The sequence below is a fragment of the Onychostruthus taczanowskii genome, unplaced genomic scaffold (assembly GCF_017590055.1).
Source record: "Onychostruthus taczanowskii isolate IOZ18803 unplaced genomic scaffold, ASM1759005v1 scaffold5, whole genome shotgun sequence".
NCBI classification, from domain to species: domain Eukaryota; kingdom Metazoa; phylum Chordata; class Aves; order Passeriformes; family Passeridae; genus Onychostruthus; species Onychostruthus taczanowskii.
In genome coordinates, this window is record NW_024502568.1 from 4,401,448 (window position 1) to 4,538,763 (window position 137,316).

The 137,316-nt window shown below is 38.3% G+C and overlaps 2 protein-coding genes across 3 annotated transcripts; one reads left to right on the forward strand and one right to left on the reverse strand.

Moving 5' to 3' along the window:
* The first annotated feature begins 10,801 nt into the window (after window positions 1-10,801).
* Window positions 10,802-20,859, forward strand: ZNF518A (zinc finger protein 518A). 2 transcript variants are annotated; one of them, XM_041415826.1, is made up of 3 exons: window positions 10,802-10,939; window positions 12,698-12,816; window positions 15,183-20,859. In XM_041415826.1, exon 3 carries the CDS (start codon window positions 15,302-15,304, stop codon window positions 19,943-19,945), a length of 4,644 nt encoding a protein of 1,547 aa, XP_041271760.1. In that variant the 5' UTR covers window positions 10,802-10,939; window positions 12,698-12,816; window positions 15,183-15,301; the 3' UTR covers window positions 19,946-20,859. The 2 variants fall into 2 exon arrangements, with proteins under 2 accessions (XP_041271760.1, XP_041271761.1); XM_041415827.1 differs by lacking the exon at window positions 10,802-10,939 and adding an exon at window positions 11,135-11,646.
* Window positions 20,860-25,902: 5,043 nt separating this feature from the next.
* BLNK (B cell linker) lies at window positions 25,903-112,645 on the reverse strand. Its single transcript, XM_041415543.1, has 25 exons — window positions 112,538-112,645; window positions 110,659-110,721; window positions 86,947-86,993; window positions 55,044-55,109; window positions 49,767-49,823; window positions 47,687-47,736; window positions 46,736-46,776; window positions 45,751-45,907; window positions 44,453-44,622; window positions 43,900-43,981; window positions 43,066-43,146; window positions 41,582-41,607; window positions 41,024-41,052; window positions 40,586-40,681; window positions 39,786-39,828; window positions 36,636-36,663; window positions 36,269-36,341; window positions 35,662-35,692; window positions 34,646-34,688; window positions 33,908-33,986; window positions 33,449-33,480; window positions 30,526-30,605; window positions 28,232-28,315; window positions 27,048-27,203; window positions 25,903-26,561 (listed from the first exon to the last, which is right to left on the reverse strand). Exons 1-25 carry the CDS (start codon window positions 112,643-112,645, stop codon window positions 26,442-26,444), a joined length of 1,842 nt encoding a protein of 613 aa, XP_041271477.1. The 3' UTR covers window positions 25,903-26,441.
* Window positions 112,646-137,316: the final 24,671 nt, after the last annotated feature.

Here is a 137,316-nt window from a genome sequence, read left to right on the forward strand (position 1 = left end):
TAAACTCACACTTTCTAAAAATAAAAAAAAAATCTCATCTAATAATAAAACAGATTTTTCTTGAGATGGATGAAATAAAATGTGTTAATAAGTCTTAGTCCTGTTACTCTTCAAAATTTTTAGGATTGCAACATATCGACTCAGTTATGTCATCAGTTTGTAGGGTCAGTCTCCTACATAAACTCTTCCCAGTGTCTCAGGCTTGCCCCTCCATTTGTTCACAATACCCATTCCAGTTGTGTCTCCATCCTCAGGCTCCTAATCAGTAAGCTTACCTCTGTTTCACACATTTCTCAATGTAGATTTCTTGTCTAAGAAATTTGTCAGCCACAATGTCCCATCACACAAAGCTCTATTGTACCTGAGGGTTGTGGTTCCCCTCCTGCATTCCTCAACAATCACCAGTCTTAGTTTGCCACCAGTAGCTCCTAACAAAATCCAAGGGGCTTTTGACAGTCCTTCCTCTTCTTTTGCAACTTTCTCAACTCACCCTTGGTCCTAAACCTGCTTCTAGCTTGACACCTACTTCTCAAAAAAATTCACACAATCTTTGTTTTCATTTAACCTTCATTTTACAAAGTTAAACAAGATATCAAATAGCAGTATCAGTGTAAGAGGGAAATGTTATAATTAATTATGAAGAAAATTAAAGTGAAAAAAAATTAGAAGGCTTTTTGCTATCCATGGAGTGAAGTTCTGTAAGATCCTTTGAGAAAGAAGGGAAAAGAGGTATGCTCAAATATTTTAATCTGTAGTTGCAAGGAAGTTTAATTCTGCCCAGGAATAACTATCTTAGAAATTTCAGCTATTAATCTCTAATAAAATCCCACTGACCATTGTAAAAATAGATATTGCACAAACTTATGGATTTTAAGTCCTTGCAGGACTACTGATCAGGAAGTCAACACAATTATCCTTGATTTTTTTTTGCTTTGTTCAGACTCACAGAATCACTGAAATGGTGAGGTTGGAAGAGAGCCCTGGAGATCATCTAGTCCAAAGACTTTGTTATGCTGAAGTTCTTGAGAATCCTGCCCATTTCTCCAGCCTGTCCAGGTGTCTCTGAATGGCAGCAAAACGAGTGGTGTATTAACCATTCTCCCCAAGTATGGCTGGCAAACCTGCGGAGGGGGCACTCTGCCCCATCATCAAAGCCTTTAATCAGGAGGTTACACAATACTGGACCCCATATTGTGCCCCTGAGGATTATGTGGGACTCTTATCATTTTATTGCCAAAGTGACTGGGTCTTTCTTCACCATTCCTTTCTTCACCATTCCATTTTTTGCTTTCTTTTTCCTTTTTTTAAATTTTATTTTCTTTTTTTCCCTTCTTTCTAATTTAATAATAGAACAAAGATTGACAGAAGAAAATTTAGGCTCAGTTCAGCAAAACAACCTAGTTGCATGAAAGGACTTTGGGATACACCTGGCAAGAGGAATTTCCTTGATGATATAAAGCCACTGACATAGGATAATTGGCAGCTATGTTTGGGGTAAATGTGGCCAAAATGGTACTTCACCTAAGGGATTATGAACTCTTGGACTTGTCTTTTCCAGTTGCATAAAACTGATCTGATATTAAAGGACTGCAGAGTTCATCATGGATGCAGCTAAGAGTCTGGGCCTATAAATCTAATCTTTCTAATCAGTTAATCTGATAAATGTCCTTTCTGAAAGTGCAGAAGAATGCTGGTTGGAAGAGAAGAATTGGAATTCTTTTAAAGCCTAATTGCCTCATGATCACCATTATTTTAATGTATGATACAGCCAACAATTGGCCAGGATATGTAGTTCATAGGGCACCTCTTAATATTAGTTTATTCCTGCCAGGAAAGGGAAAGAAGGTCCTTGGCTGTATTTATGTGCATAGTACTCCACAATAATAATGCAAGCCTTCTCGCCATTATTGTAACAATGCTAATTGGGAGGACTTCAGCAGACGTGTCTGGTATTCTCTGAGGGACAGCTGCTATCCAATTTCCAGCAGACTTTGCTGAGAAACATGAAGGTCAAGTAACTTCCCCAAGGTTAAACCATAAATGGCTCAGCTGGGATTAGGACCCAGATCGGCCTTGCTCCTAATCTTTTGCCTAATTAATCACTGTAGTCTCTTTCTGCAAATACTCAACAGGTTCATCTTTGTAGTTTTACCAACAAAAAGTTCTGGGCAAACTCACTTAATTTGGGGGAATAGATTTCATGAGAAGAGAAATAATGAAATAGCATTAGCAAAGCTAACACATAACTGAAATGGAAAACAATTTGGTCTGGATTTTGCTTCTGGGAGATGTTATTGTAATGACTGTGTTGTGCTTCTCTTCTTGATCTCTTATGTTTCAAAACTGTGCACATCCAACCACTCTCCCTTATCAGCTGTCAGTACGTAGGCTGTTGAGAGCATGATATTTGCTGAAGTTTTTGGACTCTGCATTTATTTATCTTTACTGTAACTCAAGGAAATTGGCTGACTGCAAATGCAGAAGCACTAACAAGGTGGTTGTCACATGGTTTATTTATCCTTTTGTAAAACTCTCTGTGATGCAAATACTGCAGCATTTTGGATACAAAACTGTTACAATGCAGTTGTTTTACTCATCTCTTGTGTGGGATGGAGTAGTCTAAGAGGAAAATCAGCAACCACAGTTTTTAGGTATTTTCTCTGATTTTCTCCAACTGAAACCCATAGTCAGTATTATGGAGCATCAAACAGTTTATAAGTGCCAGCCGGTTTTAATTAAAAGCTTAGTTTCTCCAACACAAAGACACTTCATTACAAACCAATGAACATGTTCACACCAGCAGTCTGCCTGTTTCTGTAAATAGGAATGGGTAGAATGTACAAGTCTGGAGAACTGCTTGGAAAGCCTTGTGGGGCACAGAACTAAAATAATAGCCAACACATGGATTAAGGAGCCAGAAAAAAAAAAAAAGGCTTTATTTAGCCTGTTGCTAAACTACATCATCACAGTGTAACTGATCTCCTGCCATTAGGCAGTGAAACCCAAAGCCACTGAGCACAATTAAAAGGCAACCTGACACCTGTAGTCTCCAATAAACCTTCTGAAATAGGTAGGAAAAGAATATGCAGCTTATCAAGAGGGCTGAGGATGGTATATGAACCTACTTCAAATTTAGTCCAGTACTAAAGGCCTGAACTCTTACATAAAGAGAGTTCAATCTCGATCTCCACTCTTCAAAAGTTACTACTTGTTATTAGTAATCTCAGCAAAAGTGCATCAGATGAATGAATATGGAAGTGGGATTTATTTGCAGTGCAATTACAGATGATTAAATGCAATTACATAGTTGTAGGGCTATGCAGAGAAACTCTCTTGTGCTGCTGCCTTTGTCAGACCAGCAGTGCAGCAGGGGATCTGCTAGCCTAAGATTCAAGATGCAAGGTGACACAAATTTAAGAATTGAAAACTATATTAAACCAGAAGATTGCTAGATTTTAGTTTTAGAATAATAATTTAAAATCAATTTGAAACCCTGTAGGGAGCCAATGAAACAGATCAAACCTGGATAAACTGGGAAAGATTTCGGCCAATATCTAACTTGCTACCATGATGACACATTTTCAAAGCAACTCCTAGAAGATCCAGATAAAATTCAACATGTGGTGATATAACAAAGGTACAAAAAAGCACAAAGGTATGTGAGGAAAAGAAAGGAATTTAGTTTCCCATTGTGTTCAAAGTTGCTATGTATTTTATTAGGAGAGGTTTATCAGCAGTGACTGGAATGGAAGTTATTGTTCAAGCAGCAGAGGATAAACAAGTCCTGTCCTATTATGCATGGAGATAATTCTGCAATTTCCACAGAATTCAACAGGAAGCAAACAGTCATGCCTGAATGTGGTTTACTTCTCCAGTTTTAATTTGGTGTGAAGAGTATGTATCTCCGGTTAAAATGCAGAAAGTCCTGTCAATACTCATGAGAAAAGTGTGTTGTATGATAAATGTCATGTAGTTCTTGAAAAGAAACTCAAGAATTTCCTAACTGATATCAAAGAATGTACAAAGCTATTGGTCAGAAAAACAAATTAATCTTATAAGAACTAATTATTTAGGAGTGCACACCTTCACTCCCACTGATGGATACACTGAAGCAGAGAGGGTAAACAGCCTAACCTGAAGTGTGCAGGTGTGGACATGTGCATCTAGATGGTAAAAACTCATCAGAGGGCTTTACTGACATAACTATTTTTCATAACTATTAGAAATGCAAAAATGGGTGTTATGAAATATATAATGCCATATCTTATGTTATGGCACACAACAACTTGTTGGTTTAGATATTTCTGTTTATCTGCACCTTCCAAAAGGGAAATGAGTACCCGCCTTGCTAAAGAACGCCAGCCCAGTGTCCAGGATGTATTTTGCAATGCTGCATGAGGACAGTATGTGCAATGGTGTGTGGTTTCTAGTTTGTTTGCTACCAAGACTAAAATCTTCCCCATTTTCAGAAAGGCATGAGATTAATCTCACTTTCTTAGCATTTATGTGCATTAACATTATTGCAGTTTGCCATTCTCTCTTGTTTCCGGGCAATCATGATCCAGCTCACTGCTCACATGTCACTTGACTGCCAATAAAAAGTGTTGGGGTCATGACTACCTGACAATGAGGAAGATGCTCATGTCACTCAAGATATCCTGCTTGCTCAGCTGCCACTGAAAATTGTGAAGTCAAGGTATCTCCCACAGTCAACGCAGACACCTCTTTATTAGTCATCTGGCCACAACTAGTTTTCCAAAGGGTAATGGCCTCACCTCTGAGAGGCTGGTATAGCCTGTCTTAGTACATACGAAATAGGGCCAGGTACTCTGGGAAGCTTAATATGTTTTAGTTGTAATTGTGCTCTAGAACCTTAATCTCGAGTGTTACTTCCTGTCTAAAATCCTGATCCAATTTCCAGCTTTCTAGATCTAGATCTTGTCCTAGTTCCTCCTACTGAGTGCTAGATCCTAATCTGCCTTTCATCTGTTCAGCCCTGGTTCCTAGATCTTGCCTCTTTCTTTTCCAGCTCCAGTTTCTGCTTTAAATTAGCTTGCCTGAACTTGCTGCAGTGTGGACTGCCCATGATGCTGAAGACGCCTGCAAACACTGAGACTAAAATTATAATAAGCCAAATGGGATCTTCACTTAACCATGCAAGCCTTAGCTTTCACGAGATAAAACATTTTCCAAGGACAGTGACAGTGACAGTCTAATCAAGAAATAAGATCTGTAGAAATGCTAGTTCAAGCTGCTCATGAAGGTGAATCACATCTTTCAGCAGATTATCAGTAATTGATTTACATGTGGTAGAACCATAAATAAAATTATAAACTTTAAAAAAATTCTTTACACATTTCTAAGAGTACTTCTTCCTTTTGCTGTTTGGCAACACTTCGCCATTCACAAATTATAATAATGAAAAAGTCTCTTACCCATTTCACATATTGTGAAGGTGGAGAGATGCTTTTTTCACAAGTTTCCAAAGAAGATTCTATAAGTACCTAAGAATGTTTTCTTAATTGTACAACAGACCCCTTGTATGCAAGTGATCAGAAATTGTACTTGAAAAATCTATGCTGAGAATCTATGTTATGTTAGATTGAATGCTGTCGTTTTCGTTTGATCTTTTATTCCTGAAGTTGTAACAATTATGGTTCAGATAGCTCCAAGACTGATTTCTGCCATGAAATCTACAAAGAAAACTGAGTTGTTGACTTCCTTCATTGTTGCAATATTCCTTTAGATGTGCAGGTGGAGACATGAAAAGATTCATAGATGTTCTGATAATAATTTCATTGACATGAAAACATTCATAGATGTTCTGATATTAATAATAACACCTTTAGCTGTCACCATTAAAGCTGCTATGTTTATAAGATAATATATGCAGAAAAGGAAGCCTTAACATTATGTTTTCCTGCCGTTTTGCTCTAAACAAAAGTAGGCTATTTATCATAAGAAATACAGAGTCAAAATTACAGTGACATATGTCACTGACAGTGACATATAGGCAACCATACATTCTCAATACTTCATTGTCAAAACCAATAATGTAGTGTATTAGAAACTACTTCAAAAGCCAATTTTCTTATTTTCTCTGTGTATTGATGTTTCATCTTAGAAATATGAAGCTTCTCTTACAGCCCTACAGCTTACTTATATAAGCATTGCTTGAAGTACACTGTACTATGTGAAAGAAATGAGCCCTGCCTAGCCGATGTATTATTTATTTAAGTGACAAGCACAGTTTGGAGATTTTTGTAAGCAGATCAGTATAAAATACTAGACTTGAAGAATGAACTCAAAGGCCCCACTGAAAGGCTTTTATGTAAGAATTCACCAGTAAAACATTTAATACAGAAAGTCAAGTTAGCACCTCTCAAGAGTGAAGTGTCACGGAACAGAAAAGAATGGATGTATTTTCTTTGAACCCTCCATTTGTACTGTGCTGTTTACCTGTAAGATTACACTTTCTATTTATAGTCATTACAAGAAATTGAAACAACCACCTAGCAGTAAGATTACTCGACTCAGACTTACTGTTACTATCACAACAGATATTTTCTAACTCCTGTGAACCTGATATCCTTAAAAAGAAATAGAATCTTAATTCTTTCTTGCTTATCATTCAAAGACTGTCCTGCTGTGCAGTCTGCCTACCAGGCTAAGTAAGACCTGTCAATTCCTAAACATAATTTTCCTACAGCTGAGTATGTTTAGCCCCAGGTTCCTTACTCCATGAATTTCCAGCCTCTGATACCTGTAATATTGCCCCCCCCCAATTGTACCATGAAGACAGGCATATTTTTTTAATACATTTTTCACTGACATATTCAGAACTTGCTGTCTTCTGGAGAAACAGATAATCATAGCAGCTGTTCTGCTGACACTGAGTAGAAGCTCTAGCTGCCAAGCAGTACATAAGAAAATGGTTTATAATCTCATTACATACAAGCCAAGAAAGAAATAGAAATTAATTATATTTTATAAAATATGTATTTAATATATTTATTAAATGCTGACATAGAAGAATGCATGAAATTTAGTTTTATTTACTGTCACTAAAAGCCACAAAGTGATTCAGAATTTTATCTGCTATAATTATGGAATTATTTAGTCCACACCATAAGAAAACTATCAGAAACAGGAACTCTTCCAGAAAACCCATACAGCCAGTACATGAGCACTCATAATTTCAAACCACTGGAGAAAAACCAAAATGAATTTGCATCTGTAACAACAGACTTGTGGAGGTTTCTGCATTCCAACTCTTCTTTATGAAATATGTGCAAAAGACTGTCAATTTGTCTCAAAATGTCAGTAGAAAAGATTATAGAACAAATGAACAGCAGCAAAGCCAGTATGATCACAGCTAGGAGTTTTAGTGCCATAAAGAATGAGGCAGCTGCGTGACTATGTCTGAGATGGATTTTTTTACTTAAAATTGATGTTTTAAGTGAAAGAATAGAAGAAGGCATATGGGACACAGATTTTTTACAGGATTTATGAGTTGAATGAAAGAGCTATTTACTATTAACTCTTATGTCCTTACAGAGCAAAGTGATAGAAACACTAAGAAAACCATAGAATACATGAATATCTTGATTTATTATATAGATTTTGTAAGCTTCATTAGTTTAAATTCATGTTAGATTGAATAAAAAGTATGAGAGAACCAAGATAAAAATTTTCATATACCAAGAAACTTTGTGAAATCTGGCTATCACACATACCAACACTGAATAATTGCAAATGTGAAAATCCAGCTGAAAAAATGTTCTCACCTTAAGCCAGGTATTTCCTTTTATTTATTTTTTTTTGTAACTCAAATACAGAACATGCTAGCAGCAACATTTTATTATTTCTAACTGAGGCAGAAGCTTTCCCCTTTGAGACTGGATTCAGTGATTTCAGGCAAATGCATGAGTAAGGTTTTCCTAAGAAAATTAGATCATAGAATAATTTGGTTATTCATGGCTGGTGTTTGCCTTAGCACATACTTTTGAAAACACTTTTTTTTCCCCTTCAGTGTTTCTGAGGAAATATATCCATCAGTCCCAATTATTTGGTGTGAAATGATTTCTGATAGTCCAGCAGATTATGAAATAAATTGTTCCAAACCATCCTGCCATCCTAACCATAAATAAGTTGAATATCTAAAGAAAATCAGGGATGTAGTATTGCTGTGTGTGAAACACCCATACTAGAACAGACCATTACATTTTCACTTTTAAAGCATCACAAATATAGAACTAATAGCAACAACAATAAAAATCACATCATAAAGGCTACTTATTTGCACCTAATTGCCCTACCAAGTTATAACAGAATAATGCTAATGAGATGTAGTGGGAAGACCTGCCATTGTTTCTAGTTCAGATGCACAGAGTTATGTGATATAATGCACACTGGGACAGTACAAATACCCTTAAAGCTTCCAAAATACTACACAGCTTACATATTTTTTTGAACACAATAGCCAATGCTCAAAACCCAACTAAAACCAAAAACCAACAAACCCAAAACCCACCAAATCCAAAACTGACTGCAGATGTCAGAGCAATTTTTTTTGGTGAAAAGTAAAAACTGTAGTGGGATATTGTGTTTTACAGAACACAGACTGTCTTGTGTCTGAACATAATTTTCACAGGATGTCCCAAAGAAAAGTGGACCAAATTCAATTTAGCTTCTGAAAAAGAGTGGAAGACTAGAATATTAAATCTCATGTCACAATTAATGCCACATAAAGTTCAACTGCCAGCATCAGGATAATTTTTCTTGGGAAGACTTTGGTCTTCCTTGGATTCCCTTGATGGCTTTCAGTTTAGTTTCTGCTCTGAGCTTGGTAAAAAGGCTATTTTTGTCTTCTTTGGTTCTCTCTTCAGTAGTAAGGCAGTTTCTTAGGTTGTCGTTTATAAGGGGTTCCTGGTATTCCTGCACATGGGAAGGTTGTAGACTATTGTTACTACTGAGAAAACCGTTGGGAGGATTTTTGCAGATGCTTATGTTCATGACTAATGAGCTCTTTCATGAATTTTGGGAGAAGCTGCTATATAATGTCAACGTTTTTGTGGGGTTGCCCATCGCTGTAGCTTTTCCTTGGATTGCCAAGTTTTTCCCCAGATATTCCTACACAGATTCTAATCACAGTAGAATTTTAATAAATGGTGTGTTCTGATGTAATCATTTTTGATTCCTGAGTAATGAAGAATCTCAATGGTTATGATAAATTAGGCATAGCCTTTCTTCTTCCTTTCTTTTGTCCTGTTGGTGTTGTTCCACACGAGGTTTTTTCTGTCTTGTGCTTGGCACTCATATGTATTCTAAATCTGAATTACAAAGTAACAAAACACAGATAAAATATTTGTTCCCATTTACATGTAAATTCATTGGGATTAATAATTGACAATATGATGTATATTTTAATTTAACATCTGGAATACACCAATTTGATGCTGTAGCTGCTTGTTAGACTAATGATTTTCATGGATCGTTCTTTTCTGTTATCTTTTCCGACTTTAGGGTTTCAGTCAGAACTATGCTGTTTTTCTTTCTTTTTCTTCAGTTGTACTTAAGTTTTCAGATATGAAAACACTATGGATATGTACAATACCTCCTTTTTACTTTGAAACATGTAATGAATCAGAAACCAGAAGAATACTTTTCTCTGCTTGCTTTTGGCACAGATTGATTCATTTGGATGTAAAATGATATGATTTTTTTCCTTGAAGATATTTTTTAGGGCCAAGGAACCCACCCCAAAATGGCTTCTATAAATTTTCTTTTACAGTCTGGGACACAAGGGAAATAAGTGATGTCAATTGGAAGAAGAAATTAAAAATATGTTCATGTTTAACCTACCCTTAGTATACACACGCACACTCAAAGACATCAACACTCCTCCTTGTTCTCATATTTAATCATGAGTAAATATTGCACTGATTAAACTTTGTTACAACGACTAAGATGTCACAAGATTTGCGGAGAAATGTTTAGCTGAATTGCTTGGCTAAATTGTTCATTAGATAGGTTTCCCAAAGGAAAAAGCTCAAGCTCTCTCCTCTTTGCTTTTGATTTTTGATCACTGTTTCTTAAGTGGAGAAAGGATTTCCTTTGCAATGACCTCTTCATTCACAATTCATCTTTACAGTCTGTTTCTGTCACGGGCATTTGCCCTTTTCTGGCCACGGTGCAGCTCCATTTCCTGCTCCCCACTGTGGGTGACCTTACTCTGCCTGCTCCTCCATGTGCCTTAAAACCTGGCACTAACAGAAGAGCTCTCCTGCCAGCAAAAACTGTTGATGCCACCCCTCAGCAGAAATAATAATGTGTCTAACAAGAGAAGCACTTTGTAGTGATTATCAGTTTTAATGTTATTTTGAGCATGTTAAATTAACCGATCTAATGCACATATATTCTCCTGAATGCTGTAACTGCTGACATCTCCTACACACAGCCCTTTATATAGTGTGTCTGCTGTTGTGTCTGTGCAGGTCAGGGAACCCACGAGCGCGGCACGATCATCCCGGGCCAGGCCTTTGCCCGGGAGTGTTTCGTGAGGGGCAGCGGCTCTCCCTGCCACTGCCATTGGCCCAAACACGCCCTTGGGTACAGGGAAGCGCACGGCCACTGAAGGTAAGGCCCGGTGCGGCCGGGCCGTTCCCACGGCCGTGCCATGTGCCCAAGGCCACATCCAAGGAGGAGAAAGGAGCAGGAGAAGCAGGACGAGCAGGACGAAGCCAGGCGAACCTGCCGGGACCGCCCCTCCCCTTCCCCCCCACCCTTGGGCCTCGTCGGCCGCCGTCCGCCCATCCCTCAGGTGAACGCGTATCCCTCCGCCGCGGCCGCCCCTCGGACGGGCTCGCACCCGGCAGTGCCCGGATGGAAACTGTGATGGCGGCCGGCAGCGCGTCGCCGGACGGTGGCGGTACTCGAGGTAACTCCGCGGGGGGCGTCGGGCGGGGAGCGGGGAGGCCCTGCGCGGGGCGGGAGGGACGGCCCGGCGCGGCTCGGAGCGGGCAGGGGGCGCGAGCGGCCGCGGCGGGGCGGAACGGTACGGGACGGTGCCCCGTGGTGAGGGTGAGACATTAAATAGTCCGCGCTCGGCGGCGGCGGGAGGCTCGCGGGGCAGCCGGCACTGGCGGCGGGCGGGACCGCGGGGCGCGCCCGGGGCGGCGGGGCTGGGCAGAAATGGCCTCGTGTGCAGCCGCCGGTCCGGCCGTGGGACCGTATCCCTCCGCCGCGCTGCGCGCCGACAGTTGCGGCCGCCCCGGGGCCGTGCGGGCGGGGGCGGCGCTGCCGCGGGGCTCCCGAGGAGGAGCCGGCCAGCGACGCGCCTCGCTCGTCCCTAGCCCGATGTCGCCGGCGCCCGCTGCTGTGCCCGCGGTCAGGCGGAGCTCCCGAGCTGCCGCCGCCTCGTCGGCCGCCCCGCGCTTTGTCCCGGCGCTCGGCGGCCGCCGCAGCCCCTGGCCGGCTCCCGCGGCAGCGCTGCTCCCCGGCAGCCCCGGCGGGCGGGGGCAGTGTCAGCCCGCCGCTGGGCTGGCGCTGGCCCTGCGTCGCCGCCGCGTTCCGCTGCCGTGTTTGTACATGGCAGGTTCGCCCTGTGGCACGGGCAGTCTGTGTGTGAGCTCTGAGAGTGCTTCGGTGATTTTTTTTACTTTTTTAAAATTTTATTTATTTATTTTTTTAAATTTAGTAAAGCAGCGTTGTGCTGCTCGGGTTGTGTCCGACTGCTCCAGCTCTATGGGTTTTTTAAGATCAAGTTTTGTGAGTTCCTGCATGTGGCCAGGTCTGGGGAGAGATTAAGGCACCGCTCTAAATTTGCAGGCACACAGAATGGCACTGGACATGGGATATACTTCAGTATTATTTCATTTATTTATTTGATAAAATTTAAATGAGTCTAAATTTCTTCAGAAAACTTGAAGATACTGCCTGCTGGATACCTGTTCTGAATGTAGTTCGAAATGGAAAAACTATACAAGTTACCTAATTTAGCAGTGTCTAACTCCTATCTGTAATTTCTCTCTAGATCAAAGTATATAGCTTAAACTTTTTATCTGTACTTTTTTTAAAGGCAGTATGAACACATTGCAGCATTTTGGGGGAAGAAAATTGTGGCTCAGAGCCTCAAGGGGTTACTTATGCTTGTCCTTAGTGGTTTGGGCATTTTTTGAGTGAGAGCTAACTGTGGCACATGCTTATATATTTTCAATGTTTGTACTCATTTTATCTGCGTTTAAATCTACTTATTTGTTTCAGATAGTGTGAATGTAGTATGTTGCTAACAACTTTATAGAAACTTATAATTAGGTCTTTGCCATTAAAATTTTTGCTTGAGAAAAGATAAATGCCTTTTGAGTTCAAGTTAAATTCTGATGGACAGAGATAGCAGTCACTTCTTTCTGTGCTGTTTTTAAGTTATCATGTGTTTATGCTCCCCACTTTGAATGCCTGAGGTGTAGTGGCAAAACTAAGGTAAAATAGGCATTGTTATATTGTGTATATATACAGTATTAGTATTGGTATTGCATTTGATGGTGTTCTGTGGGAGAAAAGTTGGTACGTATTTTTGTCTTCGATGTATTAAAACTCTGCATAATGTAAATTTGTGAGGGATTTGTGCTTTTCAGCTTATTCTTTCAGTTATTGCTTGTATTTACGCCACTTAGAATACCTTTCCTTTTGTTTCCAGAACTTTTTCTAGTATTTCTCCTGACTGTGGCCTTGTCTGAGTCTTGCAATCTTACCTCTTCTTTGTGTGTGGAAAATATCCAGCTGTGGAAGAATTGAAGTCAAGTATTTTCTTAACATGTAAGTCAGACTTTGAAAATATACCTTTAGAGATCCCTGGGATAAAAGAAAGCCCTTTTTTTTTAGTGGTTGTTTCAAGTAAATATTTTTATTTGTCATGCTGCAGAAGCTTGTTGATTGTTACATGCTACCCAAAAATAATAAAATTTACGTTATAAGGTTAGTTAATTAAAGGGTATCTTAGATCCCGACTCTCTGCCAAATGTAAATGTTGCCCAGATGAGGACCACATTGGCTTGGTATTGAAATCCTGAGCCTTGTCCTCTGCAGCACTTTAGCCACTTCTTATTTCTCTAGTTTTGATTGTAAGCATATTTCAGGTTTCAGTGTCTGGCAGTATAACCTTTTAACCTGAAGGATGGGCAGCTACCGTCAGGATGATGTGTTGCATCATGCAAGCTGTAATCTTTGTGTTGCACCTGTGTACTAAAAAAGTTGTTCAAGCAAACAAATCCAAATAATTTTTAGTTTCTTATTCTTTCTGAGGAAGTTCAGCTTGCTTCTATTCAAATAAAGGATATGCCATTGGCAAGAGAGTGCATGTTAATGCAGTACTCTTTTGCTGGAGATGGAATATAAATGCACATGAGTTGTTCTCAGGGCTCAAAGCTGGGTAAAATCCCACATATTAATCTTCTCTGTGGAAGATGGGAAGTGTGTAATTGAGTTAAAAGAAAAACAAAAATCCTGTATCCAAAGTGTTTCTATTTGGAGAGATTCTGAGGAGGGAGTGTATGGCTCTGTGATTTGTTGTTTTGGGGTGGGTTTTTTTTTGTTTTTTTTTTTTTGGATGTCACATGTGTAGTTGAAGTCTTGGAGGTCTCATATCTGGAGAACACAGTTAAGTGAATGTACTTGAAATTAGAGTCTGTGTATAGTGTCAAAGTCTGTTCTGTTTATTATTTTTAAGAATTGTGCAGAAGTGCTAGTATCTTCTCTAGAGGAAGGCATTAAAGCGTGTGCTCAAAAAAAAGTGGTTTGCTTTTCTTGCTACATGGTACAAGAACATGGACTTGAAAATTTTTCAGTCTCCATTTTTTTTGTAAGGTATTTACATGTCTAATGCTAGATACTTCCTTCTTCCAGGACTGTGGGAAAAGATTTGAATGATCTTAGGGCTAATGCTTGTGATGGCTTGGAGATCTAGACGCAGCCCTTGCACTGCACTTACTCACAGTGAGGGTGTGATCATTCTTTCAGGTCGAATGTGAATAGATCCGATGATCTAAGGAGTTGCAAGTCTGTGTTGCTTCAGGGTAAGCCCCGGAGTAGGGGAGAGAAATGTGCTAATCAGACTTCAGCTATCAATTAACTAACTTTTGTTAGGAAAGAAGAGAGTGACTTTGTGACTTGTACTGCGGAAAAAGTTTTTTAGTAGAAGGTGTTCCACTAGTGAAGAAACAGTTCTTCATTTCCAGTGTTGCTTTTCAGAATTTAAGTTAATTTTGCTGCTGTTCCAATTCTCCTGATTCTGTGTCGACATTCTGTGCAGGAGTGTTGTTCAGGCGTGGACTTGAGCTGCTGTACATTGTTGATGCAGCCTGTTATGGAAACACTGGCATGAAATCTGTAGTGAGACAGTGATGCTGACCATAACTGTTTGAGCCTTTTAATCCATAGAAGGCTAGTGCTGTCAGTCATGCACTGAAAATATTGATGTGTACCCAGGAACATGAAATGAGAAACCTGAGAACTTCTATCTGTTGACTGATTCAGACTTGTGTGGTACTGAAGGTAGGCATGTGAAAAATTCATTGTAGGTCAGTATGATTGGTTTTTTGGTGTTGGTAAAGGTCATGTCTCCATTAGTGAAGTAGATATTTTGTCAGATTCTGATTTTACTTTCTTTTCTTTTTAAGCGCAATAGTAACTAATAGAGTAGCACACTTGAGTAACAAAAATGTCAAATGCTGTAGATTTTGACTTCTTTTTAGTACTTTAGTTAGTGGCATGTCACAAAGGAGTGGTTTTATTTGCATGATATCCCAGATGAGTAATAAACACAGGCTTCATTTATAAAAAGTAGATCTTCGGATTTCTTTATGTTTACAGGGTGGGAGAAACCCAAAAGTTGATGACATGTATCTTTCAGTAGGTGTTCTTTAAAACATATTTTTCAAGTTTTTTTTTTTTTTTGAAAAAAGCACCAAGCAACAAATCAACAAACACCCCCAACACAAACAATCAAAGGTTATAGTGTAATAGTTTTTTTTTTTGCTCATCCTTTTTTTTTCCGCCCCTTGAGTAATATTATAAAGATTAACAGCTTCAGAGATTGACATACATTTGTTAGTGAATTGTAATAGGTGTTCTAATTGCATTAGTTTGAAAAGTAATTAATTGTTTTGTTTGTTTTTTAATTTCAGGAGAATGAAATGGAGAAGTTGTAGAGCTTTGAGAGTAACTTGGCACAGTTGTCTCATTTGCTGCTGGAAGTAAGACTAAATCTCAAGAATTCATGTAAAGAAAAGTAGAACCTAAAATCATGTCATCTGAACAGGAACACTTTTTTTGTGACAAAAAGCAAATCAGTTTCTTAAAACACAATGCTATGAAGAATTTTTCTACAGACGTTACTTTGAAAAAAGACCTGGTGAGTGATCCTTCAAGTATGACCATTCAACCAGCAATTTTAGATGTCAATCTCGCTTATGGACTAAAAAACGTGAAGATTGAATTGCCCAGGGTGAACATTCCAAATGAAGTATTAATGAAACATGAAGTTGATAGGTTTAGAAAACTCTTTCAGTGTAAGCAGCAAACTGCTAGGAAATCCTTACATCTAGAGAAAATAAGCGGAAGCAATCTCAGTTGTTCAGAAAGAAGCCACTTGCAAGTTAAACCAGAAGTGCAATTTGAAGAAGGGTTGAAAACTGCAGCAAAGATACTGAATTTCACTTGTACGAAGTGCAAAGATAACATTAGATACAGCCCAAATGACCTGCAGAAACATTTTCAGCTGTTACACTATGGTGAGTTGCCTCTGTATCCTTGTGAGATGTGCAGCTTCTCAGCTAATGACTTTCAGTCGTTTAAACAGCACAGACGCATCCATCGTAGCACTTTAGTAAAATGTGAGCTCTGTAATGATGAGCAGATATATACTTTGTTGGCTTTGACAAAACACTTCTTATCAAAGCATTGTGTAAATGGACACTTTCAGTGTGAAAAATGTGGGTTTTCTACCCATGATGTGGGTACGTTCGTTCAGCACATTCACAAACACAAGGAGATTCCCTATAAATGTGGAAAATGCCATCAAGAAAACTTTACGGAAGAGGAGCTCCAAAATCATCTCCTTGTTCATACCAGTGTGTTTTCTTTTGGTTGTCCTTATTGCAGCTACAGCACATCCAGGAAAGATTATCTTTTAAAACACATCATAGCTTTACACAGAGACCACTTAATTGCAAAAGAAAAACTGGAAAAGGATAAATATGAAAAAAGAATAGTAAAGACTCCAACAGGACTGAAACTTGTATTAAGAAGGTATAAAATGGGAGCATCAAAAAAAACATTCTGGAGACGGAAGAAGATAAGCAGTGGAAGTGACAGTGCTGGAGAAGAAAATACAGAAGTGCTAAGAAGTGTGAATAAAATTCAGCCAAATGCTGAGGAGCTGAACCAGTGTATGAGAGACGTGGAAACAAATGAAGAGGAAGATCAAGTTAAATACACGGAAAAGCGTCATTTCATGGGTGGAATGCTCTCTGCTAATACTGCACAATACAATAAGGCAGATGATGGGACAAGTTATGGCCTGGGATTATTGAAAAGTGCTGTTCATGGGCCAACAGTACTGATGGTTAAAAACAATAAAATATCTGTACCAGCAAATTACAGTGCTAAATTTATGGGCTTTAAAATGGTAGATGGAAAACAACATATTGTTATAAAATTACTACCTACAAGTAAGCAAAATGAACATCTGTTGGGTCAGAAAGTTGATCCTGTTAAAGATGGTTCTGCAACTCCTTTGCTACAGACTGCTGATCCCTGTGGCTTGTCTTCAGGTGCTATGCCACATGTAACCGATCAGTCAACTTTAAAGAACAACTGTGTTCGTCCATTAACCTCCCCTCCGTTTTCTTGTCCTGCTCCTCATTCAGGAAAAACAAAAATGGAAAAGCAAAATAACTCCATATTGTATGGTAGGAGAGTTTCTGAAACTGTAGCACCTTCTAATATAGCTGAAGGAAGAAGTCCAAATTGTTTATCAATGAAGCTGGGCTCAACTGTACCTCCACATGAAGAGGTAACAAAAGTTGGAACTCAAACTAGTATCTCATGGGGAAGCTTTCGTCCTTCAAGTCATCCTCAGGTATTATCACCCGCTATTACAAATAACCTTCATTATGACCGTATGAAAATGCCCTACTTTCCTGAACTGAAAATGCAAAATGGTGGCCTGAGTAATAGCAATGGAACTAATAATCTCTATTATTCAACCTCAGTGGATTCACCTAATGAAGGGTTGTTGTCTTTTCACAACTATTCCAAAATGGACTCTTTGGATAATCCATGTAGCATTTGGACGTCAACAGATGACAGGTACAAAGAATTTAGCAGAAGAGGTTCTTTTCAAAACAGTAGAAATGAACCTCCATCTCCACATTCAGAGTCAATGAAAGGTTTGAAAGCAGAGAAAATTGTGTCAGCCCAATCGAATATTAATAAAACTTACAAACACATAAACACTAAGAATAACTCTGTGTCTTTTAAAAGCCAATCTGAATGTGGTGTTAACAGCAACTGTTTTACAGAGGACAAGCATAATGGCCGACAGTATTTGGACACTAACAGAGAGCAAGGCTTTCAGAATGTAGCTGAGAAATTCCAGGAAAATGCCTCTGGTGGTGTTAACTCTTTCTTAATGCCTAAAATCACATCTGTTTTCTCATTACAAAGTGAGCAGGCAGCTAATTATTTATCGCCTGAGATAAACCAATTACTGCAAGATGTGTTAAAAGTAAAAACAGCTTCTCAGCAGGAGTTCCACAGCAAGACTAACTGTGTCAAACTTCGTTCTGATAAGCTGCTTTCTGGTCCTGAGACCAGGAATGCAGCCTGCGTGCGTTTAAAAAGCTCTGCAGCTGCGTGTGGTTTTCAGAGGCCTCCTCCTAATGTACACTTCCCTTTATGTAAGAGAGAGTTCAACACAAGATGTAGCACAAATGAAGGTACATGTTATGGGAGAGAAATACAGACACCCAAAACATCACTTGATTCACAGGACGTGGACAAATTATCCAGAACTCCGGGTGTCGGTACGTTGCTAGAAACTTCTACAGATGAGTTTACACAGCAGTTAGTAAAAGAAAAAGTACTGTCTGCAGCTCAAAATCCTAGCAGCTTTTCACCAGTTTTGCCTGTTCTTCAGGAACAAAAGAAAGCCCTTTTTGTTCAGTCCCTTCCGTCACGATTTTTCGTTCCTTTCCACCTTTCTAACCAGTCTAGGCAGCAGGTGGTGTCAGGAAAATCTCTTCCATCAACCAGTTCATCAGATGGGCATGTTACTAAAGGTGTACCTGCATCTTGTGTTTCAAATAAAGGACCTGGAATGATTTTGACTTTTAGTGGGACAGTTGGAACAGTTGCAAATGCCGCTAATGGTAGTTCTCAGGTTTTAGGGGGAATTGCTTCCAGAGAATATGGGAAAATACCAGCTTCAGAAGTGAAGGGGAAAAATGGCAGTTTTAGAAATGTAAGAAGTTCCTGTAATGGGGAAGTATGTGGTACAGTAAATGACTCATTGAATAGTATGCCATTCAAAGCACCTCTTGTAGTTACAAACTCATCAGAGTTGTCTGTGAAGGCAAATGCTTCTGTGAAGGTGTTACCAGAGCACCAGGATGCTGTCTTTGGTTCCTTGGAGTCAGTAAAACAGCAGGAAATTAAACAGGAACAACATGTTTATGCACTTTCGCCTGATGGACAGCAGGGAGTTTTTCTGAAGTGTTTGACACCAAACAAGCCTGTAGTTCATAAACCAATTTTTTTTCAGGATAATGCTCATCAGAATTGTCAACCAAAGAAAACTGGAGCCATGCAACAACAGCCTTTGCTGAAAATTAAGACTCCTACTTCAGATACACTGTCTGATAACACTCAGTCAGTAAGCAACTTGGTGCCCTCACTTCAGGTGGATAACTTGCAGTCCCTTACTCCTGCACTAGCACAGAAACAAACTAATCTTAGTTTTAACGATGCCTTAAATTTTCCAGGTGGGTTAATGCCAGCAAATGCCTCTTTGGCAAGCTCTAATCCAGCATGTCATGTTCCTCCTGTAGAACCTGTTTGTTCTGCTGGATCTGCGGGGACACGGTTGCAGAAATGTTCTATTGAGAGTATGCAAGTAATAGCTGCTAACAAGAGGAATAACTCTGGTTGTCAGAAGTCCACATGGAGCACCCAAAACAGAACTGCAAAAGTAAAACCTAGTTTAAAACAAGCTGGATCTAAAAGTTCAGGAACTGTGGGTGGGCAAAGAAACAAGAATTTCAAACGTAAAAGGAAGGCTAGTTGTGCAGAACCTCCTAGAAAGAAAGCAGTGTTGCACAGAAGGTGTAAACAAAAGAATCAGACTGCAATTGTTAGTGAATCAGGTAGCCCTTACAAACCAAGGGCATCAAAAAAAACTGTGAGGACTTTGAAATTACTCCCTTTTAATTCTAACCAGCTTATAAAATGCCCTCGGAGAAATCAACCAGTTGTTGTGCTTAATCATCCTGATGCAGATGTTCCAGAAGTTGTAAATGTAATGAAAACTATTGCTAAATTTAAGGGACATGTTCTTAAGGTTTTATTGTCAAAAAGAACTGTTGATGCTCTTCTGCAGCCAGACTTCTGCAATCCTTCAGATGTAACTACTGATAATTTTTCTCAAAAAAGATACAGGACAATAAAACCCCTTAACCCTGTAAAAGAAAGATTTGTCTTAAAATTGACGCTGAAAAAGACTAGCAAAAACAATTACCAGATTGTGAAAACTACCTCTAATAATACCTTGAAAGCTAAGTTTAGCTGCTGGTTTTGTGGTAGAATATTTGACAATCAGGATAATTGGGTAGGACATGGACAGAGGCATCTGATGGAGGCGACTCGAGATTGGAATTCATTAATGAAATGAGGAGCAGTGAAGAAAATAGTCATTAAAGTTAAAAAAAAAAAACCCAGTTGGATTAGAATACACAGGTCATTCTGTTTTGTATGTCAGTATTGTAACTGAGGTTGAAAAAGGATGCAAAGTGCTTGTGTTTTAAAATTTCCTATTGCCATCAGATTTGAGAAAGATCAAAGAACATTGTGGTTTAAATAACTTGTAACTAACTGCAAATACAATTCCATAAAAATATATATTATTTTTATTACTGCTATCATGTGCTATATTTTTATTCTATAGAACGAGTCTTCAGGGCCTTTGTTCTGTACATACTTAAAATCCCTAAATCTGTAAATATTTTTATACTTTTCAGTTACTTGGTATAATTCTTGCACAGAAATTACACCCTTTTCCCCAGTTTTTCAGTTCTGTGCATGCACTACTAAAACCAATTTTAAAATATTTTCAAATACACACAGCTGTTATCCTGGGATTTTTGTTACTTTCACTTATTAGCTCTTGATTTTATTTTTCAGGGATTGAACACTATTATTAGCAAGTGCCTCAAAGATGTGAAGCAGTTTACATTATGTTGACTGTGTAACCATGGGTCCGTATAGGGCCATTCCCCCACAGTTTCATTTAAACAAAGCCATATGTGAATGCTTTAAGCTATTTTGCTATGCACATGACACTTGTACTATTTCTGTGCAGTTTGTCTACTTTCTTAGTGAAGTATTTTTCATATAAATTAATAAAACATGTTATGATTGTGTTAATACGGTGAGTCAGAATGAAATTGATTGAAAATATACAGTATATATATTCATAATGTATATGGTGTTTAAGAATGGTGAACATTCCTAATCTGTATTGATTTTGTTACTATTAAATTTGCTATAACTTGTGTTTACAGCATATGACTTTGAGCATTTATAGAAAATGTTTCTATTTTGTTATGTCTGCCACAAACTCTACAGGGATGGTCAGGATATGGGGAGGTGCAGAGCACCATTTTAGGCTTGTAATTGCATCATAACTTTATTTCAGGTGGATGTAATTTGTCCCCATAATGACTTAATGTTTTCTACTATTGCTTATTCAGATGTACTGCCTCTTGGGGCACCAGGGGTTTGGCAAAAGCAAGGCTCGAGTTACCCTTCCCTTATTTTACCATCCAGAAGGGTAATGTTCTTAGGGGTCTGCTTGCTTTCTGCTTTCAGTTTTAGATATAATGAAGACAGACTATGCATTACAGTTTTTAATCCTTATATGAGGGCATGTAAGCAAAAGACCTCTTAACCATAGTGTCTGAGGGTATGCAGATTAGAGTCCTTATTATCCACAGTAATTATGTCTCGAGGCTTTGTCCTCCAGATTCTCAATGAACCTTTGTAGGCTAGAAGTTTCAGTCTTACGTGGGATTGCTCTTACCATATGGCTGGCACCTTTTGCCCAAGTATGAAGGTGTAAGCCAGCTTCCCAAAGTATTGATGGAAAAGCTGTCAAAATTGAATAGTAGGCGTGGAGAGGACTGGGGCATTTAAGTTGTGGGGTTTAGATTGTAAGGAAGCCTCAGCAATTTTCTGTTACTGGTTCCTTAAGGAGCAAATGAAGATTGCTTGCTGCCAGTGAAACAGTAAGAAGTCATGGCTGTCACAGGCATGTCACCACTAATCTGAATTCAACTTAGATTTTAAAAAGTGTTAAAATTACCTAAAAACAATTGCTTCAGTGATTAGATAAATTTTTCTTTCTTGATATGTGTGTTGGCAGGAAGATGTACACTAGCCTTGCAGCTGGTGAGTTATGTATGGAAGACAACTGAAGCAGTCAAGGCAGCGTAGTTTGGGTGAATTAATACACAGTTGGTATGTGTTGTGTATGTAACTGGATCATTTTGTGCTGCACAGTGGGCTTGAGCTCTGATGTTACTTTAGCTGGAAACTTTGAAGAAGACCAGTGTAGTGGTGAGGAAGCAGGTTGGAAAGAAACAGCGTTAGGAAAGGATAAAAACATGTTAAGCTAGAAGGATCTATTGTTTGCCTCAGCTTGCTCTTCTGTAAACTTTGAAATTGAACCTGTGAATTTTTGACATTGCCTTTGCCTTCTTTGCAAAAAATATATGTGAAGTTTGTTTCTAAACCTACTTGGTGCAATTTCAGCAAGGATGACCAGTTTTTATTAACAATTACTTAGCACTGAGGTGGAAGTTCTGCTGTAGCATTAGGGGGTTTTCTCTGTATTGATGAATCATGAGAGTGACAAGTGTCACTGAAATTTTTTTCAGCTTGTTTGTTTTTGTATGAATTGACCTTAAATGGTACTGTGAAAGCATTGTAAAGCTAGGAAATGTTGAAGTAAGGTTGCTTTGTATGATCTTAATTAATTGGCACATGTCACTTTTTGCATGGACGTCCATCTCATTCAGTGCAGAGAATTTTTGCTTCCTCCTGGGCAGCGATTCAGTGTTTTGTTTCCCCACCCTTAATTAGGTCCTCGTATTATTTAGTGCAGCTTGCTCAAGTACTGTTCTAAATATACAGTTTTATTCTTATGGCCTTTTTCATTGTTGTTGGAGGTCCTTAGAGTTCAGCATTTCTGCAGATCAGGTTTCAGAAAATCTCAAGTGGGCCTTCACTGAAATTGAGATCACAATTAATTACCATCAGGAGAAAATTTGGTTGAAGCGATCTGACCTCTGTTGCAGTAGATGGTGTGGTAGAAGATGCAGGGAAAATATGTTCAGTTCTTCAGTTCAGCTACTCTAACTGTATGAAGCCACCTTTTTACTGGCTGACTCCTGCAATGTTGGTGCATTCCTCAGCATTTTCAGTAAATGGGGAAAGGTATCCTACAAATATCCTACAAACCACAGTTTTTTGTTATACAGCTACAATTTATCCCTGAAGTATTGCATGAACCAGGTGAAACACATAAATCCATATGGAAAAATGTTGATTGTATATTTAATGCTTGTACTGTAATGGATGTAGCATGGTGTGATAAGGTTGCACAGGTAACTTGAAGTGTCTTGACTTTGAGTGCTTGACTATGCAACCGCAACATTTTAAAATAGTTTGTAACATTGCAAATAGCAAGATAAATCTTAAATTGATTATATTGTTTTGGGACATACAAAAGAGGTGCAAGCACATGGTCATCAACCCTTTGTATGATCTTGAAGAGGCCTAAAATCTATTCCATTATGTGTTCTTGGCAAGATGTGTATTCATCAGTAAGTCATGGTGCCCTTCCTCAGTAATTCCAGTGTTTTAACAAAAATTTGTTACAGAGTGGTTGTTATGTGACACACTTTTTTTCTTAACAACGCTTCCTAAAAATCTGTTTTTGCTGCTGATGCTTCTGATTGAAGGAAGAATGTAGTTTTGTACCTTGTGTCTCTGAACACTTGGATTTTTGAGAATGCAAGTTCTTACTCCTTTCATGGAGCAACATTGTCAGGATATGCAGTACTCATTGTACTCTCTGTATCAGGTAGGCAGACACCACTTCTCCTTTGTGCATTAAATATGACACTTTGCCCTCAGTTCTCAGACAAAAGAATTCATTTTTAGTTCTAGGTTTATGGGTTGCTTGTGTGTATTTTTTTGGTGTGAGGTTTTGGTTTTTTTTTGTTTATTGTTTTGTTTTGTTTTAGCTATTCAGTGAATGATAAATTATATGGAAGGGAAATTAGCTAACAATATCACAATATCAAAGAAATAAGAGGGAAGAGGTGTGTTGCTGTGTCTGTCAGGTCAGACTTGCTATACCTGATACCTGGAGCACACACGTGGTGGCATTAAGATGACTGCTGGCACTGCAACAGCCACACCAAGTCACCATTTCCTGCATTCTGTAATGGCTTTTCAGCCCACAGCACTGGGATTTTTAACTCAACAGGCTTCATCCTGCGACTATTTTATATCCAGAACGTAGGAAATGGTAACTTGGTACAGTCCTACACCTGAAACTTAAACCTTCTCCAGATAAAACTGTTTCAAAATACATCTGCACCATAGTCCTGCCAAACTATAACAGATCTAGCTTGGGTATGGAAAGCAGAGTAACCAGTCTGCTGCCTTTGTTCCTGTACAAAACAACAGCTATAGTAAAGTCAGTGATAACATGCTGGTGTGTTTGTGTGTGTGTTTCGGGGGAGGGGGGGGGGATTTGTCCCCCCAACGAGCCTTATTTTGTGCCCAAGAAGTTCTCATTTCAGGCTGACTGGATTATTTTGTGGAAGGTTATGTTACTTACCTGCTCCCTGCCTTGTTTTGTTGTCAAAACTATAAGGTAGCCCTATAATCATGTAGAACATGGATAAAAAGTAAAGTAAGGTTTGAGGATGAAGGTAAGTGGCCCCTTTCTCTAGAACATATTTATTATTTTTAGGTCAGCCTTATATGTAGTATAAGTATATATAATATACAGTATTATATGGAGTGCTGAGCACTCACAGCTGAAGGGCAGGAGCAGCAGTGCTTTAAAGTGCTCAGTGCTAATTACCTTAAAAAAGTGATACCTCGTCTCTTGTATGAAAGATACACATGTGAATTTCCCTTGTTCACACTATTTTTTTCCCTCCAGTTCTAGAATGATGGAGATACTGCATACTTAACTTGGAAAGAATGTTTGAAGAATCTAGAGATTTTGAGGAGCAGCAGAAAGGTTAGCAGACAGACAGTTAGTACCAAGTTTAAATACTGTGCAGTACATGAGTGAAAGGCAAGGACTACATGAATGCAAAGGAAGTTAAATACTCAGTGACTACTTTTCCAGAGTACTTCCATTGTGAGTATTGCTTGAAATAGCTTCTAAAGTGATGCTTAAAGTAGCTAAATAATATAGCACACATATAGAAAGAGTAAATAAAACTTGCAGAGACTACTGTTAATTTTTACACCTTGACTTGGCAATCTTAACGGTCTAAACATTTCAGTAGTATTAAACGTAGTATTAATATAAAACTAATACCAATGAGCAATATACTGAACACGGCCCTTATGTAGCACTGTGATGGTTTGTCATAGATAGGATTGTGTAGTCTGTATGCCTTGTTTCTTACTTGCAGTGTGTTATCCATTACATTTGGGTAAGTGTTGCCTGTGCTGCAGAGGGAAGAAGCTGACCTGCCTCAAGGTATGTAGGCAGCCATGTGCTGAGCATCCTGTTGGCACACAGTTCTTACTAGAAGACAGGTGCGTGACTTTTAGAAGTAACTGATCAAAAGCAGAAGAAAGTGTTTGCAGAATTCAGCCACCCTATGGCCCTAAGTGACTTGCTGAGACTTTGCAGGTCTTGACTCAGTCTTGCCTTTAATGCCTTGAATATAATCTTAGAGAACACTACCTAATTTGGAACAAAAAGAACAAACTAAGTATGTATAAAGTGTCAGTTTTGGAAAATACTTTTAAGATGGAGTCTTCAGGTCCAGTGAAATCAAACACTGCTAGAACTAGTTAACAATCACTCCTAAAAATTTTTCATTGATGCAATTTATACATTCCTCAAATTAATTTTTGCCACTTGAATATTTGTGGAAGTTTACTTTGTTCACAATATTATAGTAAGTATAGAACAGGCTATCATATAAAAAAGTGGGGTTTTTTTCCTGTGTCTCCATAAAACAGTAATTCAGCAGGAAGTGAGTAATTAGTTTAGCAATGATGCAGTGCACCTGGGTCATCAGCAGTAGGCAATTTGAAGACAAAAGATTTGAGAGTCATTAAGCCAAATTATGTGTGTGTGTAATATATGAGATAAACTTGTAAAAAGTGATACTTTTTCATAACATTGTGAAGGAGCACATAAAAATATATACATTAAAATGTCAACAATAGTGAACTGATGCTTTCTTGCTGGAAGGGTGCCAGAAATGCAATCCAGCAAAGTCTCCATACAGTACTGAGTTTACAGTATTTTTAAATTTTATTTTTACATTTGAAAATACAAACAAATATATCAGTGGAACAAAAATATCAGTGAAACAGGGTGAAGCTGAGGGAAAGTACAACACATGTCCATAAATCTAAAACATTCAGGTGGATTTATTGCCACTAATCAAAGTACAGTCCTATTTTCAACTTGAGTACAGTGGTACATTAGGTCAAGTTGCTCTAATTTCTGGGGCTGTGCACTTTACAAATAAATTGCTGAAAGCAGTGATATGTGGTAAACATAAATTGAAAGAATAGATCACTGTAGGTATTCTCATTTTTCAAATGAAAATATCCTTCAAGAAATCTATCTTCCAACAGCAGTCAGAGGACCTTCCTGTAACTTTGGATACCCATGTTGTCACAGATGACAGTGTATCTGCTTTGGCTTCTTGTGTTAAACTTCTCTGAAAAAAGTGACGTGGGGTTGAACTCTATGAAATGCATTTCTCACTACTCTGTAGGGGCTCTTGAAGAGTGTTTCCCATCATTTTGGATTTTCTTCTTTTAATAGCTTGTCCACGTCTCGGTATGTTGAAAGAAATTATTAAAGAGGTCTTTATTTCAGCAGTTCAGTTCGATTAAGAAATTCTTACAATATATTTCAGTTTTGTTGAGTCTTTTGTGTTGTTTTGGCTGTCAATTAGAACCAGGGAGGTGCGCTGATGATTCTCTACTATTTCAGCAACACTGTCGAAGCGCTGGATAAAGAAAAAAATAATTAGTGCTGGCTTCCTTTAATGCCGTAATATTGACAGTAACCACTGCATCTTTTTATCTTTGCTTCAATTCTCATTTTTAGTAGTGTTGTGGGGTTTTGTTTTTTGAGCATGGCTGTTCTTCCTTTGCAATTTTCCAAGAAACGTAACTAGAGTTTTAGATAGAAGGTAAATGGAGGACCATAAACAGTCAAAAAATTATCTAGCAGCTGCAGCTCTTATCCTTTCAACTTTATTTAAACACCTCTATGAGTATGTTTAGAATTTGATCAGTGGTTTTGGTTACCATGTACAGGAGCTGTTCTAACACTGGTTTCTCTAGCTTGACAGATTGGTCATTATAAAGGGTATATTTTTATCTTCATACATGAAGAATCTTTGTGGTCATAGCGCAATATACCTTAGTCCTTACTTATTAAAGGTATATAATTAAAAACTGTAAGGAAAAATACCCCCACATCATCTCACCTCTTCACCACTTTTTTCTCTGCCCAGTGCATATTGCCTTGTTGATTCAATAAATCTTATAGGAATGTTGTACACTCTTCTGTTGTAAAACACAACCAGTGTATATGGTTGCCGTGAGTCCTGCCCAGAACTCTTCCTTATTAGAAAAGATCCATCCTAAAGAGAGAAAAGTAGTCAGTGTATTAGGCTCATTTCTTTCCAACAACTTAGTCTGGTTTTGGCTTAATATTTTGATTTATATTATTATTAAACCCTTTTCTCCCATTAGAAAAATAACAGCAGCAGATGAGAAATAGTATGTATTCCTGCTAACAGTAGCTTGCAAAGGAATCAGCTTTGCTGCTGCCTGTTCTCTCTCTCAACCAGAGAGAAAATGAAGAAATAAATACACAGTGGCAGCCATCTGTTGTGATCCACAGATTGTTAGGGAATAGTTCCTATCAGTGGCAGTAGGTAGGGAAGAAAGCAGGGAGAGGTGAAGACACCATTTCTCCAGAGCTGTAAAAGAGCTCACCCAGTCAAGCACCCACAGTCCTGACCAGGTAGCCCTGTGCTCACTAACTCACAGTAGCCTTCACCTGGTGATAGCCCCCAGGCTCTGCCCCTTATCCTTCTATGTGGACTTAGGCAAGAGTGGAATGTACTTGATGCTGAGGATGCAACTCTACATGCTCCTCTTCCCTCCTGTGACACTAGATTTTGTACAAAGAATAGCTGAGAAAATTCAAATTCTCCAAACACCTAAATGCACAGTGTTGCTATTTCAAAATGCGTAACACCACCAGCCTTTCCAAATAGCTGTTTTCACATGAGCCACTGGACAGTGGTGGAGACCACTTAAAAGCCACTGGGCTTTGCATTTCTTTTAAGGGGGTGTGCATGAGCTGTAAGATCTCCCTCAGCTCTCTAGTCTCTAACAGCTTTCTCTGCAGTGCTTTGAGTTGCACTAATGCAACTTGGTGTTGCAATGAAAGCCAGCATTAACTAATGTCACCACAATAAATCCAGGTTTGACAGTACTTGCAGGGCACCTGTTCAGAAGGTAACTGATGCTCTTTGAATACTTCTTTGTCTTTTACAACTGATGCTCTTTGAATACTTCTTTTGTCTTTTAAACATATTTTTATTTGAAGCTTTGGGGTTTTTTTTTTCCATAAAACAGACATTCTTTAAAAGTGACCTACCTTGTTTGATCGGTACAATGCATCCTCTGCCATTTTCCTATCACAGGTAGCAGCATACCATGCTTTACTGTGAACACCAGCATCCTAAAAAGAGAGGAACAGTGTTTCACCTGTAACAATAATAATAATAGTAATAAAGAATATAGCCTGTAGGGGAGTTACTGCTAAACAGTGACAGCTATGAAGAACTAAAACGCAGAAAACTGAAGAGTTTAAAAAAGTCTTTGCCACGAGTTCACAGTTTTAGTTGAGTAGAGGTGGGGCAAAGAAAAACTGGGAGTGTCAAAACAGTGGTAACAGATTTGTGATAGAAGGCTGATAAATGACAAAAGAGATGCCCTGACCAAAGCAGTCAGGCTCAACTGTAGGATCGTTCTAAAGACAAAAGCTATTCCAGTAGAATTTAAAGAGGAGTAAATGTTGAGAAATGTTAAGGAATAACGCTCTTTGTGAACACAGTCATGATTGTCTCCACATGGACAGCATGATGGTTGGCTAAGTTTTGGTCCAGCTTTACAGTAACAAGCTTAATGATAAAATTAATTTTCACACAAGCTTTGTCACCTCTGTACAAATTATAACTGAGCTGGTCTAGCTGACTTACTGCTGCCAGAAAGAGAGTGTCTTGGCTTCTCCTTTGTGCTCATTTTGTTGCTCTGATCCCATGGTGAGATAATTCACTTTATTAAACTTGGAGAAAAAAAACAAAAAAACTTTCCTTTTTTGTTTTGCCTTTTTTTGTGTTTGACTGCCAAGCTGATTTTCTGTCAGTTTAATGACTTGGCTCAACCCACTGCAGGATCAAGAAGGAACACCATAGAAGCTGGGAGGGGAGCTGACACTGAAGAGAGAGCAGAGCCTCAATTTTAGGGGCACTGCACTCAATTCTTAGACTGGCTCAAGCCACAACATATAATTTTACCTTCAAAAATTTTCCATTTATTTCTCCAGTCACACTATTCATTGGAAAAAGAAAGGCTGAGAGGAATTGCAGATATGAAAGGTACTTGTCCACGCAGAGAATAAGTCCAGTGTACATCTCTTTGTTCAACAAAAGAAGGAATCAATGGCCCCCAGACCTTTCTTCTACCACAGTCTGTGGCCTACAATGTAGAAGCAGAGAGCTGCTGCCAAAATTTGGATGGGAACCAAGCAAAGAATCAATGTAATGGGAATGAATGACATCTGTGAGCACCTGTATTGTGCAGGATGCTACAGCAAATGATACCACTGTATACAATTGCTGGGAAAATAACACTAACAGCTAATTTTTTTAAACAAAATGGATCTTTTATTAAGTTCTGTTTCTGCCCACGGCTGTTACATAAAAATTGCAAATGTAATTGCTACAACCTGTTATGTAGAGTGTTCTGGATTGCTTATTTGAAAGTAATTTTTATAATAAATATCTAGTATTACATACAGTTAAAATTTTTCCAGAACTTCAAATCCTTTTGTTCTTCAATGTTGTATTATCTTTGTCATGTCAGACTTTAGAACACTTACTGTTACTGGATGTGCACGATAGAGCCTTTGGTTTACACTCAACAGAACTATTTTTACCTTGTTTGTGACTACCAGATTTATAAGAACAGCTTTTTGCATTTTATAGTCTCCCTTCATCCAAAATGAGAATAAGGGGAATAGCACTGAAATGAAAATAACCTTCCATTTGCTTAGATCATTCAAAGCTTAATGTTGCAACGAAACACATAAAAAAAAGAATTGGCCATAAAACTAACAGAATTAACTGTAATGAGATCTGTTTAAAGGAACAGAAAGGAGCTGGACTTGGGAGAGACTAAAACACGTAGGGGAGGCATTGCAGCATCATTGTATTTGCTTACTGCACCTTTTTTTTCCTGCACACAATTTGTACAGCTATAAGTTAGAAAAAAGGACATGATTAAAAACTCTTTATAGCAATCAATATCAAAGACTAGACTTAAGTACATCACCACAGATTTCCTAGTTTCAATGATGTTGAAAGTATGAACTGGAGAGTCAGGAAGACATGAAACTAAAGCTTTCTGTGATTGGTAGGGTGACAAGATTTAATGTAATACTATTTACATATTTTTCTACAGTTTGTTAAACCTCTCCTATGCTATGTGTTCTGAGCATGTTTTAATGAAAGCTAACATTCAGATTATTTGTGCTACAAAAAAGCCTCACTGCAAAAGGGGGCATAGAAGCCCTCCAGGAGTGTAATTTTCTATTACTATTGGTGGAAATATTATTTTATAATAAAGGATAAGGAGATTTCTGTAATATGAATTTAGCTAATATTATACCTGGTCCACAGAACTTGAAATAGATGAGGTGCTGCTGGGAGGGGAAGCACCCAAAGAACGGTTTGCAGCTTCCGGCACTTCTAGGAAAGAGGAAGAACAACACGTATAAGTTTTCAAAGCATGTTTGTTATGATGTAAGAAATTGAATTGTTACAAGGGACCTGTCTAAGTGCTGGGACACTTGCCTGCCCAAAGGGCAGCTAGCCTTGCTTGTGAAGGAAAACCAGGCTGGATAACAATTTGCTTATTAGCCAGAACTAGACTCAGAGTACAGGAAAAACCTCTTCCACCATCAAAGTGAATGAATGTAGCAATAGGTAAGAAAATGCAGGAACTTGATGCAAGTAATTCTCAGTCCACTGTGAGAAGCAGTCTTACAGGTGAGCAAGTCAGGAAAATGAATTTATTTCAGAGATAATTTTTCACCAATTTAGACTGCCTGAATTGTTTGTATACATGTGCAAGAAGTCCAGGCAGAAAAAAGAAGCAGAATTAATAGAAAACTTTATGATGCTTAATTGGAATAACAAAGCATAGTTGAAAATAGTTACTAGGGCTAAAATACAGATGTAAGAGTTTAAGAAATCAGAAGTGAAATGTTCAAGTAGTGTTGCCTAGTAATTATATGATGAAAGAAGTATGGATTATTGCTTTCTGGTAAAAAAGAATTTGGCCCAACAGTGTTGGTGCCTGCTACAGGTACTTGTGAACACAGCTGGATGCAAATCAATATACTAGAGAAGATCATTGTAGAAAGTTGAGTGATACTCATTTTGTTATTATTGGAGGTTTTTTTTTCCTGTGTGCTTTACTTATTAAGGAAAACAAATGCTACCCTTTCTGGATATGGTGCTCTGCAGACTTCATTGTTAAATCTTCACCAATAAATTTGTGATTTAGATATTGGTTTAGAAAGCAATAGAATGTTATAGAGAAGACCACAACTAAAAAATGCAGTTGGACTGGAGACAAAGACAATTGTGTGAAGTACTTCTTTTGTAGTAAAGATGCAATTGTCTGGAAACTGCATCCCAAGTGGAGGGGAGACATTGTAGGGAGCAGTTTCAGCTCTCAATGAATTAATAATCACCTGAAGAAGGCTATTCAATATTATGGATTTTGGTTTTTCTGTCAAATTTTGACTGACTGGCTGTTAAAGCTACATCTGAGAGCAGACTGTAGGAATAAAGCAAGAATTGACAGAAGTCAGACAGATTACTGACGAAAGGATAAGTAATGAAAGATGCCTTGGCCGTGTGTAAAAAAGAAAAGAGGGTGGGGCTTTATTCAGTAAGAATTTTATTGATTTTAAAGATAATCTAGTTACTAAACAAATAGTAGTTCTGGCACAGAAACTGAAATTCCCACAATCAAATTGGTAGCAGAGCTTAAATAACTTTAGTACAATTGAACTGATGGGCCCAGATGATCTTTACCTATGAAATTTAAAAAACTGGCACATGAAATTCAGGGGTGGTAACAGTTATTTTACGTAATTTTCAAGTCAGGATGGTACCAAATGATTAAAGAATACCAAACATAATTGCTATGCCTAAAGTGAAAAAGTGACTTGAGCATCTACAGGGCTTTTTGCCTGACTCCACAGAACACAAGGCCCTAGGAGAGAATTTGAAGGAAGTAACATCAAGATTTGGAAGTAAAGGTACAACAAGAAAGAGAAAATCTGAATCTTAGCCAAGTAGATAAAATGTTACAGCTCTTTCATAGAATAACAGAGCTCTGCAAAGAGGGGATGTGGCAGTGTACTTAATCTGGACTTCAGAAGAGCTTTTGACACTGTGCCATATGGGAAGTGAGTACTTTTAATGATGAAGGTGGAAGTTGGCTCTAGGCTTGTATCCAAAGAGGAGATGGCAGGTTATGCTGAAGGAACATCAGTGATTATGGGAGCAGTGGTGTGTATTATAAAGTTGTTATTGGACCTGGCACTGAGTAAGATTATGCAGAATAAAGTTTACTAATCAGAGCACCATTCAGCACCAGATGGTCTTGAAGAATAGTTACAGTTCCAGAAGTTGTAAGAATTTATGCTTCAAGTTGAAGCACATCAGTTGTGTGATGGGAGCAGACTGGAGTGCACCAGTCAAGAGCATTAATGTGAACCTTATATTAATGTGAACTTCCTCAGCACAGGAGATATAATTGCAACATGCATCAAGCAAATGTTTCCAGGAAAGAGTTACACTAATAACAGCATGTCAGTTTAAGCTACACCAAATGTAGATTTATGTGCCATTCTCACCATCTGTTTACAATGTGAAGGATATGTTCAGACTGAAGATGTACAGTAAAGAGTTTACAGGAAGGTCAGACAAGTGTCTGCTAACAAGCAACTAGAAAAATGTTGAATCTAATTTACACTTCTATATAAAGAGGATTTATATACATATTATCTAATTCGTTTTTAGCTGTGAACTGAACAAAGTCCATTTTGGAAAGCACTACTTAGAAAACAGCATTAGCAATTGCTATTATAAAAGTACCTTCTTTTTTCCTTCTGTAGAAAAAGAATAAATTGAATGTAATAATAATCTGTCTGTCTTGTAGGCAACAGAAGCCTGGAGCAGCCCAGAAATGTCATATTTAGGATTCTTCTGTGACAAGGAAGATTGATGGAATCTTTATTAAGATGGGAAATGACCCAAATTGCCTTTGCTAGAGATTTCCAGTATTCATAAATATAAATGAAGCACCCACTTTCCATCAATAACCCTGAGATACTCCCTTAATTTTACTAGCTGAGCTAAGATCTTGGATACTTGACCTCCTCTTTGAACACATTACAGATACACTAATTCCAAACTGATTAATATGCAAGGTATTTTGAAATAATTTTAATTCAAATATTGATTTGAAATTACAAGTTAATCACATTTTAATTAAAAAACTGAATTATACTTACTCGGCAGAATTGAGGGCTTTTGTAGCAGAGGCCTGAAATAAATGTCAAGAGATTACAGAAAGGTCTGAGAGGATGTACTCAGTCCTGATAATATGAAAACTGAAAATATGCAGTGGTAGAATGTGTTCCATCTCACCTATTTGTTCATTGAGAAACATGGGTCTGATACAGGTATTTCAAAAAAGTGATATCCCACTAGTAGGAATTTAAACATGTGTTTTAAATCTCCATCACCTTATTACAGATTATGTCCCCTCATGCTTTTTGGTGATGGTTATGGTATTTGTATGCATTCATTTGCCATGTTTTATTTTTTTGCTACTGTGAGGTACTGTGAGGCTTCAAGAGTCTCAGCTCTGAGAAAGCAACAAGGAGGCTCCAGTGAAAAGAGTGCTCCCCTTTGAGCCTCTCACAGCTGGTGCACTGCAATATTCCCCAGAGGATGGAAAGGGATCTTACTTTTGGGCACCACTTGGAAGAGGTGGAAGTGGAAGTTCCTGGCTGGAATTGCGCCGTCGTTCTGGTGCCATGGGTTTTTCTGTGGTTTGGGAAAACAAACAGTAGAGTCAAGATTCCTTCAGAAATAAGTTATCCCAGGTTAGGGAGTCCCCATAGGTGAAGGAGGCTTTTTTTACTATAAATTTGGGTTTTTTTCTGACACGGCAGCTTGCCATTGCGCTGCTGTTAACTAGTTCTAGGCAAATACCTGTGCTATGGATGCCTGCAGGGCTCGTGGGACTCTGTGACACGGGGGAGGGCAGCCAGCCCGCAGTGAGGCAGCAGCTCCTGCCTCACACAGACACGGGCACAGGCACAGCCAGGATGGGATGGATTCCCTGCCCCTGCCAGGGACTGCTGCTGGCCAGGAGTCACTCCCTGAGGGACGGTTCTGGCTGAGTTCAGAGCCCGTCCCTCCCTTCCCCTTCTCCGCTGCCCGGGCTCCATGGCACACTGCTGGTCCATTACTGTGCTGCATTACCCTGCCAGTAACCTCGGCAGCTCTGCTGCGACTGCTCTCAGAGAACAATGATGCTCACTGCAACTAAGGCTGCCCAGATCCAGTTTGAAACTGCTAAAACCAAACACCCCTCCAAAACCTACAGTAACTTGAATGTGGTGCTGTTTGTTTCACGTTTTTAGTAAAAAAAAAACCAAACAGATAAATGTCAACTTTTCACATTAGTGGCTATAGTTTACCTTCATTTGCAGTTAAGGTCTCTCTGGAAGGTAAACACGGTTTCTGCAGTGAAAGAGAAGGGCAACCAAGTATTAACTGGCACTTGTACAGCAAACGTTTATCATTTAGACTTTTTATGAAACAGTTTAGAATTGACAACATCCTGGAAGAATTAGGAGGCAGGAATGTAACCATTCTGTGAAGAATCTCTAGTTGTATGACCTTGAAGTTTGGGATTTTGCAAAGGAGATTTGGAAAGAATCCCAGCTTGTGGGTATAAATAGATGGAGAAAAACTAAAATCTAGATGGTTCATTCTTGTCTCAGGTGCTAAAATCAGAAGTCTTTCCCAAATACTTGAAAATGAAAATTGGATTTTCACCCGTACTGAACTATGCATACAAATATCTGAACACATTTTCTTCTGTTTACTGGAAGTTAAACTGTCAGTTTAGCTCACAGTAAAACTGGAACCAATCTTCCACTTTTAAATTTTTTTTTTGCTTTCATTTTGAAACAATGATAATAAACTGCCAGTTGTGAAACATTTTTTGAATTAATTTCTTTGAGAATTTCAACCAGTCCTCTTACTTTCTGCCACAAGAAGTTTTGGGGTATTTTTCGAATTACTGAAAAACTTCACACAAATTCTGGTAAAAACCTGCATATTTCTTGAGCTATCACTTTCAATGAAGTCATGTGCTCCATAGGCAGCTCTGTACATTCTGGGAGTATTTCTGAATTGTGTGTATTTCCATCTATTTCTCATTTATTCAGTTCATGCACTGTGTTTATTGTTACATCCCGGGGCATTGAATTCAAACATTGCTTTGATCAAAATATTTTTCTGCTTGAGGAGAAAGATCACTGCTCTTCATTCATGTAATAGCACCCAAATATTTCCTGTCTTTATAACTCTTCCCCCTAGTATTTTTTGCATTTATCTTGTAACCAAACACATGATAAAATTAAGTTTTACAATATATTAAAATTATAATAAAATTTTTGGGTGGTTATGCAATTACAAATCAACTTACTGGTGAAATTACTGCATTAGAAGCTTTCTTGCTGAAGTATGGAGGAAAAAGAAAAATAAAGAATATGGTTACTTAGCAGATATATGGATTCATTTAGCAACTAAGCATCAGTTTCACTGGTTCTCAGGGTATTTCTGTCTAAGATGGGATTAACTGGATACTCGTAGCAGTTACAAACAAAGAAGAATGAAAAAGGAATAAGGGTATTATCAGATGCACTGTGGGCACTCACTAAAGGTACTTACACAAGGAAGCTACAACTCTGCCCAATACTTAACATGACTTGGGAGGGCAGGAGAACTTGGTGAAAGCTTTCTGCACCTCCAGGCTTGCATGTGCTAGTGCTGCAGTACGGGAGTAAATCAGACAAGGCAGCCAGCATCTGCCACCAGTGGCAGGCAGCGAAGGGCAAGGCCACTTGGCACACAACCAGTATTCCTCCAGAAAAAGCAAAATAACAGCTTGCCTTTACCAAGTCAGGGTATCTTTCACGAACAGGAATAAATATTATTCCTGAATTCTAATTGCTACAGGCAAGGAGTTAGCTCCTAATACACCTATTAAACCCATCTCCAGCAAAGAAGTGCTTTTATAATTTTTTACTCACAGGCCCCTTGGTAATGGAGATGGAGCTGCTCCAGTGGTAAATCTGGATTCTTGTGTGTTATTGAACCTTTGACCTAGAGATGTAAACAATATATTTAGTATGCAATGTGAGCTGTATCTGAACCGTGGATTTTCCTCATTGCCATTTTAGTGTTAATATAATAAAGGTAAAAAATATCCATTGCTTTAATTTTTTTCTTAGCATGTTTTCAGTCTGATTATAGAGTAGAACAGTTCAGTAACACTTCTTGCTTATTGCTGACTGTAGAGATAAAATTTACACTGACACACTAACGGCATGCTATATTCTCCTACCTGGTGGCATATCAGTCCCTCTCATATTGCTGTGTTTGCATCTGAATACTTACTTTCATCAGTATTGTTTGCTTCATGGTCCTGTAATGGAAAAATAGGTTAGATTTGATATGAAGGAATTAAAAAAGGAATTGCTGTGTTCTGTTTTTATTTCTTCATTACCAGAAGGACACAGAGGTAATGGAGCAGAGAAGGGCAACAAGGCTGGTGAAAGGACTGAAGCACAAGTCTTATGTGGAATGGCTGAGGGAGCTGGGCATGTTTAGCCTGGAGAAAAGGAGGCTCAGGGGTGTTGCTATAGGACACAAGACAACACGACGCAGACACACTGCTGTTCTCAGGCCAGGAAGAGAGAGATTTATTTTCTGACTCCTACTTTTATAGATTTCCAAAAGTATCATAGGATTGGAGGGTGAAAGTGCCACCTCTCCAGGGACACTGGACAATCGAGCAGTCCCTCAAGTTTCTCCTCCTCCATAGAGGAATGCAAAACAATAAGTTGTTTATAGAAAGTGTGTGAGAAAGTTTTAGACAAGAATGCAAACATCAGAAGGCTTAGAAAAATCTTAAGAAAGCAAGGCGACACAGGGGCTCTCTACAAGTACCTGAAAGGATGGTTATCAGTCTTTTCTCCCAGGTAACAAGAGACAGAGGAAGAGGAAATGGCCTTATGCTACACCAGGAGAGGTTTAGATTAGATGTTAGAAAAAATGTTTTCACTGAAAGGGTGGTCAGGCATGGAATGGGCTGCCCAGGGAAGTGGTGGAATCACCATCCTTTTTGGTTTTCAAAAGCCATGTGTATGTGGCACTTACAGACATGGTTTAGTGGTGAACACGGTGGCTGGACTAACAGTTGGAACTTGATTTTAGAGATCTTTGTCAGCCTGAATAATTCTTTGATTATTAAATGAGAACTGCATGAATAATCAACATGGTTTTGGTATCTGTAGTAATTTTTAAAGAAATATTTGTTCAGAAGTCATATAGTATCCAGAAGACTTTTGTGATGTCATTTGAAAAATTTTAAGCAACCATAAAATTTCAAACTTTCTAATAATCTTGAGATTTCATGTAGTAAGTATTGAGAAAATTTGGCCTTAGTTTTGCACTGAGTTAGTTTTGATCCATGTTTAATTTCTGAGCTGAAAGACTAAAAATACATCTTCCACTGAATCGAGGAAACTGAGTAGACTCTCTTGTCACCATGCTAGAATTGAAGCAATCCAACTAATATCCTGGATTCTTTGGGAGATGCTTAATTTTGGCTCCCATTTCTTGACTTTTAGGGAATCAAGACTCCCATCTGGTAAGTATCTTTCAAAGAAGCACCAGTTATTAATTTGTCTGTCTTTTTCTACCCAGCTAATGGTTTTTTACTAGTGACAAATGCATCCATTCTCTGGCTGGAGAGGTGTAATCCATCACCCAGCAGTTGGGGAAATGAGACATGGCAAAATTTTTCTCCCAGTCAGCTCAGGCCTTTGAGAGGAACAAGGGTTACAGTTCTGTGCACATGATCAGTGCTGGTTAGTGCTGACAGCAGACTGAATGGGAGCAGTTAACAGATGTTTCAGTTTTTCTTTGGGCTTTGTCAATGTAGCCAGGGATGGAAAGGAACAAGAGAGCACTGGACAAACACCATGCTCGTTACCATGTGTTCCTTTAAGACTGTAAAGGCTGCCACTTACAAGACAAGCAAAGACCCCAAAATTTGGACTGCACTGGGTAACTCTTTCCTAGGCTGACTCTTGTGACAAACTGGTGAACTGCAACCACCCAGGAGCTGAATACACCCGTGGTACAGAAGAGTGTTTGTCTGGGACCTTCATCTTGAAGCTGTAACTCAGTGTGTTGGCTCCAGCTAAATGACAGTCTCTTTTTATTCTCTGCAAAGCTAGGATGATATCCATCTCAAATGCAAGCTTTGAAAATGCATTAATGGAGAGGTTTCAGCTGCAATATGGGACTCAAGTCTGTTGTGAAGCAGGAGTATTCTTAGTGCTGATCAGATTGTGGAATTTCTGTCCAACATTCTCCCTTGAGACACAAGATTTTTTTCTTATCTCGTATTGGTAAAAAAAAACTGAGAAATCAAACTATTTCATAAAAGAGAAATCCCAAATTTGGCACTTTTTAGGATTTGCTCAGACACAGGACACAGATCTAAATGGGAAGAACTTTGTGATGAGGTGGAAGGGAAATTAAAATGCTGTTGTACATACAAACTGCTCGGTACATCTAGAAATTTAAAGACTGATATAAGGTGCCCATATACCACCTGCACTGTTACCATAACATCTAATTCTATTATATGAACCCAATTTCCTGGTTTTAAGTGTCTAACTTCTCTGTATAGTTATTGGTAGATTGATTATTTCCTAGGGACAATTCAGAGCACAGGGCTGGGACAGGGACTGAGCATGCAGCTTTTGGCACAGATGCTGACACAGTTAACATGTTACTCTGTTCTGGATAGTTGGCTACTCATGAAGACCCTCTCAAACTGGCACAGCTGTGAGTAGAGCTATGGTGCAGATCAATTAATGGAGCTAATCTGGTTAAAAAAGAATCTTTTATTATTTGCTTTTGCTCATTTCTGCAGCTGGACACGTTTCCAAATAGTTTGCTTAAAAAAAAAGGCCCAGCACAGTGGAAGGGACAGACAGGATAAGAGCAGAGGGAGGCAGAGGGAGAAGAAGACTGGCTGAAACACAGCCTTAGGACCCAAGGCTTGTAATTAGTCCTTCAAGAACTGTATTTTCTAGTGATACTGGTTAGTCACACTACCCAGTCTGACATTTTAGAAGGTTTCCATTTTCAGAAAGCATTAATCATTCACCATCTGAGAAGAATGAGGCTCAAGGAAAAGTGCTTCAGATTGGACAGAATCATCCTCTGCTACTACTGAAGTACAACTGGTATTTTTTAGTACAAGAAATTATTTTTGTGACTGAAACATATATCCCTTATATTCCGTATTTCCCAAAAAACATTTGAACTTTTTCTTGGATCAACAGAGATGTCCAGTGCTCTTCTGCCCAAAGGATTAATAGCAACAATCACAACAGCAGATGAATCTGACATCTGGTCATCTGTTTCTGTTATTTAATCCAGATAATAAATAGATAATCCACCTACTTATATATGAAACACAGGACTAAGTTCAACATGTTCTTTTAGAGTGGCCCATTAGCTACTCACTGGTTTTGGATGAAGACGACTTCTGGGGAGAGGCAAAATATTTCTGAAAAATACACACAGTAAGTTATGATGAATTTTTATTGGCTCAGATAGGCTTTTTAGGATCTAGAGGGAAGGAGGTCTGCAGTAAATGGATTTGATTTCAGCTCTGCACAGCTACAGTGCTTGTGGTGATGCTGTGCCCTTGGTGTGGAACTACTCTAGAACAGCTCCTGTCCTAGATCTGGGGTCACCTGTGACTGCACAGGACCTCACCAAACACCCTCACACACAGAGTATTGTGGATGCCTCCTTCTGGGGGCACGTAACATACCCTGTAAGACAATGACCTAGAGAGGAGGCAGGGCTTCTGATGCAGCTTTCTATGCTTCTGGGGACACAGGAGTGAAGTAGGCTGCACACTCAGGTACGATTTTTCCCTTTTCTGCCGGAGACTTGGGATATAAACCATGGATTTACTGAGCCCAGTTTCTTCACATGGCATCTTGTACAGCTGCAAAAACATCTAATTTGCAAAGGTGCAGAGGTGGCTAAAAGGACCTTAAACTGGCTGGCAGAGATATTTTATCCCTGTACTGGATCCTGTAAGGGAGATTTCAGAAAATCCTATCCATATGGCAAATTGCCTTGAGCACAGAAGTTCACAAAGCAGTGAGAGCTTTTGGTTCTCACCTTGTCCTAGCATCCCCAGCTATTTGAGTGGCCTGACAATTGTTTACTGTCTGAAATCTACACATTAGAGAGAAGAATTTTTTTTCTCTGCTAATATTTCCTATTGATCTAAGCTGCTGTTAACTTACCTGGAATTATCCTGCTTAGGTGACTCTCTGGTCATGCTGTGCATGTGGGAGTGCTCTGTATTCTGTGCAGGCATAAACATGAGTGGCTTGGTGAACCTAGTAATGAAACATGAATTAAGAAAGGAAAATTACATTTAACAACAGTAAATACAAACAAAACCTCTCTTTCTTCTCCCCTACCCCCTCAAAATTCTAATAAGTAACCTTAAGAGTATTTCTTTTTACTATGTACTACATTTGGGTTATTGAAATTAACATAAAAATCATTGATAATATTTGTGCAGATAATCTGAAGAGATATTTTACTCTATGTATTTATTACTTCTGTTACTGTATTTCTTCTAGAGAAAGAATTACCAGACACGTAGTATCTAAATGAGAAAAAATATTTTTCTGACAGTTTTAAATAATGCACAAACATTCACAGCAATGGGTTACCTGGTTACTGGTGGTGGTGATGGTTTCTCCTGTAAGAGAAAATGCACTGAATTGTTTTTTGGTCACTTTTTAATTCCATAAAATAGATTTGTATGATCCTATTTATGTTACCATATCAAGATATTATTTTTGCATTGTGATACAGATTTCTACTAGAGCTCTGTCTGGTAATCTACATTAGGATGGGAGAGGCAAGAACTCAACATCAGTAAATCTGCTTTGGCCATATGTTATGTCAGTACCAGCAAATGGGAAAAAAATTACTGTGTCAGAACTGTCATTGCTCCTCTGCTGCAGTTCTGCCTCTGTAAAGCATTCCCTTAGGCTGCTGCTTCACAGATTGGATCACTATCACAGAGGACTGGGAAACTTGCCCCTTCCCATTTACTCTTTTGAAATGGTTTGCCAGCTTTTCTGAAAAGGGAGTGTCAGAAAGCTTTAAGTGCAGGAAGAGATATGTTCCCAGTTTTCCCTTTTGAAAGACTGATAATCTTTTCTCAAAGTCACATTTGTACCCTGCCTGAGGGCAATGGGAGTCATACTGTAGAAAGGCCTCACCTCTTCTTCAGGAACCTCGTAGACTTCTACAGGACAGGGAAGAAATAAAAAGCACTCTTTAGTGTAGCAAAAACATACTGCATGTTAGCATAAAAGCTGATCTGAATTTCTACCAGTCATACTTGTGACTCTGGAAAAATAACTTTGAGAATCTGCTCAGAATTTGAATCTGCCACCAAAACCCTGGAGCAGCAACACCCCCAACACCCCCTGTCTTCTAGGGGGAACTTCAGGTGAAGTCACAGGAATTCTGATATACAGTGACTGTATTAATCAAGATTACTCCCATCACAAAACCTTTTTGTTGTTCTGTTTCTCTTCTCATTCCCTCCCTGCTGCAAGCAAGATGAACGCTTGTGTTGTGCAAACCTGGGTCAGTTTGGAAAAAATTGTTTATCACACCTGCAGCAGCATTTAGCCTTTCCTTGACTCATGGAGGAAGAAATCAGGCCAGTCATAAATACAAGCTGGCTCCTTTGCGTGGCCAACATCCCTCCCTGAGTTCTGACCCACAAGTATATTTGAATTCATAGACCTTGAAAGAAAAAAACACCACCATCTTTATCTATGCCCAGTTTCTTCGATGCAAACAGAATCCCATTTCAGTAAATTTCATGTCAGGTTTCATCACTTTACTGCACTCAAGTGTCCCGGCTCCCACCAGGGGGAGATGTTTTATTCTTTAGTAACATCTGTCAGGAACTGGTTGTTGCTCGACGCTGATTTACAGAAAGGCTGAGACTGAAAAGGGCATTTTAAAGTATCTGGAAAATAATTCACGAAATCTTAAGCAATTCATAACAAATGTTAGTTTACGACTTGTAGTTTGTGACTTTAAAGCTAAACACATTGCTAATGAATATGCAAAGCTTTTTAAAGAACTGTGTCATGTCTGGAAAGGTTACATCCAAGCAATTAATGAGAATGAGGATGCAAAACAAGTCTAAGTTGGAAGAGAGAGATTAAACAAGAATATCTGAATTTACAAAAACAAGTAGGATTCCTCTTATTTGCTTCTGCTTTTGTTTCTTTTTCCAAATAAACTGCTCTTTATAGAATCTTAATGGGAACACTGTTACAAAAGACCATGCAAGACATTGGCCTGTACAGAATTTCTATATGGTTAAGTCTAATGATCTCAAAGTATTGGGTCTTGATTCCTATGGTGAAATGGGATTACTGACATACTGAGTCCTATAATTCTTTTTGCTGTATTGATCCATTTGTGTTCCTCTACTAGAGCAAAAGACTAAAAATAAATTAATTTGGGGCAAATAACTTGTTCTAGTTTTATTCATGCTTAAAATGGATTTACTGTTCAAGCTAGACAAAGCAACTGCTACAACACAGAAAAGCTAAAGGGGAACATATTTTTGTTTTACTTCAGTATGTCATAGGGTTAGTGGTGTGAATACATCGGGCATAATTTAATATTCCACAGTCTTATATTATTGTATTCTAACAGCAATGCAAGCTTCACATACCTTGCATAATAGAAGGAAGAGAAGGCTTTGGAGAAATAGGGGGGGCTGGCTTTGTTGTCTTCATAAATCTGTTCACAGGTGCTATAAACATATTTTATTAATGTACATATATATATTTGTGCATGTGTGTATATATACACATATATTTATATATTTGCACACATCTGTTTACAAACTAATAATGTAACATTTATACAATAAGAATGAATATTAAGTAGTCCAAATGACAACCTTTTGTGTGACCTTGAATAAATCAACTGAGTCAGAAAGCAGCTCTCATTTTTTAAAAGAGAAGGATTATTCAGTATTTCAGCCTTTCTGAAGAGGTTTGATATTGTCAGTGATGTCAGAGCAGAACTACATGCTCTTCTCTGTTTACTTTCCACCTTTGGAGTGTAGTAGTTTCATTCTCTAGCTAAATATATATATATAAGTGAGACTAAAAAAATAAGTAAAGTCTGTCTTTATCTACTAAATATCTAAAAATGCTTGTTCTTCTCCTGAAGCACTTCAGCAAACAGAATTTTAATGCTATTGGCTCCTTTGGTTGAGAAGGCAGGTCATATGTCATGAGAAGCCTCCTGGTTGTACAAGGGCTGAACTTTGAAATAGCTGAGAGAGGCAGAAATTAAACATGTCTTCCAATAAAGTTAAAAATAATTTTCCTTGGCCTTGTCATAAGCCAAAGGAGCCAATTGCCTTTTCACAGGCTGTGATCTCTTTAATAGCTACATTTCCACTCTTTGAACCCTAGAAACAGACATTAATTTTGCCCTTTTTTTCCCCCCACAATTATTCCTAATAAAGCAATAAGTATAAATGACTAAAACTCACATCTTGTAGGTAGTGACACGCTGCCTTCTGTGGGTTCAATATAGTTATCATCATCATTGTCCACTGGCACAATGTAGTTATCCTATGAGAAATGCAGGACACAAATCTCTCAGTTAAACCTCCATTATGTCATCAAAGTGTTTGGATTGAAGTCCTGGCAGCAGTTTACAATAGTTGCTATTTCACAGTGACTCCTATTTCAGACATTTATCATCCTATGTGGAAGGCAGTCCCAAAGATTGAAAATCCTTTACAGAATTATTCCACTGGTGCATGGAAGCCCTCCCTTCCCTCTGGTCCTGGAGTAGCCTTTGAGGTTTCTCTCTCCCTACTGCCTGCAGCTTGTTACAGATGATCAGGAGCCATTCCATGGTCTGAAGAGCCTCCTTGATACTCAAAGCAGGCAGATATCCCCTAGGAGTCAGTGTGGCACTTGCATGTCACTATTAGTGATGTACAAAATGATTTCTACTACAAAGGCTAAGAAAGAGACCAGACCATGGCATTGCTATGACATTTACACAGTTATAACAAATGTATCTGTAAACTTTACCTCATCATCACTGCACTCCTTAGGCTTAGGTGGCACTTTTGGTTTTGCAGCAGGAGATGGCAATGGCATGGATGGCACACATGGTTTCTTTGGTCTGGACATGGCTGGACTGGGTGTACTTGGGAGAGGTTTGTTGATGGGAGGAAGCGTCTGGTGACTGGTGCGATTGTCTTTTAATTTGGTAGAAAACAACAATTTGAGTAAAAATTACACATTAGTCTCTGCACTTTCTCCTACTGCTTGTGCAAAAGTCCTTGCTGTGGCTGCAGCACAGGTCGAATGGCAGACCTGAGCACAGCTGGACCTGATGTTGAGATCTGTGTGTAACAGGTCCCGTTTCCTTGCCCAGGGCAGCAGCCCAGCCCTCTGTATCAGGTGCAGCGGGCGCCTAGACACTGGCTGCTGTACGAACAACTCTTCAGCTCCCTGGGGAAAAGGTGTAGTGCATATGAGACATGAGAAAAACGACACTGGGTGGGACTGGAACATCAATTACGCCAGGTTCTCTGGGGTGTCAGGTCCTTCCCTTTTCAAAGAACACACAGGTCAAGGGCTGATAAACTTCTATGAGTACACATGTGGTATTTTAACACTTTGATGAATATTCCACAACCAGTAACAGCGTGGTATCATACAAAAATGAAAGCAGGCATCATGCCAATGTTTCTTTTCTCCATGTCTCTCAGATCTTCATCTAACTGAAGCTGACTTTCATTCACTTCAATGCAACCTATTCACGGTTGAAAAGAATCGAATTAGAAAGAAAAAAATCCCTTTACACTGGACTGATGTAAATAAAATCTTGATCCTGTCCCGTTTTTCAGGATATTTATCACCCTTAGTATCAATTTTGAAGGAGTGAATATTTGGGCTACTGTTTTACTGCTTTGGGAATAATGACTGGAGAAACAGAGAAGTTTAAGAAGGGACCTGTCTAGTCTGATGTGCCTCATCTTCAATAGTAATTGCTGCATCAATATATGTGGATTAATTTGGAGCCCCAAGTTAACAGTATCTCCCACACCTCTGCTTGAATTCTGTCATTAGTAGATGTCTATCACAGCCTCTAGGACACATTGTATTAAAATTATAAACATCACTACTGGCAATGCTAACCTGTTTCATACTGTAATAAAAAAAAACCCAAAAAACCATACCCCTGAATGCTTAACATCTGAGTATGAAAATTAGAAGCAAACTCTCGAAGAAAGGACAGATTAGTGCATTGGGGCCTCTCTCTTCTGGTACTGATCAAAAAGCAATTATCAAGGTGACATAGTTAACTATTCCTTAACTACCTGCATATTCACCCCTAGAAACAGGGAATGAAGAGGGAATCTTCTTTTTCTCCTTCTCACTTGGAGGTGGCTCATAGCTGTCATCAGGATTCTCTTCACTGGGGACCACATACATCTCAGAGTCAGAGTGGTCATCTGGATTTTCATAATCACTGTCCTAGAAAGACACAACTCCTCATTTCTCATCTCATAGCATTCTATAGCAGAAAATTACAAAACTGTACCCTTGAACAAACATATCATATTCCTTTTTAGTGCTTCCTCTTGCAAAGAGGCACTCCTGCCTCCTCCCAGGAGCTCCCTGTCTTCTTGCTATCTCCAAGGAGTCCTTCTACCTCAAGAGCTTGGTCTTCAAATTACGGACCAATAGCTTGTTTCCTTCCCCAGGACAGTTCCTTTCTAGGTCCAGCCAGATGGATCTTGGTGTGTGTTGTCACTTCCTCTCCCTTTCCAGTTAAAAGGGTATTCAAGATCTGACTCCAGAAGGAAACTGGTCACTTCAGGCTGACAACTGCACCATTACTTTACACATCTGACAGCCATGAATTGCTTCATTCTAATGTTTTCTAAAATCTTAGCAGAAGTTTTCATTTTTAGTAAGAAGTGGCTTTCCTCTCCTCATCCCTCCCACCCTTCCTGCCCCAAGTAAAACCTTCTTCTGATTTCTGAAATTATTGTTCAGTTTAGGAAGTTCCTCAAATTGATGCCGTGTGCTTACTTATCCAAAAACCTTAGCGTTCGTGGCTACCACTGACTGTGCTTCTGAAAGTACTTCGAAGTTGAGTGTAAAAAAATTGAGGCAGCTAAAAATCAGTGGCTACTTGTGAATTAAACTGATGTAAAAAATAACACAACATTCCAACTTTGTTTGGCTCAGTATTTAGTTCAACCACAAGTAGATGATTTTAAAAGAAACTTTTATTATTATTTCTTGTGCTAACTTGTTGCCACAGTAACCTCCTACTAGCCCAAAATATGTACTTACAAAATCATCTGACCATTGTTCCTCTTCATTGTCTGCGTGTTCTAAACCAAACATTAGAGTTATTTAAGGAGATGTAATAGTAAATATAAATGTTTGTTTTAGATTGGTTTTTCAATCTATAGTTATCATATTTGGTTAAAAAAGAGTGAGCAAAATTTCCAAACAGTTCTGAGCAACACATCTATTTGGACAGAATAGTAAATTAAATGCCTTTTTGCTCATTTTTGACAACTTATTTCAGAACTGTTGGAAAAGCATTAGAAAATGACAAACTGTGCATGGTCTGAACAGCAGAGCATGCAATTTACCCACAATGCATCTAATTTTTAAGTAGGGATGACAATTTCTAGATAATGGAACTTTTGCTGACCTCTGGGCCCTGGTTAAAGCTGGTTAAGTGTTTATATTAAACAGGGAGCAGTTACCTGATAAGTTCCAAACTCTGTCCTGCTTTCTTCTAGTCTTATCTTAACAAGATGGCTGTTAACTTGTAAGAACGGCCATGAACTAGTTTGTGTGCTGTATGATAAGCAAGTAAAGGTCTACCTTCAAGATAATTTATGATGTCATCATTACATTAATAGTATTAAGACTTTAAATCTATAATGATGCATTTGTTAAATTTCTTCTGTATTTACTTTCACAGTTTCTGTAAGGAGGGGCTGCATGCAAATTCTCCTACATTTTTACAGCAGCCTAGATACAGAACTCCGATTAAGACTGATTTTGAAAGAGTGGTTACTTGCTACTCTTCATGCTGGCACAATTAAGCATTTTTTTTCTTGCCTTTCATTTCAGAGGTGTGAACTACCTTCAGAGTTGTTGATAATGGTATCTTGTTCTCTCATTAAAAACAAATTATGAGGAACTATATAGCTGAAATACTGTTAGGCATATAGATAGCAAATTAGCACAGACATGCAGTTTAAATTTACATTAATACAGCCTTACCTGAAGCATAATCCCTTTGTGGCAGACTTGGCGGTGGCTTTTTTTTAAGGCTGTAAATTATAATTATTACATTTATGATCTCATAAGTAACATTCACTAGAAAGGAGTATTAGCCAGACACATAAAAAAAGCTGATAACTAAAGATACCTGCAGCTAAAGAAATACAGATTACCATCACAGATGCTTAGCAAATAGCTGTAGAAGAATGCTTTCAAAAGCTAGAAACTGATAAAATAATAAAACAGAATCTCAGAATTTGATATATTTTTTTTCACTAAGAACATATGTTGAAAGGACAGCTTCCTCGCTCACCCCACGTCTTCTTCATTTCCAGAAAGAGATAAGATAGGGGGCAGAAATAAATGATGATCTATCAGAAGATGAAAATCTGTTCAGGTTCACAGAGGCTTTGTTAAGACTATGGCATAAGAAAGTGGTGTAGCACTCTCCATTTGTATTTTTAGAACTAAATAATTTTGCATGCACTTTATTTTATGGTTAATATTTAAATGTATACCAGGTCTCTCAGTGAAATATTCTACTTTTTATTATTTTATGATGTTATGTCCCTTTTTTGGTAAAAACTGTTACAATGGCATCAGATATCAAGTGAATCAAAAGATGATGGATTTGTAGAAATACTGAAAGGATCTTTTTGGCTATACACGTAGGTTCATAAGTGTGTGCATGTATATATATCTAGCAAGCAGAAGTACACATATGAGTAAACACACACACATATATTTGTGTGGGTGTATTCATGTATACTTCTCCTTATTAACTTGCAGCTGTCCAAAGGATACATTGAATTATAGTCAGTTTAATTATTTCACTACCCTGTAATGAAAGAGAAGAATTTGGGTTTAAAGTCAAGATGAACAATGCATGTGTGGCATCACAGGCCAGACTGGTGCCTCTGCAGAGGGAAAAAACAACAACCCTTTGTTTTTTGTAGCCAAATAAAACATTAAGATAATTAATGACATTAAAATTATTCTTTAAAGTGACTTTTGAACATTGTCTGCTTCTTTGTAGCACTGATGGGATCTTACCATGGACCTGAAGCTTTGTCTACTAAACTGATGACTTCACTCATTCGTCAGTCAGGCCCTAACAAATTCATTTGCAAAAATAAGCAAATAATTTAAAAAACCCCACATCCCCAAAGAATTTTAAATGTTTTTTTTTTTTGGGATCTCTGAGCAGTAGTGTTTTCAAATGTTGCTTTACCACAGGAATTTGACTCTCAATATTTAGACTTAGGTCCTATTTAGGCTTGCTGCCTAGGTATCATTGTTCAGGTACCACTTGTTACTCAGGGTGGTGGCAGGCTGGCACTACCACATCAACTTACAAATTTTCCTGTCTGTTTTGAGAAATGCTTTGGCTACTTCTGAGTTGAATTAAAGGAATTCTGTTGCTCAAACAGTCACCAAAAACACTCCATGCATGAATCAATGAATAAATGGTGCGGGCATTGCTAAAACTCAAAAAAACCCACCAACTCCCCAAACTAAGCAAAAACCAAACCAGGAAGATTATTTTTGCAATGTTAGCCTGCTTTGTTCATGGCTAACAACACTGATGATGGATAGCTGTCTCCTAGTTTTAACCTCCTGAAGCATAATATAACTTAGTGTACAAACAGTAAATTAAAAAGCATTCTCAACAGCTCTGCTCTGGTCTTCTGTCCAAGTTAGCACAGCCATGTTAGAAAGAAAATCCCAGGGCCACTGCCAGGGCTCAAGTCTTAGGAAGGACAAGTCTTAGGAAGGGCAGACCAAGATCTCTTCATGTATTTTACAATACATCTGCCATGAGTTGTTTGGAGACTTGGGAAATAGTGGAACTGAGGCAACAGTGAGAGGCTGTCTAGGTCACGGTATGAAGTACATGGCTTAAGCAATATCACACATTTCTAAGCTGCTAAGCTTCCACACTTGGTACCAGGCCCTGTAAATCCTGGCAGTGACCCTGGCAGAAAATGTAAATACGTTATAACGAAAGCACACGAGGTAAGAACAGAGGTCTGTGTCTAAGCAGCCTATCATGCCATGGTGCAGCTATGGAATAGCATACCGATCCCAAGTATCTTTCCCAGTTTTGCAAATTAAGGCCACTTGTTCATTTTGGAACCTGAATATCAATAGAAAAAAAAGAAATAATGTTTCTGTCACAGAGCTGAAACAGTTCACAGCCACATCTACATTTGCTAGAATCTTTTCAAATATGTTATTTATTCTAAAATTCAAATCCACTTAAAAATAAGTTTTCACAGTACTGGTATAATTTTCTAAGTGCCAGAACTGGAATCCAGGCTCTTTTGAACTCAGCTGGAGCTTCACTTTACAGGAGCCTGAGCTCTACCCAATGTGCAAACCACACCACAAGCTCAAAAGACACAACCCTACTTCAAGGCGTGGTTCCCCAGCTACTGCAGACTCTGACCTCATTGTCCACACAGATCCTTGCAGAATGGCAATTGACTCTGCCTTGCTCCCTGAAGTTAATGAGAAGGGACTGGAAGAACCAAAAGCCATCCAACTGACCATGCATATTTAAATGTATTTAACCATAGTACATATACTGGAGCTTCAACAAATAACCAGGTAGCACTTGAGACATTTCATATAATGCATTATAGATGCTTCTCACACATGAATAGAATGCAGGGTAGAGAAATTCAGAACAACTTTTAAGAGAACAAATGATTCCATTTTAAAGCAATGTATTCCAAAATTTCCCCCTATAATATGCTGAGCTTGACCCAACAAAATATTTAGGCATGTATTTATCTTTTCTGACATATATGGTCCTGTAGGAGCTGTAAATATTAATTACTTGGAATTTGTAGCACATTTTTGTTTTCCTGCATTTGAAAATAAACTGCAGCAGAGGTTTGGGTATTTTGCTCTAGCAACACTTGTTTTTACAGGCTACACCCAGAAAAACAATGAAACATACATATTAGTAGACCTTTACACGCAGCACTTAAATTTTCCCACAGGTGCATTTCCCTACTAGTGTTTTTGCTCAGTCCCCCAGCATTTAAGGTATGCCTGAAAACTCCTATTTTCAAAAGTCAATTGCTTTCTTGTATTGTTAAGTCTGTAAAAAGTCCACTCCTTTGTTAGGAACCATTTTAATATAATAGTTTTTACAAAAATTATATTGGTATCTTGTCTGACCTGAGTATTTATAGTATGTATTAGGTTTACATGCACTAGAACATCACACTTGTGATTACACAATAAATTAACTGAACTTTGCCAGAAACATTTTCAGAGGTCCAAAAGGTGTGATGCAAAACAAACTTTTCCTGAACTGTGTATTCCTAGTGGAAGAGTTTGTTATACACTTGGAATTATACAGCGATTGTACAAGATAAAATTAAAATGAAAGGGATTTTTTTTGAAATTTTTATTATGACTCTTCCACACAATCTTACAATGTGCTATGGCAGTTATTGTAATAAAAATCCTGACACTCAAAACATTCTATTCAGCTACACAGCAATTTTCATGTTTCTTCATCATAACAGTTAAAATAAGGCATTATACTTTTTCCTGTTTTCTTTTTCTAAGTGTGGTACAGCTTGATTTTGGTACTTTCTCTCACTGTTTGGTTCATAAAACACTGCTTTTCCCTCTGCCAAGGGTTTGATCATGAATGCCTTTTACTGTAGCTATGCAGGTTGAAGAGATATTTAGTGACACAACTATTTTTCTGCCTGAAGTTACTGCCTAAATTATAAATGGTATAGAAAAATGGACCACACAAATCTGAAGCAAAGACCTACCCAACTAAAAAGATGGGTAAAGCATCTTTGTTCCATTTTCCAGGTCACATGGCAAATGTTCAAGAAACGGACATTTGGATAGTGTGCAGTCAGAAACTTGAGTAAAAGTGCATGATTTCTGATAGCTTTGTGAAGGATGTGATACTACAACAAGGAGAATAAACGGAACTTCTTGTTTCTTATTCAACACAGTAGGTCAGCACATACAAAACTTTAGGTGAAGTCCTGACTTTGCTGTACATGCAGTGTGACTTTTAACACCCAACTTTAGTTTAGTCAGGATTCCACTGAACAAAGCCTAGAGGCTTAAAGCTTACGATGTCCAGATGAGTGCTGTCTTTACAGCGTGTTTCAAGCACAGCCAGCCTACATCCTGAAACCTATGATTGCTCTGCTTCCCTGCTCTGCATTACCAAGGATGTGAGTATGAAAAAAATGCCCCCAGCTCTCACTGTTTATCCAATGCTGGCTACACTCATTGCTTCTACACCTGAGTACATAATCTTCCTCGACACTGTGATCTGCACAGCAGCTGGGACTCAGGACTGTAAACAGCTTTGCATGTGATTAAGGGCAAGCAGGTGACAGCCATCCTGCAGTGGCCCATATTTTTACTGCCAGAAAACATTGAGTCGGAATGGGGAGCAAACAGGAACTTTTAAGCAAGGGAAAAACCTAGCCTTTCTATTTCTTTCCTGTTACCAGGAATGCTCAGCCTGCTTTCCACAGATCCTTAAGACACACATGGATAGTAGATGAATTCCTCCCCACCTGCACCCCACAGATGAACTAGCCTGGAGAGCAAATGTTTTGAGATGCAAGACCTTTTACACTTCTTCATAATCACGAGCCAATCCAGATTTTAGATGTGTTTTAACAAATACTGCTAATAAGTCATTAGTCACTGCATTTCACAAATATTTGATAATTCTTTAAATTTGTATAGCAGAGGCTTATGGCATACATTTGGGTGATAACTTTAGGCTTCAGATACGCAAGTACACTGTTTGAATTCTCTTAAAATTATTTCTACTTATAACAGGTTTGATTTTGATTTTCTTTCCCAGCATATAGATGAATATCTGCTACACAAAGCCCATTTAAAATAAAAATTTTCCTGCTTCACTCATGTTTAGAACCTTGACATTTAATAAAATAATCCTTTAACTGAAATGGAAGTAGTGATCATCTGGATAACCATGTTTGGTTTGTTTTTACAACCAAACAAAAAGGCTGCATAGTAAGGAACACAGCCAGCTCTAATTCTGTAAAGCTTAACTCCTCTTGTACATATCCTTATCAGTGCTGTCAACTCATGCTTTTATTGCAAGTCTCATTATGTGTTGGGTTCAAGACTTGAACCCTGAAGTCATGTGCAAATATTAGAAATTCTTCAATTTTTACAAACTAAATTTCTGATCTTCATAACTGCAAAAAAGATTATTATGACTCAAATGAATCACAGTAACATCAGAAAGGTTATTATGCTTTTATACCTCATGTTGTGTTCTTATGACTGGGAGAGTTGACATGTGAGCTTTGTGCTGCAGTCATACTTTGAGTTTTTATGAGTCTACTCTTTTTTTTATATATATATATATACACATATATATATTTATATTTTTTTTATCTTGCATGAATCAAAGAATTACAGCGCTATAGCAGCAATCTTTGACACTTAATGATGACCTTCCCAGCTTCTGCTACACTTGGTTCATGTTACTTCTCCCTTTTCTGTTCTTCCCTTCTTATTCTTTAGGAAAGACACAATCAGAGCAACTGATTAACAACAGAATTCACGTTCAGGCTACTATAGGAGACACTCTGTAGCCTCAAATGATAAACCTTAGATGTTCTGCTGTTTCTGTCATCTTTCCTCTCTGAGGCTTTTGAACTGAGTCCACTGGAACATTATTAATTACAGTTAAACAACTATTGTGAAGTAGGAAGCCATCCTTTATTAAAAAGCAGCAACTGTAAGAAACCCTCTTTAACCCCTTCCACTCCAAAACCCCACCAAAAGCTTTGGACAGCCTAGCAGCTCTTCCCTGTCAGCAGGTCCCAGGTGAAAATGAGTTTTTTGTAGCTGGGCGGTGAACACAGTGGTCACTGTGTTAAAAACAAAAACACACTTAAAATGCCAAGTAGTTGAAAGAGGGCCATTTTATGGGAAAATTTCCTTTTGTGCTTGCAGGGAAATAAGTAAGTATAGCAAGTGACTGTGATTAACTGTGAACTGCAGCAATCTTGGAGTGAAAGAGAATTAGTAAAAGAAAAAAAATTATCTCAAAAATCCATCTGATAGATCAGGTGTTTTACCATCAGAGCCTGCTCAAGGTCTGTGGGCAGAAAACATAGCTCTGGAAATGAGAGCACAAAGGAGTGCTGGGAGGCCAAGAATACCCCTCCTGCCTGGGGAACAGGAGAGCTGGGCAGTCCTGCTGCTCCTGGGGGTGTATCCCCCTCCTCTGGCAGCTCCAGCAGCTGCCCACCAACACCAGCCCTGCCTGGGCTGGCAGCAGGGCAGGAGCTGAGCCAGCCTGGCTCTCCAGAGCTCCTGCACAGCCAAAGCAGGCAGGGCCCCACTGCTGCTGCCAGCAGCTGACTGACTGATGGCTTCAGATACATCGGGAATTAGCTGTTTCCCTTGGATGGAGCCATCATGGTCCCTCTTTAAAAACAATTTAAAACAATGCTTCCATGTGTCTTTTATGTACAAGAGCTGCATTTCTAGAATTAAACATGGTTGTCCTGGAAACACAGCAGATAGACATTGTAATTAACTTCTAAAAGTATTTAATACTTTTGTTGCCAATGACCCATCCAAAGAAAGACATCTGAATGAGAAAATCGCATCCAAATGGAATTTCAATGCAAATGAGCTGTTGCATTAAGAAAAGTGTGCTAAATAGCTAATTGCTTTAAATAGATGTTTGTCTGGAAACACTGAATAGTGTATTCATTTGACAAGGATGCAAAATTACTGGAATTTCTTTCTGTGTATAAATACATATGAATATTTTATAATACTTTCATGCACGTGACACAATCTGCATGTTGTTCAATATATCTTACTAGAATAAGGGAGCTAGGTAATGCTGGATTTTGTTTTATAAGACTGAAACACAGGAGGACTTTGCATTTTTATGGGAATTTTAAGTATGATGTCTGACCAGTTGGTTCAAGGTGGAGCTCAAACTCAACTTAATTGCAGCAGGAAAGCTAAACAGTTGCCTAAGGAGAAACGCACACATGCAAAGAACAAGCAATGACCATTCCCAGCAAACATTCCAAAAAAGACTCTTCACTCAAATACTGTTTTTTTCAAGGCTACAAACACAACCTATCATTGGACTCCAGTTCTGCAATTCCTTTATGATATTCTTAATACTGCTGACAATTCTGCAGGTTGCAGTCTGAACTGAAGCTCCTTCCATGCACTGAAGTGCATCCCTCTGGAATGACATGGTCCCATCACTAAAGTACCACACATCACTCTGCTCATAATCCAGACTTCCCCACATTGATACAACTAGGGATTGGCATTGCAAACTTACTTTTTGAACTTGTTTATTATCCCACTTTCATTTTTCTTGATGTCATGCACCATCTTTTGGAGCTTCCTGTAAGATATTAAACAAAGCCAGCATTAATTTACTAAGTGGTTGAACATTAATATAAATTAAGAAAAATATGCTCAATGTATCTTCAATAAGTAGTTTAATTGCTAAATCATTTGTGCATGAAGTTTTCCTTCCTTTTAAAGAGCTCTGTAGCATTATTTGTGTTATCCTTCCAAATACAATTAAATACAGTATAAACAATCAATTTAAGAGTACGTGCATCAGGAAAAAATAAATCCTTGCCTAAATTAATAGTGTAGAATATTTAAATGATGCCATTTTATCTAGAACTGACTTCAAAACTCTAGCAAGGCTATAATGATGATGTCCTCTGATTTCTGGCCATACATGGGACACTTAAATATAATGAGAATAATGGACAAATAATTCACAAGCACATCTTTAACTTCTGCTGAAAACTCAAACTGATAATTTATAGCAAAATGATAGACTATAACCTGCTAATTTAGAGAAATTAATTACTTATAGTTGTGAGAAACAAGTGTAGAGCAAAATGCTCCAAAATTGCCAATAACAATATTCTACATCTCTAAGAGTAGCTTGGATTATTATCTAAATTAATGAGATACATTAAATCTGAGGTGAAAAGCTCAGAAGAACTTCTGCTTTTCTGTTGCATTTGCTGGGGTTTTTTTCTTAACAGACTCAGCTTCTGGTTCTGCTAGAAACATCAGAAATAGCCATCATCTGCAGTTTGCTGTTTCTGTGCTGTGCCCCAGCTGGCACCTGGCAGTGTCTATAAATGAAATGTAATGAGGAATGAAAAGAATGAGAGGAGATCTAAATGGTTTAGTTCTAGTTTGGGGAGAATGGTTGTAAGTGTTTGTGTTTCTTTCAAAAAGGCTTGCCAGACTTCAATTAGGGATGGATGTCAGCATCAGTTATATTCTTTTGTTGTTTGTCAAAGTTAGAACTCACCAACAAAAATCTAATTGTAGCTTTTTATCTGAATATTGCTTATTGCTCATCACTGACACTAATATATTTACATTAGCAAAATTATTACTTTATTTTAAAAAAGGTGGGCTTTTTCACATTACTGGTTTTAATCTATATTGTCATTTATTTGCTAAAAAAATCTTCACTCATGCATGCAAATAAGATTCAACACAAAATTGATAAGTACCTGAATTAGTTTGCTTTTCATTTGATCACATTTAGGTGAATTGATGAGAGCATCATGGATGTTCCATGAGTCTTGAATAAGGCTATAGTTTAAAATATAAATTTATTACATATTTCTATTTAAAAAGGTGCATTTAAATTAGTAAATCACATGCACAGGTGCTATTATGATATTTTTTCCAAGCAGATGGACTGCCATGAAAACATTCCCATTTTTTTCCCAAGTCAAATTTATTAAAAATCCGTGTCTCTTATTCCTTATTCTTTTTATGGAGGCATTTAGATGTCTAATTACAACTCTGATAAATCAGAGAGTACCTAATATGCATTAGTGTGAATTTTTTCAGCTTTTCAAGTTACATAGGTCTTGTAGGAGTTGTTAAAATCCTTGTTTGCTGCCCCTGGATAATTTATCTTGTCTGAAGCCTGTGAGAGTAAGCAGATAACCCAGTGCAATAAGTGGGGAGTGTAGGAAGCCATCAAGCACAGCTGATCTCCTGTTTGAATGAACTGCAAAAACCACTCCGTTCAGTTAGCTGGAGGTTGAAATTTCTTGAAGTGCCAGGCCACATAAAAGGCAACAACTGAAAAGTTTTAGGAAGAGCTGTCCATCTGATTTCTGATCTTAGAGAAACAGAAGATGAGAGGCAGATAGAAAAGTGTATGGCAAGAGGATTCTCCAAATCTTCAAGCACTCAATCCCATTCCAGAGTGATGAGGAAAGTGAAGCACAGAAGCCCAAATCTTCAAGCACTCAATCCCAGGCCCAAAGGCCACTCCAGAGTGATGAGGAAAGTGAAGCACAGAAGGGCATTTATATACCTAAAGTTTTGACTGAATCTACATATCTGACTAGTACCAAAATACTTGTGGTATGGCTCTCAAATACTTGAGATTGCACTCCAAGAAAAGGGGCTTGTTGAGAGAGGACCTCACCAGAGCAGCAGCCCGGAGAACACCCAGGAAATGGAGGCTCCCGTGGCCCAGTGCAGGCAGCCCTCGTGTCAGGTACAGAACTGCAACCTCCTCCTTCACAACACCTCTGAGTCAGGACCTCATCACCAACTAATGTTTATTCTCTAGTGCTCTCTTGGGATGAGCAGAAATACTCAAGGACCTCCATCAGCTAGTACTGTAAATAAAAACAATGAGTAATGCTCGTCTTACTTTGCATTGCACATAATTAAAGATAATCAAGAGGTAAAACTTAAAGTTGCTTCTTTAACTACAAGCTCCAACTCTTCATTAAACCTGCTTGGGATCTTTTTATGCAAAATCAGGTTTGCAGTCTGTGTTACTGCTAACCTTTGAAAAGACATTTTGGCAATAGATATTCTGAGATCCATTTTAATTGTAACCTGCAGAGACTGGATGGGACCCTTTGATTAGGATCTCGTGGCACACAATAGATTTTCAAAGTTCTGCAGATAGTAAGTTTGGAAGTCTTGGCTGTAGGTGCTTCTAAAAAGTTTTAGGTTTCTTACAAGTACATTAGAAATTCTACATGTTGAAAGGAATAAGAAAAAAAGACAGAAATCTAAACCAAAACACTTTTTAGCCCTGTGTTGCTATTTTTGTAGCTAAAAACTCCAGTAATTCAGAATTATCAGATCTATTGACAAAGGGGTCTGTAGCTGTGATAAGTACTTGAAGGAAGGTGGAAAGTTTTCCGATTGTATATATCATACATCCTGAAAGAAGGACTTGTTGTGTGACAAAACACCTTGCTGCACTCAAGGACTGGCAGAGCTGCCTCAAGATAAAACAAATAAAACAAACCCACCCTCTCTTTGATCTAGTCACAGCTCAGCTTATGAGGAATATGTGATGATGAAGTGAGGATGGTGGGCAGACCTGGCCTGTGACACATCCCCACCTTCAAACATCACCTGGAAGCCTTTGGCTCTTTTGCATGCACACTATCCTACAAAAGCTTTCTAAAGGTAAAATAGGTTTTAAAGAGAAAAATGAAGAATAAAGTGTGTGACAAGTTTTCAACTCAGATGTGAGATGAGGTACAGAGTCCCTAGACTTGAGAAAGAGAAGTCTGTCTTACTTTCAGACAGACATGTGTAATATGGAATTCTCCCACCATTTAGACTAGTTTTTGAGAAATTGTATTAATAGGTATTATAAATCAGTAATTGCTTTATAAGCAATATTGATTCATTCAACATTAAGGGACCTGTATGTTCCTTCTCCTCCTCCTCACAAGTTAGGTCTTGAACTGATGAAGCTGAATTGGTTTTAAAATAGTAAAAATAATTTAAAAAATAAATACACGGTAAATCAGACAATTTGCATGCCAATTGCATGTTCTTATACCTTTTTGGTTATATCTGTTTCTCACTGACAGGACAGCCTATAGTTCTGTGCCTAGGAAGTCACATTTTCTGAAGACTACAACATCCATTCACTTTACGTAAGACTGTGGGTAGGTGTAGCACTCACTTTTGGCTTAAGAAAGGCAGATCACATTAAAACAAAAAAATGTTTTTCAGAGTTTTTGTTTGTTTGGATTCTTTTTCAGGAAAATTTAAATACTTGCATTAGAAACCTAGAATGGGATTTAGTAAGTGCAAATTTTAGACTTAAAACAAAAAAATCTCCAAAAATACCCACTTGCCTCAGCTATAAGGTTTTACAGGAAAGAACCACAAAGCAGAAAGCAAGGAAAATTATAACGAAATTTGGAGAATAAAAGCTAAGCTATAAGAAGATACAAACCAAAACTCAAAGAGCAGAAAACTAAAAATTATTACAGCTACTTCTGTTAATTAAAAAAACCCCCACATTAGAATATGAAACTAAAGAAAGAACAGCATGTCCAGACTCTCACAGCACAATTATTCCACCACCTTTTCCCCAGCTGATCTCTGTTTTGTGTTTCCATTATCCTTCAGTTTTATAAATAGCTATGCAAGTGACCAAATTAAGAAAGAAAGTTATTGTTTCTGGAGAAAGAGAAGACTCCTGCTTCCTTTTGGGGGGAGAATCTGCTTACCTAGAAGGGGATTTGTAAAACTACCACTTGAGATTTTGAAAAGCATGTAGCTCTTATGTTGAAATATCTTCTCAAACTGCGTTAATAAACTAGAAAAGGACCACCTTTCCCATGCCAGGCTTCCATGAAATTAATGCTTCTGCCATGGTCTTTGTGGAAGAACATGGATTTTGGTGAACTGGGTGTCTTCCTAACAAGTATTTTCATATTACTTGTCAGTTTTGTGCCTCAAAGACAATGCAATTAAATGTTATAAAACAAACTCTGTCCCCTTCACTTCTAATTCCTCAGTAGAAAGCAAAAAGAAATACCAATTACAGAAAGCATCTAATTCCTCATTAGACCTCCTTCAGGTGCTTCAGACCCCCACATGCACACAACCTTATATTCTACCTGGAAAAGCAAGAGTGGGAGTCCTTTGCAAGGAAATGCCACGTGGAAACAGCCACCTGGGCACAGCTGGTGTTTTCTACGGCTGTGATATGTGTAAAACACATAAAAATGTGTAAGAGAGACAGCTGAACCCTTGAGATGCAGTCAGAAAAACCACTTCAGTAGCTACCGGTCCAAGGTAGGGCCTTACAGCCCCTCATCCACTCTGGGGTTTTATCCACCCCCTGCAATGGCTTTCTTGGTGGGAGAAGAGGAAGTTTGGAACTGGAGGTGGTAACCTGTGGCACCAAACCATCCATTCAAGGCACTGAGCCTTTGATCTCTATCTGTAAAGCTATCTCAAAGCTGACAAGAAAAGTTCAAAGAGGTTTTCTTATTGGGAGAAGTCAATTACAGCTACCTATCTGAGAGGAAGAAGGAACAAGGAATTGTTCTCACCCGTGTTTGGGAGATGCACAAGGGGAAATGACAATAGTTTATATTCATTTTGACAAGGGTGTTGATTTTTTAAAGTCTCAGAAACAGCCTGTTCTGCTCACTTTTGAATCATCCACTATTTTGCCTAAAGGCAAACCTTGTAGTTAGAGCAGGTGTGTGCTTACATGGTACACACAGAGGCACAGAAAGCTAAATATTGATTATATTTTTCATCTTCATTTGTCCTCTACGCAATCTTTACAAAAATGCTGTCAGTTCTCCTTGTACTGGTAAGTACTAATATTCACTGAGTTAATAAAAAATATAGCATGCAAAGGGATAATACATTCTTGACAGAAATCATGCCTAACCTGAAAGTAAACAGTGTAAGTACTTTGGGGTGATTGGGAGCTCTGCATATTGAAAGAACCCATTCTAGGTTTCCAATGCTAAGCACTTGAATTGGCCTGGAAACAAACAAAACCTCGGAGGTTTGGACACCTCTTCCCTCTTATGCAGATTGCTCTCCCCTTTATCCCAACTGAATAACAGTGACACCGTAGGGAATACAGAAAATAATGAGGTATTACAATATATAAGTGACTATTACATGTCACTTCTTGACATAAAAAGGTAAACTATGTTTTCTGTTCTGTAACCGACCTGCTCTGTTTTGAGCCTTTTTTTTGGTTTGCTGATCTTTTTCGGACCAGTCTCTGGATGTAAGTTAATGAATTAAAAAACAAAACAAAACAGAAAAAAAAAAACCAACACCCACACAGAAACCACATTTGGACCAGCTCTCTGGATGCAAGTTAATGAATTAAAACACAAAACAAAATAGAAAAAAAAACCAAAACAAACCAACACCCACACAGAAACCACATTCACAAGACTTACTCCACTTTTCTGGAAGGTCTTTCAAGCAGCAGGAGGAAGTTCAACCTATTAAGCTACTCTAAAATACAGTTCCAGTTAAAACTAAGCGAGTGCTGTACCTCCCTGACTCCCTGAAGGATTAGTACCCTACAGCCTGGTCACTGAAGGAGAACAAGGGCAGAAATGTACAAGACTTAAGTGGCTTTTATATTTCAACAAGAGAGGAAGCAGAAAGGCATTATAGGGAAATAAAGACAGGATCTGGTATGTACCCAGAATATTCCCACTGACAAACACTGCTGTACTTGGGCTGAAAGTGTTGCTCAAGCTACAGAAGCATTATACCCATCATAGATGTGGGGTGGACTGACAGGGACCTAATGGAGGCTGCTCATGGATCAGTTTTGTTTGTTTTGTTCTGCAGCCAATCAAATTTTGTTAAAACTCTGGAGAAATTCCCTGGCTGGTCCCTATGTCACTTTAATGGAGCCCACGTGGGCTGCCACTGAAAGGGGAAATTCCGCTCCTCTCTGCCCTCGGTGCTTCCCCAGCTATGATGAATTATGGGAATTCCAGCTGGGAAACTAACTTCTTTTTTCTTTTGCCAATTTAGATATCAGCAGGATCAGCCCCAGCTCTGCCATGTGGTCATTGGAACCCAAGTGCCAGTGAGAGGGCAGAGAGGGGCAGGGTGAGCAGGGGCCTTGGGAGGTTGAAGAAAGGGACCTGCTCTTATGGCAGCAGCTCAGCCCCATGCCAAATTCAACTGGCCACGTAGCTACAGCTTCAGTAGCACTTTGCTGCCTCTGTGCATCTTGCAGAGATGCCTACAGCATCCATATTTTAAGATAGGAAGGAAACATTAAGACACATGGTATAGCCTCTTCTATAAATAGCTTATTTCACCCGGTTTCCCCTTGAATTAAGCCTGAAAAACATATACTCATGTTTTTCATATTATTGCCTCATAATACATATGAACACATTATGTACTCATTATAATTTACATTTCACATTTACATATAAAATACATGATTTCAATTATTTTTAAAGTATTTACTGTGCAATAATTTATGCTGAGGTCATAAACTTGTAGCATTGTGCATCAGGCTTTGCTTATGTCAGGAAAATAGACCTATTCAAAATGTATATACTAACCAATTAGGATAAAGATGCTAATAGAATTTTCAAGCTTCTGTTACTCTTCAGTAATTTATTACAGCTGGCACAGACCAGACATATTTACATTGCATCCTCTTACAATTTGCCAAAAATCTAAGATGATACCCTAGAGCCAAACAGGAAAGTACTGTCCTTTTAGCCACTGCTTTCCATCAGTTTTTCAATTCTCTTGTCTGCTGAGCACATAAACTAATATGGCTTTCCAGTGGGGCTTTTTTGTAATGATTTATGATTGTTGTATTTGCCTTCCAAAAGCAAAGCATCTATCACATTTTAATGTCCTGTGCAGTATGTAGATTTTGAATGATTCTGTAAAACACAAAACTGTTTTGTTCTGCAATCAACATATCACTGGATACCTGCAATATCATATTATGATTCAATATCTAGCACTCTACACAGCTGTGTGAGGTACATTTATAAACAAATGGTAAAAAAGAGTTTTGTCATGTTTGCTGGAATGTTGTTTTTTTCCCATGGGCATGAAAATTAATTTACTGGGTTATTTGCTTGGCTCTTAATAATTAATTATTTTACTAAAAAAAAACCCCAAAAAACCCTATGTCATTAGATCAAATCTAAATTACTCACTTCTGCTGAGTAACTGACAATTGGAGGCCAAGGACAGTGCCACTTGTCATTGCTATGGTTGACAAATGCTCCTGCTCCAGACAGTTATTTTGGCAGAACTACAGTGTCACTACAAGGCCTTATTTTATTTGGAACAGTGTGCATATGAAGCAGTGGCAGAATAAGTTGTGCCAATGATTTAATAATTTTGCCAGCACAAGTAGAATGCAGCTATAGGTACTACATAAGCATAGCTGACCTTGTGAAGAGATTACACCCTTACACTGCTGTCTACCTGCAGAGATTAAAGCAGGGCATCTCTTGATAGTTTTCAATATTCTACTGCATAATTTTTCCCACATTGCCATATTTTTGTTTTAAACACACATAGATCACAGACACACTTAAACATACTTTTTTATAAACAGCATTATAGGCAGGAAATTCTGTGTGAGAATAAATCCTATGTAGTGGTTTAATTTGGGTTTTTTCCCCCCTTTGTGGGTGGGTGCTTTTTTTTTGGTGGTTTTTTTTTTTTTTTAATAAAAATTCGCATGTTTCAGGTTTGGTTGTTTTGGTTGGCTGCTTGTTCTTTTAGCCGGGGGATTAGTACAGGTCGGATGACATAGCTGGAAAGAATAAAAGAAGCTTTAAAGGGATTGGTAGAATGAAGTGGTTGTACAGAGAGAAGGGAATAAAGAAGGACAAATATAGATGGGATGGAGGCTATGCTGTGCTGAAGCAAGGTCGGAAGGAGAAGCAAGAGGATTTGACTGGAGAAGTCACGCTGAGTGAAAGAATGGATTTTTGCAGTGGTATTTGGGGAAGTTTGCATTTCCTATCTCATTTCATTCCAAAGCCAGGAGATGAGAAAGAATTTATGAACTGTTTAAGCTGACATAAAACTAGAGGAAATAGAGATTATAAAACTTTATCTTTTAATCAAAATCCTGTGCTTTGTGTGGCAAACAGGACCTAACAATCCTACAGGAAAAACTTCTGTTTGTGCTCATCAGCACGGCAAATGCAGCTGGTGACCTCCTTTCCCTGTGCCCGTGAAACTCAGCTTTGAAGACTGGAAATCACTGAAGTGGGATTTCATGTGACCTTATGTTAGCCTACATTTTGCTGGGCTAAAGCAAGGCTGTGCCACAAAAGCTGCTGTCCCCACACAGTGGTACTGTGCAGTGGGAAGTTGTCAGGAGACACTGTAAGCTGAGACAGGAGGTGGCTGTGGGTGGCAATGGGTGCTGAACACCAGAAGACCTTTCCAGCTGTTATTTCCTTAGGGCAGATTAGACTTTTGCTAGAAAGAGGAGATCACCAGAGCAGGTGGAAGAGCAGAAGTGAGGCTGAGAGAACTGGGATTGTTCAGCATGGGGTGATCTTACTGCAGCCTTTTAGTAACTGCAGGGGGTAAGAAAACTGGAGAGGAGTTGATTACAGGGGTATGCTGTAAAAGGACAAGGGGGAATGGCATCAAACAGAGCAGTTTGGATATTAGGAAGAAATTGTTTACTGTGAAGGTGGTGAGGCACTGGAACAGGCTGGCCTGAGAACTTGTGGCTGTCCCATCCCTGGAAGCGTTCAAGGCCAGGCTGGATGGGGCTTTGAGCAACCTGATCTAGTGGAAGGTTTCCCTGCCCATGGCAGGGATGGGAACAGGGTGGTCCCTTTCAACCCAAACCACTGAATGATGCTACCATTTGCATAGCCTTTCCTCTGGACTCCACGTAACTAATGAGAGGTTGAGATAATGTTGAAGTTGGATGAGGGCTTTGATGCCTAATTCTGTCACGGGGAACATTCCATAGGTTACTTTGACACTCCAGTTAATTTCTTGCTGGAGTTTATTTTGGTTTTTTTGACCTGTTCAAGTTCATTGAGGCAATTAACTAAGTTAAAATTTGCCTTGAAAAAACAGATTAAGTTTCTAAGACTGCTTGCTACCACTAAGAGGAATTAGTAGAATTACTATAATAAAATATTTTCTTACAGCACAAAACTCATATTCAGATATTCCCCAAACATTTTCTCCAAAAGTAAATGCTCCCTATGGTAAAGCATCCTATACATAGGATGAAATTTGAGATAACAAATAAAATTTCAATCCCAAATGAATTATTTTTTTTGCTACTATACACTTTCGAGAAGACACATTGCCAGAAGATCCTCTGTTAAAGAAAAAGGCCTAGCAGTTACAGCCAAGCTACCAGTAGAAAATTAGTGAAGACTATAAACACCTCCAGGTTTGACAGGCAACAGACATTCAGGCCTTAAGGAAACCCCTCTTGATTTTCATAGAATTAGGATTTAAACCCTTCTGTTTAACAACGGGAACTAATACAAAATCCTGCAAAAATACCCAGACACACTTGTTCAACCTGTGAAAAGTAAATTGCCAGTTTATTTCCACTTCCTTTTAAATGGGCATTATGCTTGGAGATAGGGATTTTAAGCCTTTGTTTTTGCTGGGGGCAGAGACGGACTGCTGCAAATGAATGAAGTCATGTGAAATTAACATGAAAGTGTGCTTTTGCAAAAGGCTGTTTGCAATCTGGAACTTGCCGGCTGCATGACCTTAGGCGAGTGAAAGCATGTGGCACACTTTGGTTTGTGCCATGGTTTGCCCATCACCACAGTGGCGATGATGCCTTCGAAAAGACTTTGTGCTACACAGCAAAGCCAGCTGTGGGCAGAGGGTTTAAGTCTCTTGGTTTGTGGTCATAATTAGGTTTGTGGTCATAATTAAAAACTGCAGCAAGTCTGAAGAGATGCTGCGACACAGTCACATATAGTAGCTAAAAATTATTTAAATACCAGGAATCATAGGCTGATAGTCTAGGGAAGTTAAACCACAAAAGAGTTTGCAAGGTTAGTGCAGACTTTTCTTTTGAGCTGCTAACTTCCCATTACCCATGCTGCCTACTGTCCCTGATCATGAGTGCATCTATTTTTGTATGTTTGCGGCAAATTTTTTTTCCCTGAAGTTCAGTCTGAAATCCAGGCACACTAAAGCTTGCCATGGCAGTATGGCTATTGCTCATGTATTCACTCCACTCTTTGGGAAACAATTCTAAGTACGAAATTACTTCTATGCACTACAGATTAGTTTATCTCACAATAAATAACCAAGCCTTTGAATTAACTTTTCCTGACTATAAGGAAGCAGTTAGAACACACAATGTACTCTGAGGGAAATTTGTATAATACTGTGCATGCTTTATAAGAAACACTATATAGAAATTAATATTGGAATTCCATGAAGTTTCAGCATTCCTGTCCAACAATTACTGAAGTTAGTTGAGTGGCTTAACTGCAAACAACGTACATACCACAACATGTTAGGCAGACAGATGTATAAGAACATTTATAGTTCTTATTTTTGCAATAAACTTAACAAATGGAACACGTGAAGAATTCAGATTTGACGTAAGATTTGTTAATGCAACAAAAAGCTAGGTCTGGTAGGCTCAACTATACTCATGGAGAATAGTTGAGCTCAGCAAAACCACATAATATCTAGTTTTTCAGGTCTATACTTAAAAAAAATCAAAAGATCCTCTCTCAGACTCAACAGTAGTGCTTTTTTAACTTTTGCAGCTACAAAGCAGAAATTTTAAGAAAGTTGTCTTTAAAAATGCAAACTATAATCACATAAATTGATTTTACGTTTGGCAGGAACGTTTCTTGGCATTGCATCTTAGCATATGAAGAAAAGTACATTTTTGACATAACCATTTAGATCATGTAACATTCAGTACAAACTCTGAACAACCTATGTGTGCTCCATGCAGACAGGTGTGGAATTAGGAAGTCAACTGCAATGTCAACAGGCCACAGAGTACAAGGGGGTATCCCGTGTTTCAAAGATGGAGAAAAAGGCTACCACCACATTATGCTGATTTCTTCCTCTATTTGCATATCTCTCTTAAATTTATCCTGTGAATATCTACTCATGGAAAGCTTTGCCTTCAGATTTTAAAATTCTGATACCATAGTAAGATTTTGTAGCCACATATCCAGGTTTCTAAGAAGTATTTCAACACGCTCAAGTCGAAGCATGCGTGTCCACTGCGTGTGGTGAGAATGCTCACATGCTTCAGAAACGGGTGCTCCTTCTTTCCTGCACAAATAGCCTGAATTGGCCATGAGGAGGACAGAAAAAGTAACTTGCAATAGTTCAGGTTAATACAGGAAAGCAGAGCTACTTCTTTCTCTTCCCTATTTGACAGCAATATTAAAACCTCAGACGAGATGCAGAGTGCCATCTACATGAAGGTGCAGCAGAGAGGTGGTGCTGCCTTTCGGGTTTAGGGCTTTTGAATCAGTTCACCAAGAAGTTGTGGGCCATTATTCCCCTCACACACAGACCCACTTTAGATACTTGAAGGTAATCCTGCTTTAATTGTTTGCAGAAGTGCAGAAGGAGAATCCCAGCTACAATTTTATGACAGCAGAGGCTGTGTACTTTACTTTTTTATGTACCAGTAATGGATGGAATCAAGCTTTCCATCTTGTTTCTCAACTTGTTATTTAAAGATAGTTTTTAGAAAGTTTAGACCTACACTGAGCTCTGACACCATTTAAACCAGTTCAGACTACTTAAGGTGGTAAATCGCAGACAGTGAGGAAATTCCCTGCCTTCTTCCTCCTGTCCATTGAGCCTTCCACAGAGCTCTTGCCCGGGCTCAGGATGCAGCCTGCTTGGCTTTCATTAGCTGTGCCTGGCTGAGGAGCAGAAGTGTCACTGCAGCTCTGCAAGCACACACCCCCGAACAACACTGCCACAGTATGGAGAGAGTAGGCGTCAATAAACTACATTCCATCAAAATCAGCTTTACAAGGGATTATTGCAGTTGGCATTAAGATTTCTGGGGAGCGGGAGAGAGACTTGAGAAGGGCTTATAAGTTAGTATTGAGTGCTTAAGTATGACTTATTTTAGGAAAAAATATTTTTCAGCATTTCATTCTAATTTTTTCAGAGGAGGAAAAGAATTCCATGTTACCTTAATCAGAAACAGAACTTCTTTTAACTATTCAGAAATACAAAAAGTCATGATGAAAGAGCCTCGAGGTACCAACTGCAGCAGCACATGAATCGAGACACACTAAAAATACTTCAGTAATGGCCAGCTTCTGCTTTTTTCCTCTCAAACCCTGTATTTAACATTGTTCTCCTTCACTTAGGAACATTTCCCGTTTTCCAGTTCCCTCTATTCCACCAGTTCTTTCGAAGATTAGGAAAAATTACAAAACTTAACTGCAAAAGCCATCTTCACAAGACATTAAAGCATTAAGCAATTAATTAAGTTTTTCTAATTTGCATAAGACTCATGCATCATAATGAGTCACACACTATTTCCTTACAGCTTTGAAAACAGACACTTTGAAAATATCCCTTTTTGCGCTGCAGGTGAAGCCGACACATATTTTGCTTTGAAATCTGCGTTATGCACTCCAGACCCGTGTTTACCTCCCGCACTTCCTTGCGGCGCCCGGGCCACCGGGTCACAACGGGTAAAACTCCCTTTTACTGTAAAACTTCTGCCAACTTCCTCGTGCCTCGGCGCCTCCCAATCCCCCCGCGCTGCGCTGCGGGAAGCGGCTCGTCCCACCGCTGCCCTCCCGCGCCAGCCCCGTTCCCGGAGAGACCGGGAGCGGACCAGCCCCTACCTGAACTTCTCCCCGGCCGGCACCGTCAGCCTGTTGAGTTTGTCCATGCCCGTGAGCGCAGCCCCGCCGGGACGCGCTGCCCTCGGCCCGGCACCTACCGGCGCCGCCGCTTCCCCGGGCCGGGCTCTCCCTCCGCCGGGTCCCGCCGCGCTGCCGGAGCCTCTCCCCGTCCCGTCCCACCAGCAGGCAGCGGCAGAGGAAGGACCCGAGGCTCGGCCCGGCTCCGCCCCGCCCGGGGTGCGCACAGGTGGCTGCGGAGCCGGGAGCCGAGGAGGAGCCTTTGGGAACGCTGAGGGGAGTGGGGCTCCGCTGATCCGCCCCTGCCGCCGGAGGCAGCACGGAGGAGCTGAGGGGCTGAGGAGCGGCGCGGCGCGGCCGTGGAGCGGGCGGATCGGGGAAGCCCAGAGGACCGTGCCGGGGCTGGTGACCTGCTCGCTGTCACCTGCCCAGCCCAGGGGACTTCACTGGCGGGGAGAGATGCAGGGCCTGGTTCCCCTCCTCCTCCCTGCTCCTGGTGAATTTGTGCCAGGTGGGAAAATGCTGCGTGATAACTTTTCCTTTCCCGAGGTTCCCCAGTAAAAGCGAGACAAAACCACCATCTTTTGAATGTAACTGTAGAGAAAGAAGAAGTTTCTTACGCTGTTTTTAAATTAAGGCAGGAGAAAACCCTAATCCTTCTAGAGACACAGCAAGGCTGTTCCCACCCAAGGTGCAGGCAGCTGACTGTGTTTTATGGCTCTGATATCTCTGAGCTTGGGACTTTTTGCTCAGTCTTAAGCTCAACCATATTTTCCTCTATAGAGATGAATTTTGGAGGCAGGCAGTTGCTCTGAGGGGCAAAGTAGGCATTTGTTGACATCCTGAAGGGCTGATTCATTTGAATTCTGCACCTTTGAAGGATGCCTCTTGTTGCTCCCCTTCTCTATCTTTGGCCTCTCTGCAGCTTAGCTTATAACCTAAGGCTCTTCTAGAGAAGAAACCTAGTATTTATTTTTTTTTGGAAGTGTACATCTAGATCGTGTTAATATATTTTGATACGTTCAATATGCTTTTGGGACACACAAAGGTGGATCCTTGGTGGGATCCTTATTGCCACTTGGCTAGGTTTTCCCATGGAATTCTTCTCCCCACATAATACTGACTAAAGTTTTTTCTTGTGAAACTGAAGGAGCAAAACAGACTTTCCTGGTTAGTGCAGGTGACTCTGGGGAAACAGCCTGCCATGAGATTTTTGTCTTTGATAGCTGTATGATTGTGATCTTGGTAAGCTGGTGTTTTTGGTCTCTGTGCTTTCAGCATAGGAATTGCTTGATGTTTGAATACAGTGTTTTCTAGGCTGGGTCGATAGTGTACAAATTGCTTTTTTTGGGGGGTATTTTATAAAGTTTGTGGGCTTTAAGGAAAAATGCAATGTTGAATGCCATGTAATACGCAAAACTGGAATTCCACGTTGCTTTGTATCTGGTTGTGGACCGGTCAACTTTGCAATTTTACTCCCTAAAAGTTATTTTGAAAATTAAATTAATTTTGAATTAGTTAAAATTCACACTGACAATGTGAAAAAGTAGGTAGGAATATATTGCTGTGTCACTTTCCCTTGTGCTTATATAATCTTCCCACTTATCTGAACACATATCAGAATAAGAGATTTGCTCAGTAGGCTCCTGCAGTGGTTTCCCTTACACAACAGCTGCCTCTTGCCTGGCTGTTGCAGAAATCCCGGGCTGTTTTCCTTTGGGATCTTTGAGATCTGTCATCTGCAATATTGTGCTGGTTTAACCTTGTTTCTTCCTGACTCAACCAAAGCTCCAGGTTTAAAACCCTGCAGTGCCCAGTGCCAAGGTTTTCTCACCTGTCCTTGTGGTGCTGTCACCTCCCTGGTCCCGGGAAGGGGTAGCTGCTCAGGGCAGTCCCCCAGTGCCGTGCGCTCAGGGCTTGGTGGCAGTTTGACTCACAAAGGATTTCTCATCCCAGTCATCTGCTGGCTCCTGCGTTTGTGTAGCTGTGCTACATGGACCGGGGAAGGAGTCCACTACAAACAATCAAGCAAAAAGTCACAGAAATGGGGGTTTTTAACTGCATCAGTTCTTTGGTTTGATTTGGTGCACAGATGTTTGTGAGGGTGCAGCACAGGATGAGCAGAAAAGGGCGTGTGACTTGGACCGGTACTGCTGCCAAGAAGTTACTCCTAAAAAAGTCTTCATTACACAAAATTTGTTCAAGAGATTCTGTGGCACCTGCTTAGTTTTTTCTGGTCTGCCTCCAAGTTAGCCTGGGGCTATCTGCGCCAGTGCTGAGAATGTTGGTTTGGGTACAACAACATAGAAAAACCACTAGAGAAAAGCCTTAAATAAAGAAGGGCATGGCCAAGTCCCTCCAAACAGCCCTAGGCCTCTCCTTTTTGCCCAGCAGGTGTTTGCAGAGTCTGAACTGCTGGCCTGTGTTGGGACTGATCCTGTCTGTGGTCAGGTGGACTTGTACAGCCCATATGGACTGGGACATGCTGCAGTGTCCAGCTGGCAGGGTGGCCCTGCAGACCTGCACCAGGAACAGGGCAAGGAATAAGAGTTTCTCCATCACTACAGCCTTACTTATCACCCCAAAATAGTGTTTCTGGGGCCCAGGCTGAAGGTGGGGACAGGGCTTGACCCCCACTGCAGGAAACACCCTGACTTCCTCTTCAGGAGCCTGGGAGAGCCTGGAGGCAGTGGTAGGATTGAGCCACACAGCAAACATAATGTCATGCTATTTCTGTAGTTGTAACCCCAGCAACTCTCCCTCTTTGACATAATATGCTCATTTGGATAAGGCCAAAGAGGAACTGGGATTTTTTTTTACCACGTGGGTGGCATCTTGACCATGGTGATGGTTAACAAGAAACTCTCCACCTAAAAACAAGGACTGTTTTAGGTAGGTGGGGATTTGTTTTGAGGGATGCCTGTGTCACCTCCCTGCTCCCTGGCACATCTGAGGCCAGTAGAGATTGTGCTGCTGCCTGTTGAGGCATGGCCTGGAAGCCTGGGCCAGCCTGCCCAGCTGAGGGGCAGGGGTGTGGGGCACAATGGTGTTCCAGAAGAATGTATCTTGAAGTCTTGGATGAGGCATTTTGAAGAGGTTCTCACAGTACCGCTCTGGAGGGGCATCACTGAAGCCTTTTACCTAAATTGTATTTTCTTATCTAATGTTTTAAGAACCTGCATCCACACAGGGTGTCACTTTTGTGATTATGTAGATAGGCACTAACTTTATTTTCCTTTATAGGGCTGCAAAGGATAGGGGATGAATTCCTGGCACTATTCCCTAATGCAGGTATGCAAGATTTGCCAGTTAAGTCCCTTGGCAGGATGGCTTACAGAATATACATGCATTTCTGTTTTGAATTTTTGATGCTCAAAATGCCATCGTAATTTTGAAAAAGGCCTTCTAAATGCTTGAGTAGGTTTTCTAAATGCCACTGTCTGTTGCAACATAATTTTCTCTTCCCTGCAAGTGCTCTGGCTCAGTTTGAGTTGGTCTCTCTCATCCTCTCCCAGTATGACTGCATAATTCCCCATTTATGCTCATAAATAGATAGATTTTTAAAAGCAACTTCTTTATCAGTTGATAAAGAATGTTGATAAAGATATTCAGAAACAGAGCCTGTTTTTTATCCCTTCTGCTATTTTCTGCTGTTAATTTCCAACCAGCTCTTTCCTTCCACATGCTGCCTCATTCTGGTGGCATGTTCTGGTTTCTGTTTCAGAGCTGTGAGACCATTGAGGCATGGTCAAACTGCTGAAACAAACTCTGTCACAAAGACTGTGAGCATACTACCTTCATTTGGTTAAAACTTGCTGTGAATTGCCAGCTATGTCCTGTTTCAGCGCTCCAGTTTTCTATATCCTATTGTTAGGATAAATTTTGTTTTTACTTTGAATTTCTGAGTAGATAAAAAACTCCTGTAGCATAGAAACAAAGGATCAGATGTCTAAAGGATTTTAGTTCTTGTTAAGTGATGTCCCTAGATCAGAACGAGCATCTTCATAGAGGGCCAATTGTAGAGGAATAAGCAAAATCCAGGGTTTGGCTGCTATCACTGACAAGATGGGTGTATTTTCTTGCCCAAAGGTTTTTTGCTGACTCCTTTGATGACAGCCTTTTCTTATTTCCACTGGAATTAATGCTCTCTAGTTTAATACATTCTAGCACATGTTTTGTATGATGATTTGGGGGTTTTCAGGGGTTCCTGCTGAAGCTATTAAATTTAAATATAATATAGCAGCTGTGCATATCTTCCTTTAAGATTCATAAGTTTTGATGCTAACAGCTTTTTATGGGGACCATTTTTGCCATTGTCTTAATGCAAGTTACAGAGTATGACTGTGTGACATATCAGTCTAGGGAACTAATTATTCTAGGGAACCCAGGGGCCTGTTTGAGTTCTTGCTCTGGGCTGATGCCTGAAGCCACATCCTGACTGCTGGTGGGGTGAGGCTCAGTGGTGCACCAGCATCTACCCTTAGCAACTTCTGCACAGCAAGAGACCCTAGGAATGTGTCCCAGGCAGGAGCTCTGGCACACAGGAGAGATGAGCAATCTAGCTGCAGGGAAGTGTGAAAAGTCCAAGCCAGGCTACAGGTACAGCCTTGGCTCTCAGTTGTCATTTCTGAACCTGTAGGGTTTTACACAGTTGAGACAAAAGCTTTAATTGTAAACTCACATTTAGCAATGAGAAGCTGAGTAAAAAGAACTGCAAGTAGAATAAAATGATTTCCAGTGAATCTCTTTAATGTTTATTTTTGATGCTTAGAGGAGACAGTGCTGCATCAAAGGACCTCAATCTATGCATGACTATTCAAGAGGAAGCTACTTTTTACAGAATACATTAATGTTCATAGATACAGTCTAGTGCCTTCAATGTATATAAAACTGCCAAGACACCTGATTTGAAGTAAGCAGTCAGTTTGATTACCAGGTTTCATTTTTATTCATGACATGACCATATATGACTTTTTCTCTCAGTCATGTTAGGAAGCCCATTTCTTAACCCCTTCTCTATTAACAAAGTTTTCTCTCCAACATTATTAGAGGTGATTGGGCTAGTTTTTTTTCTTATAAGTACTCAGGAGTGAAGGATCCAACTGTTCTATATAGGAAAGAATTAATGGAGAGAATTTAATATACAACCTTCTCTTGCCAAGTGTGTTCTTTGATTTTGACTTCCCTATTTTGGGGAATATGGAGAATCACAGGATATTGTACAATTTGCTCTTTAAAAGATGGCTTTGTGAGCTTTTGCTTGGCTTTTCCTTTAGGAAATCCTTGCAGTAGACCAGCACTATAAGCTCTCCTGAGCAATACATAAAACGATTGATAATTCACTTCAAAATTTCTGTCTGATTTTACTGTCGAGGTCATAGTGTTTCACCTAGCTCAGAGGTACTTCTCCCTGCCCATATCTACAGGCTGTCTTTAATCTCACACTGATAATTGCTTCAAAGACAGTATGTATTCAAACATGAAGGACTCTATTTAAAAGAGGCATCTACTGCTTGAGCTCTGAGCTACCGGATTAGCACTAAAGAGAGAGCTCCAGCCACAGAAGCACTGTAATGTGAATGTAAATATAACTGGCCAGTAACAGGAATTTGGCTTGATCAGTCTGTGTTCACATGAGAGCTAGGAAATGATTGCCACAGTTCTCTTTTTCATGGCTGTGGAGTGAAAATAGCCCAAACTGGTGCCATCTACATCTGCATTGGAAGACAGCCCAAGTACAAACCATCTGAATCTGGAGTCTGTAGTCATCCTGCAAGCTCAGTTTTTTTCCTAACAGAATGTGCTGTTTGATAGTACTTTGTATGTATTCAATTTTTTCTGCTTTCAGAATATCTGTAGGAAGATGTGCCAGCAAGGGGCTGTGGCAGTGAAGAGTGGAGGGGAAACAGAAAATTAGCAGTAGACGGTCACATGCTGCCTGGGAGGGTTTTGTGCTTGATAATATGGATCTGAATGCAAATTTGTGGTACTTCATACCAGGCCAGAAATGCACTAAAACTCTATTGTTTAACACTATGTCAATTTAGACATAGTTTTTGCCCCCTCAATTTCTATTTTGGTCAACACACTGCCTACGTAACTTACTATTCAGTGTCCCATAGCTGGTATTTGGAAAGCATGAGTTTATGGAACATGATTTCTCATAATATTCTCTATATTTGCTACTTACTGACTACTACAAACAGGTGAAACAGTTCTGCTTTTTAATTAAAATAATACATCTCTGTTTTTTTCCAATGTAGCTAGTTCAATGGATTTTTTTCCTTTCTCAGGTTGCTTATATGCCATTTTAAACTAGGAAACACTTTTTGTACAGGGAGAGTTACATGTGGCCTGTAGTTGTGTCTTAGCAGATGAGAAAAGGGTACATGTCTGTCCCAAGTGTTTTTATATAATACTGATTTTCAGGAGTTTTGGTCTTCTCACTGTGCATCAAATAGCTCAATAAAACAGTGTTGATTTTGAAAGACTCCTATCAGCTGCCTTAGAAATCTTAAAACTTTAATCCTTTATCATTTTGGATACCAAATGGCAGACGCAAAGCTGGTCTTACAGTACTATTAATAGGAGATGCATTTGAAAATGCAACTCTAAATTTTTTTGAATGGGATTTGGGTTTGTCATTAGGCTCACTGGAGGAAATAGGTCATACATGTAGGCATGTACTGCAGGCAAAGATGTGAAAACAGTAAATTTAGTAAGATTTTCTCATGAAGAGTCTTCTGAGCAAACACATTTTAGCACCTGCTGAGAATATGTGTTTTCTTTCTCTGGGGACTGTGCAAAAAGCTGCACTTCTGCTTTTCAGTTTTACTGTCATCTGTTTCATGTACATACAGAAACACAAAATTTGCTCCTACAGACACACTAATTATTTAATGTCAAACTCAAAGTGTTTGAGATCAGATTGTCTCAGAGGCAGTGACCTGTGTTGGAGCCAGCTGACACCCACAGTGACTCTTGGGAACAGCTCTGCTTGTGCTGCAAACCTGATCCCCTTCCAGCAGTCAGGAGTGACTGCAGTGGAGATGCCCCTGAGTGGCCAGCTTATCCCACTGTGAGCCTAACCACGGGAGGGAGAGGGAAGGGGCACAGGGTTCTTTGCAGCCTGGCAAGCCACGCTTGTTTCTGACTTCTCTGCAGAGGTTCTGTACCCTGCTCCCCCTCCTCACCCCTTGTTGCAGCAGGGTTAAATCAGAAAAGTCTGCTTTCCCATCCACCCTCCTGTTTGGGGTGTGGATTTACCCTGAGGGGTACCCAGGAGGCCTTTGTGGGGACATCTTGGGGTGTTGGGCCCTGGCACTGGGAGTGAGGCTTAGCACAGGGAAGGAGCAGGGAGGAGCAGTGCTTTGTGTCCTTCCTTTCAGCAGGTGCCTATGAGCATCGGTCAGCATTCAGGCATGGATGGCCAATGGTCTAAATATGTTTGTGTCCCTGCTGATGAAATTGCTGACACCGACAAAAGGCTGCACAAATTTTTAAAATTTCAAAGTGAAAGGAATGTCTTGAAATAAGGTAATTTTTGTATAGTGCTGTTACACATACCATGATGCCTTCAGTATCTGAAAAATGCTTAAAAACTAACAATTTTTAAACCACTTATTTCTTGCACTGGCCTGTAATACATAGAACCAAAAGGAAGGGGTTTGTGGGTGTATTCTCTGGCACAGTTTGGTAATCTGCACGTCACTGACCATAATTATGCTGTCTGAGCATTTTCCTGCTTAAGAACAGAAAAAAACATTTTATCTGTAGTCTTTTCTATTCTCATCTGTTTCCATTTGCTTAAGACTGCTCTCTCCTGTTTCCTGGATAATTGGAATTGCCTGCCACTGTGTTCTGGAAGCAGAGACATTGCTGAACAGAAGAAGTTTCAAAAGTTTTTTTCACACAAAAATGTAGTGGATTTGAAATACCACCTTCCAAAAAACAAACCCCTAAAATAAACCCCAGTAAAATGATCAGGGAGATGGGAGACTTTCTAAAGAAAGAAATTATTGTCTTAATAAGTATCAAACTACTATTTGAAATAATAGCAAGAGAACATTTTATGACCACAGATAAACACTTTAATGGAATACTCTCTTCTGTGGAGAAAAATAGTTCAGACTTGTAATTACAGCCATGAAATTTTTCTGTTGTCTACAGCTGCAAATTTTGTGGATTGTTGCTAAGGATATGTTTACACAGTTGGTAACTTTAATTGCATTAAGACCACAAAAATGTACAGATGAATTGGAGTCCAGCACTGTATCAGAGAGGGTTATTAATTTTATAGATCCTAATGTGAAGCATTTGTTGCTGTAGTACATAATTTAAAAGAGTTACTTTACAAGTTTGTGGTCGTATGATCCTGCATCTTTCCACTCCCAGAGGATATTGGGACAAAAAGTCTACATTTATATCAAACACTGGATTTCAGAATTACTTCCCTTCAGTTTTAAAATACAAAGGGAAAAATACAAAAGTCAGAAAGGAAAGAAGAAAGAAAATATGACAGAAGTCTACATGTAAAGGAACACATATATGTAAATTTGAATATCCATTATTCTCCATTGTATTATTTATAAACCATCTTCCCTTTTTTATATATAGTGTTATAACAGAGAACAAGAAGGTCACTGCATTGAGGAAATTACAATCTAAAGTATTTTGTGATTGGAGAAAGTTTCTGACTGTTAGTTTAGGAATAATATGCATAGGTGATAGCTGTACAAGATTTTTAATTTCTGGTTGTTGGTGAATTTTACCAACATCTGCAGTGTGGATTGAGATATTTAACACCTTTCTCTGTATTGTAACTATCTGTCTGGGGTTATGTTATACATTTGAAACAGTCCTGTTTATTTCATCACAATGGTGTTGAGTCAGGATTGTGTGTATAAACAGACTGAAGAGTGCAGACTAGTTTGCACTGTTTGTGATTTGAAACTACTCACAAGATGTATGGTATTTTTATAGCTTCTGCTAGAAAATGTTCATATTAGTTAGCAAATAGGAAGACAATATGGATACAGTAGAGTCTTCCATGGAGAAGTTATTGGTTTGTAAGGCATCTTTTCCTTAGGCAGTGTGATATCTTTCAAGCTTAACCTTTCCTTGAGGTTGGTTAACTTTCATTGTTCCGTTCACAGGAGAGTTGCTCCTTGTATGAAAAAAACCTACTCATAGTATCATGAGGCTTCTAAAGAAATTATAGATTTCTATTATTATGCTCATTCCTGGTGGAACTGATACTACCTGGGTCGAAGTGCACCATGTAATTTCGTTTGTTTCAGGTGACGTGTGGGGTGTCACTCCAGCCCAGCAGTGACGTACAGTTCACACATGGGTATGGAAGCACCCACCCGTACCCATCTGCTCATTCTTTTCTTCCTTGAGCATCAGGTGCAGGCTACTGTCACAAATGTCACCTGACACAGACCTTTGAGCTGGCCCAGAACTGCTTTGCTTTAAGGAAGCTGATGCACAAGGATGTCAGGGTAGAAAGAAATGCTGATAAAGGAACGACATTTTGAGCTTGGTTTAGAGTGAGTTCTAAGCCTAAGCCTGGGAGTCTGCTGGAGCTGTGCCCTGGGGCTGTGTTTCAAAACGTTCTTGGGGCATTGGTTGTGAATGAACAACATTGCACATCTGTCCAGAAAGTGGTGCTTTCCCAGAAACAGGTGCTCCATCCTGGGGACTCTGCAAGGTCCATGACAGGTATAGATGTATACAGATGTGTTGGTTTTGTCTAAGGCTGGTTCAGGAGCATTTAATTCTTTAATCCTGATGAATTTATTCCTATCATTCATCGTGATTAATAGAGGATCTGAAGCTATGACCATCTTGATGATGATAGAAAAGTGGAAGACTTTCCAGTCTTGCTGGAAAGACATCTGTAAGGTCTGTGATCAGAAATTAGCCACATTTGTTATTTTGCAGTGTTTACTTAGCTGCCTCTTTTTGTTTTTAAGGGAAAACCCAATAAAAATACCAATGCATGGAGGTATATGATACATAAATAGTACTGTTTTTGGTTAAAAGCTGAAATTGTTGAAATTTGTTGGTTTATCTGTAATTTTGAATAAATCCCTGCAAAAGGACAATCTAGCAGAGAATACCTCTAAGACTATGCATGTGAATCATACTTCTATTTCTTTAAAAATAAAAAATAATACTAAGAAATAATTGACTTTGGAACTCTTTTTCAGAGTGTATTTAAATCTATCTATTTGTGGGCTATATGTGAACAATATTTGTACCAGTAATAGAAAAAGAATATAGCTGGTAATTCATGTTGACATTCCCAGCAATACAAATAATTCTTTTACTTCTATGTTCTTGAACTGTAGTATCTGTTAATAAAAGCAACAGTATGGATATGTCTAATATTCTCATGTTTTTCTTCAGATTATTCCCAGAGCCAGAGGAGTGAAATGAGGAACTAATGTACTGATAAAGGTAATTAATGACATCAGCCAGATCAGTGATTTAGGAAAGGATTGATTCCATTTATGAAATGCTTGGTAAGGTATGTTAACTTATATATTTATTTTATATAAATATATTTTTAGCTTATCGTCTGTATTTTGAGAGCTTGGTAAAATAATAAAAAGCCATGAAACTGTGCAGTGAGGAACTAAATAGGAGAAATGACAGAGCTGTGGTAGCAGGTGTCTGTCAAACTCAGTGCCAGAATTGTGAAGAAGAAACTGAGACCTAGTTCTCTGTCAAGGATATCACTGGAGAGTACCTAAAATGTGCAATGGCAGTAGATAGAGGAGAATGGAAAACAGAAAAGCTACTGTAAGAACTGTAAAATACATGGAATCTTCTTTTGTTTTTCTTCACAGAATTCTTGGCTATTAGAAACAGAAGGAGATTGTCAGGCTTTGAAAAATTAGGCATGGCTTGTGGAAGAATAAAATTAAATATTTTTAAAGACAGATTAGGTAATACTCTTCCATTATAATTTCTAGCAGCAGTCTCAGTCCAGACCAAAACAGATTTGGGTAGGGAGCCTGATCTGCCTCTCTCCTGCTGTGGAGAATGTTCTTTAATCCCTCTGTCCTCCAGGAGCTTGATAAAATAACCTGCAAGATGTGGTTTGAGTGGTCCTGAACTGTAGCATCCTGCAGGAAAGCTGCTGTTAGTGTGGCAAAAGACTGGCCATAGTCTGTCCTGAAAACAGTTCCCCTCTTCAAGAATACAGAGCATATTTGAATTTTATTTCTAAGAATTACAAACAAACTTCAAGACTCTAAAGTCAAGGCGTGCTTATACTGTATTTGTGGGGGAGTACGGTGCTGAAGCTGGTGACAACTGAGCAGTCTCTGGAACAAGATGTAGCAGAGCTACACCTTGAAGTAAAACATTTCTGGTCATGTGCAGCATCCCTCAGAGCAGTGTTCCTGCTTCTGGCAGCTGAGCAGCTCCTGTGCTGGATGGTAACTCCTCAGTCCCTACACTGTACCCACTGCAAGCACACAGGTGCTCTGAAGCTAAGAATGAGAATGCCAGCATGAAGATGCTCATGACTCATAATTTGGTAAATATGTACATTATGGTACTATCTGTATTTAGGTGGTTGCAGGTGATTCATCCAGAGAGGCTCTCTGATGCCCTGAGTCATGTGTTGGTGAGGGCCAATGCATCTGCTTGCAGTTATGCTCAAGTGCTGCCATGACTGTGGTGTTACTAAGGTAATCCTACATTCCTCCCATTGCTTGCTCTTGGAAAGGGACTTTGTAAGGAAGGTACTAGTAAAAAGATATTTATTTGCATGCTGAACACATTTTCTGCATTTTTTGGGGGGAAAATCTTTGAAATATATATTTTTGGCAAAGTTGGTAATTCTATGGGTTTCAGGTCTTGAATTCTGTTGCACAAGGGGCTGCTGTGGCATTCCTACCAAGTGCACTTCATCTTTTCCAGCCCAGCTGCACTAAGCAGCCTCCTCTGAAGCTGTTTCAAGTGTCTGGTTGCTGCAGCCCCAACTGTCTGGCTTGCAGCTGCATCTGACCCTCCTTCTATGGTCCGTTAACTTCTCCTTGCAGTTCATCTTGTAACTTCTCTACTTTGCTTATCTTGATGACCCCGTTTTTAAGTACTGCAGATTTCATTGTTTGGTATCATCTCAACCTGTTATTTTCTCATTTCTGAACTGAATAAAATTTACATTATTTGGTTTAATACTTTCCTCCACTATCTTAGAAATGGTGCGTAGACCACCTGACATCACAGCATAAACATATGAACTAATGAATGAAGCTCTCCACATGCTTATACAAAAGAAAAAAGAGGTAATGTTTTCACTCATTTTCACAGAGGCTAGTCTAAAGCAAGAAGAATGAAATGCCCCTCCTGCAGAGAGCATAAATATATGTTGATAACATGCTGTAAATTAAATATTGTATTTCTTCCAAAAACTGAGAGGACTCCAGTTTGGGCACTTGGAACAAAATGAGCCCAGATGTCTGTTCTGTTTTCTGCCCAGTGTGTTCTGTTTTCTGTACTTGAGCTGAGGCACATGTGGAATTCTGCTAAAATGAGATTATAAATTAATGGCCCTTCACACTTCATTGCTTGAATGAGCCAGAAGTTATTTTCTTCTGGTTTTGAGTCCCAGGTGCAGCACTTTCTGACTAACAAATATGATTCTCTAAAAGGGAAGAAAGACCAGTGATTTGAAACTACAACAACCTCTTCTCTGTGGTCTGAGTACAGACATGTAATAGAGAAAAGGAAAGCACATCAACTGACAGGGTGGAGGAAAGGAACATCCAGAAATATGATGTTGGTGAAGAAGTGGTTTGTGATTTGGGCAACAGCTTCCATTTCTGGTCTTTGCTTCTGGCTTCATGTAGAAACCTAAGCAGGTCATTTGCATACATGCCCCAAAGAGACAACCCATTTATTTGATTTTTGGTACCCAAACTGAGTTGCTATGTGACTGATATTCCATTGCTATTTAGGCTGGTCTAGAGTGTTAACAAAGGGAAAGATATCTATGTTCAAAATAGCTTAGTGAGATGAAGCTGGATGTTACAGTCCCTACCTGGACCAGCCTGGGCTTTGTTCTCAGAGGCTGATCCACTCTTGCTCTTCAAAGAGGGCTGACAGATAGTCTGTCTCCCTGCTATTAAAATGTACCTCTGATCTCTCTTGCTGAAGGTCCCTAAAAATGAGCAAAATTTCAATATTAAAGAAACACTTAAAACTTTACCCTCGTTCCCTCTAATGACATTCCATAGATTGCTGAGCATGGTAGGGTAGCATGAGAAGTGACTGGGCAAGGTTCACTAATTCTGTAATTTTCTAATTTATAAATTTTCCTGAACATTAATTTTAATGTGCAATGGAAAATCGTGGAGCTTAAGAAGAGGAGACTCTGGAGACACTTCTAGGCTTGTACTGATATATATGTTATATATATGTATGTACATAATCCAGCTGAAGCTGCAACATCTGTGCCTCTGTGCCTTCCTAACTGGGATAGGGAGGACAAAATGTGCCAAGAAGATATTCAGACAGCTTGAAACTGGTTTCCATCATGGCATCAAGGGTGTTGGGAAGATAATTTGGGATTTTCTCTGCCATCTTCATACTTTATCAGTTCTTTGGTGGTGTCCAGATAATATCAACTGGGATTTAAGCTGTTTGAGAATGGGACTATTTTCAATAAGAAGGGACTAAATTAATTTATTTCCTGATGCAATTTTCAAGAAAACAGAAAAAATCCCTCCAACGCTGACAATGTATCTTAACCCTGAGGCCTTTCTCAAAATTACAATGGTAATAGTTTAGTCTAACAGTGTTATGTGCCTAAAGAAAACCTTTTGTTATATATTCTTTCTGCTCAGCCCAGGGGTAGGAATACAGTACACAGAACCACAGGAATTAAAGACTGCCAGGTTTGTTCCCACTTTAACCACACCTGCAGTACTGTAGCACAGTAACAGCTGAACTGCCTCCTCTGCTCTTTGAAAAGTAGGAAGACCCCAGGAAATATCTGCATGTCAGGACTTCATCAGAGAATACAAATTTGTATATTTTGTGCATTTTTGTATATTTTAAACTTTTGAGAGAACTGTTTTGCTATTTCTCGTATCTTTTTCAAAGATTGAATTACTTTCTCCAGTGAATTCCAATTATTTTTGCATACAGATACCTGTTTTCTCTCTATAAGTTCTGCCAAATGTAGTTTCTAGCCACATCTTTATGTTCCTTAGTTGAGGGGGCCTCTCCTCATCCTTGAGTATCTGGTGTCATTGCAAAGGTCTCCATTGCCCATGGCAGGATGGCAGAGGCACTGCTGCAGTGAAAGTGTCTGTTGCCTCCTTTCTGCTGCAGAAGTGTAATATTTTCTGCTGAAGTAAAAGAGGGCAGGATGGCACTGCTTTGCTGAACAAAAATGTCCTAGATCCTCCTGTGAACAGGAGAATATCCAAAATTCATTCTAATCTTCAGGCAATGGATGCTTCTGTATTTGATGCCTGGGTAGACTTTTCTCATAGACTTTCTATGCTAAAAATGACTATAGATAATGCATAAAAATGGGATTTGGGGTAAAATTCAGGTACTCTTTTTTTTCTTTGGAATGTTTATAGTGTCCTATAGTATGTTTATAGCATGTGACACTAGAGTTATGTATTGGAAACCTGTTCTGGTCCCTTTTAGGTATTATTTTTTTATTGGGAGATCTTGCTGTATAAAGAGGTATTTTCTGAAGTTCCAGCCATGGTCTTTTCCAGTTTTGGTAATAAGTGGAGGTTTTTTAGTGGCATTTAAGCTACAACAAAACCTAAGGAAAGCAAGAACTAAATCTATGCATTTAGACATAAAACATTCAGCCTGAGTCAGGACTGGTATTTGGAGGATATAGCATAATAAGAAAACATTATGGTATATCCGAAGGGTAGGGGAAAATCTTTCCTGCTTACTAAGTATTGGAATAGAAGTCATCTACTGCCTTTGTTTTTCAGCTCCAAGCTTTCTATGGAGTGGGGAAAGTCCAAATGCAGATTGTCTGAACAAGACAAGATGTCTGTACTGCGGGATCTTGCTTAAAGAGACAGCAAAAGCTCTTTATTTATTTATTTTTTAGGAAACACCCTAGTTGTCATAGAAATCTCGTTAATTTTATTAATGTTTTTGTTAGGAATTGTCTTTGGTTAAGTGTATGTAAGTGTTGCTGTGTAAAGCTGAAAAATGAATTTTCCACATTGTTTACCTTCCTAATAAAGAAATAAAAGAAAAAATGTGAGTGGAGATGGGAGAACAGAAAAATATGTTAATGTGTAACATTTCTAGGTCTTGTAGTTTGAACTATGCAAGTTCAGACGTCTCAAGTGGAACACCTCAGCATTACAAAGGTACTTTCCTGGTATGTAACAGCTCTTACAATTGAGAATTTATTCATATGATTCAGGAAAAGACATTGCCTATTCTTGGAAGGCAAGGATGGAAAATTTCAGTTTGGAGTCCTTAAAAATTATGATGAAATCAAATAAAAAAAGATGTTAGAAACTCATCTAGAAATCAATTATAGAATACTTACATGATTTAAGAACAGCTAATTTTTCTGCATATGTTATAAATTCCTGGTGGAATAAAGTATTAACATTTTTCACAGAAGTGAAAATTGATAGATGTTTATTTCAAGCAAAGAAGATCAAATGCTGCCCACACCATAATTACACGGAACTTGTAATTATGTGTTCTGCAATTCAGCACACTTATTACTCAGGATCTTCCATAACTGCATGTTGCTATATACAAATGGTAAACTCAAGAGTTGACACCTCAGACCTGATTTGCAGGTGAGAATTTCTCATTTACCTGGCAATCTGTCACAGCCAGAACAGGCTTCTGAATCAGCATGTGATAGAAAGTACTGATTTTGTGATGAAAGATTTCAATCCTGATTTTGTAAAGTAGCCCCCAGAGCTCCTGAGCTGAGAGCAAAATTCATTCTGAGTTTGATCTGGGATGAATTTCTAATCACATTAGCTATAAAGGCAGCCTTTTAATTTCACGGTCCCTGGGAAAATGAAACTTGGGTAAGCTGAAAGCATTATGAAAAAACTTCTGCATAAATATCTGATACTGTAAGTCTTGGAATATCTACACTGAGGTGATGAAGCTGTAATTACATTTCTTTCTTGAGATGCGTTTCCAAATTTTGGATGTTTGTAATTGAGTTATAGCCTATATGCTGGGTTTTGCTGGGTACAGTTATAAGTACCAATCTTACTTGCACAGCAAGACAGTGTGTTTGGAAGGGCCTTGAGTTCCAGAATTCTTGTGTATCTGTGGTATGAGGTTGATTATGGTACCTGCACTCTCTTAAAAAGTGCTCCTGAATGTAGCTTGGTGTTCTATATAGTGTTCTGCCTGGCGGAAATGTTAGCACTGACTGAAGGAGCCCAGGACTGGAGTCAGTGGGATGTTTGAAACTGCTCTCAGGGGAAGTATCTGGAAAGTGCAGTTGTACTGGCATTCTTGAGAGTGAACTAGTTCAGCGTTTTGGGTGATCTCAGGCTTTCAGGGTGAGAGTTTATCAACTGAGTCTGCTGTGTGGAGTGAAAAATACAATGGTGCTTGTGCAGGAGGAAAGGCTTTAAGCAAAGCTTGAGATTTCAACATGCTGTTGGGATTGTTGCAAACATGTAAACCTGTGAGAGCAGTTTGTTGCACAATCCTGGCAGCTCCAGAGAGGGTTTGTACTAGTGACTCAGTACTCTGCTGTCCTGTGTTTTAAAGCAGCACCTCTCTTCTGGTGCTGTTTGGCAAGTGGGGAGGAAAATCTTTTATTATTGAATTTCAGACGTAGAGCAAGACACTAGTAGAGGCTGCACCTTGGTAATTTCACTTGAACATCTAGTAGTTGCTCAGAAACTATCTAGGTAGACCTGTGGCTTTAAGTGTAGGTGGGAACTAGTTTATATGGGGCTGTCATTAGACTGTCAAAGCCAATATTGACACAGTAAACCCAAAAGAATATAGTAAGAGACTTCATGAGAAGTGCAGTGCAAAAAAAGTTTACTTAAGGGTATCAAAACAGAATTACTATGATAAAGTCTTTCCAGATAACCCATTTTGTCTTTTTTGCCTAGACAATTTTTTCCCCATAGAGAACAGGCACGGTACTGGCTGGAGGGAAAAGAGCCTTGCATTAAGTTGGTGGAGGGGTTTGGTGCAGAGGGCAAGGAAGCACCCCTAAGCATGGCTGCAGATTGCTCCTGGTACCCCTGTCATGAGATGGCCCAGCAGAATGGGGAATAACTCTGTGTTTTAGCTCAAAGAGCACTTACAGCCTTGTGGACTCAAAATCTTGTGGAAAACAAGAATACCAAGTGTTGGACTAGAATGGGAAAGGCAAAGAGCTTTTGCTGGTGGTCAGAGCGCTTAACTCCTGCCTGATGAAGCCTCATGAAGAAACTTTCATAAAGGCAGAGACCTGAAGCCCTGGCTGCTGACAGGAGAAACACAGGATTTCAGTCTCACTGTGTCTGGCAATTATTAATTTTCTGTTTATCTGTCCTCAGTGTTTTGGTCCATTGGATACTACCTGTGTATGAACATGCTGGAACAGGCCAGCTGATCTGTCTTAGATGGATCAGTGTAGACTCCATGTCTCCAGTTAAACTGGGAGTGCTGGAAACTCAGGCAGATTTTGCAATAGCAAGTAGTACAGTGCAAGAGTAACAGATTTTAGATTGGAAGTTGGTACTAAGGATATGACATACACACTGTGAATTTAAGGAATTTTAATGTTTTGGACAACAGAATTCATATGGCAAAACACTTTTATTATTCCAATATATAATTTGAGGATTCAAAGCTTGAATTCTCACATGAATAGAAATGCAACTCTTGGCCTAAGTTCAATAATTTGTTTGCCCCAATATTGTAGCAGATCAGACTGATGTATGTTAGAAACAGAAAATGTATCCTTGGTTGACTTTATATTAATTCTCTCTACATTTTCTCTCAAAATGATGTCCTGTTAGACTAAAGCACTTGGCAAGAAAGTCCATTCATTTGATTCGTCACAAGTTATATGAAGGCATTTCTCAACTGTTATATCTATATTTGCTTATTCAGTACTGTATTTAAATTCTATTTAAATTACGTTCAACATATCACTTTGTTAAACTGATCATTTAAATTAATCTCTCAGTAGCAGATAAACCAATTCTGAAAATTTGACCTCAAATACAATACAAGCAAATAGCCTTTCTGTTATGGAATAAGTTGATCTTGTACTTTTACTAATATTATGGTTGTCCCTTTCTACTCTGAGGAAGAATAACATCCAGCATCTGGTGCAGAAGAGACTTTCCTGTCAGCTGATCTGAACCACAGCTCTTGTAAACATTCCAGGATCCTAATCCTGAGGAAGTCCCACCCCCGTCAATGAATGTTAAAGTTCCCGTGAGCAGGAGGTTTCAATTCTCATTTTTCCTGATTTATTAACAGAGCAACTGTCAGAGTAGAAGTGTATTAGTCAGTCAATGGGAAAGTGGAAAATAATGAGACACTTACGGCTGGTGCATTGTTTTGAATCTGCTCAGCCAATGTTCTGATGCATTCTGAAAAGAAAGAAAACACATTTCATAGTTTAAATGAAGATCATTTTAATCAAGAGCAATTCAAGAAGTGAAATGATATTTTAAAAGGTGAATGAAGGAAAGACCTGAAAAAACAGTTTTTAGTTTTGTAGCTACGTGCTTGTCTCATCTTGGTTAATGCTTAACTTTTTGTTATTAGCCTGTTGTAACATTTCTAGAAAGCTGGTATCACAGACTACATTACTAAACTGGAATTTTACCAGGCATGTGGTAGATTAAATCAGGCTGGTTAATGAATCATTCAAGAAGTGATAAGCAAGCCATTTAATATGGTCTCTTCATCACAGAATTTCTTTGTATTTTTTTCACTGAAATCAGCAGATTAGTGTAACAATGGCTGAGTGGAAGATACTTTAACTGGGTGGAATATTATTAACCTCATATTTGCTCTGTTCTTGTCCTAAAGTTCTGCATGACTTCTCAACCCATGAAAAGCTGGTGATGAAAAAGAAGTAGAATTTGTTGTGTGCTACCTTGGCACATAAAGTGCCCATTCTAGTGCTGAACTAGCTAATGCAGGTACTGGCAAGAGTTTCCCCAAATGATTTCAATAGTTTGTGTAGTTCAATAGTTTCATCTCAATGTGAACAAGGAATTCATGCAGTACTTTAGATGTTCAAGCTAGTGCACAGATTGCAGGCAAACCTCTCAAGTCAGAGCTTTAAGTTAGTCTAAATAAAACATTCTTTTTTTATCAATGGGTTTTTCTTTAGTGCAAAATTTCCAGTACAGTCTCTGGATTGTACTGAGACCAAGGGTGGGATTGTGTGTTTTCGGTCCACAAGCCTAATGCTAAAATGCCCCTTTTCAGCATGGATTTCAGCAGAGGATAGGTCAGGCTGAAAACATGTCCATTTAGTAGATGCAATTCTAACCCTCCATCTGTTTTTTGTGTTGGGAAGAGCAAATTAACTTGTGTATTTCCTGACACTTCCTAGGTGTATCTATGGTGGATGTGAAATCTCTGAAAGAGATACTTTCCAGTGGACACAGTGATACTGAATTCACTGTGGTATGACTGATGTTTGCCCAGATCTGTTTTTTCTGAATAATGTCCCAGCCATCAGTCCCAAACCAAACTATTTTGCCTTTTCTCTCACCATCTCATCAGCATGATAGGTGGGTTTGTATCAAGCATACAAGTGGAGACACTAATAAGTGTATGAGAGAAGATCAAGTGGAGGACATACACGTTCTCAGAGAAAGCATATTTCCTCAGTCTGTATTTCAATCCCAGCGAATCTCTGCATTTCTTTGACATATTTGATGTGAAAATATGCCATTTCCGACAGTAGAGAAGACCCTACGTTTAATACTTAGCCTGTAATTAAACTGTAACAAAAAGCAGCTGCATATCTTCATGTAGTGGGTATGGTAATTAGCAGATGATCCAGCAGATCTAGAAATCACCAAATTCCTGAGGAAATTTAAAACTGCATTGAACTGTGTGATTGCTGTAGCGGCCCATCTGGGCTCCTTTGGCTTCATCAGCTGTGGTGGTGACTCACCCAATTGCCTCTGCATATCAATGACCAGCAGCAGCAGTAGGGCCATTTCCTCACCTCCTCTTGCACTTTGTGAGTAAGAAGAGGAGGCAGCTATGCTTTTTGTTGCAAGGATTTGATTCTTGTTCACTCCCTTTTCTTTGCAAAATAGAGTATTTAAACCTTTACTTGTTCGTATAAAGATCGCCAGGGTATAATGGCTTGGTGATTTCAGAGAAATACCTTGTATAACTTTCAGTCCTTCCAAGATGCTGTTTGCTGCAATGTGCTGCCTAAGCACAGCTGCCTTTCCACGCAGGCAAGCGCTGTGTGTATGGTCAGATCAGGCACTTTTTAAACTTGCAATGGAGCTTGGTAGAGAAGGAAGCAATGGATCTAAATGATTCCTTTATTGGGGAATATTTTATTGAGAGAGTTTTAACCTACTTCTCCTCCCGGGACAATCTGCAATGAGGGGATCAAGCTATGTGTCTCACTGAAGTTTGAGATGATTGATATCTATGGGTCCAGCTGAAAGCTTTTTTTTTCTATCCTTCTTCTTAAGTAAAATGCATGATTAATTGGAACTAAGAGCTGCTGCTGCTCTTTAGCAGCAGAATTGTGGTCCTAGGAAAGAGTACAAAAATATCTTGCAAACCTCAACACTTTTGAAATTACATGGTAACTTCTGTAGGAAGATGACTAATGCTTGCAGGTTTTAATTAACCATTGCTTCTGTTGTTGCTTATGATACACATTGTTAGTGATTCATATTGGCATGAATGGAATAAGTTGCAAATGAGTATGTGTGATAAAGAAGAAGTTAAAGTAGTTTCTTTCCTGGAGGAATTTGAGTTACCAAATATACAATGAGGAAATAAAGGGACAGATTGTTCTTAAGGGTTTTTTTTTTTTTTTGTTGGTTTTTTTGTTTGTTTGATTTTTTTTATGTGTTTGGTTTATTGTTTTGTATGTTTGTTTTGACTTTTATGTCTACAGTTTTATATTAGTGCACAATTTAGAAAGCATATAAAAAAATCTGTACTCTTCTAGCCTGCTGTTGATTTCCTCATTTCTATTGGCTGCTTCATTCACCCAATATCAACTTTCTTACTAACTCACTCAATTCATAGCTCAGAGTAACCAAAATTCTTAGCTTGCAGATCAAGCCAACCAGCTTTGTTCTGCAGATAGCATCCTAGAGCAAGAAAAATGCTGTACTAGTGCAAGTGTCTGAGGTGTGTCTTTGCTCCTTTACTTGCAGAAGCATGGCTTGGCCCTGAGCCCATCCTGCTGTAGCTGCCTGCTGCTATGGGTGCTGGCAAAGGAGATGCCTTGCAGCAAAAGCAGAGAGCAGGTATGATCTGTACAGTCTGCAGCTGTGGGTGCACAAATGGGTTTTATGAATTTTCAGCTGGAGAACTTTAGACTGACTCATGCCCATGGACTGTGCAGGGCACGCAGAGCAGTTTGGCACGTGTGAGGTGCTCTGCTTCTGTGCAGGGAGCAGTGTGGATGTGGGTGCTCACTTGCCGTGGCTGGGTGGGATTTAGGGCATTTTGCAGTCCTGGGGATGCCTGGTAGGTGGATAAGGGATGGTGAGTGCGTGGTAGGAAGGCAAAGGGAATGGGGCAGAATGTTGCAACACAATATGTAGCATATACAACACCCTCGTCTGCCCCAGACAGGGCACTTCTCTAAGTCATGAACATTGACTTAGGTGACAGTCTTGTCATTATTTTATAAAAATTCAGAGCTACATTCTGTAACTTCTGTCAGCAGCTGTGGGACTGGATGTGTTTTGGATTCTATGTTTGCCTTGGAGATTTTTTGCCATGCTTTTACATTGCTGAGATTGTGCAAAGAGATGGTTTCAATGGAGTTGCTGCCTAAAAAAGGTTTTCAGATGTCTTTGGAAAAGGTTGTTGGTCGGGTTGATTGCATGATACGGTGTTTTCAACTCTGTTTTGAAGTTCATTGAAGTACATCTTTCCCCTTCCTTGCTTTCCATCCCTTTCTGTGAGGCAAGCACTTGTATGAGATGGTTATGGCTGCAGGTGCAAAGAATACCTTGAGCAATCCAGGAGAGCTGCGAGGGATCAGTAGGAGCTTGAAAATGTCAGATTTTGATGTGAATGAGGGTGAGGGCTTCTTTTGACATTATGATAAACAAACAAACACTAGCCAAAGTGTCAATATCTGGGCAGTACAGCCTAATGTAAGGTGACAGTCTTGTCATTATTTTATAAAAATTCAGAGCTACATTCTGTAACTTTGCGAGTTCTGAGCATGGACAGCTTTGGAGATGTTTGTTGCTTTTTGTGGTGTGTACATATATTTGAATGTAATAATGTATAATGAATTTTACTTCCAATTTTCATCAATGATTTTCTTCGGGGAAGAAAGTAAAGACAGATTTACTTGACAAAAAGCAATTCCATTTTTTGATAAAGTAAATGCATAATATAGAAGTTCTGTATTTAGTATGACGAAGTTGATGTTAAGACTAGCTAATGAAAACTGTTCTTAAGAAAAACACCTGTAAAGAGCCCTTGTAGGAGATTAGGAGGAGTGTACAGCTACATTTTTGACTCTTGAGAGACAGAGATTTGAAGTATAATAAAATCTATCTGCATTTAGGCAGTCAATATAAGTAAAAATCTGAAAAATCATAAAATTTAATAAGCCATATCAATGATATGCCTTACTAACTGACATGGCAGCCTATCTGTAATTTGGCATTTCTTAGTAAAAAAATGTAATGGTATTTCTTAGTAGAAGTGTCCTTATGGAATATAAAAATATCTCTGGGGAACAAAAGTAAAATTTCAGTGCTGGCCTCTAGAGACACAACCTGAGAATGTAGACTTTTGTCAGTGATATCTGGCAAAACCTGCCGGTGTCTCAGACTGAGTAAATAATGGAATAAATGCATAATGGATTTTTTTTTTCTTTAATAAGGGAGAGCTATTCCCCAAGGGGCTGGGAAGAAGTGGAGAGAAGGTAAATAACATGTGAGATATTTCAAATTAAAGGTCAGTTCAGAAAGAGTGACGTAGTAGAGAGCTGTTTCTATTGTGAATGGAGAATTACAATTTTTTAAGGGAATTGGCCATTTTTGAGTGTGTAAAACTGACATCTAGTGGTAGCAATAGCACTTTGTGTGCAAAGCGGCTTTACAGTGAGACCAGTTTGCAGCGCAGATTAACAGATTGGAACTATATTACATTCTAAAATTGCAGTTCTCTGTACTTCAGCTGAATGTTACAGAGCATTTCAAACTAAATCTCGCTTCTTTTAGTAATATCTCACGTGTATAATGCCAGGTTGTGGGTCATCTTTCTGTATGCATGGCCTCGTGCTAGAGAACTGATGAACAGTTTCATTAGAGGAGAAAAGGTTGAAAAGGACATGAGGGCTAAAAAAAGGGTGAGGGTAAGAGTTACAGAACTTCAGAGTCAATTGGGAAACTGTTTGGCAGATGCCAATCTTAGACCTCTTGTGAATGAGCAGGAGAAGTCTGGCCTCAGAGCTGTGATGTGTTTCTCAGGTGTGGCATTACTCATGAGTATAAGCTCCTCTGGGAGAGGAAGCAGGACTTTATGGCCAAAACTGAGATCTCACCTGAATTCAGGCAAGATATGTGGGCTCTGAATTGTTAAAGCATATAAACATATGCCTAAATAATTCCTATCTTCATTTGTTGGATCATGGCTAATATATTAATTTCTAATTGACATTTTTGTTCAAAGGACATTTTAAAAATATTTATCTTTTCTCTTTTGTCTAGCTTATGTTTTTAGTGTCTTTGAAGAAAAAAATCCCTTGCTAAAACTCTGCATGCCAGTCCCACTGAGACTTTAATTTATCTTGGCCTCCAGTGCCATTATATACATAATGTATAAATTACTAATAATAAGCAAAGATATGCAAAAATGAAGTATCAATTATTTTAAAAAATATTTTTTAAAACATGGCTTAGGGGCACCATACTGTCAGTCAAATGGTGCAATTTAAAATGAACATAGCTTTGAATTATGCTTTTCTATTTTTCTATCTTCCAGCTTATAAATGAAAGAGATCAGCATTAGAAGACTGGGTGAAGACAAAGACAAATCTGAAGGAAGAAGGAAAGGAAGTGTGCTTCAGTGAAAGTGTAATTAGTAGTGGGAGGAAAAAACCCCATAAATTAGTTTTTCTGGGTTAGCAGTTTGTGGTAAGAATTGTCAAACTATATTGATTTATTTCTGGTTGTAAGTGTTTATTTTACAGTTTTCTCATTTCATAATAACTGTTGCAAATATTTCAGAGATAAAAAATGTTGGTAGCATAATTCTAATTCAATGTGTGTTTGTGCAGTTGTGCAGTTTCAAGGCTGGGGTGAATCATATGCTGCCTCTACATTCCATTTCTGTTACTTTCAAAACATGGTGAATCATATTTGTTGAACACAAATGTTGACATTCTGCAATGAGGCTTGAGTCACAGTTATAGAAGTGGTGTAAGAAACAGCAGCTGTCATTTCAGATAGGCGAGCCTGCTGCTTTAGTGGGAAAGCAGAGCTAAGCAGCAATCCTGTTTGCTGCAGAGCTCCTCTCTAAGGATGAGATTGGTTGTTAACACTTGTGCCAGCCAGAGCTGGGAGATGCAATCTTGTCTGTCCTGAACCTGGTAATCCACTGCAGCTGCTTAAGAGCTCTAATAAGCTTTTGACCTTTTGGGTCTGAGTGGGAGCTGTTGCAGTGACATGAGGATAACTGCTATGTGCAAAGTCACTCTGACTTTGTCTGCACTCCCTGGGGCTGCTTCTTACCTCTTGGACACTGATGCCTTTCCTAAGTTGTGGAAGCATGCTAGTAGCATCAGAATTGTTAATATACGTGAGATCTCTAAGATTTCAGAGCAGCTGTCTCTGTGTTTGGCTTATATAAAACCTTGCATAGTACAAATGGAGTTGTGTTGCTGGCAGTGGTGGTAGCAAGGGAATATATTCAGGATGTGCTTGTTGTAAATAGGATTGCTGAAGTTGGGTTTCTTGGTCTGTTGTGGATTTGTCATCCCTCATGGAACGCTGCTGTTATTTTGTCCTCAGGCATGCTTTTAGTTAAAAAACTGCCAATCTAATACTGTGTTACTAAGAGCTGTGTTCAACATGTAATGGGAGTTTGAGATCTAGATGTTTCCCTTACTGGAAGGAACAGTAGAGTACTCTACATTCTTTAGGGAAGCTGGAATTACTTTATTAGACTGATGGAGAACTGTCTGTAGTATTGCTGCTCTAACACTTCAAATTAAAACCAAGGGAAATTATTTGGTGAAGTGTAATATGCATTGAGCTGTATGGCTCTTAGGATTCTGTACATTTTTGTAGCTGTTGAGATGATAGAAACCTGTTTTTTCCTTGACTGAAAGATGTTTTCTTTCAATAAAGAAAACCCTCAGTGAGCCCGTGTGGTTTGCATTGTTCTGATACTATTGTTCTGGTACTATTGCAATAGTACCATCTTGCATTAAGAGCTCAGTGAAACCTTAAACTAGTTGACCCTTTATTCTTATATGTGCTATGAGTGGCTTCACCTATGATTTATTTATGACCTGGTGTTTCTAACCTATTGTATACCCCAGAAGCTGTTTGCTCAGACTTGACTGTCCAAGACTTTTTGAACCTGTTTTACACAATCTCATGTGTGCAATGACTGGTCTTCTCCTTGAAAGCTGGCTGCAGAAATAGCCTTGTTCTAAGACAGACAGTAAGGTTTGATTTGCAATATAAATCTGTTTATATGGTGCATACAATGGGAAAAGTCATGTTATCTTTCCTAGATGATGTCCCCATCAGTCTTGGGCTGGCCTGATGGAGAGATGAGAGGTTTCCAAGGTTCTTTCAAAAATTATACTATCTTTCTCACTGACAGTGTGATGTTCTGTGGGCCAAGCTCTGTCTGTATTTGCATGTCCTTATTGAAAGGACATTTACTGGAACACAGAAAATAAAACTACTTCCCAAATCTTTGCAGTAATGCAGCAATATATGCTTAAGCAAATTGAGTTTTAGAGTTTGAAAGAGGAAGTTAGCACATATAGAAATAACTGTGACCACCAGAAATTTAGCCTCAGCAAAAAAGCAGCAGAGCCTCTGCTGATGTAGGCTGCAAGATTAGGAAGTCTAATTTCTTTTTATGAGAAAAGAGTATTTAAAAGGGCCAGCTGAAATTCTTCTAATAGAACCATTTATCTCTAAAAATGCTTCATCAATTAAAACAATTTTCAGGGTTTCTTTTACTTCATTGATGATTAAGACTAGAAATTGGTAAAGTTGAATAAATTAATTTTCATGTTTTTTAATATAAGGTAAAAGACCCAAATGAGACATGTGAGTATTACTGCCTTAGTGGTTCCAAAGCACTTTACTTTTATGGGAAATTTGCAAGTATTACTTCTGAATCAGAGCAAAGGGAAATATGGAAGTGTCAAAAGTTACATTTTTATGCGCATCTAAGAATTAAGGCCTGGAAAATATTTCTAGTCTGTAATCAAAATCTACAGTCATCTGAGAACAGGACATGCTGCAGGAATGTCCTCAGTACAGGGAGTCTTGTAGGAAGCAGACCTGGTGCTTTAAGAACTGACTTTTCCTCAGGACTCAGCCCAAGGTGAGTGCAGTAAGCTGTTGGCCCAGTTTAATGGTGACATACAGCAGAATTGACACTGTCAGCTTCTGTTAATAACCTTGCCTTTGTCAGAGCTGAACCAGGTCTGAGGCCAGCTGCTGCTTCCGGCTACCTGAGTGCTGTTTCAGTAACTGCATGCAGGTGATTTCAGTCAAGTGGTGCCCTTCTGTGTCTGGCTTATGCTGTGGAAACAAGGACTGTCCCTTGGTTGTGTGCAACTGTTATGCACAGTTTCTTTCTAGTTCATCTTTCCTATTGAAACAATCTGGTTTTGCTATTTGGTGTTTCCTTAAGTGAGCAGACATCTCTGCAGGTATGAAATTCCTCCATTCATCTAATTTGCTTACTAAGGGAATGGAAGGAGGCAAGAGCTAAAAGGGTTGTGGTGGTGGTGTTTTCAGTATTTGAATATTGAGTTAGTAGGAAAAGTAATACCAGTAAACAAAGGCTGAGTCGGTGCAAGATGCTCTGACATACAAAACTCAGTTTTCTGGGTGCTGACTGTTTCCATCCTGCTCTCATGAGAGACACTGAAAATGACAATGGGAAATATTCTATCAGGAATAAATTCTCAGGTCACTGGTAGCTGAGACTGTCAAGGACTCTACTTTCTTAGGGAAAGTTAAGTCAATCTTAGTTTACTGCTGTTGTGCAAGCCAAGTAACTAAATACAGTGCTCCCCAGGTGTGTCAGGTTGTGGGAGCAGTGGGATTAATCTTGGAGGATCCCAGGAAGTGGGTGACATTGGACCTTTAGCTCTCCCCTGCTGGCCAGGGGCCTGGGAACTGTGCAGATCTGTTTCCTGCTGACACTGCCTGCAGAATCAGCTGCCTTCTGCTTTCCTGCATGTAGACAAAAACAATTACAACAAGAAGTGCTAGGAAACCGCTGAGACCAAAAAAGCTGTAGAGAAGGAGTATGAGAATCATTTTACCTCTCAGAGCAAATACTATGGCAGAAGCTGTCAGCAACAGTTAAGCTGTAACAGCAGTCTTAAAAGCAAAACCTCTATATTCTTGAAAGATTAAGAAAGAACATCTGCATAATTATAAGCACATTACATTTCATCAAGGGAACTAGAAGTAGCAAATCTTAATTATAAGAAAAAATACTCTTACTGAATCAGGAATCCAAATGTGGCTTAGTACATGCCTGTCTACCCTAAACACTTTGGGTAGAGAAGGCTGGCTGCCTTCTCTTTGGAAATAAACCACCTCATAAGCTTCTTGAGCATCTACATTGAAGAAACAATTTCAAATGCCCACACAGAAATGTGTTGAGCTATTTGACTTGGAAAGTATTCCCTGGATTGTGGAATAGATTTGCTGTACCTCCTTTGATACTGGTTTAGGTTTTTGAGATAGTGCTTGAGTTCCACTGTTTAGATTTTAATAATTGCAATGGTTATAGCTGTCCTGTATGTACTCTTTAATACACATAATCATGAGTATATAATGTGGTTATATCTGTAGGCATCTTGAAAATGAGAACCTGATTTGCTTGATTCACATTACCTCAGCCACAGCAAGCAACATTATTAATAGTGAGTAATCACTGTGTCCAACAGCAAGATCATGACTGTGGCATTTCAATGGCTGAAATAACTTTGTGAAAAGGTAGACCTTAAGGTGCTGGCTGGCAGTCATTGCAAGTAGGACAAAACACCACAAAAAGTGGTAATTTAGACAGGCAGCAGAGGTATCAAGACTGAGCACAATTAAGACCTTTTACTGTAAAGCACTCATGCCAGGTCTAAGTTGCTGCATGAACTCAGCCTTCACAACTGTTATGTGTGAAAAAGACTCTGCCAACCATGCATGCAGTATGTGGCCCTGGCTCAAACAGGAGAAACTATTTCTGCCCCTGGAGAAAAACAACTACACATGCTTGTGCCTGTAAATATCTTCATTCAAAGTATGAACAAAATCTGTGTTGGGTCACAGCAGAGAGTCTGGATGAGGATTTCTAAGGTGGGGGTGAGGTGAGGTACAGCACAGAGTAGTCACTTCTCTCCTGGTCTGATAGAGAACAGGCTGCTGCTTAGTGGTTTATGGCCAGGACAGCTCCAGATTTTGAGATCCACATCTTGAAGGGGCAAAGCCAAAGGCTAGTACACTATTATTCGGTGTGTACCAGCAACACAAAGAGCTTTGTAAACTTTCTCTGCAAGCACTCATCTATGAAGTGTTTAAGGGTATTTTATTTAAACATCTACTTTATTTTTTCAGTTTGGAAATTTGAAGCCTTTAGATAGAGCATTCTCTCCCTCATACCCCAATATCCCGTCTTTCTGGGATGCCAATAAATTTGTTAGTGTGTTTAAATGGTTTAATTAAAGCATTTTCTGGTTTAATTCAAGAAACAATATCTTTTGTCAGTGCAACCTGTCTGGTGCTAATGATATTTCTGGATGATAGATGTTGTGGGGTAGCTACCAAGGTAGGGAGTAACTTAATTTGAGAGGTTTGATTTCCTTTTACTTTAGCTGTCAAGACCTGAACAGTTACTGTCAGTTAGAAAGAAACAAAGGAAAAGGTGCTTTGAAAGTTTTTCACCTCCTTTGTTTTTGCATGGAAATTTAACAGTACAATGACTTGTTTGTCAGGTGACTTTATATCTGTCTGATAGATGTTAGACTGTTAGATTATTTCAATAGGAAAAAGGAGATCTAGTTTTGGATACAGGACTCAACATATTAGGTGAAACTTTTGGTGTTCCTGTGTTTATATTGCTCTACAGACTGTGAAGCACACATGCCAGGTGTGTAAGTGATTTGTGTTTTTTATACTTCTGTATTGCTGCTTGGTCTTTACACCCACAAACATTTATTTATTTGAATTTCATGCTGGATCTGCATATTTAATCAAGGTCCTGGGGTACCCAGCATGTGCATCTTTCCCTTCCCTTTCAGCATGATGAATCTTCATAAATGTAAATATCAATCTTTTTCTCTTTGACACTTCACAGTAGCCAGTGAAGTCTGTCTACATCTTAAGTTCTCAAACCTTCAAAGTATTCAGATTTTATAGTCTTGCTCCTAGTAGATTCAGCATTGATTTTATAGCATTAGATACTGTTCAGGAATGCACGTGGAACAGACTTCCTTTTGGCCCATTCTTGAAGTGACCCTGTTAATTGAGAGCAAGGCAATTAGTGTAGGTTATTAAAATGATGCCAAGTGTCATTGAAGTGACTCTTCCACTATATATAAATATACATGAATTTCCTTTAGAAAAAACTTTTTCTACCTATTTTTGAAATTTAAATTACAGTAGTTAGCAAGCATGGCTCTTGAAGTGAAATAAATACCAGAATATATTTAAAGTGTCTAAAAATAAATATTTTTGCTTCAAAGCTTTATAAGTCAATGACCCAACATGTTGTTGGCAGCCAAGATTAAATGCTTACAAGAAACTCCAAATTTCCACTGACATACAGACACTCTTTCCTTTCCTGGCAGTTCATAAACAACACTTGAGTTTCAGGATGCTATTGCACCATTTTGGAGCAGTATGGCTTTAAATCTATTACGAAGTTTGTGCAGAGTTCAGAGTGTGGGGAGAAAGGAAAAGCAGCATGTTTTCTTTGAGAAAGGTTGCACTTTGAAAGCTACTGGAAATTTTGGAATGTTAAAAGACAAACCAGCTGAGATAATATTAACAAGCAAAGAGCAAGAGAAGAGGTCAAAACTGTGCATGCAAATGTCCTTTCACATCCTAGAAATTTCTGAAGATTCAAATGGCTTCCAAAATAAGCTCATTCCAGGAAAACAATACACATATTTTTGAACAGTTCTAATATTAGCCTGTCCTTATAATGATATCTGGAAAGCAGTGATATTTACGCTGGGATGAGTGTGACCAACATGTTAACTTCAAATTACTCTCCTAACCTCAGTTTCCTTGTGTGTGGGAGTAGTTTCTTTTTAGGAAAAAGTCACTGTTGGTTAATTTTGTCTCTCCCTTTCTCACTCTCACACCATTGACTAATACTGAAATTTAGCTTAGAGTGAATATTAAAATTTTTTACATTTAAACGCTTTAATCAAGGTTTTAAAGAATTTTATTGTGCAGAGTGACTATCGTGTAGTGTTGTTTACATGCAGAAGCAAACTAGCAATTGTATGAGCACTGAACACCCATATAAAAAAAACATATGCTGCTCTCTAAATAATTTGATGATTTTGAAAGTCAAGAGGCAATAATGGATGTTCATATTACATAACAGCCAGCCATCCTTACAATTGGGCATATACATTTGTAAAACAGGAAAAGAACAAGAAGAGAGAACATTTGAATTTTGATATGCCAATTATCAATTGCTGGCAAATTGTTTGACTTATTAGAAGTTAATCCCCCACTGTGTTAAAAGGTTTGTAATGAGTTCAATATCAATGTGAATCCAGATCTTTTTTAACTGACCACCAGCAAAATAAAAGCTTTTTTGTTTAAAACTGGGCAATTTTGATTATTAAGTTTCTTCATAGTTCCGAAAATACTCCACGTACTGTTTTTTCACATGCCTTTCCACATTCATTCTGGTGATTAAAGGTAATAGCCATGACCATATTACTTCAATTATAGGTTCCAACTACTTGTAGCAGTTTCTGGTGCAATAAAAGTAAAAAATGAGAAAAATTAAATTCCCTAATAATGTAAGATGGTGATGAAATGGATGGGTGTTATTGCTAAATCTGTATTTTACAGTCACTTATTTTTCTTGGAGATGAGGGAAGCAGAGATTTTAAACTTCAGACGTGCAGACTTAGAAAACAAAATCAATTAAGAAACTTGTCCATATAAATTAAAGAAATAACCCATAGTGGTGTGTACCTCCTACATAAACCTAAACAGAAATATTGTATTTTTAGTCCAGAAAAATAAAACATTGAGTAATAAAAGTATATTTTATTTACTTAGTACTTTCTAATGCTTTTTACATGTGACTGTAATTACCCTGCCAAACAGCATATCTGCATAGTATGACCAGATGTCCTCTAGAACACTTAAATAAGGAAAAACAAAATATATTTTCCTTCTTTTGCATTATCTGCCAAGTGACCCTAGCATTTCCCACTGTACTATGTGTATGACTACAGCTTCCCATGTGTGAGAGAGGGAATCTGCAGCTCATTCAGATGTGTGTGAGGTGCACACGATCAGGAGCTGGATGTTGGAAGAGTTGTTGACCTGATAGCCAGGCTTTTGCAGAGTGTCAGTGAATCTGGTACTGTTTAACGTGACAAAAGTGGCTCTATTTGGCTTTAGCTCATTAAAATTCACAAGTTACTTCAAGCTGAAGCTCAACAAAGGCAAAATCAAATCCAAGAAACTCTTGATGTTGCAAGCCTACTTCATGTTATGTTGTGGAAATTCAGCTATTGTCTGGCAATATGAAGTGATACCAGTTTTATCTGTGCTGACCAAATGGATATTTATCACAGTTGGAGCTTGGTGGTTTGTGCTGTGATGAAAAACATAGCACAACATAAAAAACCTCCTATGACCTAATTGTTGAGTTCCTCAGTTTTATATATTTCTGAATTTATTCATGAGCACAGTAACAAAAGTCCTTCAAGACCCAACAGAAAATGTAGCTCTCCACTGTAAAGTTCAAGAATACTTAATTGGACAGGGAAAAGGAAGAAACGATAACACCATAAATAATGCATGGTACAGTTCTAAAAAACACTGAAATTTTGTCAGTAGAGGACTTTCTGTTTGGAAAGTGTATATATGACCAAATAAACCCCAGGCTTTGGGGATGATACTATTACAGAATTTATTTGCCCTTTTTTCTTGCTGGCTCTTCAAAACTTGGGGCTGTGTTTGTACAGATGCATTTCAGATACTCTGATGTAACCTGAATCAAAAACATTCAGGTAAAAGAGTGAGGTTTTGAGGTTGGTTTGTTTGTTTGTTCCAGTGAAGAGTCTCTTTCCCTTACAGTGTAATGCTGGTGCATACAGACATTTCTCTAATCTGCTTTTTACATACTATGGGGCCCAGACTATATAGAACACAAATGAAATGTTGCATTTTCCCCTTCACAGGAAACTAGGGGTTAAGGGCAAATGTCAGCATTTGCCTTGAATAGTTCTGAGTGGGTAAAATAGGTCATCAGCTATAAATAGATAACATATGTTTGTAGTCTAATGCCTGTATTTTTTTTAACCAAAAAATTGTATGACTTGTTCATTTGTATCTCATCCTACATTCAGATGGTTAAGCACCCTGCCTACTCATATTATGCTGATTAGATGTTCTAGATGTCTAATGGGACATTTAAGTAAGTTTGATAGAAAATCAAGTTTTTACTCTATCAGGGTCATACCATGAGAAATGAACCCCATGGCATTTGTAAGGTTTTAATAATTCTCTGTCTCATGCTTTTCAAGAGCTCTGTTGCAATGAGTGCAGATAATAACACCTTTTAAAAGTGTAAATTGCATTCAAGTAGCAGGGGACAAAATAGTTTAACTGTTAAGGGAAAAAACCCAGCTACACAGGAACACTGGAAGAAATAAATAGAAAAGAGAAGAAACAAAATAAAAATCTTCTCTAGCAAATTGAAAGAATATTAATAAACAATTTAAAATATATTTTGTAGGAGTTTTGTGCCTATCTGCTTATTAATGTGAAGTCAAATGCTGCAGGTAATAGTGCCTAGAAAAAAAATCAAATACCTTACAAATAGAAGCTGTGTTTCTGCATTTGACACACTAATGTGAATTTTGAATAGAATTTACTCTTCAGTATTCCAGAGGCCTAAAATACATGAAATGGTTGAAATTCTTATTCTTCTAAGCACTGGTTTTGTAGGGCCCCTGGGAATTCTAAATTCTTTCCAACATGCCTCTTCCTGAGCACCAGTGTGTGATGTGGTTTCCCAGCAGTCCAACCCAAACTCCAAGCCAGATTCCCTAATGGTAAGGTCTGTGCTTATGCACGAAATTGGCACTGGGAAAACTCATGAAAGATCTCTGCAATTGCATTTGTGTGTGTTTTGTTTTTATTTTTTAATGTGGGCAAATTCCATGAGTTTTTAGATATGGAAAGATTGATAAATATTTAATAGTGTCTTTTGAGCCGTTCTAGGGATGGCTGGAAGCTTTTGCTCTTAGCAGTATGCTGAAAACTGACAGGTTGTGCAAGACCTGCTGATCATTTTAAATTAGAGACAATATTACATTGAAATTCAGAAGTCACTACATTAGTAGCAACCTACAGGCTTGGTGTTCCTGTTGTGTTTGCTTTTTTCACCCTTCCCCTTATCATCATGCTTATTCAGAGCAGATGTCATCCTGTAAAAAACCCAGGATGGCTTCATTTTACTAAGGGAAACTCCCTGACTGTTGGTAACTTCCTCAATGCTTCTAGTTTCTATAACTTTGCATTGCAGACTTCATGAACTTTCATTTTAGGTGCCTTAAGCTTTTTAACACAGCCATAATAGCTCAGTCAGCATTAGCAAAATGTGTTCAGGTTATTGTGGGTTATATCTAAATCTTAGGCTACAAGGGTGTCTAAGTGAAAATCTACCAGCGGAACTGTCCTGGTGTAATCATCCTCACTTAACACCCCTGTGGGGACAAGAGTGTACTTGTTTTGCTTTCATTCATGTCACTTTACAAAGAGTAGCTTTGTAGTTGCAGTATCCAGACAGGTTTCAACAAAAGGGTATTCCTTTCTCTGCTTTTTAAATTCTTTTAAAAATGAAAGTTCCTTTAATTTTTTTTTCCAATAATTTCTAGTCACTTTTCATTCCTACACTTAGGACTCCAGTTAGTTCTTTGATTAGGAATAGCAGCTTGAAATGTATCTCCTTGGAAATTTATCTCATTTTGGCACTAACATCACCCACTGCCTCAAATTAAACGTTAATATTCGAGGCTTTTCCAGGTTCCCTCTGTTTGTAATGGAAACTTAGACTAAAGTCAGCTGTACATAATGCAATCCTGTTCTTACATAGAAGGCTGATTAATTTCTCCCTTTTTGAAGTTGGTAGAAGCAGACAACTTTAAAACTTCAGACTCTCTCCAGCCTATTCCCAAGGAGTCCCTTCTCCCTGCTATGTTGTTTGGTTCTCACAGGGTTTTCTTGTTTTCCATGGAACTGTACATGTGTTCACGTTTCCAAACCAGCAGAGCCCTGAGAGTTGGCCCTTTCTTGGAAAAACTCCTCTACAACATCAATTTTTGACTTTATTCATGCTTTCTCATGAGAATTGCTAATATTCAGCTGGCTTTAGTCTTCACTGCAGAGAAGTGTATTTTGCCAGAAGCCTTTGGAAATATCTCTCAGGTTAAGAGCACTACGGTGCCCCTGTCCACCCACCCCTTTAAGGATGAAATAAATAATAGAGAATGAGGAATTTTTTAGCTTTGTATTGGAAACAGATAATGTGAAAGCAGAAAGACTAAATTCTGATTAGGCATGCTAGAAGATTTCTGAAATGGTTAGCAGCTGGTATTTAACAATGGGGAGGGATTATAGCTTCTGGCTCGATTTTTAAATGTTACTAATGATTTTGGGCATTGGTATTGTGAAGCAACTTGCGTGCATTGTAAAAATCTCCTGATCTTTCATGAAGGAAAAAGTACAAAAGCAACCAAAATGAAGATCCTTCTAACCACAAATTCTCAAAAGAAGGGTGCAGTTTTATAACTAGGATTCTTGAACAAAACAGGAGGAAATCAAAAATTAGAAAGCCCAAGGCTCTGTGGAGTTTTCCTGTTTTTCAGTGAAGGGCTTACAAATTCCATGTTGGAAACTATGACACACTGGCTTAATTTCCACAACTTCTCACATTCTTTTTCATGTTCCCTGATCTTGAAAGGTACACAAAACTTAACATTTAAAATTATCATCAAACTTTAAGAACAAAGAATTCTGTGTCAAAAGACATTCCTTTAATCCATATTTAATGTAATTATGACTATCATGACATTTAAAATTCAATTGAATTGTTGTGTGCTGGAGCTTAAAGACTGGAAAGCAGACAAGCACTTTGCATCCTTTGCAACTACTGCATAACAAACAAAAAAAATATGTACAAATAATTTCTGGCAGCAGCATTTGGAATATGAATAGAGATACTCTTCTCTCACAGAAAAAAAATTAAGGGGCCACTCCTGCAATAAATACTTTTGCATGGGCTCAGGATTTTTTACTGCAGGATTCCATTGCTGGGTTATGACATTAGACAGTTTTATTAAGTTGCTTTTGAGATATTTGAAAATACTTGGCAGGAAAATAACTCAAAATGATTGGATAAAATTCAGTTTCTAAGCTAACTATCATGGGAATCCAGTGATAATGATGTTTGACTTTGTATCTCAATCTAATGATTTCTTTTAAGTGTTTTATTTGCTAATATACATATATGTTTAACTAATAAATTGAAAGCTAAAATCACGTGTTCTTCTGTGCCAAGAATGATGTGTATTTTCACAGTGCCCTAGATTTCAGAAATTATATCTGTGTTCAGTAATCCAGCTTCATATTTCTTTTCCCTTTTTTTTTTTTTTTTTTTTTTTTTTTGAGAATAAGGATAAATATGGAAAATCTGCTTTTACTTTACAATTGTCTTATGCTTTGATGATGCATGAATGTGTAGTACCCTTGTACCTTACGACCTGGTTGAAAATGATTGATAAGCAGCAGAGGCGCTTAGCTGTAAAATATTTCTTTTAGCCCATGACTCTTTAAGGTGGCTCTTTGCTTCTAGTTACATGACAAGTTAAACAACATTTGTCTTCTTTCTAAGACATGCTCTTATCATTTTCTTCTTCTTGAAATGACTAACTGATTCTGCTTTCAGAAACAGTTTCCTATTTGGTTAGAAACGGGAAGAAACAGAACCAAAGCCTTCTGGACTTGGTAGCTGCTGCTGTTCAGGGGACCCAGGGAGCTGTTCTTACCTGGTCCTTTGCTCTGCCCCCCACTGCATCCCTGCAAGAGCTGCTCGGGGGCAAAGCTTGCACTGCTCTACTCTTTGTTATGTTTTCTGCCTTCTCTTTTAATGCTTTGAGTCTGTCTCCCTGGAGAAGGAACTATTTTCAGTTTCTTCCTGCCCTGAAAACTTTCATTTTAAACAGCTTTATTTTAACTGCATTTTCAAAGTCTGTGAAGAACTTGCTAAAGGAATAGGTGCTAAGATCACTTCTCTTTGCACAAAAGAGACCTGGCCCTTAAGGTGCCCAGCTCCTACTACTATCTACTCTTCATTGAGAAAGTGAGCACAGCCTGTAGAAATACCTGGAAATTAAGATCTTTCTGAAAAAATACTTTTGATATCTAAGCCACTTCTGCTGCCTCTGACAGGAAACCTTTACATCTGTGAAGAATGGAAATGAGGCAAGCCTGAAGGAGTGTAAATCCATGAGCCATGTCAGTAGGAGAAATTTCAATCCATGACCAATAGAACCTAATTAAGGAGCAAAGGGAAGGAGGCCCTGGCTAAAAGAGGAGCAGAAACAAAGCACTAGGTTTCAGAAGGCACTGAAGGCAAGGAGGTTTAAAGGGGAGTGGGTGAAGAGGGGCTCAGTGAAATGCAAAGGGGGAGGGTGGCAGATGGTTGATAAATAGGAGAAAGCAACATCAGAAGAGCAAAAATTGTGTAAAAATGCAACTAAATTAATGTAGTTACACAACCTAATTTAATTTTGTAGCTGAAGATGTGTATTTTTGTAGCATCAATTTTCTGTGGTGAGCAATCCTTTTTTTGCCATGGTAACCTTGTGCGCTTACCAAAGGCAGGACAAACAATGCCTACATCACTTCTACTTCCAAAACAATTGGGTATGCCAAAACATTAATATTAAAGTTTTGTGTCATTGTAAAAAGCTTATTTTATGGCTTTCTAAGATATGCAGTATATTATTAAACCCTGGATGTGCACTTGGGGCATTAAGGTGTCAACAGCCAGCCCATGGGTGAGACTCAACAGTACCTGCATCTGGGACCATGCTTCTCTGACCTTACCTAAGCTTTCTATCCTTGCTTGACACCCAGGGAAAACACTGCAAGACTTTTGGCTCTTTCCCAGAAGAATTAGCTTATAAGAATGTACTTAGTAAGTCTTCAATTTCTTTTGTTTATATAGGACCTAGAAAATAATTTTTCTCTCTCTGGAAACTCAAGGCATTCATGGTCTGAATTTTATTTGTAAAACTAAGTATACAGGGGTGGAAGTCAGATTAATCTGAACAGAACCTGATGCTGGTCATCTTTTTTCCAAGCAGATATCCAAGCCACCTAAACCAATTTTCATGTCTTTCCATCTATTCCCATATACCATGTTGTGAAAATATCACTCCCATCATTGGGAAATGCTCTTTTTGCTAAAACTGGGGAAGGTGGGAGATTTCAAATAGCAGCAGAGGAGCTCTAGGTGTGGTGTGTTTGGTTGTTGTGGTCACTATTGCAAGCAGATGTGGTTCCTGTGCTTTCCTGTCTGCTGCTTCTGCATTGCAGGGATGGGAGGGAGCACCCAAGTGAGACCAGCGTTGCTTTTTCTGGACAAGAGCTGCTTTTTCTCAGTAGCAATGCTGACAGCAATGGATGTCAAAGGACAGGCTCGGTGAGTTGAACCTGACAAGCTCTGGCAGTGTTTTGCACTGGCAGGGAGTCAGGAATCTCCCACAGGAAGACACACGTGCCATTTTTTAAATATTTTTCAAAATTCCCCAATAGAGTATTTGTGAATAACATGGCTCTGGTTTTCTCCAGGGCATTCCTATTCCAGCCATGCAATTCAAAACACATTTTGAAAGAGCAAGAAAGAGGAGAAATACATGAAAGTGGTTTAGAATCAATGCCTGACAATTTTTGCTATGTTTAGATTTCTTTTAGTAAAATTCTATATACAAACCTAATAAGAAAGTCTCCTATTTTCGGTTCTGAAGTTCAAGTAAAACTTCCCTGTTTTTATATCTTTTTCAATCTGTCACTGGGAATTCAAAGCAGAATTTTAAAAAAACATCAAACAAGCAACCTACACTTAGAGGGAACTGAAAAGCCAGGAGCACAGTGTAGCAAGTTCAGACATTAAAAAGCAACAGAGAATATGATATGCTCTGTGCAATGCAGCTGTGGCTTAATGCTGATTTACACATTAGGTCTAGATTAGCATCACTCAGATGTGACCTGCATATTGAGCAACTATCACAAGTATGGTACTATTGATGAAAAATGAAACTGCATGGTACACTTCAGATCTAATATACCAACCTTTTGTGTTTTTAGATTCTACAGAAGTGTAAAAGAAGACCCATTACTTCTAAATTCTTAGGAAATGCATGTAATTTAGTTTCCTATAAAAGTTCAGTTGGATGCTCAGTATGTTTATAAACCAGAATATTATATTACCATAAAAATGATTGGTTTTTAGCCACTCAAAGGCAAGAAATATTCAAAGAAATGACCATATAAATGTTGATTATTTCAATCCTGAAGGCAGTCAAATCAATTTAAGGTGTTGTGGCCAACTTATAACAGATTTTGTGGCTATAATGCCCGTATGACTTTGAACACTCTAAAGTTCAAAAAGACCTTACTATTGATAAATGTTTGATTCACTTTCAAATAAAATGCAGTTTGCATTTGACATGAAAGATTTCGTGCAGGATGGCTCCCTAAGTCGTTTTGTGTTAGTTCAGTGGCAAGGTTTAGGATAATTACCTTCTGCAGCATTTTCCCAATATTTCACAATATTCCTCTTTGGAAAAATTAAAAAGATGAGTGTCCTCACTGGAAAACCAGGAAATAAAGACACATCTGGTGGGTTGGTGTTTATATCTGATAAAAGCGCAGTGTGCTGGCTGCAGATCTTTCTTTCCAGGAAAGCTTCCCTCCTGTGCTGCCCAGAAGTGGGCTGGCACCACCTGTGCCTTTTGGCATGTCTCACTGGCACAAACCCCCTGTACTGCGTGTGCTTAGGGGTCAGTGCCAGAGCAGGGGTTTGGGGCAGGCTGGAGGAGTCACACTGTGAGAAGAAGGGCTTGGCTGGGAATTGTGTAGGCTGGGATGGACTGGTGTTGGGGTGGCTCCCCTTGGGGTGCCCTCCCTCACTTCACAGGGGGTGCCTTCTGCAGCTGGGATGGAAGACAATCTTTCAGCTGATGCAAAGGTAAAACAGCAACTTGGGCCTCTCTGAACATGCAGTGGGGGAAGCTCACGGTGTTCTCATGTCAGATACCACAGTGTTTCTTTCTTCTTTATCTGCCAGGCTAAAAGGAATTTTCCAGTGATTCATAACAGATCTCATAGGAAAACTAGATCTGTATCTAAATATTCATCTAACTTTTGCTAGACACAAAAACACTGCACATGCATTGTGAGATCTCCATGTGTGCACAAGGTCTGTATGCACACACAGCAGCAAACTTGTATTTGCTTTTTAAAAATTATTATGCAAATAATAATTTGACAGTGACAGGTATACCTGTCACTTCTAGGCTTGTTCAAGTGTTTTGTCTTAAGGGTTTTGGGCTTAGTTTTTTTTGGTTCATTGCTGTGTAGTGCTGTGTAGTGGTCAGCTTTTCTCTAGTGATTCTAAGCTCAATGTGTAAAGGTGATATTGAGCTTCTGTTTCGTCTTTGCAGACAGGAGTAGAAGGAAATCATATTAATCTTATAACTGAAGGATAAACTGAAGGATAAACTGAAGTGCAAACCCTCAGGTTCTTGCAAAGGACAGTTAACAGGCACATGACAGCTTCAGGATTTTTGGGATTTTTGAATTCTGAACATCTCTACACAGAACAGTAGATGCAGTTAGGGAATCATGCTATATGTCATGTAGAAAAACTCAGATTTTCTGAATGGAAATGTCCAACATATGGTTACTGCATTGTATAATGCTAAGGTAGCTCTACTAAGGCTGTGCTTTCTAAAACACACCTTGTAGCAGATAAGGAACATTTAATTTCTGGCATAGTATAGATTTCTCGTACATTGGGCTAGGAACTTGAAATAAAAAACTTGGCAGCTGATTTAATTACTTTTAAGTATGTGTTAGCTTGTACATAGGAGAACAGCATATTGCAATTACTCGAATAAAGCTGTTAATGATAGAAAAAGATAGGTATTTGAATTTATTTTTAGGATAGTCATAATTAATACTGTTTCAAGCATGCAGATTTATCATGTTGACAATGCTACTGAACAATTCAATTAAAGAATATATAAAATTTGTTGGAAAGTTTCTACCAGTGTGTGACACCTGTCTCAGTTTTTCTATAATGACAAAAAAAAGTATGTTGCTCATTGTGTCACGCGTATAATGCCATGTTTTCTGCAGTGCAAAATAACCTTTAAAGGTATTTTGATGATACTACATAGTTTGGAGAACATTCTAGCAAATGCTTTTCGTTTTAATTATACTACTTTCCTATCATAGACTGTCACCAAAGGTCATCTATTGTTCTCCTTGCTTTTTTCACTTGTGTTTTGAATAGGTTACCACTAACATCTGAAATTACTTCTCAGTCGACTGCTACTCTACAGCTTTATTTGCAGAGCCACAGGAAGCTACCACATCCACCCTTAGCTTTAACTTCACTGCCTCTCATCCAGTGATGGATAGTGCAGCACCTTTAGGGGTCCAATTTGTAATGGGTCAACGGGACAGGCATCAGAGTGTACTTGACAGCTTTGTCAGCCCTACTGCATTGGTGTGAGCTGTTGGTAAAACCAGTTTTACTCTGTGGCCATGGAGCACCTGCAGTCTCGTGAATCATGTTGCAGCACTGAAACTCTTGTTAGAATAAACAGCAGGTAAAACGCCTGATGCACCCAGGAAACAGTTCTGTTAAGCAATGAATTGCCACACAAACATATTATCTCTGAAGTGCAATCACAATTTTCCCTTTAAAATAGATTTTAAGGAACTTTTACTTCAGTAGCTACACAAATGGTGTTATTGGTCGAGGAATTGCTGCAGTTCAAGGAGTTCCTTTAGACTTCTCCCCTGATTAGTTGCCATCAATTAAACATGCTCATCAAAAAATTCTACAGAGGTCAGGAAAGGGCATTATCAGATTTTTCGGGCATTGTTTCTTTAAATTTTACTATAAAATTTATGTACAATTCTATGCTGGTAAATGTTCTTAATCATGCAAATTTTATGAAAATGCTTTTACATAAATGAAGGCTTTAAAATATCTATATTGTTAAAAACCCCCACCACCTCCTCATATTTCATGAGGTGTCCCCTGCCACACCTGTGTGCTGGGCTGATTATATCTGCCCTTTCTCTGGAGCTGGGGAAGCCTGACTGGGATTTCTTTTGTGTAGGGGGATTCCTCGAGTCAGAGGTGTAAATCAACCCACTAAAATGGAAAATCAAAGCAATTGATGAAGTGTGTATAAAGAAGGAGACATTCCACATTATTTCCTGGCACTGTAAGGAGTACAGTCCTTAAACTGAAATACACCTGAGTGAGAGCTCTTATGGAATATTTGCTTACCAAGAAATGAGATCCATTCATGCACAGTTTTTCTACAACCACAGCAGATTCAGGCATTCCAAACTGAGGTGAGAAAAAAGGCAAGATTATTACAATAGTGTGAAACTTGGCATTTGTAAACAAACTAATTAATATTTCCATGCTCAAATACTCAGGGTTGTGGAAATTGTTATACTACTTGACAAGGATAATTAGAAAAAGAATATTGAGTAACTAATGCTTAGGCAGTGACTTTCACGTTAGAGATAAGACACAGTATTACCTCTTTCTTAGAAGAAAGATTACAGGGGATAAGGGCTAATGCAATTGTGAATGGAGTAGACAAGAAGAAATTTTGAAGCAGCAAATATCATATAAGTGGAGCAAGGAGCCCAACAGAAATACTCTGGATTGCTGTGGGATAAGAAGCTGGAATTAGAAACAGGTTAAAAGGTAACCTGAGGCAAAAGTTCAGCAGTAGCCATGTCATCATCCCACATGGCTGTTTACCAGCCTCTTTTTGCTCTGCTTGACTTTGGCACCAGCTATTTGGGCTGTGTCTTGCACTTACCATGATGATGGACATTGCTGGAAAGAATTCAGGTTCAGAAACAGGATTTTTTTCTGTAACTTGGTTGTGGTAATCGTGTTTTTTAACAAAGTTGATGTTGATTGTAAATTAAAATTAAACCAGAATATCCAGAAATATTACATCTTGAAATAGAAGTAACTACTGAATAGTAGTTTGGAAAAAGCCTGACACATCGGATTTCCTATTAAAAAGTGGAAAAGAATGGATCAGGGCTGAAGATGTCCTAAAAATCTCATGGTGTGTTAGATGACTTAATGTGGCTTTTAAAAGAAATTAACTATTATGCATGAAAAGTGGCAAGAAAATTTAGGAATCAAACAGGAACTCCTGTGGGAAGACTTTATAGCATTATTATTTGTCTTGAAAAAGATTGTATGCTCCTTTAGCTGAAGAGGATGAGACACCTAAATAGCCATGAATTCTCACTGTTGGTGTAAAGATGGTACTGGAAAAGATTGGTGCTCTTACAATTAGAATTAGAATAAACACAAGAAAAAAAGTCTTATATGCAAAATTACATAGAATAACTTGCAGAAAAACAAAAGAGATATAAAATGAGATTATGCATCCAATTTCAGGAATGGCCTTTAGAAGTTACAGGTAGAACTCTAAAACCTGAGTAATAGTATTCAGTAAGTTAAAAGGAAAAATGTGATTTACAAAGGCTGTATCATGGAGGATATATTTTATATATCTGAGAGGAGATCAATAAGATAGTAAAAGATGTCTGAAATGAGCTTGGAATACTTTGTGCAATTCTGGTTATTTTAGATATACTAGAAAGGACCTTGCAGAACAAAGAAATATACCAGCCAACAAAGGAATGGTTCAAACCCCCTCCAAATGTTCAAGTACATTAAACAACATCTAGCAACTACTGTTTGTATATATGCATTGAGAGCAAAACATGACCAGTAGATTCTTATTGACATGCTGTAAATATAAAAGCTATATTCAAATATAAAACTAGACATACTTTCTCTGAAATTATTTTTTTTTCCCAGCAGGAAATAAATTCAGGCATGAAATACCTTTTCCCTTATAACAATATTCCTGTGAGAAAATATTTTTTGTATGGTTTGTAATGCTGGAGATCTCAGTGTCTACCATGCATTAGATTTCTATAGAAAACAGGAGAGTACCAAAAAACTCATATTAATGAGTGGTGACAAAACTATTTTTAGCACTTTTAAATATTTGTGCTAGATGTAAGGTAAGACGTCTGGTTTTCAAGGATAAGTCCAGTAAGTGTTTCTGCTAGCTGAATATAGACTGAACTCTCTAAAGTCTTACATATAGATTCAGTACCTGTCTTAAGAGATCTGCAACTTGAAAAGCTGTCCAGTTCTCAAACTCCTCTTGAGATGGTAGTTTTGTGGTCATGCTTCTATGCAGGCAGAAAGACTTGATCTGCATGAGTAATACTGAACTCTTGCTCTACTGTTTTTTACTGATGTAGAAATCAGAGGAGGAAGTAGTTTTTGCAACTTTTTTCCTGTTTGGTCACTTAAAGTGAACGCCTGTAAAGGGTGATTTAGGAAGTACCAATGTTTTTGTGTCAGTGATTCCAGTATAAGGAAACTGGTTGTTATATCAACATGTGCACATACCTGTCATTACTGAAAAAGTTAGTGTCTCATCTGCTATCCTTAAAATTTTCCTGCATGTATTTTTACTGTTAGAGTGACTGACAGGTCAGTTGTTGCCAGTGAATACCTTTTTGCTATTTTCTCACTTGGCAGAACACTGAGTCTGGCAGAACTCCACTCCCAGAGTTTCAGAAATAAGATTGAAACTCTTACTTAAATTTGGCCTGCTTAGAAAAACCTTAGAGGTGCTTGGCTGGCATATTTTGAAAAAATTATGTTGAATTTCACGGTGCTTTGTGTTGTTCAGTGTTTCAGAGTGGTGGCTGTGAGTTTTTCCAAGGGGGGCACCATCTTCCTGGATGACAGGAGACAGCAATACTATTTCCACCGTATGCAGAAGAGAGAGGTGCATATATTCCTTAAGAAATTTTGCTTGCCTAGTTTGGGTGCAGGAGTGATTTTTTCTGTTGTAGAGTTGTCAGGAATTGTGAAAGTGGGAAGCAGCTGGGTAGGAGATGTGTGAGTTACAGGTTTAGTGGCTGCTTACAGGAAACAACCAAAGAACAGATGGCATCAGGTGTGGAACGTGAATAACGTGAAGTACAGATATTTATGTGGTACAGGCTGTTTGCTTACCCAGTAGGTGTAAGCAGTCCTGTTCAGGAGCATCTCAAAGGCAAATTAAAAATAGTGCATTAAGAATTTTGCAGTTCAGTGTGTGCTGCCAGCCGTACCTGCTCCACCTCCCCATCAGGCCGGGAGCATTTTTGGAAGTGCTGAGAACTGCTCCTGGCTGCCAGCTGCTGTCACCTTCCTACACTGCCTGCTGGGCTGCAGGGTGAGCTGCAACTCTGCCCTGCCAGCTGCCCCACCTTGTTGTGCCCAGGTGTCCTCCTTCTTTTACTTGTTTTCTCTCTGCTCTCCCTCAATACTAGATTGTGGCTAGTTCTTCTGTGTTGACATTGCCTTAATTTGTGTTCTAGGCTCTTAGGACAGTCTCTTAAAAGGTTAGGTGTTTATGCAGTCTGCCTCTGACTGCATAAACACTGAATGAGGCAGATCTGTTTGGGAAGGTGCTGCTCAGTTTTGTGCTCCAAAAAGGGCTGTAGCATAGGTGCTTTGACCAAAGAGCCTTGTAAGACTTGCAGGAAATATTTTTCCATTAGTGTTTTAGTCAGATTAAACACAATGACAAGAGGGGAAAGAAAAGAAAAAAGATCAGGGACTTGGAGAGGCTCATCTGGGATCCTGCATCTCGTCTCTTGATGCTGGTGTTGCCCTTGGCTCAGCTGATGCTGTAGTTCTCTGTCCTTAGTGTGACAGACATGGAGAATACTGTCATGCACTTCCACTTGCCTTCCATGACCCTCAAGGGGATTATTTCAAGAATTGCTGTCTGGGGAATGCCAAATTTGATTACTGACTCTACTTAGTACTCTCATACTTCTAGTTCCTCTGTGGAATGTATCACCTCCATGGTGTCATAAACCCAAATAAATATGTGCACTTGGACACATGTTGGCTGTGAGGGCTGTAGTGGGAGGAGTTCTTGAGCAGAATACTGAGGCTTTCAGAGTCCCCCAGATAAAGACAGGCCACAGAAATGGTTTCTTTCCAAACTTTCAGGTGCTTACATAAAATTTTGAAGCAGAGTTTAGATACTTGAATGTGAAACAGCACTAGCCTAGGGCAGATCAGGCTTGCTTGCTACTTGAAAATTCCCTGGAGCCTCCTGATCTGCTTTGAACCCTGGCAGGCTTAAAAATATATTTGGGTATGTGTGCAGAGAATAATCTGCTATATTAAAAACTTGTGTCTTACTAGAGACATTAACACTTTTAATCTGCACTGCTTACAATTTTACTCCTCAAAAAAAAGGTAGAAATCTGATTCTATCTATAAAGAAATTTCATTTTTTGAGCCCTAATGAAAAAGAACATCTTGTACTTGAGCACTACCAAATTTCAGAGGAATCTGAATGTGAGCATTTTATACACGAGGTATTTTGTCCTCTAAAGAGAAATTAATTCCCATACAGAACCTGTATATCAAGCAGAGTTAGCACATCTTTACACTATATATTGGCTGAAGTTCATATCCTAGAGTCTGAAATGTGCAAGCAACATAAAGAATAAGTTTTTGTAGCTCCTTGTCTTTTTGTAAATTAAGTTCTCCATTTGTGATTTCATAGCTAAAAAGCAGTATAAACCTGTTTCCTAGATCATAGCACTGGCATTTCCTACTAAATACTCTCTATGTCTTCATGAACATAAGCACTAAATGTTTTAAATGTATCTCAAAACTTCCACAGTCAAGTTCAGCTTTGCAAAACCCCGTAGCAGCAGCAAGCAACTTGTTTTACTGGATGCAAGATTGGAATACTGCCCCGGGAAAATGTACTTGAGCAAAATAGGTCAATGAAATATTACAGTACAGAAAATATGAACTGTAGTCCCTGTTTGTTTTTTCCCATTTTATACAAAAATAATGAAAGTAACATGACTTACCACATACTCATTTTTTTTTCTCCCAGGCACACATGTTGGAGTTGATTCCAAGTAAGTGAAAGGAGCAGTTTCTCATGTCTGCTCTTCCTCCTTAAACTGTCCCATATGTATCTTGTTGTTAGTGTGATTGACAGGCTTGGCATTCATGGTGGGTGGGAGAAAAACATTCTTAAAGTAAAAAGCTAGAATATACTCATAGTCTAAATAAGTCTATAAAGAATATTGGAAAATGAAGTCTTGCCTACATCTATCTGTCTAGAAGCTTGATAAAAGTTTTGCTAGTTGGTTTTGTCTTTTTTCTTTTTTTTATTTAACAGGAAATAAAAAAAGCAACATAATCAACAGAAATCACAGAGTCTGAAAGTGACCTGGAGAGATTTTGGCAGGGCTTCAGCAGAGAGGCAGGATCAAACACAACTAGAGGAAATTGGGTCAGTCTTGGAAAACAGTTCAGTAACCCGTTTTTTAAGCTGAGTTGTTGGGGATGCATCAGATTCACCACATCCTTAAGTGGAACAGCAAGAAGGAGATCTAGAATAAATTTTGTGCTCTGCTGCTGGAGGGAGCAAAAGGAAATGTCTGTTTGTAAGGATTATTGCTGTCTAAGCACCAGATGGGCTTGACTGAGACATCCTGCTGTTTCTGAAGGAGCCAACCCTGTTTCAGGAGCATTTGTTCATAAGTAGTAGTTTGGGAAACTCTTAAGTCTTCTCCCTTTCAGCACACTCTTAATTTGGCTGTATCTTTCTGAAAAATGAGGTGTCTAAACTGGTCCCAGTATACACCTTAGCTCATGGAAACCTCTTCTGGCTCAGTAATGTCCTGATAGAATTTAGGAATGCTTGCTATGCAGCACCCATGTTATTAACAAAATCCTGAATATGGTTAAGACCAAAACAAACCCCTGTGGAACTCTACTTGAAATACTCTTTTAGTTTAGAAGTGATTCACAGAATATGTTCTCAATGAGAGTCAGATAACCTCTTACAACAAACAGTGCTTTAATCATGTTTCTCTAGTTTGTATGCGATGATTTTTGTGTGGGACCTTAATAAAAGCATCAATTTTAATATGGGTTTTGTGCCCCTTAGCTAGGTAGCTATCATAATGAGGAAGGAAATTAGACTGGTTTGACACAGTTTGTTCCTGAAAAGGCAGTTTTTACTGCAGAAACTATAGGTATATTGAGGCCCAACATTTGAATTGTATATTTGTGAGATTTGAAGTTGGGCTGACTGTTCTCTAGTTTGCTCTCCTCCTTCCCCCATGACATTCAAGGGGAGATACTTGCCCTATAGATAGATGAGATATGAAAACCCAGTTCCAGAGTCTTGAGTTTCCTATGTGACTGAAGTAGATTTTTAAAATTATTTTGATAAGTCATTTAAGGAGTTTTTCAGAGGCCAGAGAGCTACACCTGCCTAAGAACTTCATGGATCTTTGCCTATCTCGTTATTTTCTGCCACAGTGTTTTCCTTCATCCTTGTTTCTGTGAGAGCATTCAGTGTTGTAGCAGGGAGACATAATATATCACAGGACATACATGTTTGTCCAAAAGTTATGAAAATCTTCATGTTATGAAATGGTCACCTGGGTTTTTTCCATGTCTATTGTTCTAGTTTAGTATGTGGCATTTCTTGGGGTCACAAAAGACTGAGAGCCAAAGAAGCCTCAAATAGAAAAGAAACAAAAACAAACCTCAGATCCCCAAAAACTTGCTGAGAATGGTAAATACCATTGCTGCACCAAGGCTATACACTGGTTTGAAAACCTGTCACCTTTAAATCATTTCCACTAGATACAATTTGCTGCATAAATATGCCATTTTTCTTTATTTCTTTATTTCTTCTTTAATCCCTTTCTGGGACACGTAGTTTCAACTGAATTTTAATTATTGCTGGATGCTGGGGAATTTTGTTTGCATGTTTTGTCACAGAGGCTGGATACATGACATAAACCCCATTGTCTCAAGGACAATTGCTCTTTGTGTTATCACTCAACCTTCTGAAATCTTTTGATATGGCTTTTCATTGTTAGTTTGACCTTCTTTTTTGATCTTGCAATAGATTCAGCTGTTAGTCTAGAGAGCTTCACTACAATGAACCGTGCATTAAAAATGTACTTATTCTCATAGGTATTTGTTTGTAGCCTGGATTTTGCACCTAGTTTTCTTTATCTTTTCAAAAATTCATGTTTTTAACTAGTATAATGAAATATAACAGTAATAAAACCACAACCTGCTACAAAAGTGACATTGTTCATTGGAAATTCTCTTTGATTTTTTTTGAAGGCTGGAATTGATGCTGTAGTGCTTGGATGTGATATCCTTTGCTAGTACTCGGTATTCTTTGCTGTTTAACTGAGACACTTTTTTGATTATTATTCTTTTGAACACATTGGTAAAACTTGCTGTCTGTTCCTCTAAATTCATGTGCTGCCTTGTATAGTTTGCACTTAGACTTTATATAGTTTCTTTATAAAACCTTTCCTTTGAAATTCATCTGTGTTTACTCTTCTGATAAAATATGGAAAAATGTGGATGAACAGCTTTCCATCTGGCAACATTTTTATGCAGTGAAACCTAGTGAGTAAATTTAAAAACAGAAAATCAGTATTATTTCAGTGTCTTGCCTTATTTAAATGAAATTCCTAGGCAACTTAAATTTGAAATTCTGTGGCTGATGCTTGTATTAATTTTTAAAAAAATATTCTCTGGTGGATTTTGTTAGTATAATGAATTCTTCTTTAACTACTATTGATCTTTTTGATGCTTGAGCATTGATATATGTAGAAAGTATTTTACCATGCCCATGACTCTTGCTATGAAATAAATGGAAAAATGTCAAAGTAATACCTCAGCTCTCAGTGGGCATCACTGCATGGTATTTTACAGTGGAAGATCTCAGCAAAGTTGACCCTGTTGGTGCATTTATATTGTATATACAGTGCCATGGTATGCTATGGTACTGCATTGTAGTGTCTGTGATTCTGACATGCAGGTTTCCTTTGAAAAGTTGTACCAGGTGAATTCTCAAAGGTCAGTACTTCAGTTCTCCTACTTATTTAGAACAACTGAGATACAAGTGGAAAGGATAAATAACAGGATGGGGGGAACAGGGCACTGCAAAATCCAGGACCTTTCTGTAGGACAGGAGGACATCTGAGGGAAACTGGCTAAATGTTACAGAGAGGAGGGAGAGTCTGAGAACAGAATCTGCAATATAAAGTTGTTTGGGCAAGGTATTTATTGCTTATTGTCACAAAGACAGCATGTGGAAGGAAGGAAGGAAAGGAGCAAGAAGTGATTGTTTTGGGAGGACCAAAGTGTTCAGGGAAGCATGCTATTCACTATTCAAGAGGGACGGGGTGGAGCCTCCGTGTCAGCTGGCCAGCATCCAGATATTGTTTGGATCAAAAAAAAAAAAGCAAGCCTCCTCTCTACTTCCAGTCAGCAGATCCCTGGAAATGAAGTTGGGAAAATGAAATTCTGAGCCTGTTAAATAAAGGCAGACAAAAGAGGGAATTCCAAAGAGGAGGGGAGCTTGAAGATAGATTGAGAAATAGAAGAGAGAAATTGAAGAGATTGACAAAGGGAGAGGGTTTTAGAAGTGAAAGGGTATAAAAAGTAAAGAAAAGGAGAGAGGAGACAAGCTGTATAAATAGAGAATGCTTCTCAAGGTTTTTGGATTTATAAATAGGGCTTTTACATCTCTTATGTCCTTAAGCCTGCTGACACAGATAAAATTTAATGAGCAGAGTTTATTTGACAGTCAACAGAGAATATGATAAAATCTCAATAAGAAGGACTGTGAAAACTGAGAGATCTAATTTTTTTTTTTTTAAATTCTGACTGTATTTGGGGAGATATAAAAAGATATTTCAAGAGATACTGTGTTTATGTTAATAAATTGTAAATGAAAAACTATCAAGAAGAAAATGACAAACTACTTTTGATTTTTTCTCATTTGACTCACGAAACTTAAACTCAGTAATTTTATAGCCTTTTATTCTAGATCCTTTTTATTAGGTTGATTTGGTTTATCATTTAAGTAATGGTAATGTTGTTGAACATCTATCACCATGATATTAAGTGAAATTATGTCTAGGTAAAATGTTTCATGATTATAGGAGAGGTTTGAAAGGAAAAATCAGTGATGGATTGTTTCCCACACCAAATGTGGAGCAGTCTTCTGTTGTTATATGCTGAATAAAGGCAGAGTTTGGTGTGCTTATGTCAATTATCTTTTCATTTTTCTTGTGAACTTGCTTTTGTCAACCTTCCTCCCACACCTTTAGCATCTCCAGTTCCACCGTCACAGAGATACTCAAGAAAAACCACAAATTTTCTTTGCACTGTTCCAAAGTACCTTGTGTGAATCAGTGACAATACAGAATTGTTCCTGTTTATTCTCTCCTCTTTTCAAAAGCCAGCAGCCATCCTAATCATGTTGGTTTCTTTCCAAGGAAATGTGTGGAATTAGTGGGAATGAGGGTAGTAGTTGACTGCTGCTTATGTTGGTACCATGAAAGTGTATGCCCAGATTTTTTACTGTTCCTGGGGAACATACTAGGAAATGTTTGCCCCAGTATTCATTCATATTGGAAACGAATGGAGGATACTCCAGTAGCACTTCTGTTGTGTGTTGTAAACATTCCTCTGATAAGTTTTTTAGGGGTCTGGATATGAGGTGTTTGGTATGCATCCATCTGCTGACAGCATTATAAATATTGCATTTCTGACCTTCAGATTTTCTCTTTTGATCTCTGGTTAAATGATATATTTGCCAGTTTGACACTGCTGACATTCTGTCTGTTTGGTCTAGCATTGTTATACCACAATTCCTTGTGATCCCATTGCCATGGGAATGATATATCTCAAATGATGAATATACTTTGAAGCAATGTGGGGAATAAACACACTGGCTAAACTGCATTTGCAAGAAGAATTTTCTTGTAAAATTCCCACTTCAGTGTAAAGTAAAAATTATTTACCTAATAATGTCGATGTATTTAACACTGCTGTTTTATCCGACAGCATAAAGAAGGATAAGCTACTATTTGGGTGGATAGTAAGTGTCTTAATTACGATTTTAAGCAGATTTCCTTTTACTTTTGTTTTCCCTTGCACTGCATTAGACAAACCTGCATTTGCAAGACAATAAACTGAACAGTAGTAGAAATAGAAGCTTCCTGTTTTCCCTCAGTGATGAATGCTTCACTTTTCTAGAAATATTCTTTTCTCTAGAACTGGTGAATATTAACTTCACTTGTAGAGAAGTGAACCACAAACCATAGGAAGTGAGAAAGAGAATAAATTAACTCAAAAATTTACACTCTAGTATAGTGTTTTTCTTATGCTTCTTTTAGGTTTTTGAACACCTTGAAAGCAGTCCTACCTTAGAATTCCGTGCCTGTTTTCAAAAGCTGATTGGAGGTATGATGTGAATAAAGACTTGGTAATGTTACCTACATTCCTGGTAAATTGAAGTCTGTTTAGATTCAAGTATTTTATGAAAAATCAGTGGGAGTTTTTTTACACATAACCTTCACGTCCTCGTTCCTTTGTTATTAAAATGGAATGAGAACTTAAAAGAAAAAGTTGACAACAAATGCCAGGCTGATAAAAACCTCACCAGTGACCTTCAAAGCAATGAGATTTGACTATGCTATGGTTATCCACTGAGGCCAGAAGTTAGGAATCAGATGATGCAGTGATGACTTTCATCCTCTGGAATGTACATGTTCTGCATAACATCCTATGCCTCATTTGTCACCTCTTCTCCACTGTCCAGAGCATGATCTATTATTTCTGCTTGCAATTTTGCATCTCTCCATTGTTGGCAGACTACAGCAGACAATTGAATTCCCTGGCAATTCTGTCCTCTTGGTTAGCTGTGCCCCAGTTCATAATGCTTCAGATGCTGTGCTGTATATGTGATTGGCACATACGAGTGCAAAAGCTGTGGGAACATACACTGGCCCTGGTGCACCTGTATCAGCAGAATCAAATGGCATGACCCATAGCTTATAACAGATTAGAAGTTATTTAATGTCCTGATAAAATTGCATTTACCTGTGTTCATCTCCACTTTTTCCTGTTGACTTTGGTGGCTGACCTTTAGTTGGAATTTCAGGCACAGAAATAATTTTCTTGTTTAGGGTTAATATTCTGTCACAGTGTGTGCTGCAGGCACTCTGATCCAGTTTCCCTGTCACATCACAGACATGATACCATCCGTGTTGCTCTACTGGCCAGTCCAGATTTTGGATTTCTACTGACAGTTTGCAGGGTGCTTACATCAGCTTCAGCCACATCTTTGTTTCTGATGTTAAAGTAAACTCAATAACATGTGAGGGACAGTAACCATCAAGTAATTTTCAGGTTGCACCTGGAAAGCCTCACAGTCACTGACTCATTAAATAATTTATTTTTTTACTGAGGATCTTGCTCTCCTCTTTCCCCCATAACTTTATCTATCAAGACTTCATAAATAATTGCAGATCCAAAAGGAAGCTTGAATTGAGGTACTAAAAGATTTAAGTGTCTTAAGAACTGAGGTTCTGCCCTGGATGGACTGAACTCAGGACCTTTATGATACTCTAAATAATTATTTTCATTTTCCTTTTTGTTCTCATAAGAGATGAATTGCACTTAGCTCTCTTAACCCTTGCTGTTTCTCACAGCATGCAAACCCCTGAGAGTTGACACTTTCTGTAAGAGCAGAACAGCAGGAGAGAAAGGCCAGAAAGAATGCAATATTTTTTTTGTGAGGGATTTCTTATATCAGTCTCCTTCAGATTTTTTATCTGTATCCCAGGAAATCTGAGAGCCCAGATACTTGCTTGTCAAACTAAATAAGCTGAAACTCCTCTCTCGCACAAGTGTGGTTAAGAATCTCTAAGAAGTTGAGGGACATGGTGGCCAACTTTGGCTGTGTCTCTGAAAGTCTGGCTTTCACCCTGCTGCTGATACAAATCAGATTGAAAAGGAGACCAGACCCCTCTGTTTGATGGGAGCCAATCTATTAAGGATTACCTTCTTGCCTCCTATTTTTTTTTCCCATGAGTTTCTGTCAATTTGTCTGCTTTTAGTTTACAAATTGCCTGTGGGAGTGTGGTGTTTCCCCATTCTTGAAAGATTAGAAACACCTCAAACCAAGGTGATTCTCTTGTAGAAAAGCAGCTTTCTGTGTCTGTTCACCCTGTCTGAAAGACAGAGCTTTCATATTTATGATGTTTAATTCTCTAAAAAAAATATCCTTACCTGTACTGCCTATAACTAGTAAGAAAATACTTTTACAATTAGTTCCCACTATAAACTCCAGTTTCAAAAGCTCAAAACTATTTTGTGCAACTGCATTTAGAAGAATCCTAGATCATCTGCCTTACAAAAGAAGATTCTGTTAAAACACAATCAATCTCAGAAAGAGCAAAGTTGAAATTAGCATTTCATATAAAATTTCAGTTCTATTTGATAGCTTCGTCATAGTAGAATTTAGTAAAAATGTTGAATAACCTCCCCTGTTTCAGAAGGTATCACCTCCTTTAAGACAGTTGTATGATTTTTGCCTAATAGAGGAACTTTTGTTTTTGAATTTAACATTATTTGGAAACTTGAAAAGCAAAATCAAGTAAACTTCTTGAATGGAGATGACACCACCCCTGCTGTTCACAGAGGAGATGAAAATAGTACTGGGAACTATTTGTCAAATGTTATATGGAGTTCCAGTATTGAAGCTTAATTTTTTAAAGAGATTTTAGGAGGTTTTTGCCAAGCTCCATTGTTGATTTTATCCTTTGTATTGTTTGCATACTTTGAGTGTTCTAATAAATGTTCTAAACAATTTTTTTTACATTGACTTCCACAGAATATGCTGCAGAAAAATGTTAATCTGGTTATTTTGTTTAGATATCTAAATTGTAAATTCATTGCAGATAAACCCATTCATTTTTATGAATGGAATAAGCAAAGATAAAAGCACTTTCAGAAGGATGCCTTTTAGTGAACTGTTTTATTAGAATGACCCCAGAACCACTCACTTAAAGTTCAGGGAGAAGAACTTGAATCAAATGAAGCTCTGTTTATTTCCAGAGAGGATCTTAATCCCTAATGTGCTTTGCTTAATGTTACAGGATCTGCTGGGGGAAGTTAGTGCTTGCTGTTCTTTGAAGTTACCAGCTGAATTCTGAAGACTTGCAAGAGAACAGAGTACTTTGCTGGACTGACACAGCACAAAGGAGGTGAAATTATGTCACTGTTAATGAATGTTTTTCAGCACATTTTGAGAAGATGAATTTGTGTTAAAAGGAAGTGAAGAGGATGAATGGTAACTGTGCATTTTACTCTTTGAATAACATTTCGGGTTGAAAATATCGACACACTTTCCCCTCCTCAAGCATATGAGGACATAGTAGAACAGGGAACGTGTACTGACACAAACTGCCCTGAGGAGTAAGATATTACAGGCAGTTACAGCAGGTGAGAGACCCTGTGTGTTTTCAGTCAGTAACAGAGTGAAAGAAAAAAAACAGAAAATACTTTCTGTATTTTAAGGCATTTTAAGTTAAATTAGTTATACTCTAGGGCAGCCAATCATATAAGGTCTAAGTAGTAAAGCTTTATTCTGAACGATTAGCACAATGAAATTGCAAATCCATTTTGAAATAGACTGCTTGATTTGAAGAACAAGTAGTGAACTTGGAGGTGAAAGTTATTCTCACCAAATCTACAGAGAGAGAGTAGGTGCTAGTGGGCCATATACAGATAGTGTACAGTTTTTTCCACTTCTTCAGGAAAATGTAGTAAGTACCATTTTAATTAGATTTTGTTTCATTGTTCTACATTTGGTTCTTACAGCATTAACAAATATGATTTCAAATAAGTTACTGCAGTGGCAAATCTCCTAACAACAATACTTAGATGTATTTTTTTGTCCAGGGTAAATTCCAGTAAGAACAAAACACTAGTCAGCACAATTGATTAATTGACTTAATCAATTATCTTCCTATATATTTTTTCTGAAATTTAGTCATGATGAGTAAAAACACATTTCAAAGCAAAACAAAGAATGACAATTTGCAGTTGCAAAAATCTGCTATCACAGACTTAGTGAAATGAAACAGTTTTTATGGGTTGTAATATCTAGACCTGTTTTAACTCTGTTGCTATATATACAGTGCATATAGGAGGTGTAGCATTTAGTTAAGAGAAATACAGAGCACTGTAATGTCATGTTGTAGCAGCCCATAAGGGGGAGTATTCAACTGCATTGAATCCTTAGAGTTCAGGAACAGAGAAAGAGGGAGATGTAATGCAAGGTGGTTGATCTCCTGTTGACAGGTGAAAAATAATATCCTAAAAGAGTTTGGCAGTTCTTTAGACTTGAAATAGTTTTCACCCCGTGTAAGCATAAAATCAAATAGCAAATGTCTTACTGGTGCAGAACCAGTATAATTAATTTTCGAAAATGGAGGGGTGGATGTTTTTTGTTGTTTGGAGTAGTTTCCTTATTTATTTGACTGGATGGTTAATTTATTAAGAGTTAAATTTGTAATATTTATACATACAAAATTACTGTTTCATTTTCTTTCCTATATTCATACAGGTTCTACCTGTAATTTTACCACAGATAATTGATGTACTTCTTTTTTGTTGATGTTGCTTACAAAAGGACCTTTTATTGTTGCTGCTGTAACTGAGATAGGAATCTAGCCCACAGTACACTTTCATGCAGGAGACATTTGCAGCTGTCAGGGTTGGCAGCTCATTGGCTTGTTTTGAGATCTGTGGATAAAACCCAGTGCAGATTAATGACAAGATATAGGATTTTTTTTTTTTTTGATAACTGACACTTGGTATCAAGGGTGCTTAACATGACAGTTGACTATTAGCTTATCCTGGAAAATTTTGTGTAAGGCAATAGAGTAAAGCCATGCTTTGGAAAGAAAATACTATACTTTGTCTTTTATTTGGGAATCTCCATGTTCTTGTTAAATGCTATTTACACAGTCTAAGTAATTCATAGCTACCAAAGTTAGAATTCTTAATGTTTTGCTATTTGTAAACAGTGAAAATACAACCAATACAGAATTTTCACTGTACTAGTGTGCAACAGCCTCTCACTGAAACCTTTATAACCAAATATTGTGCTAACTGTAGAAAACATTTTCAATTTCATTTTCATTGTGACTAGCATATGAAGGGAGATAAGTGTGAAAGTTTCACCTTCTTTTCTGTCTGCCAGGGCTGATATTTCCCATGAGCATACATCACATTGTAAATAAAAGCTATGTTATGATATGCCAAGTTCTGGCTTTGATACACTTTCTGGTCAATAGATGTTTGCTGATTTTATAACTTCAGGACTTAATGCTTGCTCAGTTTGAAATAAGCTCTTTAGTGAAGACTTTATTTGAAGATGATCTACAGTCATTGATTGTAAGCCTAATGGATTTTGTCTCCACTTTTGGATTGATTAAACACTGATTTCTGAGTTAGACATTTGGGAATAAGTGATATTGAACACAGACATTTCATGTATGCTTTTATACTTTAGTAAGCCAAGTTCAACAAGTGTGTCAACAGTAATTGGAAACAATACCTTCATCTCTATCAAACCATCTCTGAAAATCGACAAAAATACTGAAATTTGTCTTAATGAGCTGGAGATAATAGTTTCATTTTTGAAAGGATTACTTTTACTTGAAATAAGTTTATGTTTAGAAGAAACAAGGAATGCGTTCTCAGTTTGGAACAGTAGTTATCGCTCCTTTCTTGCGTGAACTATTTGAGTATTTGATGTTGCTTCCCTTTCCCAGCAAAAACAGTGATCACAGGAAAAGGAGTTTTAGCTGAGCTGTTCTTAGCATAGAATTGTCCTCATGTAGCAATATCATCCTTTTGTTTTGAAGTAATTAATCTAAATTGTTCACTGAACAATTCTTTCTGATGCCTGTGAGGCTACTTGGAACAGAGGCTAGACAGTGTTGAATGAATAAAGTAGGTTTTTATTAAAAAGGCCTTCCAAGGATACACCTTGGGCAGTACAAGAGCTTGGCCATGGCTTTACCCAAGGTGGACCTAAGATAGACGACTGGTCACGAGTTTTCATACTTTGATAAGTTTTGCTCCATTTACCTATTGGGGGTAATTGTCCAATTACACCTTCAGGTTACGAAGTCCCATCCTCCCAGATTGCTCTCTTCAGTTCGCTGATAAAGAACATGAAGTTGTTTATATTTTTGGACCTGAAGCTGCAATGGTGTCCTTGGCTCTCTGGCTGGAAGGGGATTGTTTTGTCTAACTAAACTGTGAGGAGAACTTGCTAACACTTTATAAATTCAGAGTTATAGCAGTACAGAATCTGGAAAATATGAAAGCTAAAACTCAAGGCATCATTTCTCCATTTCAGTTTACTGTTCAAATATTTCTGGATAAAATATTGCTAGATGTAACTGGAATCTGGCTTTAAAAATGATTAATTTCCATTTTATGGACAGTATTATCTGCTTACAAGTTTCAATTAAATTTATGAGATTAGGTTAGAAGAATTTATATATAGAACAAATCATACAAAGAAAGAAATTAAACATCTATGGATAGAACCAAAATTTATGTGAGGGGTCATAAGGGTCATATGTGCAGTGAGACTGGACTTGTCATGTCTTAAAAAGGCATGTATCATGTTCAGCCATTATGCAAAATATTATGATATAATGTGCTCTCCTGAATGGTACAGTAATAAGCAGTTGAATAGCAAGAAAATGTGCCTCTGGTTAGTGTACTCCCTCACTCCCTGAATCCCTCAGGAAAAGTCACTGTCCTGAATCTTTGTTGATATATGACTGCTGTCTTCAATGAAGTTGTACCAACTGAATGATAAATGTTTTCAACTTTGAGCATTTGACCTACCCAACACAGACAAAATGTTTTTAACATTCATAGAAGTGAAAACTGTATGTGTGTGAATGCACCAGTATGCAAGTTAAAAGCACATTTTTTCTGCACCAGTTGTAAAGAGCACCACTCTTCCCTAGATCCTACTGAACACTTGTTTATTTATTTAGGCTTCTGAAAAGCTTAGGAGAATCGCTTATTGAAACACAAGTTTTTCCTTGCCATCTATTCAGGTTTCAGTCATACTAGCTGAAGCAGAAATAATCCAGAAGATGGCCTTAAACCAGGAATGAAAATGAAATGATTTCTACTCAGTGTAGAAATCACAAAACTCATCTTGGTCTTCTTTTTCATGAAGTCTTCAAATAGATTTGTAAATTCACAGGTGTTAAGGTTGGAAATGACTAACAGTCATTACAGAGTGTGACCTTTTGCTTAACAGAAATTGATTTATGTAAGAAAACCTTCCTGGTTTATATCCTGTGACTGTGATGGAACTAAAGAATATACTTCATAAAAATACTCAGTTTTGATAAAGAGTTTCCGGTGTTTGAAAATTTGCCATCAATGCATCTGCACAGAAATAGATGAAGGTGAATGGATCACATTTGCCATGTGTTTCTGATGAGAGTCTGAATATATCAAGATAGCTGCATGTTGCATCATATCAGTCTAAATATATCTAAATCTGAGTACAGCTCATTAGGGCTTGTCCTGATGATATGACTATTTAAACCAAGATCATAGTTAAAGGAATGCCTGCAACTTACTTAAACAAGAGCATATATTTAAAAAAACCCCAAACCATAGTCAACCTCCACCCCAAATATTGTTCAGTGCTGTTACCAAAATCTAACAAAAGCCAGAGATCCAACACATAAGATATTAAACTGATTGCTCTGGGATTCATTTTGCTTATGCTCATATAGGACTCAGTGTTTACAGAACCTAGACAAACCAGTAAATGTCACCAGCATAGTGACTTTTTTTTTTCCTTTTTGCTTCTCAAAAATGATATTTTAAAGTAAAAATAGCCCTAAATTTAAAAATAAAATAGGGAATTAGGACAAAAACTATTTTGAAATTGTTTTATGTTTCCTGACTTCACATCAAGTGAAGCACGTTCTTCAACCTAAGCTGAATATGGGTTATTTTTGGTAATAATATTGGTAATAATAATATTTGGTAATAACTTGATAATTGATACAAGGAGCTTTGTTTGTGGTTGAATGAAGACTTTTAATCATAGAGAAACATTTTAGTTTCATTTTATGGTCACTGTCCTGCCTTTTCCAATCAAACAAGCATTCCTTTCAACAATTTTTCAGCAAATGAACGAAACCCACTTTGTTTACCTGCTCACACTCCTACTTCATGTGCTTCTCTGCATTCAGTATAAAGCATTTGCCCACATGAATTCACTAAATTGCCCAAGAAGTATATTCAATTAGGGTCCTTGTATGATCACTTTACAGGATAAAGAGAAGATTAAATAGAAAAAAGGTGCAAAAGCTGGGCTTAGAGTTCTGCAGAGGGAAATTATTTCCTGTATGACCACAAAAACAAGCCAGGTGTCTTGTTCTGAATCAGGTCTGACTCCAGTCTGTTGAACAGTCAGTCCAAATATAGCTGCTGCCTCCCCACACCTAGCACCCTTCTATGAGCAGGGAAGTTTCTTTTCTTGCACAGGAATTAATTGATTATAAACCCATTGGGTAATGCGGATCTATAATCCCAGCAATCCTGACCCCTGCTATCCTGACATTGTCCATTGGCCTGAAATTGCTGGAACTGTAGTACTTTTGAGACATGGGATCCTATTGAATTCAATGCTTAGCACTAGTGAACTTAGAGCTCTAAAGATTTATCTTGTTCATTAATGTTCAAAAATCATTCCTTTTAGCCAAAATCTAAGAACAGTTTTCAGACCCTTGCTCACATCTGTGCTCAATCAATTTTCTCATTTCTAGGCTTAGTCTAAAAGAAGGCAAATGAGCTTTGTTTTCTTTGAACCTGATGGTTATTCTAGTCTAATTGTTAGTATGGATATCTTGTGTCACACAGCAGAAGAAGATTGAAAAGCAGTAAACTAAATGGAAGGTGGATAAGTTTGGAGCTTCTAGTCACTTATGAAAATAAAAAGCCTGGAGAGCGCCATGTACACCGCTTAAGCTTACACATGTGCCTATTTTGAAATGTGAGGGAGGGGAATAGTATTGCCTACTTTTCAGGCATATTCAGCATGAATTAGGGTGCAAAATGATATATAACTGTTCAGGTGTGCCTGGTTTATTTGTAGTACTGAAGCAATCTCAACAAGGTTGAGTGTTTTTAATGTATCCATTTAAATAGATGTCAATTAAATGTGGCTTCTTGGGAAATATAGCAACAGGACAGACCTTCAGTCATTGCTGTAAGGAAAAAATAGTCTCAAACTTGACAAGAAAAGAACCTGAGTGATCATTGTTTTGATTTATTGCTAAAATCTTTCTTCCTTGCTCTGGAGATAATTGAGGAGGCTCTACAGCCTTTCTTAAAAGTGAATAATAAATTGACTGGCTCTACTATATTTGAAATGCCTCTCAGCTTGATCTCTTAACCTCAGTTTGCTCAGGCTTTGCAAGGGCAATGTTTTTTAAATTTTCCTGGATGGTTTACAGAGTCAGATACAGCAGTCGACTTCTTTTGGCTCAGACATTTTAGAGAGAGGCTGAGTTGTAAGTTTTGACATCAAATGTACAATACTGAAAAGGTAGTAATAAATTGTAACTCCACCTGTTGTGTACTGTGATTTAGTAGTTTTATTTTACAAGTTTCTTTTCCATTATTTTCCTAATGATTTTACCCAATGAATGTGCTATATTCCTGTACCAAGCTGTTTAACATAGCTTTGAGAATACATTATGAAATGTATTAAATGCATAAACTACAACTGGTCTGAAGAAGTATTGCTGATTGTCTACTGCTTAGTCCTTTGAAAGAGTTTTCCTTAATCCCTGCCCCTCACCTTTACCCTTTTGTGTTGTGCTGCTGCTCGTTTGCACTGGTATTTGTGCTGTAACCTCCTTGTGGGCAATGCAGCTGTGGAGGTGACATGAGGTGATCCTGTTGTGGTTTGCTGTGAAGCAGAGGGAGCATGTGTGATGGCTTCCTATCATACCACAAAGGCTGCTGGGTTTGTGCTTTGTTGTCTCATTATTTTGACCAGTGAGCAGTGATGAGAATATGTCTAAATGGTTGCTAAAAGTGAAGAAAATTGCTTCCTCTAATATCTTCTTCATGAAATGTGAGTTTATTTTTATTCCCTCTCAGAAACATCCACTCTTACAGTCTTATTGAGGCAATTTCTTTAACCTCCCTTTGCCGTTATTCATCAAAAAATATTTATGCTTGGTTCCTTCCACCATGCTTTTTACAACCAGAACAGTAACAACTCTTGAAAAGTTGATCTGAACCTATTTTTCCCCAGCCAACTAAGCTGAGCATAATTACCCACAATTGTGCGCCTTCTTTGTCCCTTGTCACATGGTTGTCCCCCATCTGACCATCTCTCCTTGTTTTTAACACTTGTACAATGTATAGGAAAGTCTCAAGAAGACATTTTAACTCCGTAACCTGTATACAAGTGAAATAAGGGGCCAGGAAGCCATTGAGTCGGTATAAAAGGAAAGATATAGCATACATATAATTACTTGTGACAAAGAACTTTATGGATTTAATGAAGTATGAAAAGATGCATGGATTTTTCCCTCTGTAGATTGTGTAATATGGCACATTTTGTACTTTATTAGATGCCTACACAAGATAATGGAATGGTCAGATTCTGTAGATACAGATCCATACTCTTAGCAAAATATAATTTTATCAATGTTAACTGCATGGTTCAGTGATGTACATGCATACACACTTCCCTTTACAGTTCTTTAATAAACTTGTGTATACAGTTTCTTTATCATGTCCCATTTTGTTTACATAACATTTTATTACTCAGAAGAGGCATCTTGGATTACTTTCCCATACATTAAAAAGCATGACTACATCTTAAATCATTATTTTAGTAGTTCAATAGTATTGAGTATCTTCCTCTGCAGACTTCTTGACATGATTTTGATATACATTCACTCACAGGTGTCAAAACTGTAGTCTGTGTACCTTGTTATGGCTTCTTTGTACTTTGAAGGTCATTGAAGCTGTGCATATTATGTTGAGATATTCAGGTGTTCTGTGTGATGAGTCTGTAGAGCACAGACTGTTGGGTAAGGCCATAAGAGAGAATAAGCATTATTTTCCTCAGTGCCTCATGTAAGTTACTTGGTGGTTTGGCCTAAATATATACAGGAGATAATCTCCAAATTCTCCTATTTTACTCATTTGCTTTGGACGGTGAAAGCTTGAGTGGTAGGTTGGTGTGAAGTCTCTGGTGTTTGACTCAAGCTTGCAGAAGAGCAGCCCAGAGGAAAAGGAAATGAGCTGGCTGGTTTTTAAAAACATGTATGTACTTGTCAAAATATTATTTCTTGGCTATATAATAATTCTGAAATCTACTGGTACCTGCTGTCCATAACCACAGCACAGTCTCAGGATTTAGGCCTTTCTCTCCTCTAACTTGTCCTGATTTTACATCTTTGTAAAATAACACAGTTATGCAGACAAATTTAGCTCCATTTTGTTTTTCCTGTTTGAATGGATGACATTTTGAATTCTAGTGCATTGCAAATCTCTCAACCTCAAATAATGATCTGCCAACAGCAAAAGAGAACTATGATTTGAATTGTGCCCTTAATAACATCACTAAGTGCAAGTGACTAAAAATAGCTTGTATTTTTAGTAAAATTTGAGTAAATTGTAACAGAGTAGCATTTGCAAATATGTTTACCTGTTTTATCTCCTTCCTGCTGTTGTGCTTCATAATACATAACAATAATTAGTTTAGCACAGGAGCAAAAAAAGCAGAAGGATATAGGAAACCTTATGGGAAGAAAGACTTTGAAGTTTTCTGGTGAAATTCTTTATTTCACCAGAAAATGGTGTGTTCTTTTCATTTGTCACTTAAATATTTATTACCAGTTTGATTAATAATTATGTGTTAGTAAATTGAGTCTGACTTTTTACATAGAAGAAAATTAAGTTCTGTTTCTTAAAACTGAATCCACTCTGCAGCAGAAAACACAGGAAAGAGGAGTAAAGCTCGTAATGTAACTACCTCAGTTAGGTGCAATTGCAATGTCTTTGAAAAGTATAAAAAACGTATCAAAGCTTGTGATAGAATTTTCTAATAAGCAGGTGTGCATCATAAAATAATGGCATGAGACTTGTACCTATCATTGAAAGAGTCAGGCGGGCTGCCTTTTCAAATATGTTCTACAGACAATGTTTTTTTAATAAAGATTGACCAACACGTTCACTGCTAAGTAAACATGCAGTGCTACACTGGGGCACAGTTTTCTAGGGGCTATTGCAACTTTGAAATGACAGTAATATTGAGTTTTCTGCAAGATGAAACAATGGAAGCAAACCTTGAGGTAGCCTGGAAAAAGAATGGCTCATAGCTTGGAGAGATTTTTTTTATGCAATTGGAAATAAATTAACCTTCTTTGTAGTTCAAGGTAGAGCCATTAAATCCACACTGCAAAATAAAACCTGTGTGTTTTGTGATACTCCAGGCAGCTGCTAAATTATTAGGTCAAGTCAGTAAGAAATGGAAAGTATGCTTTTTGTCGAAACTGTGTCAAAAGCTGTTTTGTGTTAAAAAATTCCTGCTGCCTGATACTAAAATTTTCTGCTATGAATTAATTACCCAGCTAGGTTGTTTCTGCTGTAATTAGTTCTGCATTAGTGGAACACTGCACCTAAAGAAATTAAAAAGGTGAGAATTCTGCTCCATTCCACTCTGCTTTTCAGCTTCCTTCAGTTCAAATTTCTAGGATAAAGAAAAAAGGCTTCTAATTGATTTTTCCTTCACCTGCAAAATTCACAGCACATCACTTGGATGAACATCTGTTTTGTTTTCTCTCTGTAGATAACACAAAGATTTGTCTAATCCTCATCAGCAATTCCTTCAGCTTCTCTGATGCTGGCTCTGACTTTTTCCTGCAGCTTGTTTCAGTGGAGTGTGCAGAAGGAGCTCTGTCAGGACTCATTGTGCTGTTAGGTGTTACCTGTTGCTTTTCCTCAGTAGCCAAAAACTGAGATAAAATTTATCCTGGTTTGACTTGCATGAACTCTTGAAAAGGGGGCATTTTGTATAATATTATTCATAAGTTTTTCTTCCCTTTGCAACAACATTATCTATGGTACTTATTCTTACATGCTTCTCTCTGTTTTGTATTAATTGGTCACATTATCTCCTCAGCTTGATGGTGTGGGAGCTTTCCTGTACTACTAAAAATTGAACATATAGTTGAAAGATTTCTGTGAGTCATGGCAATAGCCTTTTCCCAGTTTTCATTATTTTGGCTTAGGTACATCTATCTTTATTAAATGCATCATGCTTTACTACCTGTAAATATAGAAGGCATAAATCTCACACATACTGCTGTTTGTATGTTCTGTAATATAAGTAGGTCTGGAAATGCTGCAGTGTCACTGCAAGGTGCATCAATTCTACCACCTAGTAACTGCTACAAGAAGTAATTAAAAGAAGATAAATGAACAATTTAGATTTTTTTTTTTGCAGTGTCCTACTGGAGGAGCAGAAGAGGACATAAACATTTTTTATAGATAACTATAGGAGTTGCTGTTATTATAACAGTGTTATAATTTTATTATAATTTAACAGTGTTTATTTCTAGTTTTATATAGTTATATAAGTTTATATAGTTATATAAGTTTCCACAGAAACAATATTGAGTCATTGCTGAGGTAAGTTATATTTACAGCTGCCTAAATTTAGACTGTGCAACCCTGTTTTTGTAGCTCCTCCTCTCTGGAAGGTTGCTTGGTATTTCTTAGTTAATGGAAATGTCTTTAATACTAGCAGTGAGATAAATGGGACCAGCTAAATAAATGCTGCTCAAAATCCAGGCAGATTTACCTTTGTAAACTATGCTTGGAAGAGATGTGTAACTGTCAAAGGATCTGCCTGGCCATGTATAGTGATGGGATTATGCAGATATGTCTCTGCTTGTTGCTAAAGGTTCACAAGGCTCTCATGAGACTCAAGTATAAAGAAAACCATTGATGTACCAGCACAAAAATCAAAGAATAGTCCAATAACAATCACAACAAAGAGAAGCAGCTACCATAGGCAGAGTAACAAAAGAGAACAATTGTAAACCTTGTTACTGAACAGAGAGAGTGAAGGATGAGTGAAAATAATAGTTTCCAGGGAATATAGGCATATTGATGTGAGCAGGAAATAGCTCCTGCCAGGATTTGTCACCAATTACTTTTCCCCTATGCTGTAAGGGAGAACCCTATTGCTCTATTTAATTATTCAGAGCTATAATATTGCTGTTGTCTAGTTTCTTCAGAAAGGACTCAGAAAAAAAACCCAACCTTTTTATATTTTTATTCAGATTTTCATTTTAAATTAAATAGCAAAAAAAAAAAAAAAAAAAAAACCAGCTCTTTTTGACCATATAGATCAGAAATATTGTACATTTGATGACAACAGCTGCAGAATTTTTTTGTCCTCTCTAAGTCAACTTTACTTTGTATGCCAAATAGCATCATACAGCCAAGCAAGGACATTCAAAGCATACCATCACTTAATAAGTTTTTAAAATTCTTGGTCATATGGCTTCTTATGGAGTTTATCACCTTTGATGAGAATAATTCAAGCACCTGTAGCTCAGAACTGCCCCCCTAAAAATATTCTAGTGGTTCAAAGAACAAAAATATCACAGAAACAATTAGGCTAGAAAATACCTCTAACACTGAGTCCCACCTTTGTCTGAACACCACCTTGTCAACCAGACATGACACCAAGTGCCACATCCAGTCTTTCCTTAAACACTTCCAGGGATGGTGACTCCACCAGCTGCCTGTGCACTGTGACTAATCACCCTTTCTGTGAAGAAATTCCTCCTAAGATCTAACTTGACTCTCCCCAGCTGCAGCTTGAGACTATGAAAAAGGATGTGGGAGAATTAATTTTTAAAACAGGAAAAACACCTGCTGTATGATTTTTAGGCGCTGAAAGATTGGTATAACGGGTATAAATGACAAAGGAAATGCTTATCAGCCAAGAAAGCCAGAATTCAAACAGAAGAATATTAATGGGAATATCTAGACAAAAATAAATGTGAGAAGCATTAAAAAATTTCCATGAATTGGTTCATTGGAAAATATTGAATTACTGAAGAAAAATTAATAAATGAAAAAGATAGGGAAAATTAATCATTGTGAGACAATACTGCATGAAATGCTGTTAAGCCTGTGTGAAATAAGGAAGCACTTCTCTGATTTTTATTGTTGGTATTTGAGAGATGTTTTCTGTGAAGGTTAGCAGATTGTAGCTATGTATTAAAAGAAAATTTCACAATTCCCCTCAGGAAAGCTACATGAATGGACAAGTACTATTTTATAAAATATTTACAATGCAGCTCACATGACATCAGGGCACTGAAAGACTGACAATCTAGAACGTGCAGTGAAAACCTGTGAATACTGAAATTCAGAGGAGCTGTACTTTGAAGCACTTTTCCTCTCAAAGAACCTCCCTTTGAAGCTGATCAGCACTCTGCTCCTCAGAGGAGTTTGGGATGCTGTTGTTGGCACCCACATCACAAGTGATGAAAAATGTTTACTTAAATGGCCATCAGTATTTGTGTCGAATTCTTAATCTTTGCCTTTGATATGTTCAACAGTGATCCATAGCAAGAACATAAAAGTTTGCTCAGATTTCCCTCAAGGAATGTGAAATACTCTGAACTCCATGAGGCTGTAATGAGATGGAAAATTTCGGCAAGTTTCAGTGGTTTTAGGCCACGAATCATATGTGGTGCTGTGACTCAGGTAGAAGTATACTTTTCCCTTGTCATAAATAAGAGACATGCCTTTCCTCTGTTGTATTTGCTATCTCTCTAATGAATGTTCTACTTTCTGTGGTACTGTCAAAAATATTATGATATAATATTGTGGGAGAGTAATTCACTCATCTGGGATATGGAAATCCTGTTAATTTTAGAAGGTACATTTAATAAAATTGCATCATTGGCAGACACTTTTTTATATTATACTGTGTTTATTAGAGAGAATCTCTTTCCATTAGGTTCAAAGCCAGAAATTGATTTCCAAAGGAGCTGAGTGCCTAGGTTGCTTAGATATTTTGAAAATCCCACTAGGTCTCTGTTTGCAGCTTTTTGGCACCTAAATACCCTTGAAAATCTGGCTTAAGAGTTATAACATTAACACAAAGGAATAAAAACTTGTTATTCAAGCCAGAAGGATTTTACTGGCACTGAGCATATTGATGTTACACAGGGGAAAATTATATTTACATGTTTTAGAGCACTGAATTAATTATAAAATAAAATAAAACTTTGTTTAACATATGTAAAGAATCTGTTCTCCCATACATTATTCCTCGTAGGGATTGAGATAAAGTATTTTACCAAGCTTAGGAAAGCAATAAACAGGGAAATGACCAATGTTCAATGGTTGATTAGTAGTCTGGAAAAAAGACATGGAACAACCAAAACAGATTGCTCAGCCCTAATGCCAGATCCATTCCTATTTTTTTTCCCCGCTTCCTCACTGCTATTCTTTTGGTTAAGCTTCTTAAAGTCAGCTTGTCCATTTTCCAGTTCCTATGAAAATATATAATTTCAAAATAACCTTGAAATGATTTATTTTGAAAATTTTAATGTTATAAGTCCAAAAGAGGAACAGATATTTTGGCTTCTGGGTTATCCTTAGGCAAGGGAAGAAATGAATCCAGTCTTATCTATATACTGCACTATGTATATATTTTTTTCATGGCCTCAGGAAGACCCCAGAAAAGCTCTATATTAAAAGCTCTATATTAAAAGCTCTATATTAATTTTGGATGGTTGGTTTCTATTCTGATGAAAAGTATTTCTTTATATCTGCAATAATACAGTTGAAGCAGCAAGAACTATAGGGCTCAGAAAATGTCTGCAATACTTTTAC

Coding starts and splice junctions, on each gene's coding strand:
- ZNF518A (XM_041415826.1), top strand. CDS start 15,302: ATGTCATCTGAACAGGAACACTTTTTTTGTGACAAAAAGCAAATCAGT.
- BLNK (XM_041415543.1), bottom strand. CDS start 112,645: ATGCAGATCAAGTCTTTCTGCCTGCATAGAAGCATGACCACAAAACTA. Junction 43,147..43,899: donor CGTGTCACTACCTACAAGAT/GTGAGTTTTAGT, acceptor ATATGTTTATAG/CACCTGTGAACAGATTTATG. Junction 33,987..34,645: donor GACCTTAACTGCAAATGAAG/GTAAACTATAGC, acceptor CCCAAACCACAG/AAAAACCCATGGCACCAGAA.